This window comes from Spea bombifrons, chromosome 3, assembly GCF_027358695.1.
Source record: "Spea bombifrons isolate aSpeBom1 chromosome 3, aSpeBom1.2.pri, whole genome shotgun sequence".
NCBI classification, from domain to species: Eukaryota; Metazoa; Chordata; class Amphibia; order Anura; family Pelobatidae; genus Spea; species Spea bombifrons.
The window spans coordinates 56,329,702-56,473,880 of NC_071089.1; the positions used below are offsets into that span (position 1 = coordinate 56,329,702).

At 37.6% G+C, this 144,179-nt stretch overlaps 1 protein-coding gene across 1 annotated transcript; it reads left to right on the plus strand.

The window, feature by feature from the left end:
• The first annotated feature begins 1,146 nt into the window (after positions 1 to 1,146).
• TBC1D32 (TBC1 domain family member 32) lies at positions 1,147 to 113,092 on the plus strand. Its single transcript, XM_053461287.1, has 34 exons — positions 1,147 to 1,186; positions 2,335 to 2,538; positions 7,813 to 7,974; positions 15,717 to 15,894; positions 16,042 to 16,113; positions 17,310 to 17,435; positions 18,237 to 18,315; positions 19,247 to 19,347; positions 19,439 to 19,500; positions 20,742 to 20,886; positions 22,003 to 22,062; positions 22,306 to 22,399; positions 23,447 to 23,584; positions 24,290 to 24,379; positions 26,205 to 26,347; positions 29,730 to 29,854; positions 30,740 to 30,941; positions 41,608 to 41,690; positions 47,911 to 48,049; positions 49,026 to 49,113; positions 50,430 to 50,548; positions 51,608 to 51,727; positions 56,812 to 56,900; positions 68,518 to 68,640; positions 71,048 to 71,156; positions 75,136 to 75,229; positions 75,905 to 76,027; positions 81,546 to 81,629; positions 90,163 to 90,226; positions 93,531 to 93,646; positions 94,002 to 94,156; positions 95,601 to 95,741; positions 104,668 to 104,856; positions 112,594 to 113,092. The coding sequence occupies exons 2-34, from the start codon at positions 2,384 to 2,386 to the stop codon at positions 112,711 to 112,713; spliced, it is 3,888 nt and encodes a 1,295-aa protein (XP_053317262.1). The 5' UTR covers positions 1,147 to 1,186; positions 2,335 to 2,383; the 3' UTR covers positions 112,714 to 113,092.
• The last annotated feature ends 31,087 nt before the right edge of the window (positions 113,093 to 144,179 follow it).

Sequence of the window (144,179 nt, forward strand, 5' to 3'; positions counted from 1 at the left end):
TCCTACACGAAGACGAACACGAAGAGTTGGCCGGCGCCAAAGTCTAGATGAGACTGAAATCTGTTTAGTCCACATCATTTTTGACCATCTGACATGGACCCTTTATGTCGGATTACAAAGGTTTTTAATAACTATGGTCATTTGTATTATGTGTGTACACTATGAAGCAGAAAGAGGACAGCTCTATGACATTACCCATGGGCTAGTTTCTAGGTATGCTTTTTCTAAAACCCTTAAGACACAACAACAAAACCTCTGCGCACAAACACTACGGTTGAGAGGACCAAGAACCTGGATGGATAAATGCTAGGATGTGTGTATAGGTATGTTTATTATTCAAGCTGTTCGGGCACATAAGGTTGTGGACATGACACCCCAAATTTCAAACAGCTGAAGAGGAATGTGTGTTTTAGATGGTTTGTCTAGGGGCAGGGTTTTACCAATATTTTTATGTGATTTTGTGGTACATTAAGAAGAAGAAAAGATACTTTATGTATTTAAGTACAGCATTTAGGCGAAGTATGTTTTTTATTTACACAATTTTTTTAAACACATTTTTTGCTGTTTTTATGAACATTATTATGACTTTTAAGGCAATAGAACACTTTAAACACACTAATACCTCCCAAACATTCTGAGTTCCCTGAAAGAGTGCCGCAATGTGCTGATATCATTTTTTTCCAGCGAATCTTCACAGTAATTTATGTTATTGTGTTTAATAATAACAAGGATATTTATTTTTCCTGTTGATGTTATTTTGGGTATCGTGGACTTTTTGTACCTAATTGGCATGATAATATGCATATGAACAAAAGTAAAATCTTAACTAATCATTATTTATTTTATTGATTTATATAGGACAATAATATTATACTGCACTGTACAATGAGTAAACAAGACATAACCAGTAATGCATTACAGTTTGGATGCTCAAACGATGTTACAATCTAGAAAAATATTTTACATATGATGAAGAGTGTCATATTTCTCCACCTATTAACTAACATCTCTGTCATTCTACCTGAAATAACTAGAAATGTAATGTTACCGCGCAATAAAGATTGACCCTCCCCAGCTTCCGTAGCCATATGACATCTTTGTGTAACGTGATCCCATAGAAGTCCTGGTAGCTGCAAGAAGAGGCAGGGCGAGATCCAGACGTATACTACGAGTGCCTGCTTAGGAGGTGATGCCCCCCCCCATTAGCTGTTATTTTATATTATCAGGTGCTGCATAGTTCTCCAGTACATTGTACGCATCTGAATGTCTACCCCTTTTCTCGTAATTATTCTTCTCGAGCACTCTCCTCAGTGATAAAAATCCACGATCGGTGCTTTAAGAAAATATTGTTTTTAGTAGAGTTCTGTCAAAACCGTATAGTCTTCATGAAGATGACCGTGCAGGGACTTCAGATCAGTTTGCACCCGGTATGCGATTAAAAAGTAAATGGCCTCCGGTGGATATGAAAAGCTTTGAAGTTTATTTTTTAATGCTATTGTTTGGCCACGGGAAATTGACAGAGACGCTCTAAACGTTTCTATAGCGACGAGCTGCAATAAACGGTGCCAGTCTGCTCCTCCCTTACGTGGCAGGGGGCGTGTCCAACAGTGACCAAATCGTTTTGAGGTTGCGTAACAGTATAGCTATTAGTCCCTCTCGTTCCCCAGTCCTGTTATAGAGAGTAGGGCACGGTGTGCTCAGCGGTGTTCAGGTAATCTCACACACACAACGGTATGAAAAAAAAAGTTTTTGTTACTGTATCATCTTATAGTTAAACAACATATTAGAATGTCTAATAGGATCACAGAAAGACCTAATGCAGGCCAGCTGAGGAAATAAGATGATTAATCATTTTTTGCAACATGATTGGCAATTGATCTGCGAGTAATAATCCCTCTGATTTGGGATGACAGCTTTGTTGTGTTTATTGATCTAGTCCTGCACAGAAATAAAAGTAGCTGATTGGGCTAACCAGTCGTGAATCATGATTTGAGTGTTATGCTATGACATCATCATTTATTTATGTTATCGTTTATTTATATAGCGTTAACAATTTGCGCAGTCAGTGGAAGAATCAAATTCTTTTTATATACGGGTAGATAGACCATGAGCATTTTAAGTACTTTAATATTATATTGTTTAAAATGGCAATAGAAGAAATGCAGTGTCTAAGCGTGCAGATGCTTCACTAAAGTTTGCAGACTGGAATTTCTCAGTAAAGTAAAGGTGAATCCTATCTCTGTTGTGTGTTGTAATGGTAAAATGTATTCTTGTAAATGACCATGTTTTGTTATGTCTGCCCTCCTCTAAACTTGATCATGCATTTTGCTTTAGAAACACAAAAGCCTCAACTAAAGAATTTCAAGTACTGGATCTGTTAAGAATGTCGGCGCTTTCGCCAGAGGATGAAGCTTCACTGCAGTCTATGGTCAGACAGTTGTTCCAGAGTGTGAAGGAGAGACTGGCCAATGCACCCTCAGCTGAATGCGCTGAAGAGATAATGTTGCACCTAGAAGAGACAGATGAACATTTTCACAAGTAACATATTTACTCCTTTCATAACTCAGTTTTTGTTTTAGAGAGGAGACAGAGGCTCTTGGATTCTGGGGCAGGGCTTGGGGATCCTGTCCCCCTAGGATGGTGTCATATCCACTTCTAGAAGTATAAAGAAGCACAGGAGCATTGTTGACAAGCAGCTCATCCATGCCCCTCACCTTGTGTTCAGTGGGGCATCTACCCCTCTTGACCCATGGAGGTCATAGTCCTCCAATATTTTTTTGGCTTTACAGGACTGTGAAGGAACTTAGGCAGAGTTTGGTTGATTTCGTTGTTTTACACTCTTGGATTGTGGTCCACTATCATTTTTTATTCCAGTGACCCACTTATTTCCTATATTGTATCCTGTATTGGCCTCAAACTGCCTTTTTACTCCTGTTTGAACTCCTTTATCTCCAAATACTTCTTCCTAATATTTACCTGTTCTTTCGATTGTGTTGATGATCACTGTAAGCAGTAAAATGTTTAAGCAAACTTGATACAATTTCCTATTAAATGGAACCTTGATCCAAAAGCTACAATTGGGGTATCGTTTCTTATTTCAGGGGTTGTCAGGCTTACCACCCAGGCTTGGTATATGATATGTGCAGAGATGTGACTGAAAATTGTTAATATAAAGGTAATTCTGGGAAATAATGCCAAGAGAAGCAGTAACAGTCATAAGATCCATTCTCACAAGCGTCTGTAAAGCTTATGTATTTTTTTTCCATTTTTGATCAATGTTTAGGAGCCTTGTTTGCAACCAGCAATAGAAAGTGGTGATTGCTTTACCCTATTTCTTTAGCATGTGATTGGATAAGCTGGTACTTTCTGTCTTCACAACTCATGTCTTGTGATCATGTTACATGTTATGCCTTTGGTGTGACTCACATTAAATAGGGTATAGAAAAATACAATGGGATTAATAAAATAAATTTTAAAAAAAAAGATAAAAATGTTTTAACATGTAAAAATAATTCTCCAGTGATATTACCATCAGGGGAACCATCTAGTTCCAACAAAATGTAAAATAATAATAATAATAATAATAATAACAAAAATATACAAAATGTAAAAGTTTATTTGTATGAGAAAGTTCTAAAATTAGCACATTGTCTTCCAAAAAAACCTGGCACGCGAAGTGGTAAAATAACATAATTTGAAATACCCTGGGGTGTCTAGTTTTTAAATATATTTGGGGTAAATTGGCTAGCTTCAAAGATGTCCCAAGTAATACATAGGGGCAGGATGACCTCATGTCAAAATTCTAATTTGAAAAAATGCACAATTCACAAATGTGGCTGTATAGCCTTGAAACAACCCAACAACACCCATACCTGGGTGATATCACTGTACTCAGGAGATGTTGCTGAACACTTATTGACATGGTACATGTCACTAATTTTTGACATATACCAGGAGCTGTAAATTCATACCTAAAGTAAAATGTGTGTGGAAAAAATCTTGACAAAGGCCGGTAGTAAATTGTATGCATGGAAAGAGTTAAAATATTAGCATTTGAAATACCCCGGACTGTCTAGTTTTCAAAAATACGTGGTTTCTATTCCCAAATAGTAAATGGGGCAAGATTACAAGGTTTGAAAACAAACCTGGAAATAGCAATACTCTACTTGCACTTATTGCCATATAACTTTCAAAAATGTTGAGCAATTCTAAATTCAGGACACATATTAGAATCTATTTTTTTAATTAGACTTTGCAAATGAGATTTTTGAAAGTCAGAAAAACTGCTTTTATTCATTTTTTCAACATATTATTTTTATATAGTAAATTTAAATGATGTGATCAATATAATGGTATGTAAAGAAAGCCCTTCTTGTCTTTATAATAAAAAAAAAATATATATAACTACATTCTTGCTTACGAAGGGTACAAAAAACAGTTCGGTCCTTAAGGGATTAATAAATGCTTGTCTTGATGCAGGCAATACTACACTCTGCACTTTATTTTGTTCTTTGCTTGTGAGGTTCTGAATCTTTATGAAGAAAAGCTGATTCTGCTACATAAACTGACAAGTTACGGAATGTCTGATTTATGTTTTAAAGAGTGTTTTTATTGTTGGACATTGAGTATACTTTTAGCTCACATCTTTATTTTTCCACTTTGTATAATCAATAACATTCTGAGAAGTGCAGTTTTATTGAAAAGAAACAAAATAAAACAAATGTTTGCTTTGTGAAGCAAATTTCCCTGTTTGGCTAATCAGAGGAGTTACACTTCCCTTGTTCCCAGTGACAGCAACATATCAATCTGCTTATTTCTTAAAGACTAGTTTTATAATTGAGAGACCTTGTCGTCAGCGACTGCTCTTGCTTTAATCGTGGCACACTGGTACGCAGCTGTAGGAGTACGACAGGCCCTTGCACACAAGTTGATTGCATTGTGTTTTATTAGAGAAGTGCGTTCTTTTCATATATATATATAAAGTTAGATGGCTTTGTAAATAATTTTTTTTTGGATCCCTTAAAGGAATCTACTGTTGCCAATTTGTATACTGGTGGTAGTTTTATTATGTTTTCTTAGATTGTTTGTTTATATGGGGTACCTCATCTAGAGAAATAGGTGTAATACAAAGGATCCAGACTGGGCCAGAAGGAGGTGCACCCATAGAGATAAATATAAAATGGTACAAAGCTGGGAGCCAGATCTAAAAATCCAGGAGCTTTGTCAAGCCCAGGAGTTCAGTTGGTCTAGTTTAATAATTTAAGTATTTTTATTTTTACTCACTTACAGTGGTGTGTGACATCACACTTGTTGAGTCTATTCATTAGAGGGAAAGTTGATTATTTAATTTTAATAGGGAAAATGCATATTGCTGTATTGGTCAAAGTAAAGATTAGATCTTGTGTCAAAGATGATACCATTTATTGGGCCAACATAATGAAGAATCACATAAGCCTTCAGGATTAGGGTGACCACATTTCTTTACTTTCTTACTTAAGTTCACAGTGCATTGCCACAGACGATGGTACAACATGACTTCTGTCATTATATAGCAAGTCAGAAACAGACGGTGGTACAGCATGACTCCTATAATTTTTATAAAGTGATCCTAACACAGACAGCGGTACAGCATGACCGCCACCATTATATAGTAATCCAAACAATGAGGGTGGTCTAGCATGACTCCTATGATTATATACTGATCCAGACATAGGCAGTGCTACAGCATGACTCCTATCATTATATTGGGATCCATGCACAAATGGTGGTACAGGATGACTCCTATAATTATATAGTGATCCAGGCACAGGTGGTGGTACAGGATGACCCTTATCATTATATAGTGATCCAGGCACAGGCGGTGGTACAGGATGACTCACTCTCTCTCAATGTCTCCCTATCTGCTGACCGCACACATCCGTTCCACATCCCTATCTCCTTTCCCACAGCTCCACTTGCTCTTGCCTCTGCTTCTTCTGTCTTCTTTCTTTGTCAGCTTTTCCCGATATCAGCTCTGTTGACCAGGCCTTTGTGCACCACATGGGCAGCCTATGCTCCTTTCCTCCAATCAGGGGAGAGTCTTGTGGTGGCTCCACTCTTTTGTGGAAGCACTCCAGAAGGCGTGGTCAACGGAGCTGATACAATGGAGAAGCGGATGAAGAAGGAAGGCTTAAGAAAAGACAGGAGTAGAAGAGGTATGCCGAGAAGTGGAGCTGCAGGAAAATAGACGGGTACACAGAAACAGTCGACAGAAAAGGTAGGGAGACTCATTTGGGGATATTACATTGTCCCAGACTGATTGTGCCCAGGACTCGGGACAGTGCCTCAAAATGCAGGACTGTCTGGGACACATAGTCATCCTATATCAGGATGTCCATTTTCAGATGTCATAAAGATGAGACATCTGAGGTCCAGAAAGTTTTTGTGACTCTACATCCTTTCTCTTATGTCCTGATATATTTACCACCAGTCAGCTCCAGCACTGACTTCGCTAATGCTGTCTATGCAGCCCCCCCTGCCCCTTTAATATCACTGTGTACTGCGCTGGATGCACAGTCACTACAAAATATTTATTTTCTTTATACACAAAATGCATATTTACACTGGAATATAATATGGAAACTGAAAACAGCCAACTTTATGACAGGATCTGGGTTGCTACCAAACAAATGTAGAAATTCATTAATTTGTTGGCATACATCTTAAAGTTAATGCTACATGATTAATGTGTTAATTTAATAGCCTTGTCTCTGCCATCCTTGAATTGGCCCTTCGTTTTTTTAATTGTAGCAGACATGTCTGGAGTACAACCTTCTATCCTCCGTGATTTTGCCTGTATTCTTGCAAACTGAATCTACTTTAATGCCGAGTACTTTAATATGTATTCTTCTATAGCAAGGGTGTCAGGGACACTGAACTGTCCCTTTAACTATATTTTATGAAAGCATAGATTATCACTTTTGCTGGAATAGGTTTAACATTGTGAGCAGTTTTTTTTTACTGTGTGTAGTGCTATTGCAATGCACAGGGACTGCAGGCAGACGAACATTCAAAGCAGCCGCAAAGTTCAAAACTAAGCCGCTGCAAGCAGGATTGAATGTGGCCATCGTGGCAGTAGTGTACCTGGCATGTACTGTTTGCCTAGGCATGCTAGGAGTGTGATTGCTGTTATCAATTATATATTTTTTGACCAGTTTTGGTGTGTTAACAACACTTTTATTAAAAGTAAATAACACACCAAAATTGGACCGAAAAGTTCAATAACAGTATTAATATATATATATATATATATATATATATATATATATATATATAATTGCTAACAGAAATCACACTATCATGCTAAGTCACTGAAGTGGTAAGCCTACACCACATCAATGTTTGGCTTAGTATATAGTGATAGGGGTTGTACTGCAGTATTGTCAGTGTCTGGCTCACTGTATAGTGATAGGCACACATTGACGGTGGTACACATTATATAGAATTAAGAAGCTGGTTACATATTTTTAATATCACCACCAGTAACTTCCGAATTTCATGGTTATGAAGCTCATCCATTCTCAGTCGCAATAGCTAGTCTGTTCCCTGATAGAAATGGAAGTGTTTAACGTCACTTCTGCAAACTCTCCAGCAGATGTCAGTGAAAGACTAAGTAAGGAAGTAAATGGGCTATCTATGGTTGAATTTGGAAAAAAGTATTAGAAATTTAAATTCTGTTTACATCAGGGATTACTGTTAATTTAAGATAAATATTGTTTGAGTAACATCTGAATATTGTTGTTTTTCACATGGATTTGCAATTATCTGTTTCAGCTACGAGCTTGTGAAATACCTGAGACATTATATTAAAAGTTCCCTTGGATCTGTGATAGAGGAGGAAACTGAAAAATGCACCTTTGCCCAAAGTCAGGGGGAAGGATTAGGATACGACACTCTCGTGCAACGTGTGACAAAAAGGACACGTGAATCCAAAGAGTAAGTTAGTTTATATGATAAAATGACTGTTGAATAATAATGATCTCCAGCTCTTCCTGGTACTCAAATTCTGTTCTGTCATTTATACCACCATTATCTTGCTTAGTAGACAAGCTAACTTGCAACCCTCCAAGTCCTTCCTCGTGATCAATTGCTGACAAGATCAAGCAATGTTTTCCTAATGAAAAGTGTTTCTGTCTGCAGCAATAAAATCTATCTTATTTCTTGTCTCTACTCTCTCTCTACTCCATTTTTTTCCTGCTGCGATATATCCTATTGCAGCCAGGCTTATTCACCTTGCACACCAGTCCTTTCTTGCTGCTTCACTTTTTGAAGCCCATACTGCCTTCCTATTGCTTCAAAATGAAATGTATAATTGCATACAAGGGCCTTCAAGAGTCAGGATTCTGCTGTCCTCCACGTTTCTGCTTTCATCACAAAATATTTCAAACATGAAACTCTTCTCATTTCACAGTAGCAGTAAGCAATGCTGTAAAGTTAGAAGACATCTTATTTAAATAAGAGATATTAATACCAGATAGATAAAGAAAATGTATGCACAGATTTTTATATGCATCAAACATGAAGTGTATGTAAACAATATCTATAAATGCATAAATTACAATGCTAATTCATAAGTGTGATGATTAACTGGAGGCGGAAATAACAAGACAGGCATATGAGTTTTGCACTATAGCTGCTGTTTGAAGGAGAATAATGAGATATAAAATAGGACTACAAATTAAGAAAGATCTTTAAAAGTATTGCTGATGCTGCCAGCAGTATGGGGTCTACACATCACTTACAGCCACCCTGTACCAGCATGTACTGGCTGACTTGGCATGAAAGGAGTGTGATTGCTAACGGCAATCACAGTCCCATCATGCCTAGGTTCCAGCATTTACTGGTTGGATGTGTAAGTGCTGGAACCTAGGCATGATGGGACTTTGATTGCTGTTAGCAATCACACTCCTATCATGCCAAGTCAGCCAGTACATGCTGAAACCTAGCTAGCTGCCCCCCTTGTGTATTGATGCTGCCAGCAGTATGGGGTCTACACATCACTTACAGCCACCCTGTACCAGCATGTACTGGCTGACCTGGCATGATAGGAGTGTGATTGCTAACAGCAATCACAGCAAGCACAGTCCCATCATGCCTAGGTACCAGCATTCACTGGTTGCCTGGGTATGATAGGAGTGTGATTGCTGTGTGGGCAGTGTGGACGCCAGGGCTGGCTTTGGGGTGTGCAACCTGTGATCTATGCCTGTAATTTAGGGGGTTTTAAATATACCTTTTAATGACGTGTTTGTATGTGAATTCCAATTGATCTATACCTGCAAAGCTGGGTTTTTGCGTTATTCTGTAGAGCCATATCTATATATTTCCATACATTATTTATGTATACCTGCAAATACAGTGTTTGTGTGTCTTATTCAGTTGATTAGTACCTGCAATGCTGTTTCCATGTATTTATTTGATCTATACCTGCATTTCATATACTATTGTATACCTGCAAATACAGGATTTGTATATCTGATTCTGTTTAGTTGATATATACCTTCAGAGATCACAAGTGAATTTCAGTTGATCTATACATGCAAATCTTGGTTTGTGTGTTAATGTGTTGATCTATACCTGCTATCGGCAACTGGGGCTAATATTAATATATATGGACAGCAGGGGCATCAATACACAAGGGGCAAAAACACTAAGGGGGGTATAAACGACAATGCAGTGTGAAAAATCCATCCTGATGTAGACATCTGTGACGTAGATTGTGTCCTGCTGTTTGTGTGTTTTTGGTTATCAGTGTAGCAGAGCCTGTCCTCGGGTGTGTGTGTATAGGTGTTGGTGTGGCAGAGCTTGTCCTGGTGTGTGTTTGTGTGTTGGTGTGGCAGAGCCTGTCCTGGTGTGTGTCTGGGTGTTGGTGTGGCAGAGCCTGTCCTGGTGTGTGTGTTCAGTTGTCAGTGTGGCAGAGCCTGTCCTAGGGTGTGTGTTTGGGTGGCAATGTGTCAGAGCCTGTCCTGGTGTGTGTGTTTGGATGTGGGTGTGGCAGAGCCTGTCCTGATGTGTGTGTCTGTGTGGCAGAGCCTGTCCTGGTGTGTGTGTGTGTTTGGTTGTCGGTGTGGCAGAGCCTGTCCTGGTGTGTGTGTGTCTGGGTGTTGGTGTGACAGAGCCTGTGTCGGTGTGTGTGTTTGGTCATCTGTTTTCTGGCACTTAACTTACAGTAGGAATTATTTAATTTATATTTATCCAGAGATAAAATGCCCTCCTGAAGTTGTAGTGACTTCAGGGGACAAAATGTTCAAGGCCCTGAAATCATTTACTGGAAAAGTTATTTATTGTGTTATAATATTTATTTCAAGGATTAGTCGCACTCAATTGTGGCTTCAGGCTTCCCATGTTGAATGATCAAGTATTATTTTAGCCCAATAACAAAAGTATAATTCCATAGCACATTACTTTTGGAAATTAAGAATGCCCCCCCAGTTTGACTGTGGTATCTTGTGTGCCCCCCCCCTATATATTGTTTCTAGAGTCGCCAATGTTTAGGACTGTACAAAGAACTAGAGATCACTAATCCTGACTTAAAATAATTTACTCCTTAGGCGGGGAAGCTATACCTGCAAAGATTGTGCTATCAAATTAAATTGATGCTTTTAAAGGGGCAATTTAGTGCTGCCTGACATCCTCACTATAGAAGAATGCATATTAAAATATTTTGTGTGTCATTTTAAATTCATTCTTCCAAAGCCAATCTGGCCTAGAAGAAGCTGCCCTTTTATCCATGGTCCAACATTTCTCCTCACTAATTGGCTGCTTGAATATTCAATGATTGGCAGAACGCTGTGTTTAGAGGATCTGAACAGCGTTCCTCATGCCAGTGCTGTAGCTGGTTGGAAGTGAGTATAATGCAGGGAGATGTTTCAGGCCAGAAACATCTGCATTTGCAAAACCAACCATACAAAATGTAAAGGGACCATGCAGCTATCATATGCATTTAAAATGCATATGGGGGCTGGAGTGTCCCTTTACATATGGGCTGGATATTTCTAAGCAAAAGAAGAATACACTGGGATATAAGGGGTTATCAATGCACCATGAATTATATTTTGTTAATCTACTTAGAAATCTGATTGCTATTTTGGAATCTGGAAGGTTTTCCCCCATCTTTGAGGCTGAGTTGGTGTCAATTTGCTTCAATATGGGTTTTTTGCCTTCTTTTGGTTTAAGAGCGGGGATGGCTTCTCCATTTAGGCTTTATTTTTAGTCTGATATATCTTCTGTATTTGTGAGTGCAATAGCTGTATAGTCTTAAGCATGTAAACGTTTAACACAGTATACATTATGATATTTTTATTTCTTTTATAAGAAATTTGTTGTGAGAAACTGTAAGAAGACTTCCAACTACATACTACCAGGTTATCTGGTTTTAACACTTTGTACTTTCAGCACCGAGCACACTTTAACATTTTTATTGTATTATATCTATTGTACAAAGAAAGTTGGCATGTAAGATAGAAGATGCTCTATATGAACAATTAAGAGATTGGTAAATTAGTATGAATGCAGAGGGATGCTAACAAATGTTGCTTAGAGATAGCTTTCTAAATCATGCCTCGTGCCTGTTTAGTATGATAAGCTCCATTTTAAAATACCTGTCCTATAAGGGTATGCTGTATGGTTGTTCTGTTTCAGGTTGGAGTATAATTTTCTATCTCTGCATAGCACTAGACACATGTTTCAGATGTTCACTCTTATTTTTCTTTTTTAAATGGTGCATCTGTTATTTTAAAAAGCTATTTTAATATGCTGTTTTTCTTCAACCAGAAGAAACATGTACTGTCTGGATTACATACGTTGATGCTCAAGAACAAATGTAAACCTCCAATTAGCAGGGAAGAGAGCTAAACAGGATTGTATATTTTTGACTGACTGCTGGAAACATATGCTTTGTGTTTTAGATGATACACTTCACAGAGGAAGCAAAGAGAAATATTTCAGGCACCTCATTGGCATCATAACACTTTTTTTCTTTTTAGTTGAGACATGTTTTTATGTTAAAAGACAGGAAGAAAAGTCTAACTAGCAGTGGCATCTTTATCTGAAATAAGCAGAATGCTGCTGTGACTGAACAGGTTCCAGTAATTAGTTATTGCCATCCAAAGTTTATCAAACCTCGTTCTCAACAACTAATGAAGCCTCGTTTCAGAGCTGACTGTTGTTAATTTAATGCATATCATGGTGCCTCAGGCTTTTTATTCTCAGTCTTTATAACTGTGGGGATTTTGTTTTTGTTTAGCAATAACCAGGGAAGGGATGCCACCTTTTTGGCTCTAGGGGTAGCTAAAACCAAGTAGCCTTCCCGCTATTAAGCCCAATTCCCCGGGTCTACATACTTACACGGTCTACCTGCACCCTAGACTAGCCCGCCCCTGACAGTAATGGAATATTATACTTGTCCCAAAATAAGTTCAATGACCATTTTTGCTTTAAACATTAGAAAATTCTTTACCTGTCTTGGTCAGCATGTCAACATATGATCAGCCAGGTTTGGCATTTGTAAGGGCAGCTTTGAGAATAAAATGGAAAAACACTTATTATTTATGGTTTATGTTTATCAAGGCGATGTTGCATCAGTAGACTCTGCAGGGCACTGGTGCTGTCTGTTCTTCATTGACTTTGTCTCTGTGCTGCCCTCTGTATCTTACACACTAATCGTGATGCACAGAGAATTAAACAGTGTTACAGAATGTTACAGAGTGTACCAAAGTCTTCTAAAATCTTCTAAAATACAATGTATTTGAAATTACCTTAGTAAACTATGATCGGTGTTATTTTCTTTTGATACTGATTTTTTTTACATTTAAAAGCTTTTATTAAAGCTAATTTAATGTAGCCCCGTGCTATTGCTCAGGTTGCTCTGATCAGTATTGTACTGCAGTGCTCAGAATTTTTTTTTTCTCTTTTTGCGTGAACCTCATTTTATTAGTTAGCTGGGCAACTAGGTAGGATAAGTGGGTTAGTGTAAGGTTGAGCATTAAAAAAAATATATATAAAAAAACATGTTGTATTTTACATTTATAGTTCTCCGTTCAAAATGTCCCTCACGCATAGTGTGGAGGAGTCTTATGCCATTCTGGCATCTAGTTCAGGCACTGCAACGGCCTCGGATATTGAACCGATTATTGACAGTGACTGTTTAGTAGTCTCTGCTGCCAACCCGCAACCACCAAGAAGGAGATTTGGTGCAACTAGGGTGCCACCTAATGTGGTGCAATCACAATTACCCCCATTCACTGACAAAAAAAATACAACAAATAGTGAGCCACATCAATTTGTGTAGCTGTTAGTCACTAATAACTTGTTTGAGGCTATTGCTGCTCAAACAAATCTTTATGCCTAACAGACATGGCAGCTAACCCCAACTCATATTATGCAATGTAGGAGACCTGGCACCCCACTTACTTGGTGGAGATTAAAATGTTTTTTTCCTCCTCCACTTCAATGACAATGCTTAACTGCCAAAAAATTATCCCACATGCGACAGGCTCTATAGGCTAATGTCCCTTCTAAATGTTCATAAACATATGTGCCTAACCAAAAGATCTGCATAGACAAATTGATGATGTTATTTGAAGGCAGACTGCTTTTCAAGCAAAAAGATCTAGATACAATACCCTGCCAACTTGCAGTCAGAAAATGTTGTCCAACTGAGTGAAATACTTTTTCCTCTAAAATCATGCAGAGCTTGCAGCAAAAAAGCCCGTTCCTGTCCTTATCTGCCAGGCGTATGCAATAGGTTGTGAGTGATAAAAAAATAAGACATAGAACTATAAATGTATTTTTTTTAAAAAAAAAATATGTTCAAAATGCCCTATACATATAGAGGAGGAGGCTTATGCTAATCTGGTTATGCAGTTGTAGTTCTGCCACTTTTCAGTTCATCAAAGAAGAGCATATTCTAAGATGTTTTTTGTTAAAGTTAAATAGTGTGTTTACATTTCAAAAATATATACTAAGCTAAAGCAGCATTCAGTTACCCTTAGTCGGGCAGAAAGTGTTAACAAAGCGGCATACACAAATGCTGTAAAAATTATCCCTAAATTTGGCATGCAATTGTGGCAAAATGGCTGTATAAAATGCCTGAAAGGACACCAAATACAAAAACCCTATGGTCTCTATTTCTAAGATATTGGTTGAAGAGGTAAATTAAAGTGACCGGCTTCAAATCTATACCAAATAGGCCATGAATACAGGTTGAGCAGATATCAAAATTCCAAATTGAAAACTGTGGCCTTTTAACCCCCAAAGAACCTGACAAACCCATGCATGGGTGGTACTACTGTACTCGGGAAATGTTGCTGAACACCTATTATGGTGATGTTTGGCAGTGAGATATACAAGGCGCTATAAATACATACCTAAAGTACAATGTGTGCAAAACAAAAATTACTTTACAACCCCAAACTTTGGTTGGTGGTTGAAATAGTGCATGGAAAAAGTTAAAATGCCAGCATTTGAAATACCTTGGGTGTGTAGGTTTCCAAAATATATGATTTTATTTGGCAATTAGAATTAGCAAACTTTAAATATGTCCCAGACAGGACATATGCCCTTTGTATGTGACATCTAGAGAACACTCTTACTGTCCCTTTAAAAACAACATTTAACTTGTATGTGTGCATGAAATGACAGAGAAGAAAATTACATTTAAACAGCTGCATATAAAAAAAATAGGAAAAAACACGCTGGTCATTGACCCAGGAAAATCCCTTGGTACTTAAGGGGTTAAGCATAATGCCAGTAGTTTGAGCATGTCCAGGTTTTCATAAAAACATAGATAATAGATTAATTGCCACAGTTCTCCATTGGAGATCCTGTGATTTGACATCTTTTTACAAAGATTATATATTCTTAAAAGCTTTCAGTGAGGTCCCACTTTGTGTTTAATAACTTACTTTGTTACATCTCATCAGACAGACAAGATAAAGTTGTGCTGGAAGGCTGAGCAATGTCATCAAAGTGACTTTTTCGATAACTATTTATGAACCAATATTTTCAGATTCCATCAAAGCAGCAGCACATATTTCAACCTTACTTGAATTTGTCAGTCCACCAATTTCTCTTGCTCCCATTGTTTCCTATCTACAATGCTTTTTTATTAGCCTGCCACTCATTTTATTCCTTAAAGAGCAAATGGGCCCAATGCCTTATTTTCATTTTATGTAATCTCTAAACCCTTTGATGTTCCGACTTGTTGGTCCTGTTGGTGTTAGTGAATTTAAGTAGAAGGGTAAAACTCTTCACAGTCTACCTCCTTAATTATATTGAGCTGCAATAATTGTATGAATTAATAATTATAGCATTTGGTCCAAACATGAACAGATATTCTGGGATAATCCATCAATAGAAAGTTTTGCTACAGCCGTTTTGTTATAATTTCGTTTGACCGCTGCTTTCTTTTCTATAAATTCCATTTAGCACGTAAACACATTCTTCTCTTTGATTGGTTTCATGGTGAAATGAGCAACGCCACTTAGACAAAGCATCATCGCTGGCACTTTTCGACTCAAATAAACCCTAGCAGGCTTACCGTTTTGTTCTTTCCTCTGAATGATTAATCACACAAAATGAAACAGAAATGTTCGTATGGCAACCACCAATCAAGAGTCTACCTTTGTGCCACATCACAACTAAATGTCAGTGTGTGTTAACTCTTTCTTGATTGTTGAAAGGTACACAGAAATGATGCATTCCCTGAAAAACAGCATGATGGCTGTTGTAGAAACCCTTCTTAACAAGTTTGAGGAAGACCAGGCGAAAAATAGAGAAATGCAGAAAAAAAATGTACATGATCAGCACAGCGGGCGTTTTACTGATAACTGCTCCGACAGCGATTCCTCTTTCAATCAGGTATGCTTGTTTCCAACACACTGGAGAATGACCTTGTTTCCTAATGGTTTCTAAAGCCCTGCCGTGCTGAACAGGTTAATGTAACACCTTTAAACTCCCATCATAATGGCAAGGAGCTGCAGTTGTTATTCTTTTCTTTCTTTGCAGAGTTATACATTTATGAATCAAGAACAATTGCAACAAATTGCAGAGCAGCTGGATCCCGGCCAGCCTGAAGAGGTGCGTTTAAATTTAATAATGGCAATAATGACCCACAGATTTTCTATGCTTGGAAACTTTTTTTTTCTGGTTACTTTTATGCTCAGTACAATATATTAAAGTGAAACGGTTACCAAAATGTAAGGTGAAGTTGACAAAATCACAGAATAAAGTGGAATCGAACTGCTGAACGGTAATCATCTGAATGTTGGAATATCAAAACTGAAATACATCATTTAATGGACCTAAACCACAGTGTTAGGGCACAGTACTGTTACTATCATTATATGGAATCTATGGGTAGCTATCAGAAATTGTAGAACTATAACGCCCATGACGATCAGCAAACTCTAGGCTAGCTGAGCATTATGGGAACTCTAATTCGAACACAATTGAGGAACTGCATAAAGTCCATATCCAATATATTTATTACAAAATGACCATTCTCTTGTTTTTAATGCCATTTCTTCATGTTGCCATCTTGTTTTCCTAGTTAAAATACTATGAATATATTGTATCTCATATCACCTTTAACATCTACCTGTGTCTATTGATCTATAAAACACAACGAAAAATGCAGTAACCCTAAATGGAAAATCCTTTGGAAAAAATAATAGTTTTTTTCTCCTTGAATATAAAATACAGTTCTGTATACAGTACAGCAGTATAGGTCATCATTGACAATAAACTTTGTTTACCTGCAGACCTGGAGGCTGCTGCTGTTGTCAGTGATATTTTGGGTTTCCCTGTTCAAACAAGATTTTTCACATTTGTGTACGGTGGTGCTAGTGAAGTCCATTGTTCCATAGACTTTCAATAGCCAGAGTGTCTGGCTGAGTTATTAATACCCAGCTATTCTATTGTTTACCATAGGCAGTATGATAAAGAGTCAGCGTGTAGATTACAGTGCCAGAACAAATACTAATATGTGGTTACCTGTAATCCATTGTACAGTGCCGCTAAATATGAAGGTACTTTGTAAATCTGTAAATAACAAAACTAACTAATAATACCAGAGAAAGCAGCGCAAGATTTTCTACAACATATTTTGAATCTTATACTATTAATAAAAAAAATTACTCAGAGCCCCCCTTTAACAATGGATTATGGTCCAAATAAAAACCGCTATTAACTTTCCCAAGGGGAGGAAAATAAATGTGATTATTATTTGTTAGATTTTACCACATTTCTGTTAAAAGCATTCTGTTTCTCTGCAGGTGCGGAAAGAGGCCATGCAAACTTTATGTTCTGCTCCACCCTCCGATGTCCTCAACTGCGAGTGTTGGAATATTCTTCATAAAAACCTCACACATTCACTTGCCGATCCAGACTCCGCATTCACGGTAAAGATTATTATCATCGTTATTAGTAGTAGTGGGAAGGCGAGGATGAGGAAGATGAGAAATAGAAGCACTAGTAGTGTTTTACTTTGGGTATTTATGATTTATTCAGAAGCATGCCTGATGAATAATGCACACAATGCTTGTTGTCTGAAGATAATAAGAAATGGCTGGGACAAAACTGGATATAGAAAATGTCCTATTAAATGATTGATGAGTAAAAAATCCCGCAAAACCCCCCCAAAATTGAACTTGCCTCCTCTTGTGGAAGAATGTCAAAGAAACCATGCATAAAGCATCGTAGGTTAATAGGTTGACCCACTGGATGGGAAAATTAGCTTACTTGCCAATCAGCAGTTTTCAGCAAAAAAAGATTGTTGTAAACTTCCTGCAATGAAGCAACAAGTCTTCTTACCATCTCTACAAGGTGTCCTGTTTAGCTGCAGATATTTGTGAAATGTCTGTGATCAGTGGGATCATTTTTTCCTTTCTTTCTTTTCTTCTTCTTTCTTTTCTTTCTTTCCTCGCCACACCTTTTCCAAAATCTCCTCCTTACAATGTTTTCTCATGCTGCTTCTTCACAGGTTTTGTTTCCACCCCATGCATTTTTTGTCTCCCATCTTAACCTCCCCACGTATTTATTCTCTCTGACCTGTTTTCTTTTTTCACTCTTTTATTTCCTTAAGCTTTCTTTTCTTTCTTTCTTTGTGAATTTTGCGGTTTGTTCTTCATGTGCATTTCGCTATAATTTAAATATGTTTATCTATGAGAAAGCTTGATATTACACATTTTGTTTGCCCCTAGGAGAAGATTTTGCGCTTTTATGCAAAGACCTTTTCCTCCTCCCCGCTGAGCATGGCAAGAGAGGTTTATACAAGTTTAGGTACTGTGTATACCTTTAACTTACTTTACACGACGATAGTATGATTGTAATTGTTCTTGCTGACATGGACATAAAGAAACGTAATGTGTCTTAAACAGCCTTGCTCTTTGAAAAGCTAGAAAACTGAATTGTTCACTGTCCTTTCGCTCCTACAAGTGTCACGAAACGTTCAATGTTAATCTGCAGCTCTTTGTACTTTTATGTGAGCAGCATTGTCTCAGATAGATGTATTTTTTTTAATAAACGTTTTATTATGCACATGTATACTTAATAGAAATGAAGACATTTAACAGCTTGGACCAGTTTAGCCATAACTAACCATTCCATGACTGATCACAGCTATTTGTAAGAGTGGTATGAATAATTATTGATGTGGCAAATGTACTTCTGGTACTTTTATTTTCTGCTCTTAATTGCTTAAAACTGCTTAAATTATTGATTTTGAAAAATGTGAATAGCTATTTTTTCCAATAGTTAAGTTATTCATGAATTTTGTCCCCAGCACTATGTAGAAGTCTACTGTACATTTTATAGAACTGTATGAGAAGGCAAATGTTATTAGATAGAATCTTAACGTGCAAGAATGTGTTTCTGACAATGAGAAATGTTGTCCCCCACCTCTATTACAACTCTTAGGAGTGCTAGTTAACTACTTTACACTATTCATTGGTTGTTAAGTTGTAGATGAAGTTAACAGTGTTTGACTAGCTGATGTGCTTGTCATAAAAATAATGGTAGGTGACCCATGTACTTTCATATCATTGGGTAAAGAGCATACAGACAGAGCAGGCTATTAGGCAGTTGGGCATAATGATATGACTGATATATCGTATATAATGTGTGTGCATACTTGTTTTGTTTTTATAGCTTTGTGTTTTAGTTTTAGCCTTACCAACCCTCTGAAATGTTTTTGTTTTTCTTCTTTCCCCAGCAAAACATTTGGAATTGTCATTTTTATCTAGAGAAAGTCAAAAACTCTTGTCGGCTGGTATAGACATCACCAACCCGGACACTATTCGCATGTTAAAAAAAGTATGTGTTGCTTTATACTCCAGTTCACTAGGTGTATAAATCTATAATAATATACATTTCTATTATTTCATTTTTTTTTTGTATTCTATAGATACGGCTTTTAAACGACTACCAGAAGGAAGCTCCATCTTTTTGGATTCGACATCCAGAAAAGTAATTATTTTGTTAACTTTAAATATGAAAATGTTCAACGGTTTGATTTGTACCCTAACACAGAGCAGTAAGACATGCTGGCAGAAAGGGTCCATCGCGCATACACCCTCCGGCTGTCAGAGAGAATTCCCTGCAGTGGTGCGGGGAACTCTCCTCTCTGACAGCCGGGGAAGGTCTGCGCGATGGATGCAGAAAACCCCCGCTGCTAACGGCACCTCCTTGTGGCTGCAGCGGAAGTTGCCCACGCGAATCGCATAGACATCTACCCGCTGCCCCGACTACACACCGGGGAGTCAGAAGCACCAGCAGCGGAGGTTACCAGACAGGAGGATCCAGGTCCCCTGCAGTGCTGCGGGGGATCTGGATCTTAGTCTCATAGTCAGGCCTCTATTTGAGGTCTGATTATAAGACGACCCTGATTATAAGACGAGCAAATACAGTATTTCCAAGGCTGCTTTACAGCTTGTAGTCTTTTGCAGGACCTTCATGGCCTCATTCTGTTGTACTAATAACAAGAAAAACACAAATATTGGTTGTGATGCTCTTTTCAGCTACTTAGACCATCAACTACAGTATGCGACCGGGCAGTGAGGGCCCTGACAAATTCTCATATTGCTGGCAACCCTGTGTAAAACTAGCAATAATGCTGGATATATTTTCATTACTCTAATTACATCATAAAGAATGGGGATGTTAGCCAAGTGGCTGCCACACAAGTTTATAAATGTACAACTATTATCTGCATTAATTTCACAGGCAAATGAAATCATAAACACAAAGAGCAAATTAATCAGATAAACCGTAATTAGTTGATACATTTCATATGGTTTCCACTTGTTTTTTGCTTCATTTGCCAATCTATTGTCATTTATTTTGCTTAGTTGACGAGACTTTAAAGATGCATGAATGTGGACTACATAAGTGTTGATGGAGTTTAACAATCTTTAATTGTCTTCTAAAAGAAGCATTTCAGTAGAAGGCAGGCCCACTAAACGTTGTTTATCGTGATTTCACATTCAGAGACAAAATGCATATTTTAAGATGCAAAAATCTGAAATCCTGACGTTTCACCTTTACAGAAGCATGAAAGCTGTGACCTCAATTTCATTTTAGGTTTAAATAGCTTATTATTGACCTTATTGTATGTTGGCGAAAAAGCACTTTAATGCAATTTGAAAGGTCAAGGAGGCTGAAAAAAATACTAACAAATGTTAATCTGCTTATTTTTTCTGTTCACTAAGATACATGGAAGAAATTGTGGACAGCACATTGTCCCTCTTATCAGTAACTCAAGAGTCAAGCTTGCCTACTTCCCAAATGCTTCAAAGTCCCGTCATTTTCTTGGCTATGATTGACACCAAGGCTGTGTGGTTCAAAAAATGGATGGTAATGTAGAGAGTATAATTTCTTGGTGCTGTCAAATAATGGAAATGGCTGACACTGATCTACAGTCCAAAAGAAAATAATGGAAAAAAATCTAATTGTTTTATCATTATGTATAGTTTACAGATTGAAATGGAAAATTACTGATCAGACATATAAGACTCTAATTTTTTCATATCATTTCTCCTGGAGGTACATCAAATACAATCACCGATATAAATTTAATGTTTAGATAGATTACTATAAAATTTTTCAATTAACAAAAATATGTAAGGCAAGCAAAGGTTTTTATTTTAATGCAAAATTAATCTTATGTTCAAGAAGATGGTGCCTGGCTGTGTTCAGGGTCTTTACATTACTTTCTTGGATTTAGCATATAATACTGGCATTGCTGTCAGACATAACTGCTTACGTCTGCCTCCAGCACTGGTCTGTGTGTGCTCCTGTAGTGGCAAAGCTGTGCTTGCAGAGAATGGTTAATGAAAAGGTGAACGCTAGTCAAAATGAATCATGTTAAACAGAAAAAAAAAATACACAGAGAAAGACATCCTTCAATATATGGGCTGTAAATCCCCTGCTCAAGTAAATGAGGGATTAAAAAATATATATATTAAAAAAGAAAATGGTAGACATGCCTCCCCTTATCCCAATCTTGTCCGAAGTGGGATGGGGGCGTATCTTTGCTCCATGCCCGCACCCAAGGAAGTGAGTGGATTAAAATGATTAGAAAAAAAACATTTTGAGAGACACAGACTCCATCATGTGCCTTTGCCTCTCCCTCCATTGGATAGAGGGGTTGTGATTAAGTAGAAAAAAAATCGATAAATTAAATAAAAAAGCTCTAACTACCTCCTCCGAGTAGGGGTGATAAAAATTATATTTTCATTTACCTTTTCTAGCCCATCCGGTCATGTCAAATGATACCCTTCCTCATCTTTAGCCTGGGGAAAGTGACCATCTAAACAATAACATAAAGAATATTTCCTCTCCAGTGGGTTGTTAAGTAACTGCTGGTTGAATGGATGTCGGTGAGGTAGAATGGTTAATACCGCAGCCCGGATGGTTGACAGGCTGGTGGATCTCAAAGTTTTACAACTTATTTTGCCATTTCTATTTCAGCATGCGCACTACAGCAGAACAGTAGTGCTACGACTTCTTAAAAAGGACTATACATCTTTGGTAAGGAACATTGTGCTATGCTTTTCTATATACTCATAAATTGGGCTTCACAGAAGATTACATATTCCAAAACAAAGAGGCAGTTATCAAATCTCTGAAAATTGTAATTTTGAAGACAAAAAAAACCCAACGCCTCTGAAAATAGATTGCTTCAACTAAGTTTCTTATCATTAAATCTCTTTTTTTTCTCAGCACAGATTTAAGAAGTATGGGGTTTTACACTCACAATTTTCTTTCTTCCAGATTTCTGCAGCAATTGATCAGTGCTTCTTCTACTTTGAATCATCGCAGTCAGCAGCTGATGAGCAAGTAAAGTCAACTCCTCGGCAACATTGTGGTAAGGGTTTGAACCGTATCATACCTGGGCATGTGTTTAAGTATCATCATTGTGTATGGGTACATATAAAATAGAATAGACTAAGAATAAAACCCTGTCAATCTTCAGTGGCTCTTATGCTTCTTCCAGGTTCCCTGCTGTTGTGTTTTTCTTCAGCCCAAATGTATATTTAAAACGATCAGTTACTGATGTTGTTGTACCAATATGCTGTATTTGATGATTGTCTCACTTATCATTCACATATGTAATATTGGAAATATGTTACATTTAGTTTAGTTTGTTAATTTGTCAAGTGCAGTCCTGGCCATATCATTTTGTCTCAGTTGACCTAAGTTTTCCCTTACAATCTATGCGTGGTTCACTATTTAATCATTTGTTATACATTTATCTCGGGTGTTGAATCCTGCCCAATATAACTACTTTTAAAGTGATGATCCACAGTTTTTTGGATTCTTTTTGAGTGCTCCTCTCCCTTTTAAATATAGGAATTGATTCCCTAAAGGTAGAGTTGAAAGGAGAGTTTGCAAAAGAGTTATAGTCTCAGGTATCTGGCCTTCACTTTAGGTTATGAAGTTCCAACCCAATGAGCTTCTGCAGCGGAAATAGCTTTCCTACCTCAGTACAGTAGATATTTGAGTTTGTGAGATGTCTTTCAAGGTTCTTTACACATTAGATTTTGGTTTGTGCAGGGCCAGTTCATCCCTTCTTGCTGGCAAAATCTGACAGTGATAACTCAACCCTCCTGCAAACTCTCCCTTTAGTGAATAGGCCCCATAGTTGTCCTTAAATGTGTTTAACTTTCTGTTTACTTGTATGGATGCTTATGCTTTGAAGCTCTAAAATATTCTCTTTTAATGTAGTTCCCGTGGAACAGATATTAGCTGTCTCGTGTTATTTGGACTTCTAGTTTTGACCAAGACTAACATCTCGTTTGACAGAGTGAATACTATGTTATTCTCTGGACTATTGGTGTCAATCAAAGAAAATGTCACATTTCCATGAACATTTACAGAAGTTTAATTATGTTTTCATCTTGTTTCTCTCCAGGCACTAAACAGAAGACTTTCTATACCAGACGAGAATTACATTATTTATACTTTGTTCATTCAGTTAGTCTTCTAGGAAGATTACTAATATATAAACATGGCCGAGAACTGTTCCCCATAAAAGTGAAAACCAGAAAAGGTAATTACAAAAGCGATGGGAAGCCTGAGGTATTTTCCTTTTAAATTTTTATTTAATGACATATAAGGTAATATTGCTGTTTAAAAGCAGATTGCTGTAAGTGTTAGTATTTTTATTATGTTTATTCTTGCATATATAAGTATATATATATATATATATATATATATATATATATATAGAAGTACACCCTTTAGGTTTATCTAAGATTTTAAATAGGTCTTGACTTGAAGATTGTTTAACATGGGTCCTGTTATAAAATACAGTGCTTAATGCATTAAGCTAGGTTACCATGGGCAAAAAGTTGGTTCCAATTCCTTTTAATAAATATCTACCGATCTAGAGGCTGTCTTTTTGTCATGTGTTGTTATTGATGACTCGCTGTTCTTTATGACATTGGTAGTGAAGTCCATTCCCCCATAGACTTTCATTAATCAGAGTGTCTGTTTGTTTTACTACAAGGCATTGTGACAGTTGTTTGCGTGGTAGATTAGGCATATACAGCTAGGTCGCACAGACATGACTGATATAGAGCTGCCTGAAAAGATTATATTATGCAAAAGCTAGAACCGTTTAAAAAAGTTTGGTGAGTGTTCCTCTTTTAAAACATATCTACTCGCTAGTAAGGTTCTAGCCCACACAGTTAATCTGTAACACTGTACTGCTTCTTTTGGGTGTTGATAAAATAAAATGTATTTGTTTTTACAGAAAAGGTCTCACTGTCTGACTTGGTGGTACTTTTTACCCATATTATGTTGTACTGCGCCAATGGTCCCAAGGGAGTCGGAGAGTACACAGGTAATTTTTTTTTGCAAATTATCTGTAGATCAGCTAACCATGAAATATATTCACCATATCAGCACTGCTTTTTCAGTGTTGTAGCATGGGTTAAATACATAAAATGAATGTATTTACTTGTATTTAGTGCACCACAAACAAAGAAAACCTACCTCAGTGACCTTTTGTTTGGTACAAAGAAATCCAATAATGTATTGCCTGTCTGGCAAGCAGAATTTTCTTTTCTGTAGGGAAATAACTGCATAACTGCCCTCATAGGCAAACGTTGTTAACAGGTTGGAATATTAGGTAGTAATATACAGGTATTTGTTTGCACAAAAAACATTTACACAATATTTATTTGGTAAGCCCACTGTACCCATATATGTAGTTTTAAGCTTAGTATGCATTTGAATTAGACAGCTTTATTATGTATGTTTGTGATTGTAGTAGTCTGATAAATTAGTTTTCTACATAGTTAAGAGATTAATAAAAGTAACTACCGTATGTTAATTTTAAGACTTTTAAATATGTCGTGCTGGGGTGTCCAAAATATGAGCCATTGGACATTGAGGTGCAGCCCGTCTAAGAACCAAGGAGATATGTGTGTATATATATATATATATATATATATATATATATATATATATATATATATACACACGTTGACCACAAAGCTACTTGCCATGGCTCACTTCAGGAGGCTGCATCGGACCAGCCCTGACCCTCCCCTTGCTTCCCGATCACTCCCCGAGGGGTTAATGTTTGTGCCTTTAGTTCCCATAACAGTTTAAAAATAAATAACTTCTGCAGGAATGACCTGGAAGTCAAAGGTGCCTCCAGGTCCATTGCTGTTAGACTCTTCAGCAGTTTAAACTGCTGCAGAACCAGCCATAGGTGGGCTGATGATGATGATCAGATCACTCCTGACCAATAGGAGTAATCTGATCGTTATGACAACCAGTTGATGGCCCCCCTCCAATAAGTGGCAGCTGTCATTTTTTTTAATACATAATTATTGCAACCTGATCAATTATTAGTGTTGCTTTAGATCAGACCTAAACATCTCACTTACAAGTGATTACGTTTAAAAAAAAAAAAAAAGACATAAATAATTTTATGGGCAGGTTGAGCCAAATTTTCTCTCGATGAAAAATGAATGCGGCCCACACACACACTTGCTTTGACTTAGCTTCAGACGTTGCATTTTATGTTATACTCCAATGCATAGTCAAGCACAACATAGGGAAAAGAGAAGCATTGTGACTTGACTCCAGCTTCCAAGTATTTCAGATCCGAAATAAAAAAGGTACATATTACTACAATACGGATAGAAACACAAAATTCTTTATAATATCTCAGACGTTTAAACACCCACTTCATGTGAATCCATTAGCTATCTGTGATCTGACCTGATGCACCATGGTAAACTTACAGAGCTTCTGAGACTGTAATTAGTATTTTATTAAGCTTTCAAGTATGCCATATGATCCTGAGTTAATGCATAATTGTCTGACACAATGCCTGTTTTTAGTTTCTGTCAAATGCACGCACATTTAAGAGCCAAAGGTTTATCCAGTGGTGCATCTATATAGTTTAACATGGGCAATAGTGCTGACATTTTTTTGACCCCCTGCCTTTTAGCCCTACTCGAGATTACCATGTAAAAGTAGTCCTATCTCCATACACATTAAATAGAAAATATAATTTATGAATCACTGTGTGACCTTGTGAACCATTTTTTTTTATTATTATGGATGATGGTTTGGATTGTGAATTATTTTAAAGTGCAAAATCAGTTCTGTTTTGAGCTTTAGGCAAGTAAACTATAATGTTCTATTGGTAGGAAGCTACTCTCCAGCAGGTTTGGCTATGGAGGTTCTCAGGATGCTCTGTGACCGTAAGGAATGTGCCAGTGCTTGTTTGTATACTGGGGCAGTTTTAGATGCCCTGCTGTCCCCAATACGAAAGCTTCTTGATGGTAAAAAGGTTAGTAATTATTTTTGTTTCTGTGCATGTTTACATCTCCTTATGCAAAGCAAATATAACATTATCCAAATTGTAATCCAGAGTAGCAGATTTTTTTTTTTTTTTTTTAAGTGATTTAAAAATATTTAATTGTGTCTCGTGGAAAAAAATGCTCCTTGAAACGATAGCGCAAGACGTAAAAGCACAAACAAGACTTACAACCGTTTACTTGTGCAACAAAGGAGAACGCCTAGTGCCTTGGACCCATACACTAAACAATGAAAGAAAAAGCTATTTAAGAAAATATATTTCAGATTGGAGGAACGTTTTTAATCAATACCTGGTGGTGAGCCATGCTAAATTGGATCTTCGTTGATGCATAATGGCTGTAACAAAGTCACTTTAACCTCCTACCATGATTTTTATCGTGGTCTTTTAAACGGTTACGGCCCGAGATAGCATTTTGTTAACTTATTTATTCTGCAATCTGTAATATAGCTAGTTCAAATCATGTCTCTGATAACCCAAGATATGCCTATATTGGTTATCAAAAAAACAAAATACTGTCTGCGCTTCTCACCCTAATAAGGTTGGCAACAAATATATAAACATAATATAAATGAGAGGTTTTGGTTATATGAATTGGCCAAAGCATAATTAAGCTCACCCGCCACGTCAAGGCACACTCTCAATAGGGTGAGAACCTACTCTCACCTCCTACATAGTGGGCACACAAAGCAGTTTATACTGCTACCAAAACCTTATTAATGTGTTGGGGGAGGTGCAATTAAACCTCCTCCCATTTAACCCCTGGACAGCAAGCTGCAACCAGACTGATGAGGAGCCAACAACCTCAAACATGTGCAAACAGGGAAAAGAAAAAATGTCGGTGCGCTAAGCTAGTCTCAGGCTCAAATAATACAAATTAGGGCTGCAACTAACGATTATTTTAATAATCGATTAGTTGGCCGATTATTTTTTCGATTAATCGATTAATCGGATAAAAAAAATGAATGTAAATTTTTCATTTATTTAAAATAATTTACTAAACAAATGATGTTAAATACAAACAGCAGAATAAAAAAACTTTGATAAAATGCATTTCTTGTCTTTATTTCCCAACCAGCCCCCCAATATATGCACATTTGAGCCCAGGCTTGCTACGCTGCCTCCCAGACATGCCATGCTGCCCCCCCACATATGCCACGCTGCCTACCACAGCACTCCACGCTGCCTCCCACATATACCACACCACGCTGCCTCCCACATCTGCCACGCCACCTCCCACATCTGCCACTCCACTCTACCCCCACATGCCACTGTGCCTGATACGCCTTATACCCCCTGAAACACCACTCCATCCTCCCCAGACATGCCACCCTGCCCCCCCCACATATGCCACGCCATGCTGCCTCACACATCTGCCACTCCACAATGCCTCCCACATATGCCACGCTGCCTCCCACATCTGCCACTCCACGCTGCCTCCCACATCTGCCACTCCACGCTGCCTCCCACATCTGCCACTGTGCCTGATACGCCTTATATCCCCTGATACCCCACTCCATCCTCCCCAGACATGCCACCCTGCCTCCCAGACATGCCACTTCTCTACCCCCAGATATGCCACTCTACCCCCAGATATGCCTTATACACCCTGATACACCACTCCGTCCTCCCCAGACATGCCACACTGCCCTCCCCACATATGCCTTATATACTGTATATGCCTTATACCCCCAGATATGTCACTTCACTGCCCCCAGGATTTAGATTCCCCTAAATTAACCCTAAACTCCCCATTAACCATCACTGCCCCTAAATTAACCCTAAACACCCCACTAACCATAACTGCCCCTAAATTAACCCCCACCTCCCCTAACTTTCAGTAGCCCAAATATATATATATATATATATATATATATATATATATATATATATATATATATATATATATATATACATACATACACACACACATACACATTATATATATATATATATATATATATATATATATATATATATATATATATATACACATACATATACTTACAGTTAGATGACACAGCCATGTGGTTCTGGCCTGGAGAAGGAAGGGGCGGGGCCAGTTGTCACAGTGATTACAGGGAGGGGGAGTAAGTAGGAGCTGCTGCTGTGAGACGGTGAGTCAGACTAAACGGATTATATAATGAGGGGGATTTTTCAGAGCGTTTGCTCTGAAAAAACCCTCATTTTATAATCGATAATAATCGATTCAACTAATCGATAATGAAATTCGTTGCCAACGAATTTCATTATCGATTATTATCGATTTTATCGATTAGTTGTTGCAGCCCTAATACAAATGTATAATATGAGGCCTACCAAACAGTGTGAGCATGCTGCAAATACAGTGTGTTGGCTGTACAATGTATACAAAAAACAAAATACTGTCTGCGCTTCTCACCCTAATAAAGTTGGCAACAAATAGATAAACATAATATAAATGAGAGGTTTTGGTTATATGAATTGGCCAAAGCATAATTAAGCTCACCCGCCACGTCAAGGCACACTCTCAATAGGGTGAGAACCTACTCTCACCTCCTACATAGTGGACACACAAAGCAGTTTATACTGCTACCAAAACCTTATTAATGTGTTGGGGGAGGTACAATTATGGTTATCATGCATTGCCTAATTAGAAATTAGGATAACCATTCATCGTATAAAATGCTATTAAGAATTACATTGCATGTCACATAACAAAAAACCCTTCAGATATATTGTTTTCATACTTGTTTCTATACTTTCCTTATCCCATTTTTTGTTGGCAAATTATCCAGCTTTTACCAATGAAATCAATATAGCTAAATAAGAAACATTCAATAATGAAAGAAAATGGAAGTGTTAAATTTCCACAGACGGCACTGGGACATTTTCCCCTCTCATTTAATGAAATTCATATATTTCCCTCTGTATAGCAGACACATATTCTCAGTGCTTTCTCATAGTCCAAAGCCCTTCTACCTTTTAATTGGCATATTACTGAGATAACATTTGCTGTATCTTAATATAGATGTATTTGTCTGATGGGCAAATGGTTGCGTTATGAGCAAGCTGTTCTAAAATAATCACTTAGCTGTCTATTGAATGGTTAATTGTGATTTGGTTATGATCATCATTGCTCAGATTTGTTTAAGTGCATGGCATAAAATACAGCTCATAAACTGGAATGGTAAAATTTATAGAAATAATGTCCTTGTGGTTTATAAAGCTTGATGGCATTATAAAAATCCCGAATACCGGATACTCGCGCTAATATTATTTTTTCAGTAGGTGATAAAGTTATTAATGTGGAAACGCTACATCTGTTTGTTTTGTTTCATGTTGTTGGACTTTTAATTTTATTTTCTTTTTTTAGGTTCATAAAAATTGCGATGAAACAACTTTAATATACATTGCGGACATTTTAGCAAGGATAGCTTCGATCGAAGGTGGATTGTCCCTTCTTCTCTATGGAAGAAAATTGGACAGTTCTTCAGAAAGGTATGATAAACAATAGCATACAAGCGGACAGTTCCAAACTATGGCTATGATACACATTTATATAAAATACGCCAATGCAAAATAAGGAAATCTGCGCAGTATAATTTAATATATTATCCTATAGCCATTCAAAAATTCAGGTACAGTACATGCCAACACCAAAGAAAATGCGATATCAATATAGATATTTGAATAAAAATGTATTTTTCACATTACATGTGAATATACAAATAAACATATTTTGTCGCCATTATTTCCCATTACATGCCAAAATGAAATATTTAGTAACAAAAAAAGTTACTAAAAAGCCCTTAGCAAATGTATTAAATACAAATAGTTTTATATACAGGTTTTCGTATGAGCATACTGTTCTCAGAGACATCATTAGGGGTAGGCTCAGGGGGCTAAAGCCATGGGTCCACACAGAAAAGCTGCGTTTTGGAGATTATTTGGAAAAAGATGCAATGCCTATGAGATGTTGAATGTGTTTGGTGTGTCAGAAGTGTATACAGGGCCTGCTAAATTCTGTTGAAGCTATACATGGGATCAAACTCTTCATCGTAAATGGGTCTGGCAACACCCTTATTCATATTATTTCTAAGTATTCTGATGGCCACTACCCTATGTTACTTATATCATCAGTAGGTGCCTTTTGCTTCACTTAGTAAAATAGCGAAGAGTAATTTTAAGACTAGTTCTAATTCTAGAAGAAAGACATTATATGCACAAGCAGCGAATGAAATCCCAGCATGTGCAAGTTAAGTCAAAATGTTCATTTTGACTTAGCAATTCAATACCTGCTGGGCATTTTATATCCTAGTTCAAAGAATAGGGTGATTACCAGTAAAGAAGCTATTTTTCAGTGCATGAACTTTTTCCCCCCAGCATCATAGGTGCGCATACTATTGCTAAGTTTACCAAAAAGCTCCTCCATGAAGACATACATGCGTTATCCGAATCCGACATGCTGCCGGCTCTCAAAGGATCTTTCATCTTCGTCTGCCGTCAGATGTATCATACATGCGAGGGACTGCAGGTCCTGCTCCGTTATCAGCTTCACGAATGCATTGCTGAGGCCTGGAGAAAGGTAATGAACTTTCCCGGAGAGATATTATTCTGCTCGCGCATATTGCGAGAGAATTATTTGTTTATTAAGGCTCTATTTAATAATGTATTTTTACAGCTTTGTGTAATGGTATTATTGTTTAAAAGCTAGGTATAAAACATATTCACCTATGCCAGGCTCAGCTAAATGGTCTTTATTTATGTACAGTATGTTTTGTAGCCAGATCTATTCCCAACGCCTAGTTCCACTAACAATATGTTATTGTTTATAAAGTGTGAGCGTGCAGTTTAGTAATATGGTAGAAGTTATTAAATCGGTTCATGTTATGTTTTGGCTTTTTTTTTTATCGGTCCTAGTGTGTATTCGTTATCTTCAAGATTGAAAAGACAATTCCAGATTTTCTCTCCGTCTAATATAATTTGGGAAATACTGAAATCAAATATGAACGTGACTCGAATGACTGTTTAACGTTCCATATGTAATGCGCCGGCCGATTTGCTGCTTTATATCAACAACAATAACAGATAAAGTGTGCAAATGAGCTAGAGTACTCCAGACAGTCTAGAGATAACAGAATATGACAATAATCTGCACGTCAAGAAGTATCATCTTTTAATATTTTTTAATATCCGTCTATGTATGTGCGTACAAAGAACCTGTCGCTGTTGCGTACCAGAATTGAATGGCATCCGCCGATGTAAACGTGTAGACTAATGGTTCTTATCTGCTGTCAAATTCTATGTTAAAGGGTAATTGTTCCAACCCTTTATTTTCAGTACATATACAATATATTATTAGATTCTCCTTGTTACACCCTGCTGCTGAGTGAAAGAAGGAGAATCTAATAATATATTGGAGCAGCTTATTTAGGCTCCCCGTGACCATGCCCAACACACTTCAGAAATACAGGGGACAAATAGGAGAAGTGTGTTTTTTTGATATACTATTTCCAAAAATGTATACATTTCCAAGGTTTTTTTTCCTCACATCATGTATAGTTTAATTGGGAAAATGTTTGTTTAAAATGGACCTCTGTCAGCAGGCCAACTAGAAAGCTCATTCGAGTTATAGATTCTAAAGGCTTTTACGTTGTCACATTGGGACTTAAAATATATAGATCTCACATTTTTAGTATTTGTTACATTAAGTGTATCTTTGCTATATTTTAAGTTTTTGTTCATTACACTCTTGCAAAGAACCTTGATGTATGGCTTATGTGTTTCAATCTCCGCGGTTTGCTTTGGCAGCCATTACATTTAAAGCCTGATATTTATGGATTCTTAAAAATGAGTCTCTTTAAATTTACGATACATTACAACCCAGGTTACTTACATATTCAGAAAGAACATTAAACATCAAAAATATTAGGCTTGTATTTTTTGTTCAGTGCTTTTGAGTGGAATAGGTAAAGGAAGAATTATTTAATGAAGAAGGTCTGCATACAGTGATGTATATCAGCATTGACCGAAACATGGTTTTAATTAATTTTGCTCTAATAAGCCTTATCTGTAGACTTGGAGGTTGCTATTGTTGACATTTGTGATGTTTTGGGTAACTTTCCCTTCTCAGACACCACACTGAGCAGATGCTTTATAGAACTGTTGTAAAAAAGTGAACCACACGATACCTTTTGAAAACGTATTACTGATCAGGGCCGGCCTTAGGGGTGTGCGACCATGGCAACAGGGACTTAAATTAAAGCATCGTTTGTTTTTTTTTTTTGTTGTTGTTGTTTTTTTTTACTTTATTTAACATCCTCCATATGAAATAAAGTTGTTTTACTTTATTTAACACGGAGGATGTTAAATAAAGTTAAAACAAACAAAAAAACCCAGATGTTTCAATTTACGTCCCGGGCAGGCCGGGCGCCGAGCGGTCGCTCGTGAAGTTTTCCGCGACCGCTCGGCGCCCCTCACTCTCCGTGACTCTGTCGCCGGCGTTTCATGCTGAGCGCCGGAATTATTTCGGCGCTCAGCTGTGAAGCTTGCACCGCAGCAGATAGGGAAGACGGACGCCTCCCGCTCCCACCGCAGGACTCCGGCAATGAGGTAAGTAAGGATAGGGAGAAGGGGCAGAGGAGGGGGCAGTGAGAAGCGGAAGGGGGGGCAGTGAGAAGGGGCAGAGGAGGGGGCAGTGAGAAGGGGCAGAGGAGGGGGGACAGTGAGAAGGGGCAGAGTGGGGGGGCGCCAGAGGAGTAGTCCGCACAGGGCTCCAGAACACTTAAGGCCGGCTTTTACTGATACTAGTAATGAAAAAATGGTGAGTGTTACTCTTTAAGAGTAAGCCGCATTTAAGTTTTGGTTTCACAATCGGAAAGGATTAGAACCACTAGAGGAAATGTAAGAATGTGACAAAATCAAATGGAGAAAAAGAATGAAAGGGGTGGAAGAAGAAACGAGACAGGGGACACTTACATTGTGTAGATGAGTAGCATAAATGGAACATAAAGGAAATTTATGAGATTGAGTGCACTTCAATAAACCTACCTACAGTCTCAGCTGTAGAGGGACTGAGAAGAACCAGAAGATTGTATTTTCTTCTAGATCATTGAGAGACCTCAAAAACCCTGCCTCGGCCAAAGCATTATTTACAAGCATCTGAAAAAATATATATCTTATGATAAAATATAGGCAGCAACCTTCAAAAATAATTTTACACTTAAAGAAAAGTATTTTTTTCTTAATTGTGTATAGAATAAGTAACTAGAAAAAGTATCACACAAACATTCAGGTCACCTAGGGCTAAACAAAGAAGTCAAGATTAAAAAGTAAAATAAAAAATAATAGGCAACAAATGATATTGTAGAAGTCATGGTTCACTTGCTTTGGCAAACCTGAAATACCATACCTGCATCAATAATGGCATAATTCCTATTTTATTTAAAGGAAATGAATAAAGTGGGATCATGTGGTGCTTGTTACGGAAGAAAGTATTTTTGTATCCTTTGTCTTTTCCATTGTGTAGATCCCTTTTAGAAGGAATACCGTATATTCATTAGCTAGAGCTCAGTATTTGGCAGTAAATATTGATGCCCTATAAATAAGTTGGTACGATGAATTATGACATGGCTAATTTGTCCATGTTATAAAAAGAGGCTTTAAATCAGTGAATTGGCCTGGATGTTAAATATTTAATTTACAGTAAAAAATGAATTATTATTTGGCTTAAATGCATCTTGCATAATTAAAGTTCTTTTTTTCTTTGTGAAAAAAAGTTGAAAATTGGTTTTGTAATGGAACAAAACACCTTCTGAAATTGAAAATATCTGTTCAGCAAAGAACCAATCAAAGAACCAGTGATTTTTATTTAACCCTGTGGGTGCCAGAAACATATACTTTGGTTATCACATTAATACACTGGTTAACATGTTATGCGTTTTTTATTTTAAGTTTTTTAATGCAAAATGAACATAAATTCAACACCTTGATAATTTGGTTTGATTGGGAATCAATACATACCGTATTTGCTCGATTATAAGACGAGGTTTTTTTCAGAGCAAATGCTCTGAAAAATACCCCTCGTCTTATAATCGGGGTCGTCTTCTAATCAGACCTCAAATAGAGGTCTGATTAGGAGACTAAGATCCAGATCCCCCGCACCGCTGCAGGGGACCTGGATCCTCCTGTCGTCGCCCCCCCCCCCACACACACACACTTACCGGTGCTTCCGGAGGTGAAGTTGGCAGCGGGGGTTTGTATGCGTCCGTCGCAAATACCTTCCCCGACTGTCAGAGTTCAAGAGTTCCTGATCTCTGACAGCCGGGGAAGGTATTTGCGACGGACGCATACAAACCCCCGCTGCCAACTCCACCTCCTTCCGGCTGCCGCGGAATGAGACGTCAACCCGCTCCCCCGGCAATACAGCAGGAAATTGGAAGCACCGGTAAGTAAGTAAGTGTAAGTGTGTGTGTGTGTGTGTGTGTGTGTGTGTGTGTGTGTGTGTGTAGGGCATTTCTGGAATGCCTTACACCCCTATATGCCACTCTGGCACTTAGGGGGTTAAAAGGCATATTATGGGGCAGAGTGGCATATAGGGAGGTATAAGGCATTTCAGGAGGCAGAGTGGCGTTAAGGGGGCATTTAATAGTGCACTCTGCCTCCTGAAATGCCTTATACCTCCCTATATGCCACTCTGCCCCATAATATGCCTTTTAACCCCCTAAATGCCAGAGTGGCATATAGGGGTATAAGGCATTTCTGGAGGCAGAGTGCTCTATATAATGCCTTTTAACTCCCTTAATGCCACTCTGCCTCCTGAAATGCCTTATACCTCCCTATATGCCACTCTGCCCCATAATATGCCTTTTAACCCCCTAAATGCCAGAGTGGCATATAGGGGTATAAGGCATTTCTGGAGGCAGAGTGCTCTATATAATGCCTTTTAACTCCCTTAATACCACTCTGCCTCCTGGAATGCCTTATACCTCCCTATATGCCACTCTGCCCCATAATATGCATTTTAACCCCCTAAATGCCAGAATGGGATATAGGGGTATAAGGCATTTCTGGAGGCAGAGTGGCACATAGGGGGTCAAAAGGCATACCATGGGGCACAGTGGCATATAGAGGGTTAAAAGGCATATCATGGGCCACAGTGCCATATTGGTGTGGCAAGCCTGAGGGCAGATGTGCGTAACTGGGGGACAGGTTGGAAAATACAAGAAATAAAAATTTTTCTCAATCATAGCTTTTATTAAAAAATTTAGTTTACATGAATTAACATTTACTGGTAAAACTTTTTTCCTTTAGGGTCGTCTTATATTCAGGCTTTTTCTTTTTTTCCTAAGTTAATATTCAGATTTTGGGGGGTCGTCTTATAATCAGGGTCGTCTTATAATCGAGCAAATACGGTAATAAAGTTGTTTAGTGCGTATATATATATATGTCTAGCTGTGCTAACATAATTGCAAAAGGGTTAGTCTTTTAAACTTTAACTTGGATTAGCGAACACAACATGCCATTGGATAAATGGCCTCTGTACGCCTACGATATTTCTTTAAAAATCAACGTTAACAATATCTGCACTGTATTTCTGATCTATTTGATGTTAATTTAACGTACTTTTCAAATTTAAACAGGAGTCTGTGTGCGTATATGTGTGTATATGTTTATATGTATGTATGTGTGTATATATACACCACTGTTCAAAAGTTTGGGGTTGCTTTGGGGATCCATTATCAAAGGGATCTAGAACCATGTTTAGCTTAATGGAACATTTTGTTTCTGGGATCTCATTTGGCTGTTCAGAGGTTTGTGTTGATCTGCTCAGGAAAGCTGTGATTTTAACCCTTTCAGTCACAGACAAAAACCCTATCCCAAGGATCCTCTATGGACGTACCACTATGCCCTGCCCTTCTTGCATGGGAGATCAGGCTGTCGTATAAAAATATATAAAAAGCTAATAATAATAAAAAAAAAAGAAAAACAACCCTGGGACTTAAGGGGTTACATTGAATTTAACATTTGTTATGAGTGGTTTCAGAATTATATGTGCTAAACGCGTACTTGTTCTTAAGTGATTGGGGCATGTTAATAGATAGTAACAATTTAGTACTCATTCTTTTCATTTTAACGTGTATTAACGAGATGGGTCATTGAATCCGAACCGGTGCTTGATAATTATCTATCGATCATTAATGCAGTCTACTGTTCCCGTTCCAAAAAAACAGAAACAATATCAGAAGGGCTAATCTACTTTCATTATCCTGCAAGCATGGTTAAATAGACAATTTACTATATTTAAAATTTTTATATAAAAAAAAAAAAATCTCAAAGATCAATGAATGGCAAAAATTGTTCTCCTGTGTCTGTGCTGGTTTATGATGCCACATCTCATCACTTTTTTTTTTTTTTTTTTTTTTTTTTTTTACTATTGCACAAACAACATGAAGTGGAAGTGAGTGCAGAAGAACTCGGTTTCTGGATACCAGCCCAAAATGCATTGCTAACTCTTTGTCAACCCTCTTTCAGCATAGATTTGAAAAATGGGTAAAAGTATTATTAAACACTCTTCTACAGACACCAGACAAGTCAGAAGGCTTGTTTTTTCCCTCAGAAATCTCATGGTGCAGCCACAACCACAACCACAAGGGATTCTAGGTAGGCACATGCAAATAAGGTCCCGAGTTTTGTCTAAAGGCTGTCTTGTACAGCGGGCAATTACTTCCAAGGGATCCATGTATAAAGTTGATATAGAGGCAAAAGGTGATCATTGTTGACCTTATTTGCATGTGCCTACCCTTGTGGTTGTGGCAGCACCATGGGATTTCTGAGGGAAAAAACAAGCCTTCTGGTGTCTGTAGATGAGTGTTTAATAATGCTTCTACTACTCCCTTAATTTCAATTGGAAGGGTTTTCCATCACCTTTACCCACCATAACTTTTGTTATAAAGGTGCCACTTTATTATTTTGTGGTATTTGGATTGTAGAAGGCTTGTGGTCCATCAGTGTATGGAACAAGGCATGCAATCCTAATATAACCTGGGCCATCTTTAGATTTAGTGGAGTCTGGGACAAGCCTCCCCAGTAACACCAGCCCCACCAAGTCATACCTGTTGGAGAAGGGAAGTATGGTCATTGATTCCTCCATCTCTGTTAATTCTGGGCTGTGGGATATGTTGTGTTTTGGTGCAAAGACCTCATGTAGAGGTCTTTGCTTGTGGCTGCACATACCCCTGTTGTGCCTTGCAGTTCTCCAGCCCCTCATGGTTGTGAAGGGGACCCAATGGTCTGCTGCTAAGCTGAAAGGTTATCAGTACGAAACACACATTCAGTGTCCTATTCATGATTTCCATCTTGCATGCATAAGCATCCTTACTATTGCCTTGCGTTAATGATTTTGTTTGTAAACATCCAACATTTTCTGCAGAGCTTTGCATTGCTTAAGATGCTTGCCCAAAACAGATGCCTGCTTTGTCTTGTGTTAAAGATGGCCCTGGATATAAAACTAATTGAGATGACACATGTGATATTGGCAATCTCCTAACTGAACTTCCATTTCAGGGAGATCGTTATGGGGTCATATGGCTCTAATGTAAATTAAGGACTTTTGTGGCTTTTACAAATTACCGTATTTGCTCGATTATAAGACGACCCTGATTATAAGACGACCCCCCAAAATCTGAATATTAACTTAGGAAAAAAAGAAAAAGCCTGAATATAAGACGACCCTAAAGGAAAAAAGTTTTACCAGTAAATGTTAATTCATGTAAACTATTTTTTTTAATAAAAGCTATGATTGAGAAAAATATTTTTTTTTTGTTTTTATTTCTTGTATTTTCCAACCTGTCCCCCAGTTACGCACATCTGCCCCCAGGCTTGCCACACCAATATGGCACTGTGGCCCATGATATGCCTTTTAACCCTCTATATGCCACTGTGCCCCATGGTATGCCTTTTGACCCCCTATGTGCCACTCTGCCTCCAGAAATGCCTTATACCCCTATATCCCATTCTGGCATTTAGGGGGTTAAAATGCATATTATGGGGCAGAGTGGCATATAGGGAGGTATAAGGCATTCCAGGAGGCAGAGTGGTATTAAGGGAGTTAAAAGGCATTATATAGAGCACTCTGCCTCCAGAAATGCCTTATACCCCTATATGCCACTCTGGCATTTAGGGGGTTAAAAGGCATATTATGGGGCAGAGTGGCATATAGGGAGGTATAAGGCATTTCAGGAGGCAGAGTGGCATTAAGGGAGTTAAAAGGCATTATATAGAGCACTCTGCCTCCAGAAATGCCTTATACCCCTATATGCCACTCTGGCATTTAGGGGGTTAAAAGGCATATTATGGGGCAGAGTGGCATATAGGGAGGTATAAGGCATTTCAGGAGGCAGAGTGGCATTAAGGGAGTTAAAAGGCATTATATAGAGCACTCTGCCTCCAGAAATGCCTTATACCCCTATATGCCACTCTGGCATTTAGGGGGTTAAAAGGCATATTATGGGGCAGAGTGGCATATAGGGAGGTATAAGGCATTTCAGGAGGCAGAGTGCACTATTAAATGCCCCCTTAACGCCACTCTGCCTCCTGAAATGCCTTATACCTCCCTATATGCCACTCTGCCCCATAATATGCCTTTTAACCCCCTAAGTGCCAGAGTGGCATATAGGGGTGTAAGGCATTCCAGAAATGCCCTACACACACACACACACACACACACACACACACACACACACACACACACACACACACACACACACACACACACACACACACACACACACACACACACACACACACACACACACACACACACACACACACACACACACTTACACTTACTTACTTACCGGTGCTTCCAATTTCCTGCTGTATTGCCGGGGGAGCGGGTTGACGTCTCATTCCGCGGCAGCCGGAAGGAGGTGGAGTTGGCAGCGGGGGTTTGTATGCGTCCGTCGCAAATACCTTCCCCGGCTGTCAGAGATCAGGAACTCTTGAACTCTGACAGTCGGGGAAGGTATTTGCGACGGACGCATACAAACCCCCGCTGCCAACTTCACCTCCGGAAGCACCGGTAAGTGTGTGTGTGTGTGTGGGGGGGCGACGACAGGAGGATCCAGGTCCCCTGCAGCGGTGCGGGGGATCTGGATCTTAGTCTCCTAATCAGACCTCTATTTGAGGTCTGATTAGAAGACGACCCCGATTATAAGACGAGGGGTATTTTTCAGAGCATTTGCTCTGAAAAAAACCTCGTCTTATAATCGAGCAAATACGGTATTTTAGTGTTGACCTTGAAAAATCTACAGAGTGTATATCTTGTACATGTTTAATTGGTTTTCAATGTCATTATTGTAGGGAGGGAACATACTTGTTCCTATTTATTGATTATACATACTGAAGCATTGTTGTCTTTTTACCCTATCAATCAGTCAGCAGGATTATTGTATATGCTTTCCTTTAGTTGTTTATATCATATATATTTTTATATATTGTTTATACTGCCTATAATCCCTGCATTTGTTATATCTGTGTTTTTTTTCATATGAGATTTCAATGGATGGTAAGCATTGTTTGTCCTGGAGCTTTTTCTATATGCATTAAAGGTACTTGATGATGGCGAAGCATTTCAATGACTCCCACAGTGATAAAAGAAATTGGTTATTTTTGATGATATCCCGTAACCGAATAGATTAAAGCAAAGTAAATGGTTTAAACGAATAGGTCAGTAGAGCTGCTTAATTAAAATTTGCTAAGCTCCAAGGGTGTGTTTAAACAGACAAAGAGAAGTGAGCTTGTGGCATTATCTGGGCCGCATAGTTCTTTGTAAAATAATTATGCAAAGTAGGCTCCCTGAAATTACTTTATTGAATTACAACCAATTAATTGTTTCTTGAGCTCAAGTCAGAGTCAATTCGGCTCTACTTTTGTTGACTCATTTGAATGAAACCTTTTCTTATCTTAGATTTGTGTGTGTGAATGGTTGTTAATTAAAACACGTGCATACAAACATTTTTGTTCGATATGTATTCATATTTTCAGTTTAAAGGTACGGTCCCACCTACTCTATTCAATGTTACACTTTTATAACTGAACGTAGCATTAGAAATATCATTTATAGCGCTGCTGAATGCCATGACCCACAATTCTTTAATCATGTAAATTCTGAGTAAGTTTTGTCAGAAACACTTAATTGTCATGTGAAATAAAAGTTCTTTGCATTTTCTGTTGTTTTTATGTGGTTAACCCTTCAGAGAGAAGAATAAAATGGCAGGAGTTATCATGAGTGTTGTAACTGCCTTGCTTCACTATTCATTATGAAGGGCAAACATTGGCATGTTTCTCCAGCCAGTATAATGTATAATCCCAGACGCCACTATTATTATTAGCGGTAGGGTTTACTGATATTGTAATACAAGCCAGATTTTATATCAATAAGAAAGTGACCGACAAATGGAAACTCTCTCAGACAAAGTGATATAGGTTCATATAGTAGGGAATGTAAATATGCATAAGATGGCAAATGGCTATCCTAAGAGACTAAACATCACATAAGGTATTCTAGGAAAAAAAAGGCAGACTAGCAAGGCCAATTGGTTCTTTTCTACGATCAGATTCTATGTCCGTGTATTTAGGTTTATGTTCATGTTTGTAGGTTGTGTGTATGGAGTAAAGAAACGGTGACAATATGTAACAATATATAACGTGTGCTTAGAAAAAGACATACACAATCAATATGACACACATACATCTGAGACAGAGTTGGACTCCATCATCCTTATCTGTGAATCAAAATGTCATACACGAGAACATACACAGGTTATGTATAATAATAATACGGAGATGGTTAGTAAGTGAATCTTGGGAGCATTTAATTTGTGGCGCGGATGGGGAGAGAGTGCTAGAACGAGTTAAGAGGTGAAAGGTTATGTTTAATGTTATCTGTACAAAACACCCATTCTGTATATCTCTGTCTTATTCATGATTTCCATCTTGCATGCATAAGCATTCTTACTATTGCATTGCATTAATGATTTTATTTGTAAACAGCCAACATTTTCTGCAGAGCTTTACATTGCTTGCGATGCTTGCTTACTATCAACTCTTAGTGAGTATAGCTGGTTATGTTATTTCTTCAATGGGGTACAAATGGAGCCAAGACATAAGTCCGGTGATCGAACAATTTTACATTCATACAATATTTTTACACATGTGGATTGTATGTGTTTTCTCTTTTTTTTGTACAGACGATTGTAGTGTCCGAGAGAACCCCAACGCCTGTGGCCGGAGGCGCTTCCCTTGCGTCTGGATGTCAGGAAGCACAGGGGGCGTAAGTCATCCTCTTGTAATGTACTCCATAGTTATATTATGTGTAAATTGAGTCACTTTAGAAAATAGATATAGTCACATAAGGTTCCATGACCTCAGTGGTCTCTTATTTTTTTTATCTGTTGGCCCAGTAAGAAGTTCACCTTCAACTAAAGACTCCATCTTCTCTTCAAAAAAATACAGATATATCTATAAATGCAATACATATTTTACATTGTTTGAAAAATGTAAATTCAACTGCCAGCAACGTGAAAATAGCTCATAATAAGGGCGGAATTTAGTACATGTAGTAGCAAGATATATTTTTAAACAAAAAACACAGAAATGTTCAGTTAATACATTTCAGATTAATATGTTCAGTGTGCTTTTACAAACACATTTTTCATATCATAATGATATTTGTTTAGCCGTGCTTAATGATAATGGGGTTTGCTTTAGTGTTTGCTTTAGTGTTTGCTTTATTTCATGGATAGTTTTGTATAAACTGTCATTAAGTGTAATGTAGTCTAATTTAAGAAATATAGATCCAGCTATGAAGCCGAAAAATATTGGAGTAAAAAAAAAAAAGGTAAAATCTTGATTGACCTGTATATTATATACACCGTATTTGCTCGAATATAAGACAAGGTTTTTTCAGAGCAAATGTTCTGAAAAATACCCCTCGACTTATATTCAAGGTCATCTTAAAATTGGACCTCAAATAGAGGTCTGACTATAAGACTAAGATCCAGATCCCCCGCAGCGCTGCAGGGGACCTGGATCCCTCCTCTCTGGCAACCGCTGGACGTCTGTGCGATGCACACAGACAACCTCCGCTGCTGCTGGCACTTCCTCTGGGGCTTCTATGACGAAATGCTGGCATGATGTGACCTTCCGGTGCTCAGTCATAGTAGCCCCGGTGGAAGTCCCGGGTACCAGCTGAGGTTGTCTGGGCGCATCGCACTGCCCCCACTTGACACCAGGGAGTCTGAAGCACAGGGGACAAGTCCAGGGATGCATGGTAAGTTAGGGGGCATATAGGAGGGCATAAGGCATATATGGGGGGCAGAGTGGTAAATAAGGTGGAATAAGGCATATCAGGGGCAGAGTGGCATATAAGGGGTATAATGCATATCTGGGGGACAGAGTGGCATATAGGGGTTTATAAGGCATATCTGGGGGGGGCAGAGTGGCATATCAGGGTAGCAGAGTGACATATAGGGGGGGTATATGGCATATCTGGGGGAAGAGCAGCAAGCCGTGAGGCATATGTGCATAACTGGGGGTCAGGTTGGCAAATAAAGGGGGGAAAAAATGCATTTTTCTCAATCATAGTTTTTATTAAATATGAAACATATGAACATGTGAATTAATATTTACTAATACACCATTTTTCTTATAGGGTAGTCTTATATTTCGCCTTTTTTTTTTTCCAAATTAGAAAATACGGGGTGTGTGTGTGTGTTGAGTGAAAATCTGTAATGGTTTTCCAGATGTAGTTATGTATGCCATACAAGAGCCACTAGCTGTGTCGATACCTAGAAGCTCGCCATCTTCTCCCCTCTAATTTCTCACTAATCAAAGTTCATGTGGAGGGAACCTGGATGAAAATGGAGGGGTTCAATCTTGCCAAATCCCTACAATTTTGTCCTAATTCCCCACTCATTTTATGGTGATGTCGCTGTTACAAATAATTTTTCATTTCTATGATCAAGTGAAGTGTCCATCCAGCTAGTCTCAGAGACCTTCATTCTGGTAATTTAACCTCTAGGTGGGTGGAGTGGCATTCTGTTTTGCCTACTTACCATTTAGCCGTTTAATTAGTGTTTTATGCCTCAGTATTACTCAAACAAAATCATACATCCAAAACATTACATTGAGTATAATGATGGCTTACAACAATACTTACAAAAACAATAACTCTGTACTCGCTGACCTACTCTATAGTCACTCTATGTATGACCCACCACTTTTAAGATGTTCTACTCAACCAAAGTGTTTTGATTTCACTTAATTATTTGGTAGTTGTATTTTTCCATTACACTATATTCTTTTACATCCTTCTACTAACCAGTGTCTAGACTCCTTATGTTGCATCATTGCAAGGAAACATAGCTTAAAAAAAATAAAATTATATTTATATATATATATATATATATATATATATACACACTTTGGTGCATTTAATTCTTGCTGTGGTCACTTTTGAATATGATGATTGCAGTACATAAACAGCTGTTTGTTATGTCATGTTATGTACATTATATTAGCGCTACATATATATAATGGCTCTTTTTGTTTCGTTATTTGAAACATTATTGTATATATATATAGTAGTGTATTAAAAAGAAATCCTCACAAAAATGACTGTAAAAGGCAAAAAAAACTAATTAGCTAGCAGGTTGCGCTTTCAGGGTTAGCATAGCGATATTTAGATGGAAATTACAGCGTGCCTAGATAAGACAGGAAATTACTTTTCTGGCACTGTAGAAATGTTGATGTTATAAATATCTAATTTAAACCTGCGAAGAAAATGCTAATAGTAATCATAGCGTTGGGGAAATTACTCTTGTCTTACTTGGCAAACATAACAAGTATTAAGAAGGCTCAGCAATATAGATTATATACTGAACATGAATATGAAATGCATTTTACCTCGACAGCGCAACTACTCAACAGGCATAATATTATTTGTTTACTTGTTGGTGCTGTTTAAAAAAGTACAGCCTTTATCATGTTAGAGTAAATGTTTCCGCATTCTGCAGTTTAGACAAAATAATTACATTTAAGCATTCAGTCCCAAAAGGGTGGGTGCAAAAGAATGAAACCCTTCTCACCTGTACTTAGGCAAAGGACTGATCCCTTGCATTCCTCATTATATGTTAATTTAATAACTTCATGAACATACGGTGATTCCTCCTGTCTGATCAGTGTCACGGATAACGGGAATTTTGATATTGCAATTCTCTGGCTCAATATAACATAGTTATTTTACAAAAGAATAATTGGGAATGTATCGATGGATATCGTGCTGTTGTATTCCGCAGTGATGTACGATGGACTGTTGGCTTTGCTATAACATCTCAGGTGTTTAAAGCACCCGTGCACATTATACCAGCATAATTTAGATCTAAGTGCAGAAGCACTTTATAGAGTGGTGTTATGTTGTACCCTGTGTATAATACTTCCTAAGCGCCTTAAAATTGGAACACAGCAGTGATGGTTGCTGGTAAAAGGCCTCTGTAAGCCTATGGAGTTATCCCATTAAAAAATAAGCCATTTCCAGCTACAGTAGTCATTTAGAACATTAACGTCTACACTGTGTTTCCGATCCATTTCCTATTATTTTAATGGACAAAATTAGCTTTTTTTCTCCAAAAATAAGGACATTTCTATGTGACCCCAAACCTTTCAACCATAGTGATTGTTCTTGCTCTCAGTTTTATTGGAAATGAATGTCTTCTGGTTTCATGCCACACGGTACAGTGGCAAACTACAGGCTTACTGATACGTCATTAAACATCATCGAAGTTCCCCTGAACACTTTCAGAAGTGCTGGCAAGCGGTCAGAACCGATCTGCTGAGAAATAATGGTGCTGGATGGATGAGAAGCAGATATTTATGTGACAGAAGCAGTGCTTTTTCTGTAATGAATTTTATTTTTTGGGGGAAGAAATAACTGGTAGCAAAAAAAAGTGCACTTAAATGCTTATAGACTTTCTGAATTAAAACTTAAATTTGACCATATTTTTTAAACATTCAGTTATGCATTACATTAGCTGCCTCAAATTGTGTTTGTGTGCAATTCATTAATGCTTGTTGTGTAATATAGGTGTAGGGCGGCATAAAGAAGCACATATCTGGGATGTGTTTAGTAGTAAAATTGCCCAATAAGACACTTATTCTGTACAAAATGTCAGTAACCAAGTATATAATGCTGAGCCACTCCAATAAGATATAAGTTAACACATCTGTTTACAACTTACCAAAGTAAAATAAGAATATAGGTGAATTCTTGTATTAAAGTGGATCTGTCATCCGAACAAAAAAAGTATGGCTGACAAGATCTGCCGTGCTGCCAAATTGGGTGAAGTCACTAGCAAACGTGTATACCGTATATAAAAAAAGTTATACTGGCTGGTTCCTGGGGATGTATGCCGTATGGGTGCCTGGGTACCCCACATGCATACATTACCACCCAGACTGTTTGACCCCAGTGTGCTTTAAGAGCAATGGCATGCACAGATTTCGCAACATGGCGGAGAGGATTGCGTTTATTTTTATAAATGAAATAAAATATACATTTTATATATGAAAATATTCAGATATAACGTTGGTTAATTGATAAGAATTGGTTAATTGTTGCCCCCTACAAAGTGACACTTTGTCAATGACGTGTATTAAAAGCAGTAAACATCATTATGAGGGTAGTGGCATGTTCTCACCTCCTGGTAATAGAAGGTCTCATCAAAGTAGAAAATTGATTTTACAGTCTGTAATTTTACAGACTTTTTTTTGTGAGCCTCAAGCTGAAAACTTGTCTCTAAAGCTATGACTCAAACCACACATTTTAATGCATTTTCATAAGAAGCAGAATACATTAACAAGACCTAATTACAGATCTAAAATCATGATTATATAAAAAGGAAATATTACTATACGTAGAAGTTGAAATAATTGGTAAATGAGCAAGCAGTCTTTGTTTTTCTATTTTTTTTATCTATATAATACTAGTTTTCAGATTGCTGATAGTGTATAAAGTCAAGCACACAACCATACAAGCCCAGTAGTCAGCGTAATGCCCCGTACTGCAGAGCTTTGAGACTTTTTGCATGACATTGTCATTGGGTGCCGGTTTCTTGTATTAGAATGATTGTGCCCCTTTGCAAGGTCTGTACGCCTGGGCAATTTGCTTAGATCTGACTTTTTTACTCGGACTACCTAATGTGAATGTTTAACTATCAAAACAAATTTGGTGTTCTATCATTGTGTTATTGAAAAAATGTTGCTTCTCCAGGTTCTAAGATATTTATTCTGAATAATGCTGCTAGGGTGGAAATTTTTGGCCATATGGTCTATTCAAGACGGGCAATGTCTTTTAAGGAGTTGGAGATTTTTACTCCGTAGTATCACTATGCATTATCAAGGACAAATCTCAGTGAGCTTCTTCTACAAGTTCTGAGTTGGCCCTGTTCAGTGTATAGTTTCATAAAACACGACTCTGATTTATCTATACATCATAGAGGGCCAGCTCAGCCCTTCCTGCTCACTGGGGTTCGCTCTTCATTGCATAGTGATATCAAGCAACTGAAATGTTAAACTCTTATCCAAAGTCCCTCTTTACTGAATAGACATAACATGTCTCCAACCCTTCTTTATCAAAAAATACACATGATTAATAAGAGATTTTGAGAGCTAATATAAAAATGTGGCTTTTTTATGTCATTTATTTTAGTAAAATCGATACTGTTGAGGATACAGAGATGACACTTTCACTAAATGGGTGAAATTGCACACATAGTTCATTACCCAAATCAAAATACATGCATTATAACATGCTAAAAGAATAATGAAACGTGTTATGCTTACACCCCCTTCTTGCACTAAGGGACTCCTTCACAGTATGAGACGTGCTGCAGGGGTGCACGCCATGCACCATCCACTGATCCATTGTAGAGTCTCGTCATTGCTGGAGGGTCCGACCTTTATATCTTTTAGTAATACATGAGAGTCTATGTAATTATCTGTCTGCATGCTCAGAAATCTTGTACTGAACTTAAAAACCAGGATCATCATGCTGTACCCCTGTCAACATTCCAGGTTCGAGGACATGTTCAGTTGTGTTCTGCTCCACTAGAACGTTCTATGTGATATTTTGTTTGGTATTATTTTAAAGTCTCTGTTGTGCAATTTATGCAAATTTTAAACCCCTTCCTGAACAATTAACCCTTTCACCAGCATTCCTTAATCACACTATTGCATCACAGTTCTCATCCAGGCTTTCTCAGATTTGAATCCCCAGTCTGAGTCTCAAGAGCTACCTAGTCTCAAGAGATATCTCTGAGATATCTATTAGCTAGAGGGTCTGGACATGTAAATTCAAGTTTGAGAAATAGCCCCAATATTGGCATTTTTGTGTTTCATTAATAAAAATGCAGATTTTTAATCACATTAAATTGAAAATGTGATTGTTTTTTCTCTTTTGTGTTGATTATGAAATAAACCTGACTATATTCCTTTAGAATGATATGGGAAGAAACTCTACTGGACAACCTGTTAAATTTTGCTGCTACCCCCAAAGGACTACTACTACTTCAACAAACTGGTGCAATCAATGAATGTGTGACATACATGTTTAGCCGATTTACAAAAAAACTCCAGGTGAGGAGTCAAGTATGACAATCCAATATCTTAAAAAGAATTTAAAAATGTATATAGATCATAAATGTTATGTGGTAGATTAAGCACCTGTAATCTAAAACAAAACTCATACATAACGGGCTGGGTTTAGTATTAGTGTATACAATAATGGAGCAACAGGGAGCATCCATCAGCAACACTTCACTCCTACCTGAAGTCCCAACACAGGTCCCACATCCTCTGTTCTGGGCTCTGCCTCTGTAGGACCTGTATCACAGGGAAGGAGTGCCACATAGGCTGTGACAGCCTCCATAGTGGGAATGGGTTACAAGTTCTTTGATCATCACATCTGGCCGATTAAATAAGCAGATATCAAGGGAGCATTATAGCCCAGTAGAGGAAAAATATATCCTTGATAATGCGGCAAAGGTTCTGCTTTCCTCTGGACCTGCCACCCAAGCCCTAGTGCTACTTGGTGAAGCTGGAATACCGGGCAATATGGTAGTCTTTACTTTGACTTTATATTGCTGGATCCAAGCTCTGGGTATACTTAGCTTTTTTCTAAAGCAGTACTGAAACTCCTGCACTCGCCAAATCTTGTATCAGAATGTTTTTCTGTGAAACATTCTGTGTGTCAGTAAAACAAAAATTGGGCATGACTACTCCTTTAAAGAAACAAGATGTAAAATCAAATGCTTAATATGAGGCTCGCATTTTGTGTGGTTCAGCACAGTATAGTCAACGTGATTCTCAAACTAGCTAAATATTCTACTCATTCATGATGTAGTAGGCCTCGCAGGTGCATCCAGCCAAGCTTTTTATTTCTGTTTGTTTCAGAAAAGGACAAAAGCATAAGCATTTATCTGTGTCATTTACAAATGGATTTGAGTACATTTTGTTAGCACTTTCAGATTTAAGTGGCCGTAAATCTGTATTCGTCATGGTAATTTTACAGTTTATATCTAAAGAGGTTTTCATAAGACTTTTTTGATCGCAGGTGAGCAGATGTGAGAAATTTGGATATGGTGTGATGGTTACACAAGTAGCAGCCACAGCTCCTGGAGCTTTAGCTTTGCAAAGATCAGGTAAATAGCAATGCATTAGGTGAAATGTTAATCCATTCACAGACTGAAAATTCTATTATGTGTGTTAGAAGTCAAATTCTTCCACAGCCCTAACCAGAGGAGAGCTGGCAAGATTGGGCAGAAAGAACATGTTTAAAGAGAATTATTACCAGTTTATAGTCTTTATATTTTATATGTGTTTTAGACTTTGTCTTATTGATCAATTATTGTTTTGAATTAAAGCAATGTGTTTCAAGGTTTGGAAGTTTTAAATTGAGTCTAAAAGTGCACTCTTGGAAGTTTTAGCATTTTTTTAGTAGGTGAAGCTGACATTAGTCCTTGTGAACTTTAACTGCATATCATTGCTTTGAACTATTACACAACCAATAATCATTAAGAATCGTACCTTAATCATTCCTTGGTCATGTTTTAGATTCAGGATAACTTTATGCCTATCTCAAATACAAACCATTTACCATTTTAGCAAAACTCTCTCCAATATGTCCATTTTCTTCTGGAGATAGGGTCTCAAGATCTGTAAAGTCACAGAACCACCTCTCTCTCTCTCTGCTATTAGTGCCTCTACCGTTAAAATCCAGGACACCGCTTGTCTTATATGATGATTTATTGCATTGCCTGCTCAACTTCTACCTAAGTTCCCAGAAATAATTATTCCCAAGAACAGTGCCAAAATCCTTTATTCTGCCTTTGGATTTTTATTTCCCACATTTCTTACATTTATTAGCATTAAACTGCCGCTTCCACAATCTTAACCATTCTTCTAATTTACTGAAATCACTTGCTAATTGGCTTGTTCCACCAGGAAAGACTAGTTTATTCGCTAAAGGGAGAGCTGGTAGAGTGATGGATTCAACACCTTGACTTTAATATAATTTATAAGGTCCAATCCAAGTAAGCTTTTGCTGCAGGAAGAGTTTGAATGGCCCTGTGTAATATGTTGTTAAATCAGTGAGATTTCTTTGGTGTCTCCTCACATTCTGCATTATACAGGGCCAGCTCAGCCCTTCCAGCTGGATAAACATAACAGCGTAGGCCCATCATAATGAATACTGATGTGAAGGAGTTGAATACACTTCTAACAACCTTTTCTTTATTGAACAGATTCTGTGTCTTATGTGTTTTTCTTTTAACCCAGTTTTACTCTTTGTGTCTCTTTTTTCAAAAAAGCTTCAAATTGTCAATGTTTTGTTTTATTTTAAAAAAATAAATAAAAAGTAACTGCGCATCTAAAGGAATAGCCTGCTTTCATAAACATTTTGTTTAAAAAAAAAAAAATAATAATCCTGTGTAAACTCTTGAGGACTTGTTCTCTGTAGGCTTCATCCAGGCCCTACTCACTGATTTGTGGGCAGTTTTGGAATGTGGGAGAGATGATGTCAGAGTTATTCATCCGAAGCCTACTCCAGTAGACCCCATAGACAGAAGCTGTCAAAAGGTAAGCATGGATTTCTGTGAATGTGAAAAGACTGAGAACCAACATATCCATGCTGTTAAAGAGGAAGTCCCTTGGAAGAAGCATAAAATACAGTTCTGTATACAGTAATGTAGACTAGCATTGAGAAATCCATGGTTTAATTTTGCTCCAATAAGCTGTCATACAGTGACACACAACATTCTAATACACACGCTCAAGCACCGTGCATTTAAACATACACATACTATCCAACATCATATGCTAACACACTGATTCAAAGACTTAATAAGACACCCACCCTTTTTGATCCATAGACTTTTATTGGTTTATTGTCTACCACAGGCAGTATAATAAGAAGTGGGGATGTTTGTCTATTAGATTGACCATCTAGAATCTCCACAAATGTGTCTTTCACCATGCCCCAGCTAAATGCCCACCAAGAGATGCATTCAGCCTAATGCATCTCCCTGCACTTCATGCACCTACCTCCAGTCAGCTCCTGCACTGGCGCTGGCGAACGCTACGTGCAGAGGTCTATTCAGTGCGCATGTGTAAAGTCTTCCTATTGATTTCAATAGACGCACTGATTGCTACAGAAGCTGTCAATCCGTGTCAGGAAAAGTGCTCCATTTAATTTTAATGCAAGCATTTTCCTGCCAGTAACTGATAACCACTAATTGACAGATGCCCTCACACTGCCAGATGTCCTCATACTACAGAACCGAAGAACAGACACATCTGCCTCTGGCCACCATAAACAGGATGCTGCCCTAAGAGGCTGCTCGAAATAAATCTTGTTTAAATGTGTGTTCAAAAGGTGTCGGGTTTATCGCCCTTCAAAATACTGCACTGAATTTAGCATTGAAACAGAAAACACCTCCAAATCTTGTCCGAACTGAAAGCTAATGCACCAAAAAGAGAGAGAGCTTTTATGGCTGCATTGTCAGCTTTTAACTATTTAAACATTTATTTATTAACAGGTTTTTCTTTGTTATAATTATATTTGTATATATATATATATATATATATATATATATTTTTTTTTTTTCTGAAATATGTCAAATATTTGCTTTTGTGCAGCCTTTCTTATCGTTGGTGAACGTATTGTCATCATACCCAGCCGTGTGTGAACTGTTGGGAGGTCAAGATTTACCATCAAAAGATGAATATTCATTGCGTGAAGTTCCCACATCTTTTGCTGTAAGTTCCTGTTTTATACAAATGAAAACTACCAACATGCTTTTGTTTAAGGGTGCTGTTTCACTTCGACAACACATTAAATTCTCTATCTAGTAGAAAACGTTAGCAGAATTGTAATTTTCTCTCATCTTTTCTGTTTTTCACATAAATACAGAAATCTTAAGAACCTATTTTGGCTTCTAAGGCAAACGTAGAAGTACTTGCTTTTGTGTCGCATAAGTGCTCCTGGTAAAAATTATGGATGAGGCACATTTTCACATTCTTAAAAAAAAATTATATATAGGGAAGTTTTGAGCATTTTGCAGTACTGGGAATGATGGTTCTATTGCAGAATTAAGCTGCAAATATTTTAAATTCAGAAGTGAAAGTGGACAGCAGTCTTTAAACATTGTGTAATGTAGTATGACTTTTGGCAGAAAAAGAATATAGGCAGTGGTCATTACCCTTTTCAAGAATTATTGAATATAAGGCATTGTGGATAAAAATAGAAGGTTAACTACCCACATACATTTTACACTCCATCATACACATGTGGTGGTTTTACAGTCCAGCACTATAAAGGTTAACTACATATATATGGAGGTTTTGCACTCCCCCATTGAAGAGGTTAAATCTTGTATCTGTATGCTGATAGAAAGGGAGCATGTCTGCTCCCTGCATTTTCTTTATCTCAAATGTAGCAGTGGAAAAAACGTGCTTTTAACTTTTTTTTTTAAGTTTTTTTTAAGTTTTTAGATCCAAACACTACAGCACTTTTAAAACGGGCTCATCAGAAAAAACTAAAATAAAAAATAAGAAAAACTAAAACCATTAAAAATAATTTCGTGTTGTGTAGGATAATGGTAACTCAGCTGTCCATTAGTATTCTCTTGGTCTGAATACCAGGATTATTTTAATGTTTGCATACTGTTAACGTTCTGTTAACCCCTTAAGGACAATGGGCGGTCCCTAAACCATTGAAAACAATGCATTTTGAGCCTGTACATGTACGGACTTTGTCATTAAGGGGTTAAAAACTAGCCTTGTTTGTTTTGAATAATTTGTTTTATTAAATATGTAATGGGAAAGTGTTTCAGTCTGTCTGTACCGAGATAACTTTAGACTATGTTAAAATTAACAGCGGGAATAAACTGCTATCTGTAACAGATTAGGTATTGATAATATACTGTATATGTGTTATTTTAGAACATTTTACTTTACTAATAAGGTGGAAGTTAAATGGAGCAGCCTCCCATCAGAAATAGTAGAGCCTAATACAGTAAGGGAATTTAAATATGCATGAGATAGGCATAAAGCTATCCTGAATCTAAGGCGAGATCAATGACTGATTAAAGGACAAATTCTGTGTTTCTATGAAATAGCTCAAAGCAAGAACAGACAGTTTATGATTAAAATGTTGTTGTTTTACAATTAAAAAAACAAACCCATGATATGCAGATATTATGTATCTGTTAAATAAATGAGCAGTGGAGAAGCAGACGTTTATATCATTAATTTGAGTGTGGAAGACAATATTTTATATAGTTTCTTTTAGTACATGAAATTAAGCATCTTAGATATTTTGTGTACTGGACAAACTAAATACTCCACTATCCATTCTCATGGATTTAGCATTAAAATGTGTATGTTAATAAACTATGTTGTAGGACCTACCTAAATATTTTTATGGATTGTGCAGTATTTTAAAGGTTTAAATATTATACTCCTATGATGCGGGATATAATCTTGAATAGATTTAAGGTACAGATCCCAGAACTGGTTCATTGCTGTCCCCATGGGAGACAAGTCCAGCTAATGGCTATAGTTCCATGTTGCCTTGTGTATGACTGATTAGGACATCATTTTAAGAGACATAACAGATATGACAAGCTCAAATAAATAGATATACACTGTACAAAAGACAGCCTTGAATTTGGTAATCTTTCCCCTCTGAAAATGAACCTTGAAATACATGGATGAAGGAAGTTAATAAACAAGCTGTGCTTGGTATAAAAGAGAACAGCAAGCTAACTGTTTGGGCTGCATTGGTCGTGGGTATACTTGTGGGTATTTATAGTCCTTACCCATGAGGTCACTGATTAACACCTGAACTTAAACCCCAAACCACCATCTTCTAATCTTTTACTTTTGTCCTTCACTTTGATTAGATTTTGGGTTTTTAGCTTTTGGGGTTTTTTTTTGCATAAAGAGATCTAAACTAAAGCTTGAAATTTTGAACTGTATGCTGAGTGTATGAAGTCAAGTGGATATAACAGGTGGTGTGTTCCTTTAAGTTCAGTCAATCTGCAATTGACAAAATTAGAAAACAAGCATGTCTGATTATTAAGTCCATGAATAGAGTGAGTGAATGAGATAAGGGATTGTCTTAACATGAAATCAGAACATTCATTGATCTCCCGTTTCTACTATGGATGAGCAAGAAATTCCATGCGAGCATCTAAATTAGGTAGTGAATCTCTAAATTGTATCTGCTTTTAATCTAATCACTGGAACATATTTAAATTATTCCCTAACATTTTAGTAATATGAATACATGAATAATGCTGATGTGATTTTGTTTCAGTGAATATGGTTCAGTTCAGTAATAACCTTTTATATGTAGCCTGTATAGATAACACACATTTAGCTGTCTGCTTTTATTAATGTTTTTTATCCTACATTGGTAGCTGCTACAGTAGCATTGGTGGTGTTATCTTATTATTATTATTATCTTTTATGTATATATAGCGCCAACAGTTTATGCAGCGCTTAATACAATACATATATTCAAGGGGTATCACAAGACAAGAATTGACAGACGAAGACAAACCAATACATTAGGAGGAGAGAGCCCTGCTCGCAAGCTTACAATCTTGAGGGAATGGGGTAACAAACATAAGGCACAGAGAAAGGGTGAGAGGTAGCGTGGTGGTTGTATCAATGACAAGGAAGTTCTAGCAGCTAAGATGGTATGCTTCTCTGAAGAAGTGAGTTTTGAGATGTTTCTTGAATGTTGGGAAGGAGGGTGAATGCTGAAGGTTCATTGGGAGTAGATTCCAGAGATATGGGGCAGCTTAAGTGAAATCTCGTAGACGGGAAAAAGAAAGAGGTGCTAAGTGAGGAGGAGAGCCTTAGCCCATGGGAAGAATGTAGGGATCGGGAAGAAGAGTATTTGCTTATGAGGGCAGAAATGTATGGAGGGACAGTATTATGGAGGGCCTTATATGTTAGTACCAGGATTTTAAATTTAATTCTAAAGGTAATTGGGAGCCAGTGGAGGTTTTCAGTAGAGTTGGGAAGCAAAGGAGGAGCGGTGTGCAAGGAAGATAAGCCTAGCAGCAGCATTTAGGACAGACTGTAGGGGAGAGAGTCAAGACAGTGGAAGGCCAACCAGAAGAGTGTTGCAGTAGTCAAGACAGGAAATGATAACTGAATGAACCGAGTTTTTGTGGATTCTTGGGTGAGGAATGGGTGGATGCGAGAGATGTTTTTTAGGTGCAGGATCTGGCGAGGGACTGAATGTGAGGGATGAAGGAAAGGTTAGAGTCAAGGATGACCCCAAGGCATCGGGCCTGGTTAGTAGGAGAGATAGTCGTGTTGTTAATGGTGATAGAGAATTCAGGTAGAGGAGATGGAGGGAGGGAAGATAATGAGTTCAGTTTTAGAAAGATTACGTTTTCGGTAGCGTTGTGACATCCATGAAGAAATAGCAGACAAGCAATTGGTAATACGGGACATGAGAGATGGAGAGAGATCAGGAGAAGACAGGTAGATTTGGGTATCATCTGCATATAGATGATACTGGAGGCTAAATGAGTTGATTAGTTTGCCAAGAGATGAAGTATAAAGAGAGATCAGCAGAGGGCCAAGGACTGAACCTTGGGGGATGCCAACCAAAAGAGGAAGGGGCGATGACGTCTTGCCAGTGAAGTTGACAGAGAAGGAACGGTTAGACAGATATGAGGAGATCCAGGAGAGAGCTGTATCTTGAATGCCTATAGAAGCAAGTGAGTCTAGAAGAAGGTGGTGATCAACCGTATCAAAAGCAGCAGAGAGATCCAATAGTATTAGAATAGAGAAGTGACCTTTTGCTTTGGCAGAGAGCAAGTCATTGGAGACTTTTGTTAGAGCTGTTTCAGTAGAGTGAAGGGGTTTGAAACCCGACTGCAGTGGATCAAGGAGGGAATTAGAGGAGAGGAAGTTAGTAAGGCGATTGTACACAATCCGTTCAAGCAATTATCTGTGTCTACCTTAGTCTAGCTTAGAAACAGTAATTTATTGCAGTGATTATCTATAATGTCAATGAATGCCCTTTCAGGGACAGGTCATAATGGGTCCCTCAACACTAATTCTTTTTCCATACGCATGTGTAGAAAGCTCTCCCATTGATTTCAATAGGATCATGTTCCTATCACTGATTGGCTGCTTCAGGTCATGTTCTTGTGTCTTGTGACACAAGAATAGTAGGACCACGGAGAAGCAGGGCAACTGCTGCAGCAGGGCTGCATCTTATGTGTCAGGTTAGTGCGTTAATGTTTATTTTCTCTTGGAAGAATGCATATTAAATTACTCACAGAATACTTTAATATGTATTCTTCTATAGTGGGGGCATCAGGGACATTGGACTGTCCCTTTACATCTTTTAGCACACAAGGACAGAAGTACTTTCAGTACTTTTGCTGTGCCTTTTGTTTTACTGCAAAGTTTATTGTACATAATAGGGTAATATTTTAGGAAACCAGAAGGTAACATTGTTTAGAAATCTTTTATACCTTACTTTGCATACCTTTAAAGACATACCACGTAGTTAGGCTGTTTCTAAGGTTAGAATGGTCTTGGTTGAATAATTAATATTTACTTATACATATCTAATGTTTGTTAAAAAGAGAGCTGTTTCATATAGTTTGTATGATAGTAATTTGAATGATCTTTTATTAAGGAAATATGCATTTACATTTTAACAAACACTGTCTTCGTTTACATGTTTAAGCATTTCACTTTCTTAAGGGTTTTATATCTTTTCTAGCCCCTTTAATCTAAATATATAAACCAAAAGCCTTTAATGTGATTCATAAACTCAATATATTTCCATTACTTTTTTTCAGGACATTTTTGATAGACTTGTTATTATCAATTCAGTCGCTAAAATTAATTCATTATTCAACTATGAACAGTCACACATTTTTGGATTAAGGTAAGCCTAAATAATTGAGAATCCAGCTCTTTTATTGTATTTTATAACTATTTTTAATATATGTCTTAATTACTTTAGTGAAGAGTTGCTTTTAGCTCATGTCATTAAACAGTGATTTTTAGTTGTGGGGAAAATACTATTACATATGGAAGGGGGGAGCATGAAAGTTGACCTATACTTGCTTTGGTTATATCTAATATCTGTGCAGATATAAGTCTGTATATATTATGTATAATGTGTATTCTGTTCAGCTCTTGTCATACAAAATTTTTTAACAAGACTTCTCTGGGATTGGTAACCAGTCAGGTTTCCTATACAGAGTATGAATTAGGAAAACCATAATGCAATGAGAGATGTCCTGCCATGAATGCATTTTTTGGTTTACATACTAGAATGTGCAGTGGATTTGTTGAAACAAGTACTCATTTAGTGTATCCACACATATACAATGATCAGCCTTACTAGTATGACCACCTGCCTAATGTTGAGTAGGACCCTCTTTTCCCACCAAAACAACCCTGACCTGTTGAGGCATGGACTCCTCAAGACCTTTGAAGGTGTGCTGTGGTATCTGGCGCCAAGACGTTGGTAGCAGATACCTGTAAGTTGCGAGGTCTGGCCTCCATGGTTTTGTCCTGGTGCCATGTGTTCCACATGATTTTGGCAGTGGACAGGGATCAGCATGGGCACCCTGACTGGTCTGCGGCTCTGCAGCCCCCATACACAACGTACTGCGATACACCTTTCTATCAGAACCAGCATTTACTTTTTCAGCAATTGTGAATGTAAGCAAAATGGAACCAGCAACAGGGTCCAGAGTGGCAAAAGGCTTATTGATGCACCTGAGGGGCCAAGGATGGCCTGTGTGGTCAAATCCAGAAGAGCTATTGTAGCTCAAATTGCTGATAATGTCCTACACAATATTAGACTGGTGGTCATAATAGTATGGGTGATCAGTGTATATACATGGGGCTGTGAATAGGGGACTGAGGACATGTAATGAATTCTTCCTATGGTACAGAATGAGCAAATTAGTGAGAGACACATGTGAGAAATGTTCCATGATAGAGATGCTTGTAAGTAGAGTGTGCACTTTTCAGTTATTCAGAGGTTTGACTAAGAAGGACCTAAGCATCAGGTAACTGGAAGGGTAAGAATTCCCCAAACTACCTAGCTTCTGGTAACCAACTACCTGGAGAGTAAAGAGCAAAGGCCCGTGCCTCAAACTCTTGCTTGTAATAAACATGAATCAGTATAGGTAATTAATGATTAATAATAATGAAATCTCATTGTGAAACTGAATGGAGCAATAAAAAGGACCAATCAGAGTGCTCATGATTAATTAGTCCCTATCCTTCTGAGTGTTATAATTCCAACCATTTACAAGTGATTCGTGTGTAATGTACCATTCCTGTTTACCTGCCCTCTGCCCTCTATTTTACCTGCTGCTTTCCATCACTGCCTGCCATATTGTTAAGATGCTGTCTGTTTTCATCTTCTCTTCTTCCCCTGCCTCCTCCTGCCATACTTGTATAGGATGTAGAAAGTGGTCAACACTTAATTGCAACAGGCACTCTTCTAATGGAAGAAGATTTTGGTGAACATAGAGAAAAAGAAGGAAGACAGAAAAGACAGAAAGAGAAAAAGAAAGGGGAACAAAAAAGTGGAAAGGTTTAAAAAAAAGAAAGAAAGAAAACAAAAAGGAACTGAGAGGAAGGGATAAAAAAAGAAATAGTGGAAGGGATGGAGAAAAAAAGCAGAAGGAAGGAAACAGAAAGAAAAGAAGATAAGAAATGTGCACATAATTTTAATGACAGCCACTTATAAAAAATTACTTTGAAAAGTTATTGTAGAGTATCATGGAGTAAGAAATAAAGCAAAAGGAGATGTCCTTGGTACATTTGACTAATGCTTTCTTTCTTACTGCCAGTAAATGTGAATGCAGCATTTGACCTGATTTGTTAGTAATGGATTTATAAAACACATCATGTAAATTGAATGTCATACCTACTATTAGGATTTGAGGGATTAGTTTCTGTAAGTTAGGTTTATCATCACTTACTTGTTTTACTTCCTCTAAAACGCGTAAACACCATGACGCATAAATATTCATGATCTGTAACAAATTGCAATTTCAGCTGGCTAATGGAGAGGCAAAAAGGTCACTTTAACTTGGTTAATAATAAATTAAGGCTGATATCACATAGAGCATTTTTGCTGAACGATCCAAATTCTGTCACCCTAATTGATAAAATGTCACTTTGGAATGGTGGGAAGTGTTCCCATTTTAAATAGAGGTGATACAAGTGTCCCTGCAAAAGAGTTCAATCTGTTGACACTATTTCGCAAGCTTAATGAGTCTAAACTAAGGTAGGTAAGAACATTAATACAAACGTCACTGTGTATTAGGACCTCAACAGTGGACACAGTGGCTTTCTCTTTGTTCTTCCATCGCTAGTCACAAATTCCTCAAGTAAATGTAGGAAGAGACAGAATATAATGCCGGCATAGAAATCAGCTGGACCTCCCCATGGTGATTTTATTGCAAAAGTCCTGTATCATGGATGCTTAAAATAAATTATGCCACAAGTCTTTGTAATGGAAGCAGAAGGGCCCATTTTAAAAAAAATGTACAATTGTGCAGGGACTTTGGAGTCAGAGATTCTTTCATTGAAAAGGTCACATTGAAAAGGTTAAATTGTCAGTATGCTGTTTTTGACTCTCCTCAGGTACATTTTTTTCAGCTTTGAATTCTTGTGTTTCTGCACACAGTTTTTATGGTCTAGATTGTACATGCAAGGCACCCTAACATTCTGCTCATCCTATTGAATCACTTAGTAGTTGCTTTCTGTTGAATTCACAGTCCATAATCCACAATCTCTAATTTGGGTTAATGAATTGGATTGACCACTGTCATTAAGATTTAGACAGGTTACTTAATAAAGCCCATGGTATCTTGGCTAACGGTGGTGCTTGGCTAGTTGCTACCGTACTACTACTACTGCCACCAGTACTTCTACTTGTCACCACACAGGTTATACAAGCAATAAAATGGCAAACAAAATTCTGGTTCTTTCGCCTTTTGGAACGTGACAGTCATTTCTGTTGTTTTAAATATAGGAACGAAAAGCAGTATAGCACCACTTGTGCCACCATTATAACCAATCACCAGAATCAGGAATCTGCACACACACCACAGGAACTCAGGTGCTTAGTTGTGCCAGGAAGGGCCAGCTCCCCAGTAAATCAAAATAGAAAAAGGCACTTGATAAAGACCTCATCGTGAGGTTGAAACGTTGTTGTCCTTCTCCTTCAATAAACCTACCTGAGTGGAACCCTTGAGTGCCTGGAGCCTTTTTCTATTACCATTATAACCAATGTCTGCCCCTTTTACGTCATGAAAAACTTCACTTTCAAGTTAGCAACTCTACTCTAGTGCTCATCGGTAGTAGTCTGCCTAGTCAGGATTACTTGTGTTGATGTTAGGATGAGGGAGATACTTCCCCTGATGCGAAGCAACAATGAAGCCAGAATTTAAAATGTATATGTATGAGCTTGCAAACAGTCTACTGAGTTGTTTATGGGTAAATCTCTGTACAATTAGGTATTCCTGCTTGGCAGATTGCTAGCCGCAGCAAGAGTAAGCACAGGTATAGATCAGAACATGAGGGTTCAGAGGCCCAAACCTTGTATATTTCGAGATGCATCTGCAGGCACACTGGGGACCATTCTAAATTAAATGTGCATGTGATCACTAAGCAGAGTTACTGAAATTGGTCCTACTAGTGGTTATGGGTAAAAAAAAAATACATAAAAACTGTTCTGTGGGACAGTAGAGCATGGTATCCAACATGCAAGGAGTGGTCCAGCTGGCATGGTAGCTGCTAGACTTTCGTATAAATTTTAATTTTAAAAAATTTTGCCAATTTCATTAATTTGTACAAATGTCCAAAAATGAGAAGGGGACCCCAACAAAATAAATGAAAAAGAAACAGAGAGCTTTGAGTTTCCACTTGTGTTTTGTTGGTTTTCTCACTCTTACCCTTTCTCATGCTCTCTCTCACTGTCATTTACTCTCTTACATACTGTCATTCACTCTCGCTCACACTTTCTCTCAATGTTTGTGAACCTTCTTAGGAAACCACTTCTGTGTCCTTGTCTCCTTTTTTGTTAAGGAATGGTAAAGCCTTCCGAATTTTGTCTGAAACGAAAGGGCAGGAGACGAAAAACAATCCACTAAAAAGAAAACAAAAACAAAAAAATGTTTTGGTCTGGTAGCTGCTTGGATGCATAACCACTCATGCATGACCATAGCCCTCCCAGACAATGAGGTATTGTATCTGTCCACCACGGGAATCCAAGATGGCATGTACTACATATTTCTGGTGGTCACCAAATGGTAAGAGAGGAGGCGGAAAAAGAGCATCGACTGGGAAACCTGTTTGGTACCCATGGTTTGAACCGAGAGACGTGGAACACAGGGTGTATTTTTAGTGTTGCAAGTAAAATCATCCAGAATGTCACTGTATTGATGGCGTGGAAGATGACAAATGGGACTATAAGACAAGAGCCCAATTTTTTGAGAAGGTAGTGCCAGGCGGAGATGTCGTGTGAAGAGCTAAACTTTGTTCCTGGGCTTGTAAGCTGGTGGCTACAGAAAGTTGCTTATTAGGTTGTTCTTTATGTTGCCTCCCTGAGATGGTACGCTGCAAAGGGCATTGCAAGCCAGTTGAATCCTGGGTCAGTGAACAAACAGGAAGGCTGCAGAGGCGTCTTGCTGCAGCATCGGACAGACAGTGAGTATGACAACTGCCCTCTAGGATGGCATCAAGTGTGTTCAGTCTTTCACACGCATTTCTTCCATCCCAGATACAGGTTCAACTTGGTAGCCCCATATATTTTGCATTTTTTTGGGCACTGGAAGAAACAAATATTTTGCATGTTGTTTTTTTAAACTATTTAAACTTTTTCTTATTGAAAAATAAAAAAAATATTTTACAGTTGATGTTGACGCTTTCCAATAATTTTCTATTAGGGAACAATTCTGTATATTCATAGCACACGTAGTATGTTTCGCTTGGAACCAGATACAAGCAGGATGTTTTTACAGTAAACTTTTCTCCCAAGAATAAGATCACTTGGTCCAGCTCTACCAGCTAAAATTAGAGTATCCTCCTTTGGTCATTTGAAATGTTGGAGGGGATTGGGGTGAAAATAGATTTTGTTTCCTGTCCAATACTAACATCCCATTATTTTACTTCAGTGCGCCGTTGCATTAAAATTTGTTTGCTACAGCTATATCAATACGATTTTTAATTCAGTACAGAACGTGTTTTGTTTAGAAGCATTCATCAGGTCCTTACACCTGCAACTAATTTTATGGAAAAGGAGATGCCTGCTTCATATTTGCCTGAGCTGGAGGGGAAATAATTAATTTCACTGTGCTTATTCAGTAATGTGACCTGCTAGAATAAATAGAAAAAAAAAAACAATAACATATAGAGATTTGCCAGAAGGCATACTTTTTCCAGATGACTATTTACCATAGACATCATTTTAATTCAAATAGGTAAAGAAAAATGTTATCATGTTATAATTATTTTGGTGTGGAAAAAGTATATGTCATGTTTACCACACAATTTGCAATTTTAATGGGATAAGCCAGTGTTTGAAATATGATGTAACCTTAACATTTTAACACCTTTAGGATGTAGTATGTCCTAAGGAATGTGCAGTGGCGGAACTACCGGGGTCGCAGGGGTCGCGACTGCGACCGGGCCCCGGCGGCAGGGGGGCCCAAGCCAAGGGGCCGCCCGAAATCGGGCAGGGGCGTCCAACATGCGGCCCGCGGGCCAAATGCGGCCCGCGAGACCTCGAGGTGCGGCCCGCATAAGATCGGCAGCCAGGGCAACCGATCTTACGCGAGCCGCACCTCAAGCCCTGCTACTTACTTGTGGGAGGGTCTTCTGGACTGCACAGAGGAAGCGGAGTTCACGTGACATCCTACTTCCTCTGTGCTTTAGCAGAGAAGGCAGAGGGAGGCCGCGCCCCCTGCTGAAGTCTGTAAGCGGCATCGAGGAGCTGCAGTGCAGGTAAGGGGGTGGGGAGGGTGTTTGAATGAGTGTGTGTGATTGAGGGAATGAATCTGTGAATGAATGATTATATGAATAAATGAGTGTGTGTGTGTGTTATAGCATGGATGTGTAAGTGCTGGAACCTAGGCATGATGGGACTGTGATTGCTGTTAGCAATCACACTCCTATCATGCCAAGTCAGCCAGTACATGCTGAAACCTGGCCAGCTGCCCCCCTTGTGTAGTGATGCTGCCAGCAGTATGGGGTCTGCACTTACAGCCACCCTGTACCAACATGTACTGGCTGACTTGGCATGATAGGAGTGTGATTGCTAACAGCAATCACAGTCCCATAATGCCTAGGTTCCAGCATTTACTGGATGGATGTGTAAGTGCTGGAACCTAGGCATGATGGGACTGTGATTGCTGTTAGCAATCACACTCCTATCATGCCAAGTCAGCCAGTACATGCTGAAACCTGGCTAGCTGCCCCCCTTGTGTATTGAGGCTGCCAGCAGTATGGGGTCTGCACATCACTTACAGCCACCCTGTACCAGCGTGTATTGGCTGACTTGGCATGATAGGAGTGTTATTGCTAACAGCAATCACAGTCCCATCATGCCTAGGTTCCAGCATTTACTGGATGGATGTGTAAGTGCTGGAACCTAGGCATGATGGGGCTGTGACTACTGTTAGCAATCACACTCCTATCATGCCAAGTCAGCCAGTACATGCTGAAACCTAGCTAGCTGCATGTACTAGGGGGTTGTGTAGTGATGCTGCCAGCAGTATGGGGTCTGCACATCACTTACAGCCACCCTGTACCAGCATGTACTGGCTGACTTGGCATGATAGGAGTGTGATTGCTAACAGCAATCACAGCGAGCACAGTCCCATCATGCCTAGGTACCAGCATTTACTGGTTGCCTGGGTATGATAGGAGTGTGATTGCTAACAGCCAAGTCATATTGCTAATTTTGTCCAATTGTGTGTTACCTACTTGTATTAAAAATGTGAGTTTTTATTATTATTTTTAAAGGTGGGGGTCATTTTCTGTTTTGGCTAAGTGAACCCTGAATGTTTTGGTCCAGAATTTTCATTTTAGTTCATCCCTAGAATAAATCTAGGGAATCCTGAATTTGTAGTCGTAAAACTTTCTAGGCCCAGAAATCAGTAAGAGGAAGAGTAAAGGTTTTGTGTCATTTTACTTTTTTTTAATCTGCATATTTTATTAAAGGCCATATTTTTTGTCACAGTGAAAAATGAGTGCGGCCCGCGCACGTATACAATTCTGATGAAGTGGCCCACTGCAGAAAAAACTTGGACACTCCTGGATTATGCCCTTTGTACATGCGCCCCTTTTTCTTTGATTTTTTTACAGATATGATTCAATATGTAAATTGAATTTGTTGAAAAAAAATTGTTGGGTAAAAATTATGTTTTTTTGGGGGGGGTGAGGGGGTGGGGGGGCCTTAACAGATTCTCGCACCCGGGCCCTGAGGCGTCTAGTTACGCCCCTGGGAATGTGGCCCAAATAGTCAGGCTGTTGTCTGATGTTTTGGAGCAGAAGACGGCACCCTGGCTAAATGCCAGTGAATGCCCAGTTAACTACTGGCAGGGGTCAATGCTGACGCTGTAAGAAACACTGAAAAGACCAAACCCTGCTGGGATCTCTGATCCCTTACCTGCCCCTGCCTTCTAGGCTGATCACAGCTACTCATTGCAGGTTAGGTTAATACCAACCATCATACAGTCTTTGAAATACTTGTCAGTATATTGGGAAGAAAAATTGTGGATCCTCTGGATCTCTAGGGTCATGTGCATACACATACACATATACATGCACACATACATGCACACATACATACACACATTCATACACACATTCATACACACATACATACATACATACACACATACATGCACAAGCACTTTTTTAAACTTAACTCACCAGCTGCAAGAATGATTATTAAATTGTATACAAATGCAATTGCATCTTTAAAAATGCTATTTACATTTAGAAGATGCATGCAAGGAAACCATCTGTAATTGTGATCAGCTTTGTGGCTTTTAGCTTTCACAGATGGGATCTTTCTAATATAGTTCTCTAATAGTGCTGTTGAGATTATTGTATGTTCTGTTATGGCAGGGAAAATAAACTATATTTGCCGAAACAGGATTTTAACAACATTGTCTAGAGAACATATTTGTGAATTATGAGCAATTGAAAAAATGACCTTCATGCACTATAGAATGTTTCTCACACATACTCTGTCTGTTTTTGATTTATCAAATTATCAGTTAGCTAATCTGCAGGATTTAGAAGTGGCTAAATCATTTACACTTAGCAAAGTAGATAAATCTTTTTTTTTACGGTGTTATTATTTTGAATCATTCGGTTTTGATGTGTCGTACATGCATTTGAAGGCGTAGAAAGGGGAATTAAGAGGCATGCGAGCATGGAATATTGTATATTCATTTTCATAAGGATACCATTTCATTATTAACCCCTTTAATGACAAAGCATGCATTGTTTTCAATGGGTTTAGGGACCGCCCATTGTCCTTAAGGGGTTAATATCATCAAAAACATTATTACCTTTTATTTATAAAGCTCCAAGAATGTATTGCTTCTTATAATACATAGTTTCAAAGGGTATGACAAAACTAGACAAACTGATACATTATACAAAGAGGGCCCTGCTCGCATAGCTTAAAGTCTCGAGGGCTAAAGAGACATTCCAATATATATTTCAATTTACTATGTGTCAGAATGTAGACTCAAGCAATACCCCATCTAGCTGGTTACCTCGTCGTTTACAGTGTTCGTCATTGAAATGAGATGTTTGACATAGTTTCATATGATGGAACCCAAGTTTTATTTTAAAGAAGCAGTCATCCATAAATTTCTACGATGTTCTCTCAGCTATGCACGGTGTTATCTTGCGGACTGCTTTAGCACTTGCATTTTGCTAAACCTGGTTCTGTTCACATGCGTGTTTGAGTGCTTTAGTGCTTATATATATATATATATATATATATATATATATATATATATATATATACATAAATCAGTCTTTTGAGTCTCAAATTTTATAAAAATGACCATGATTGTAAGAAAAGAGGGATGTTTATTGCTAAGCAGCTTGTGTGCATTAACTGAGAATGTGTAATCAGCTCTTTTTAACAGTAAAAATGTTAAGTCTAGTTTATAAAGTTAGCTTTAATAGCTTTCATTTTTCTAATTTTTAACTAATATTTGGCTAGATAAGTTAAAGACTATTTCTTATCTCGGACTCTGTATATTTTTTCATTACATAATTTATAAAAGATATTAAGTGTGTTTTATGGTGGATCTGTTTCGTTTCCCAAACCCTGTATGATTAATTATACCTTGGGAAAGGGTATCTTTGCCTCCTCTCTGTGATGTTATTTCCCATCTGTTTTTGCATTGCTGATTGTTATTGGTTGGTTTTGGCAGATTACATAAAAATCTTTAAAGTATACTTTTCCGACAATTTATGTAATGGGCTCTTCTGATTAGACATTAATTGTACTTTTTAGTGTGTTGAGCACCTTAAAAGATTTGTCATTTTAATGTTTCCTAGTTTGAGAATATACAGTGGCAAGAAGAATTACCTAGTTTTCTACATTAATTGTTCATGAAATGTGATCTGATCTACATCTAAGTCACAAGTATAGACAAACAACATGTGCTTAAGCTAATAACAAACAATAATTGTTTGTTCCATTCTCCCGTATGTGGCAGCTTAAGCTTAGCCATATCCCTATGATGTCTGGTATGAATGCTCCTCTCTTGAGGTCATTCCACAGCATCTCTAATGAATACGTAAAATCTTTGAGATTACTTTGTAACCTTTTATGCAATCTTCTGAGATTTCTTTTGTGTGAGACATGGTTACATCAGCAGATGCTTCTTGAGAATAGCAAGCTCAAAATGTTTGGGTTTTTTATGTCAAAGTAGGAATTAAACACACCTCCAACCTTGTTTCATTCATTTTACTTCAGGTTTGCTAACTCCTGACACCAGTTAGCTTTTGTTGAAATGATTAGCCTAGGGGTGTACATACTTTTCCTAACCCACACCGTAAATGTTTGAATGATGTATTCAATATGGACAAGAACAATACAGTAATGTGTGTATTATTAATTAAAACAAATTGTGTTTGTTTAGTACTGTAACTTAGATGAAGATTAAATCATATTTTACAATATATATATATATATATATATATATATATATATACCACTATACAACGATACAGAAGTTTTGTGTCACTTGACAGATGCCCCCCCCCCCCAAGTAAATGTTTAATGAGAAAGGATTTTGCCTGCTTAAAGAATTATTTTTGGAAAATATTACTAAGTACTTTAATATGCCTTCATCATTGGCTAGGCTGTTTGAGACAGGAAACTCTGCTTTAAGTACTTTAAGTATATAATCCTATAAAGCTGTCATTTTATTCTTTCTTGGTTTAACTACATAAAAAAACCCAGAACCTTTTACTAATCTTTCCCAGTTTTTTAATGTTAATGACTTGCCAGGAACTGCTTTTGTTTCACATGGCAATTAAGTGCTGGTATAAAAGTGTTAAATTTAGCAGTAGGGAAAACACGATTTGGAATCTATTCAGTTTTATGAGTTTCTAAAAGCTACCTGAATATTTTAACTTGTCAACGTTCCTGTGTTTAGATTTGCCTAGTATACTTTGTTGCATAGGCTCCTTTTGTGCAACATGACGGCATGTTGCAGTAGTAATGGACCTAAGAGTTCTGGAACTTCCTTCTTTTAAGGTTGTGGCTTTGTTCAGAGAGAAGGCTTTGCACCAGACAGACTTCAGTGGTTGGGTAAAAGGCAGGAAGTGGTTTGAACCTATTTGAGATGTGAATATGACCAAATGCATCTCCGCTGTTCTGAGAGAAGCAGTAGTTCACTCTACCTCAAACCCACCAAGTTCTCAGGTCTGTATGCATATGTAAGGGCTTTCCCCATAGACATTTTCCGTCATGTTGGCTGGGTGTTTGAGGTGAAGGTCCAGTCATAGTGCAGTTGCTAGACTGTGATTGGATGGTCTTGTTAACTCCTGCCAAATGTGATTGAGAATACTAGCAAGGGAATCAAGTAGAGGTATGATAGTAGGAGTGGCAGCAAGGAGAGAGAGAGTGATGGAGATATTGAGGGACAAAGGGTATAATTTAATCTGAGATGTATCTTCTGTCGTGACCTTTCTTTGCACCAGCCACTGCTTGCTATTTGAGTGCACATGTGTATAAGAGAAACTCAGGATGTCCACTGACTCAGTTGCCTGTATACTGACCAAGTGAGCACATGTACAGAAGAGAATAGCAGTGTCCACTGTATCAGTTGTCTCCATAGTAACAGATGTGGAAGAGATGGAGAAGGAAGAGCAGGAGGGGATCAGCACCGTGGTATATTGGGAAAGATAGTAACAAGTTTAAGGCAGGTAATTTTAATGACTGCCACATGTGCTACTTAATAATATCTGTATGTTTTTTCCCATAGGTTACTAAGTGTTCTATGCTGTAATCTTGATACATTGCTGCTTTTGGAGTCACAGTACAACATATGTGAGGTGCTTTTAAATTCTCAGAAAGAAAATGTTCTAGAACCCTCTACAGATTTAGAGTAAGTATTTCAACTCTACTTATAATCTGCGGTCTGCCGTGCATTCTATCTAGCACAAGAACCGGTAAGAAGTTCAGTATAACAGTATAACCCTGTTATAACAGTGACTCTTACAAGAGAAGTAGAACCAAATATGTGTTTTGTGTGAAGGTTGTAGAATTATTATTATTAGAGGAATTTGGAATGGAACTTAACTTTGCTAATGTTTGTGGCACTGTCTTTGTTATGTTTATTCTAGGCATGTGCATGGCGAGCAAAATTGTTCTGGACAAAATTTTTGTTTAGTTTGCTGCGTTTGATTTCTAACAACGTATTTTGTTTCATGGCCAATCAGTCTTTTTTGATTCAGAATGATGTTCAAGGGGCCTTCCCAAAAGGAGGAGGGCCCTTACACCTTCTGGCCTTCCCATTCATTATAGAATTTAAGAAAAAGGTTCCCCCAAAGTAAAGACAGTCAAAGAGGTGCAGCAGCAGAAGTTGGCCTAGGCAGGCAAATACTGGCACATCATAGACACACGAAGCCCTGTGGAGCAGGACTGAATTTCCCCAATATTATTCATTATAATGAAAGATAATAGATGATATGATAGAAAGATAAAAAAATTACTTGTCCACAAATTACAGGTTTGGCTAGTAGCATAAATGGGCAACTGTCTTAATCAACTAAACTCTACTCAGGAACAGGGGGAAAATGTCTGCTGCAGTCCCTGTAATACACTACAGCAGTCACTACAGCTTCTCCGATCCACCGCAACAGTGCATTTTCTGCACTAATAAACTATTCATTATCTTGCAGTATGGTAGGTGAGTAAAGAGCATTAACCTCAGCATCTACTAAACTGTCACTGTCTCACACTCCAACTCCCATCAGTCTGTAACTGCTGCTACTGACAAACTAAAATGGAGTCTGCACATATGTAATGCTGATTGGCCAGAGTGAAAAAAGTAAGCAAAAACTCTGAGGTTGTTGGACCCATCAATCACAGCAATTACCATCAATGAGACCACCCCCATTTTTTGGCTACTTCTTCCTATCAGTCACAGTTATGTACACACACACACTCCCTCCCACTTTAACTCATCAAGGAGCGCCAAAAGAGCTTGCAATGGCACCAAAATTGCTCGTAATGGCGGCTACATGTGGAAATGAATCTAACGAATCAAAAAAGCTTTGGCACTTTTGCAATTTGATTTTGTGAGTTTCGTCGGAGATCGCCCTAGTTTTTCATTGATTCGTACAAATGCATGAAACATGCAATTTTCATTAAAAATAAAGTTTGTATGAATACGAATGCACAAGGGTAGTTTATACATTTTGACTAAACCAGAATGCCCTTGATGTAGAATAGAAGGCCCAGAGTTTTCTGGGCAGGAATAACTAGTTATTAACAACATGATAAAGAAATGGATTGATACAGATTTAATATTTTAAGCTTTTAAAAATGCTATTACAGTAAGAATATAGTGATAAGTAGATACAAAGTGAAGTGGTTCCATAACTAAATGGATATCTCCTTAAAATATATAGGATAATGCAATCAAAAATATTGGTTTATTGTTGACCTAACCACTGAGCTCATTTTCTTGAGCAGACTGCAAACTGTTCCTAAAATTGAAAAATAAAATCTGATAATGTTAAAATGAGGTCTCAGCGAAAAGTGTTAAGGAACTCAAATCCATCTCTTCCTGCCTTTTTTTTTTTAAAATAGTTTTACCTTTCTCCATTTGTGTGGTTTATCGGACGCCACCAGTCCTTTTCTATCTGACTAGTATAAACGTGTTTTTCTTTTCCAATTTGTTAGTGATTTTTCTTTTTCCTATCGCTCGCTTTAGGTGTAGAAAAAAAAAAAAAAAAAAGAGCTAACCGGAGACTAAGCCTTAAAGTCCTAATGCATCCATTTGCTCTTTCTTCAGCTGTTAGGTGTTAGATGAGCTGAAATAATCCCATTAAAATCTCACATTATTTTGTCACTTAATTCTCTTTTAATGCCACTTCAGTTACTATTGTGTTATAGCTCATATTATGTCCAAAAGCATAAGTATGTAATGTTGTTAAATAATACACCATACATTTATATGGCATATGATGTTCCTGTTCCAATTATCATGCTATAGTGTTTATAAATAAATGTTTGCTCTGATGCATTCTGAAGTGATTTATACCATGTTGTATGCTTGATCTTGAAAGGAAAAAAGAACTTTGTATAACTTAATGAGAGTTTTTAAATTTGTATTTTACTAGTCAGGTGAGTCTGTAGTTATAACAACTAAATTGTTATTTTCTAGTAATGGCAATCTTACTAAATTAAATTATTTTAGGTTTCGGTTCCTCTTTGTACATATATTATTGATTTGGATTTTTTTGTACAATCTATTAATATGATGTGTTTTTTTCTGTTATATATAGAAATGTTATTATTGATAGTCTGTCGGTTGAAAGGAACCATGTACTGGTTCGAATTAATGTCATTGGAGGACCACGTGAACGCATTTTACCTCCCAGATCTTTGATTCAGGTAATATTTCCTTTTACGGTGGGAACCATAAAACGCAGAGACCTACGGTGAGCGTCCACGATGAAATCAGAATGGGTAATTTCATATGCCATCCTGCATCATAAAGTCCTTTTAGATCTATTGCGTAAGCAAGGTCAGACTTTCACCAAATAAAAGAGGCAAACAACAAAATCAGTAGAACATTCTTAAAATGGACATGAGGTTAGGGGCTGATCAAGGCCTGACCCAGGGCAGTGCCCCCAGCTGCCCACTCCACGTTTCCAGTTTTCCAAAGGATATGATGTCATAAAGGAACTCTGCGTCTTTGAACAGAGTCTATTGAGGTTTGTGCTAGTGTGGCCCTAGGGCCAGAATACTTTCCTGAGTAGGTCAGAGTGGGTATGGGTTGATTGCCCCTCAAAAAGCTATATCTTTACAGAGAATCCAGTTCAAACATTAAGATATCCGCAAGAGATGTGTTTGTAATTGACATCATGCAGCTTACCGATTCTCAAGAAACCTACGCAGTGAATATGAATATGAATAAGCATCCACAAAGATAGTCTTGATAGTCTGTAGGAGTCAGGTAGTAGAAATGCAAGTGTTTTTGGGACTAGTTATGCTACATGCCATGTCAGATGGATATCTTAGACAGTATAACTTGATGATATTATCATTGTTGTTTGTTTATTTCATAAAACACATAGCCTAGGGCTGTCTCTCTATCATCCGGAATGTAGAACATAAAACTTTTGATTTGTAAGGTTGGAAAAGTCACTTTCGCCTCGTCGATATTCTGCTGTAGATTTACCCTTTCCTTTTGATCCAGACCTAAGCGAAACTGTGACAATTTGATTAGGTTAAAAATAGTGTCTCGTGCGTGTTTTGTTGTTGCAGTATTTTCCTCTGTTTTCTCTACGTTGCTTGTGTTGATACAGTGGAGAGTTTGGTGGCATTAAATTATCAAGTGCATATGTAGTCAGTGCTTATCGTTGTCAAATATTTCCCTAAAATCTCAGCAACGTAGTTAGTAACCCAGGCCAGGTTACCAGATGTAGCAAAACAAAAAAGATAAGAGATAGGAACTGGAACAGGAAATGTTCTACTCATTTTTAGATTTCAATCTTTGTTCCATGGATTTAGGGCTGTCATAAAGGCAAAGAAAAAGGGATTTGCTGTCTGGACTAAAGCTCTTTACTTTAGCTTTAGACTTATTAAAATTACACAATATATTATATTACTTGCTTGGGGGTGGGCTTTACAGTTATTTCCACTGGACTACTGTGGCTTAGCCATGTTTAAGTTAACATATTATAATGCCAATATATTATAACCGTATGCATATTTGATTTGAATTTTTTTTTAATTTTTACTAAACCAGTAATTTTAAGTCATTGGGCACTGTGGAAAATGAACATTGTTCATATTTGTACCAAAGCAGTGGCTTTCAACATAAATAAGCGCGCCTTCTGTGCCTATATATATACAACTAAGTGATACAATGTCTATCTCCTGTAGTCCATTTACATGGTGATGAATAGGATCCCTTTTCTGTATAGTCTTGTGTCTGTACTGCTTCCATTTTCATGTGCCTCAACTTTTTGCAAACCTATACATGTCTATCTAATGCATTTCATACAACACTGCACTTAATCATAGTATATGATTAAGTGCTGTGTTGCATAAAATGTGTCAGACTTCTGAAGCTCTCTCTACTGATTTCATTTTCTAATATGCTTAAAAAAAAGAACTTTTAATCTTACTAGGTGAACCATCTTCCTATGTTTAGTTCATTATACTATGTCAAGGGTGTCCAACCCTGTCCTTGAGGGCTGAAAAAATGACATGAGTTTTAGTTTTTCTCTAATTAACACTAGAGTGTAAGGATGAGCTCAATAGACAGTGAGCAAACGCTGGTGAGCATAGCATTCCCATAGCTTTGCTTTTCCAAGTGCTGGTCAGTGATAGCCTGTATTTAATAGAAAAGATTGACCAAAAGGTAATACCAGCCCACAGATATATTGTCTACAGAAATGTCCGAGGCACTCTATTGTTCAATTGCCAGTGTCCCTATGTCCATTCCTAGCTGGCCAGGACGTTCATGATGATTTGTTTGTGTTCAGCAGTACATCAGCTTTGAAAGAACCAAAATATTTATTCATTGACTTTGTTTACCAACAAAGTCTATTGACTCTTCACTAAAGAACAAGGTAGCCACTTAATTCATAACTGTCAGAGCGATGGGAATACGGTTTTGATACATTTGTTTTTGGTTTGACTTTTACTTCCATTACAACGCCTAAATCCAGGAGCCCATACAACAGTATGAACCTACCCAATGGTTGAACCCTAAAAAGGATGATTTCGATGATCCCATTAGTGAGGAGGCTCAGGTAGAGACAGATACACAGGAAGGTACACCAAGCTGGTAGTCTAGGGATAGACATAGAGCAGGTAATTTGGGATAGCCAGGTTCAGTACACAGAGCTGGTTATTGGGGAGAGCCAGGTTCAGTACACAGAGCAGGTAATTTGGGGATAGCCAGGTTCAGTACACAGAGCTGGTTATTGGGGAGTGCCAGGTTCAGTACACAGAGCAGGTAATTGGGGAGAGCCAGGTTCGGCACACAGAGCAGGTCAGCAGAATACAAAGACGCTAGGCAGCGGAGTCCTACGCAGTTACAGGAATCGGATTTGCAGGAAACAAGAGCTGGAACATTGTTTTTATTTGACAGTATACGTGATTCATTTGCCACTCTATGCAGCAATGTTTTTTTTGTATAATTGCTGTTTACGGATGGATGCCAGCATGAGCTTGACAAATTCAGTGGAAGGAAATACATACAGTCACTTGTTTAGTCTTTGATTAGTAAAGCTTTTGGTGATGTGTTTTTATTTGTGTAACCATACTTATTCTTAACAGGAGCATAACTAGAAACTACTTACACATAAATGCTCACACACAAACACAATTACACGTCCATGCTGACACACACAATTACACATCCATGCTGACACACACACATAGACATCCATGATCATACAAACACAATTACACTTCCATGCTCACACACAGGAGTACACAACGATGCTCACACAAGTACACATCCATCCCCACATTCATGCATTCATAAATACAAACACATAATCATGATGGATATGAGATGTATGTTTATTTAATTCTGACGTTAAAAACTCCCACTACTGATAAACATTTACGGGGCTAGGAATTCACTATTATGTGCAGCACTATAATGTCCTACTAAACACACGGTAGCCCAGTAAAGAGCTGTATGTGCCAAAAACAATGGAAAGTAGGTACACAAAAAACTATTTTTAACAATCTATACAAACCTGTTTCCACTTAATACCCTATTTCAGTAAACCACTGGAATTTAATTCATGACAGTGTTTGGATCTCAGCATTTTATCATATTTGCATTTTTGGCAAGTGTAAAGTCCTTCCATTTGTATGATAACATTTTACCTTCTATTTTATGTCTTGCAAAATCTGAAATGCCCATTGAGCTCATTCCACATCTTCTCCCATTTCACTATTCATTAGACAGGCTCTTTTGTTAAGTGCTATACTCCTCTGCTTGCTGTCACACTGCTACTGATTAGATGGAAATTGCTCTGGACTCCAAAAAAAAAAGCAAGATTGATGTGAAAAACTAGAAATAAAGTGTCTTTCCAAAGCTGTTAGATTCATTTTAATAGTAAAAGTGACAAACTGGCAATTGATAAACACTGCTTTCTGAAGTTACGTTTTACAAATATTCTATCTGTCAAGGCTATAGGATTTAGGGCTATTACGCATTCTTTTTTAAGCACAGCAAAATATTGCATTAACCGTGTGATTTTAATGTAAGAGCAATAATTTTGACATTTATGGAAGATAAATGTTAGACAAGTGCATATGTTAGGTTTGCAGCTTAGAAGGTGGGGGACTTGCTATGAATCTGAGTTATGATACTTACATTTGTGGTTTCTTTGCCTAGAGTAATGATCCATATCCTTGGCCAATGTGTTCATCCTATCCTGTGCCAAAATGTTATGTTCCAGAAATTCCAGCGAATGACAGCCTTACACAAGGTAAAGTTAAACAATGCTTAAATATTACATTTCCTGATTGCATTAAGTACACACTATTCGTTAAATATATTTGGCCTTTTTATGTCAGAAGTATAACCCATCTACACTTTGACAGTTATAAGTTTCCTGCTTAAATGCAATATGTTTTTCTTTATGGACCAAAGATCCACAAAGAAAAAGGAAGATGCTCATTCATAACCTTGTTGTCAAAATCATTAAAGCTTGAAGTCGGATCTCACATTAAATCAAGGTTTTCAAATAAAATCTGTTTGAGACCATTAGTCCCTAGTGGTTACAGCTTGAAAGATGTATACGTTATTCTGGCAGTATTGCTAACAAATTGATATAGAAACTGAAAGTCTTCAGTTGGCAGCTTCACAATGGGAGACCTAAAGTTTTTTTTTGTACTTGTGGGACATGACTGGGTTCAAAAGTAGCATTTTATCTATACTTCATGTTTGTACTGTTTTATATACAGTGTATGTATACATACCGCCCAAGTGTCCCAGGTTGGGAGGGTCCGTCCGTCACTTGGACCCAAATCTTTCTGTCCCTTGATCTCTCTCTTTTCTAGGAACTCAACATGTTTGCTAGTGTTTTTTTTATCTCTAAAAGCCATAGTGAATAACAAAAACAAGTTATTTAATATTGTCTACCATTTTCTTTTTCCCTTAGACAATGAGTTTTTCAAGTTCCTATCGTCAAAAAATGCAGATGCAAAAAATGGCTGGTTGGAAAAGTGTAGAAAACTGTTTTGCAAGACGCTGAAAACTAAACCTGAGTCTTTAAGTGGAGCTGGTAAGTATTTGTGTTTGAGGAAGTGAAGTCAATTCAATATGGGATAGTTTGCAGGGGAGTTAAAGTGTGAGCTCACCAACTTCAGTAATAATTATGAAAGTTGTATTATAAAATAACATTATTAATAATAATGTATAATTGTATTAAATAAAACATGAAATTAATATACTGCAATGAATTATGTGACAGTGTAATTAAATAGATTTGTAATTTGCATGGATTTTTGAAGCTATCGCATCTTTATATAATGTTTCCATATTTTCACGTGTATGATGAAATCTTTGTTATCCCATGGGAATTAATGGTGCAGTTATTCAACTGTAGTTCAGTCTGTGCTCAACCATGATCCCCCTTTTGCAGGTCACTGGAAGGTCTGGATAGACCCTCTGGGAGCCATTTTACTTGTAACTTGGTTCTTTTGGTGTCAGAGAATGCTGAACTTGGGTTAGGCCATTTCCAGGTATTCCAAAGTAACTGTCGCTCACCTCCTTGCACCAGATCAGTCAGCAGCTGGCTCCTGTTGACAGGGAAGACCTCAGTCTGTCTAAAGACAGCCTGATCACCCATGTACTAGTGGAGAAACATCCCCGGTGCCGAAACCGTAGGACATACTATTACGTCCTTGGACCATGTTTTATTGGATGTATTAGTATGGCATGGTCTTGAGGGGGTTCCCTTTTGCAAACTTGAAATTTAAAAATTTTAATTTGTGACGCTTATGTCTCATTTGGGACTGTTAGGCAGGCCACTAGCTCAGAATACCCCCAAAACGTATATATTTTTTTAGCAAGAAGACAATCCAGGGCATTTAGACACATCATGCGACCAGTTGGTCACCAATCCCTGGCAAAGGGAGCCGTAACTTTTTTCACCAGACTTTCCATGTTTATTATGATTGTTTGCGCAGCTGCATCTCTAGATTACATAAATATCCCATAGCATAGCTTTTTTATGAGTTTGACATTTTCAAATTTTATTATTTGCAGCCTGTGTCTCATTTAGGACTGTTTAGCAATCCACAGCTCAAAATACCTCCACAAAAGTATATCATTTTGGAGAGAAGACAACCCAGGGTATTTCACAAGAAACATTTGGACACTTATCATGTGACCAATCTCTCGCAAAGGGAGCTGTAACATTAATTTGTTTTGCTTTTTTTTCTCTAAACCTTCCATGTTTTTTACGATTGTTTACACAGATTACGCGTTACTACAAAGAAACCCACCAAATGTGTTCAGCTGCATTTCCAGGTTACAAAATACCTCATATGCAGTTTTTTTTGTATATTTTTTCTTAAATCTACAGGGCACACTACATACTATATTTCATTGCACAACAGCACAGAGAAAAGGACAAGGTAGGCTTACAGAGAATAAAGGGTTAAATGATAATACACTAAACAATATATATATTTTGTTATACATTTCATTAGTTTTTTTTGCAGGTGTGGGGGGTGGCATGACAGCAGGTTTTTGCAGATCAGACAGTTTTTGAGTGTGGCCGTCAGCTAATCTTGTTGGCACACTTTTTTAACCTACATTTTTTTACTTGTTTTTATTTATTTATTTTTCTCTTTACTGTGGCTGCGAATTGGCCTCTGACCAATTTGCATCGTTCTGTTTACGTGAGTGGGGCTTCATGTTCATACAGAACGTGATGCCTCCATTCATAATGGAAGTTGTCTTATTGCGCAACAACTTCAACATGGAAATGGTAAATGGCGGTTCCCAAGCTCTGGGTGGGGGTTATGCACGGGAGCGCATACTGCTACTTTTTTCATGTTCCATGTCATCATGACAGGTTTTTGGGCCACTTTTTTCATGACGACATGAAAGTTTTAGGGAGTAAACATTGTTACACCCAGCATTTAACCCTGTAATAATTCGTTAACCTTTACATATAATACCAAATAAATTAAAGTAATCTTAGAAAAAATGGTAGTAACATCTTACAGGGAATTACACTTAATACTCAATACCATTTCTTGAGAAGTTCAGCTAGCTTGTTTATGCAACTGATACATACATTTTACTGGTGTTCAGGGCCTATTTAAGACGAAAGAACAGTTTGATTTCCCTATTTTATTTCAATAATAAACTGACTAGGCAAATTTGCTTTCGCACGTCCCTACTGCATGGTGTGGAATGCATGTCCCTGCTGACAAATGTGATGTTTCTTTCCTTTCTTGTGTAATGTATTACTCAGCATCTCAACGTCCCTTTGAGTAATCTGAAAGAACATTAACCTTAAGGGATATAAAACAAGCCCTGCATACTTTATGAACATGTTTGCAGACTATTATATTTATTGAAACAGATGCTATACCAGCTGGCAATCTTCCAGCAAAAAGTCTGTTATGATCGAAGCAGGAATGACTGCCTTTGAAGTTCTGTTATAACTAATATCCAAATTGTATGGCAAAATATATTGTAGTTTATATATAATATATTTTAGTAGCCCAAACATACAGTTTGCAAAAACAAACAGTGTATTTATATACTATAACATGAGGCAGGTTATATTTTTAAGGCCAGAGGAAAGTGAGTAGGAGTTTCCTCTTGCCCAGCGCTACAAATTCTAATGATTTCATACCTGATTTTTGTGAAACACTCTATTTGTGGCTTGTAGCTAGAAAAAATACACGGCTCATTACACACATTTTGATCTGCATTAATTTATACATAGTGTGAAAGTATGTGGAAAAGAATTAATTAGGTGTCAAACAGAACTTCTTAATTATAGAACAAGTTGTAATTTTTTTTTCTAATACTGTACAAATATGACCTCTGTGTTTAAGTATGCGGTTCGTATTAAAGTCAGGACTTTTGTTTGGAAGAAAAAAATATTACATTCTTTTCAGTAAGAATGTAATTTCTCTGAGCGTGCTTCATTTTTATATAAATGGTTCCATTTCTTGAAGCACTTGATAACAATAAGTAGGAAGACAAAAGCAGCATGTAGGGACTCCTGCGTATATGATGTCTGCACGTCTGTAAGAGAGCAGGATAGAAACTTCTCCCAGTCTGGCACATATCTCCAGGGCTGGGGTCAGAAGTTATACGGAAAGGCTGTGTCCTGTAGGTACACCACTAACTAACCCTATTACAGTTCCCCTTGTACCTACATGATGACTGTACTTTAATGGAAATAGATTTTATGCTGCAATTTTCATTAGATTGTGGTCCTAAATATGAAGTTTGTTTCTCCGCAGCATATAGATACTGCGTCGTCCTGGTTTAGATGAAAGCAACTATTGCCTTAGTCCTTGCAGCTCCATGGAGTGATTTACCGGAATCCCCCCCCATGCATTTGTCCCTTTTCCCTGTCTCCCATTTCCTTGGCTGCTCCTGCTTTCCAGTGTGCATACGCTGAATGCTCACTGCCTGCCAGCTCCAGCGATTGCTGGTACAAGAGCTCCAGAGGGTCTGATGACACTCTGCGCACACATACCCAGAAAGCATTCCCATTGACTGAGAAAAGTAGAATAAAATAATGAAGCATATAATAGTGTGACTTCTTCAAACTATACAGTTTTTTGAAAATAAGAACAAAATTGATCTATATAGACTTTTAAAATACACAGTATATTCAAGGGGGAAGTACCAACATAAATCAGAACAAAAATAACAGTTTGGTGGAATCCACCAAATGTAAGCAGTGCTCTCTAACAAAATAACAAGCTATACATTAATGTTAAAACATCAAATTAACTTCTGTTCAAAACGGTTATGTTTGTGTACCTGCTGGGAGGACTTAAAGGAATTCTTTGTTTAAAGGTATTTTTAGATCAAACCTTCAAAGTTACTAAGTGGGAGTTCATTGTAGTCATATTTTACCTTCCTCCAATATTTTCTTCAAATAAACAAAAGACATTGCAGTTTAACAAAGACCCCAGTGCTACGGCGTGGGTAGGCTACTGCAGCTCCATCCAGGCCAGTCAAGATATATTGTTCCATTGTAGATATGAACAGTTCCATTTTTATACTAATCATTTTTTTATTGTTAACAAGACCTAAAACATAATCTTCTGTGTATAAACCAAATGAACTATTAAAAGTCCATGGTGTTGGTATAATTTATGATTTAGGATACATATTAGTTTAAACAAAATTGTGTAGCTGCACTTCTATTAGTTAATAACTAAGAAAAAGAGAATAATGTAGCGAAATACAAGAAATGGTGCCAAAATTGCTTCAAAGGTCCACAATTAAAGGGGCTCTCTCGTGTGCCAGGCAGCATCATTAACAAAGAATGCATATTTTATTAAAGTACTTCAATATGCAGTCACTTTTAAGAGAAGTTGACAATTTGTTGTATAAACGCGCTCCTATCAGTCAAGTTCTTTAGTATCCTTCCATGTATTTGCAAAAAGGGTGCCACAAAAATGTAAACAGACCACTAAGCTATTATATACATACGTAAAGTGCGTATGATGGCTGGAGTGTCCCTTTAAAAATGCGTTGTTGTACATGCACCAGATGCTAATTAATAGGTAACCTGTGAGTATCCTCCATACAAAAGGTTCATCTAAAATCCCAAAATATGTCAGGTCAGCAGCCACTCGCGTTGACTCCATTACTCAGTGCCATGTATCCATAGATACCAAGCAACATATAGATGTGATGTTGTCATGGTTTGGGTAAAAGTGGCTAATGCCTTAGATATCCAAATGGCAGCATAGACATACGCATGTTTATTATTCAATAGTGCAATACATCCTATACACAGACACACACTAATAAATAAATAATATTGCCTAATTATTTTCCAGTCTGGTTACTTTAAAGGTGCTTCCACCTAAGGTAGGTCATAATTTGTCCCCATACGGTGGACAAAGAGAACCATATCTGTTATTGTATTTATCTTTTAAATGTTCCCTGCCACCTAAAACGAATACGTTTTAAGTTTGAATAAGACAATGGTTCAACAGAGTTCTGTCAGCCAACCTTGGTCCACCAGTGTTACATCACTGCAGGCAGACCTCCTACAGTCCCTCATGCACCTGAGGTCTGATTAGCAGAGCTCCACATGTAATGTCATGCTATATAGGGTGGCGGATAGAGCGATCACTGATGATAGAAAGGTGAGTGTACATGATGGTTTGAGCGACAAAAGTAAGAGTTCTCCATGAAGAAAGAACTTTGCCTGTAGAAGAGACCAAAGTGTCCTGAAAGTTTGTAGTAAATAATCCTCTTGTTTAGCCATTGAAGGTATCATTTGTAATCTACTTTATGATTTAAGTGCATTGTCCCTTTTCTATTGGCTCACACATACATTCTTTCTTCTTAAGAAAATAAAAGGGAACCTTTAAGTAACTTTAACCTACATATTTTACATTAAGGGTATACTTCAGATGAGGATCCCTAAGACATTCTAGTTGTTGGTGTAAAACAGGGAAGCTTCCTTTTTTTCTTTTTTGGGTACTGTTTTCTCTTGGAATGTATGCCAGGTTTTGTAATTTTGAAAAAAACAGGTGAATGTATGCTCATGCACTTACATTTTCTTTAATCTCTTCCAGTTTGTGGAGAACTGTTAGACAGATATGTACTGCTACTTTCAGAAGTTCCATCTAATCGTGTCTTCATCTGCTCTGAATTCAAAGGTGAGAGACATATTTTTCCCTTATAATTGCACTTATTCTATGTAAACCATTTGCCTTCTACTGCAGTTGTATAACACAACAGGACACACTTTGCTGGAAATTCTAGCTGGTGGGAAAAGCATTTCACCAACAGTAAGTAGAGCTGAGGATAGTGTCCTCTATTACATATAAGCTGCTGGACAGTATGCGTTGTGACTATGATTTGCAGCTTATAGGCGCTCCACAAACTCAACCTTTAGTTAAATGATATCACCAAGCACAATTTTACTCGCCATCATATGGACCTTTAAGTGTTTTTAAATTCTCTGTGAAATCCAGTGCTAGAACAATTCAGCCAGCATAAGCAGGTGTTCCCACAGACATTGGAAACTGCATACCGTCACTCTGGCTGATGGTTCAAGTTCAGGATCAGGAATAATAGAGGAGCCAGTCAGTGGACCTTCAAGACCTTCCCTGAGTGACTGGACATGATGTCATGCTTTGGATTAAGGGTACGAGGGAAGAGTGCAACAGAGGCTGTCTCAGCTAGGCACAGAGCTCAGTAGTGTAAGTGGGATCTTATTTAATCCCACTTTAATCAACCCAAAAGGAAAATCTGTCCCAGTAATGTTGCAGATTTGTTGTGCCCCTTAAAATCTGCAACTCTGTGCCTAGTTGACCTGTGCTGCTGCATATGGTATTTTAGGAATTCTGAAAATTAAATCTAATTTTTATTTACTCTTTCATTAAAGAAGAAAAAAAAGAAACAAGTGTTCCTTTAAAACACCTTATAACACATGATTCTGGAGGATTATCTCCTCTGCCGATTTGACACAGAGAGCAAAGCATGATTCCAGAAGGTGTAGGTGGGTAGGGGGACGCTGAACTGCATTTATAATCATATTTCCCTTTGGCTCTTATAGCTGATTGTACCCTTTCACAACATTATTTCACAAACAGACCATGTAAAGAAATTATTTTCACATCGCCTAGTCAACTACTTACAGTTCAATGGGTTGATGTCTATCAGATCACTACACTTTTGAAAGACCTTCTCATTATTTGGCACAGCTCTTGCTTTTTAACGATTACTATTGAACTGTGTTTAAGTCTGTTCGGTTGCAGAGTTGAATACAGTGTATACAGAAATAAAAAGAACTTTGCCTCTGAGTTTGTATCCCACCTTATTACCCGTTTTCTATTAGTATTTGATTTTATACATAACCATTTTCATCTGCATAATGTTTAAACAGTGATAACATCATAAAGTTTGTTTAGATAATTTGCGGTTTTACGTTTGCCATACACTACAGACACATCATGATAGCTATAAAATTATGTTGGCTGTGTCAAAAGTATAAACACCGATAGCAAGCAATAAAACACATTTATTACATAAGATACTTGGAACTAAAAACAGTTGGTACATTATGCTGTGTTAATTGCAAAAAAAAACAAAAACGATTTATATTTGTTGACTGTGCCTCTTTTATGACATCATTGCATGAAACCAAAATGTACTTTTCATTGCAGTTGTTAATTTTAATACGGTGCTGCTTTGAATGTAATAGTTGGAACACACTCAATAAAACAAAATATCTTTTTTTTTCTTTAGATCCCCAGAAATACATTAGACATTATGCAGAAATCTGTATTAACACTTTAAGTGTGGCTGCCTGCTTGTTATACACGACCAAATGCTACACTCTTTTGATTTGCAGAATCAATTGCATGAGTGGCAGCTAAGGTACTTGGTAGGAACCATCAGGCACTGGGCATTTGTCCACTATGTGGTCCACTAGCAGCCTCCTGGCCAGTGTTTTTGTCTGGTGCCTATTCTTCGAGAACATTTGAACCTATTTGATATTTTATTATTTACTCTAAAAATGGACTCATTTTTAAAACGCCTCATCGGTTATTTTGGCAACGACTTTAGGACTTGCTTTTTCGTCACATGAGAAGTTTACAACTTGCTTACAACTGGTTGATGGATTTGCTAGCAATTTTAATTTTGCGAAGATTCTTAACAGCTCCCTGAATATTTTGGAAGGAAGATTCCCTTTAGTTAATCAGCCTTCCGATAAGAAACTTAAGCCTCATAAGTAACTCTTCATTTAAGGTCAATTAAAAATATGCAGATATAACAAGCGATTGCTTGAAATTCCCACATAAACAATGTAAAAATGAAAAATAAAACATTTTTAAAACATCTGCTTGCATATAAGATTGTTCATTAGGATTTGAGAGCAGTTCTCTTCGTTATAAGATCATTTACAAAATATTTTGATATACACATACTTTATAATCATTTCCCCTAAGCCAGATGTGTTAATTTGACACATTCGAAAATCCCTAGTTATATTAAATTAGAATAAGAATGACATCCATCTGTTCCCTAACTTCTAAGGGAGTAGGTAAAAACGTCTTTAAAAAAGGATCGATTTCCTAACGCATAGAATTTTATTAAAATATAAAACCAGTCACCACTCACTGTATATTTTCAAAATGTAGAACATTGAGGAGTTATTGAGCAATCATGCGTGGGATTTCCACAATTGTAAGGTTGGTTTGTTTCAATAGCTTAATTTCAGTGATAATAAGATGAATCTAATCCTTTTGGTGTTTTGTATTCTGTATCTTGGATCATTTAATTATTGCTAATTGTAGGTAGTAAAATACAAGATAGTTTCGTCTCAGTGCAAGAAGCTAGAGTGAACAGTTCCTTTTGACCTCATATTACAAGTTTTTAGTTAAATTTCTGTTTTACAGTATTCTGTATTATACTATGCCCAGATGCATACTCCAGGACCTGTAGCACAACAAGTGCCAAGTAGTGTAACTATGGTTTTTTTGTTTAATTATAACTTGAGACTTTTTTTATGATGTACATTAGCCCAGCCAAAGGTATTGTGAATGTATGGACAGGTTGTTTGCACAAAAACTGTTTCTGGAATCATTTATAAAATAAATTAGGTTAATTAGGTATGTTTGTGTGTGTGTGTGTGTGTGTGTGTGAATGAGTGTGCATATATGTGTTATAGGGTGTGTATTAGCATTATTGTGCATGTGGGTATATTATAGGGAGTGTGTGTTAGTTGGGGTGCTAATATGTATGTGTAAGTGTGTGTTAGCAGGGGTGTGTGTTACAGGGAGTATGTGTTAGCATGAGTGTGTATGTGAGCGTGCATGTTTTTGTGAGTTTGAGGGTGTGTGTATCAATGCGTATCTTAGTTACTGGAGGTCAAGAGGGCAGATGGGAGCCGCCACTTGGCTTTCCCTGCCTCCCCCCAGCCAGAATGTGCCAGCCCTACCTTGTGTATACTGGCTCAAAGCCATTGGTGAATTCTTGTCCCCACAATTATTTGTTAAGATACAAATCTTGTGTTAGCAGTGAGGAAGAATACTGAAATACTTGCTTTGGTATCCTAACAAATGTGGTTACATGCAGAGCTGGATTGAGGATTACTAAGCTGTCACAGCACTTAAAGGCCATCAGCTTTCAAATTATATGGAAGTGTTGACTGGATAACCACAGTCGCATGCCATGGTTTTATAGCTAGGCAGCGTACAGCTGCGTTTATCCAGCCATCAGCCACACACTGCATAAGGGCCCACTAGGCATTTGACCTGTATGTCAGATGGCCAGCCTGGTCCTGGTGACATCAGTCTATCTATAGCTTCTAGACGGTGTGCATCATTTCCATGGGCCAACGGTACTGTTTTTTATACTACTTGTAGCAATACACATAGCGATGTGAGATGCTCAAAGTTTATGAGTAGTCTACTATATATTCTTTGCAGTGTTAACTTCTGCATGCAGGGCTAAATTGACTTTGCGAAATACATTCATTAATTTTACTGTTGGATCGGTAAGTATGGCATGCTTCAAGCAAGCAACAGTTACTTGAGGAGGCACATGCTTGTGACATAAATGTTGGTGGGAACGTAGATGCAGGAATAAGATTTTTTTCCTCAAAAGAGTAGAAAATACTGCTTTCTGCCCATTTTCAAAGCTGAATGTTGTTTTTGTCTAGCTCTTCTATCAAAAGTCAATTATGCATGACTAACTTAGCCCTACATTCTCATGAAACATGACTAGCATTTTCCTTCCACATACATTTTTTTTTATCGTAATGCCTATAACAGATATAGTGGAAGCCTATTTAAAAAGGCCCATGCCACCAATGGCCTCAAATACTGTATGACTTTTCCCAGCTAATGATTTCAAAATGATTTTGCTATGCGTATCACAAAAAAATGGTCCTTATGGATCAAGGACATATTCCCTACGTCATGGGGTTTTGACACCTGCAGGGTTGAATCAAGTTGAGGCGCGACAGCTGCTGAAAATGTGGGGCCCCAGCTGTCAGATCAAATGTAAAGGTGCTCTAATAGAGTGCCATTACATTCAATATTTAAATTAAAATAAATGTCATAAAAAAGTAAAAAATTTAAATATGTAAACAAAATATATAAAACAATACCACCCCCTACAGCACCCCCCATGTTACCTAAAATAAATTGAAAGAAAGCACTTTTAAAAGAAAATTGGCTCATTTTGAATTGGGGGCAGATAAACTAACTTGGGTGATATTACTGAACATAAAATAGTGGGGTTTATTTCTGCAGTCACTTATATTCTGCGCAAGAAAATGGTGGCTTTTCAACATTTTGACAAAGGCTTATGGTAGAATTAGAGCATGGAAATTGTTAAAACACCACCATTTGGAATACTCTGGGATGTCTAGTTTTCAAAAATATATGGTTTGATTGGGCAATTTGAATTGGTCTGTTTCAAAGATGGGCGAATAGGACGTGGGAGCTGGATGACTAAATTTGAAAAAAAAATGGTTTTGGAATAGCAAATGCTATACTTATTGCCTTATGAAAGTAGATAACGATAAAAACATTGGGTATTTCCGAATCTAGGGTTTTTACATTAGCTTTTGTAGCTGAGCAAAAAGATTTTTCAAGTCATAAAAAGTTTTTAAATTTTCCACTGTATTTTATTCATTCATGATAGTAAATTAGATATGAAAATAATCCAAAAAATGGTATCTAAAGAAAGATATATAATATGTGTGAGTACAGTTGATGAGAGAGGAGAGAAGAAAATTACAGCTAAACACGAACGCTGAACAAATGTTGGTCACAAAGGGTACAAGAAAAAAAATAAATTATTTGAATGATACTGTTTAACTCAATGTATTTGTGTCGTTGTTTCACCTTGTATTGCAACCACTGTGTAAACAAAATACATACAAGGAATAGGGAAACACGCACTTTTAGAACACAATTAAAAACAGCCTGGTCCTGAAGGGGTTAGTACAGTAGGGAGCTCCTGTGCTCACATGTCTATAAATAAATAGTGTATGTATATATATATATATATATATATATATATATATATATATATATATAAATAAGCTACTTGCGTTTCGACACAAAGTCTAATTTATTTATTTTTTTGGTACAAACCCTCAGACAGATATTGATGGTCTGTGACATATGTTGCTGCTTTGATATACAACAGTATTCTTGACAAATGCTTTGATGCATCAGTCAGTTCTAAAAAACAAGCCTGTATTTCCTGACACGTAAAAGGAAGTCTTTAGTTAGACTATGACAAATGTACATTAAGCTAAATAAAAACTGCATTACAATGAGAACTGCTGCAAGGCTAATAAGTTATTAAATCATAAGTATTAGGTCTTCCAGGAGTCGCTGCAATTTTTATCCCTATTGTTTTCACCAGGATCAGCTCTTGTACAACAAATGGAAAGCATTTATGTGGGACTTGACTGTTTGTCGTGGGGGAAGCAAAGACCCTAGCTATAATTACTTAATTACCCTTCGTAAATAGCCCAACATAACATTTTCATCTCAGAATTCCATCTATAAAAAAATTAAGTAAAATAATCATAAAGAGCAGAGGACTGCACAGAATCCTATAAAAATGTGAAGATCAAAAATAGTTTGAAATTGAAGCTCCATTAAAACATCAAAGTTTTCAAAGCGTATTAAATATGTAGAAACTTTAGAAAGCTATTACAAAGCATAGATGATTAAAACTAAATTAATTCCAGCTTTTCTCATTCGAGACTACGAGACTATCCACACACTGATTAAACAATGCTGCAAATAAATGATCTGATAAACTTCTTAAGCAAAATGAACTTTCAGGTGGTAAAAGTAAGGTATTATGACAGCATGGATGTAAATATTCACATTAAAACACTCTAATTCACCTTCTGCATGCTATCAATATATGCATGCAGATGGATCTGTGCATAGGTAGGTGTGCATTTTTTGTATTTACACTGGTAAGAAAAAATAAGTGAGCCTTTTGGAATTACCAGCATTTATGTACCGTATTTCCCCATGTATAAGATGCACCTTTTTGAGAAAAATTTGGGGTGTAAAAACAGGGTGCGTCTTATACAGTGGTAGTAGATTTTGTTTTTCGCTTACCTCTGTGTTGCTCAGCAGCATCTCTTGTTCCGTTGAGGAGACACAGGAAACCAGTGGAGTCACGTGACTGTACATCACATCACATCCCCTGGGGAGGACCAGAGAAGTTCACTCAGAGTTTGAGCGACACAGAGGGAAACAAAGTCTGCGAGGGCACCAGAAGATCTGCGTGAATGAGGGAATGAATATGTGTGTGTGTGATAGCATGGATGTGTAAGTAGGGGGGCAGGGCACAGGGAGGCTGAAAGTGATGTGCATGTGTTGGCTGCTTGTGCTTGATAGGAATGTGATTGCTATATTAAATATACATGATTGCAAACAGCAATAGCACTCCTATCATGCCCAGGCATACCCAGATTCCAGCACGGCTAACATCACACTCATTCTGGAACCTGGGCATGATAGAAGTGTAGTAACATTCGTGCAAGCACCGTCATATTACCCTCAGTTCACCTTGGAGTGATGTCCTCTCCCCTGATTGGAGGATTGGGGAGGACATCACCACGGCGCTGCCATTTAGTCAGAAGTTGCTGGGTTATGTGCGTGGAGATGTGGTCAAAGAAGATTAAGGATTGGCAGAGAATGTTGGGAAAGCGAGCATGAGAGAGAGAGTGAACGAGAATAAGAGTGTGAGAGAGTAAGTGAATGTGGGCACCGGGCAACAAATTCCTTTCCGAATTAAAAATGCTCCCAAATTTTCCGCCAAATCGAATGGGCATGGAACGAAATTTGTTGCCAAAAATGAATGGGCCAAAAAGGATCCAAAAAATTAATCCAAATCATTTTTGGCCCATTTGCACATGTCTACAATATGCTAATGATTTGTAAACGGCAACATATGAGCTTTAGGTATGCTTAATGCTTCAGGGAATTCAGATAGAGGAAATGTAAAATGAAACTAAATGCTAAAAAGCAAAGTATACATAGATTTGCATTCTGAAAAAAATGCATTGGAGTCTATAAAAACAGACACAAGTGGTTAGGGAACTTACTGTCTCTTGGTCTCAGGGTTTTTCCTATTCAGTTTTAATGTTAAAAAGACAGACCTGTCAATCACCAAAGGAGAAATGTATTTTAACTGAAAGCAGCATTCACAACAGTACTGTGTTCATGCCATCAGATTGATAATGTATGAGACAGGCTTGGAACATCTCACAAGTCAGATTCTTATGAAGCTCAGAACTTTTGTACTATTAGGGTTAACAAAGACAAGGAACACACATTTCACCCAAGGTACAGAGCAGCAAAGATGTTTGCTCTACCAATCACAGGAAGGTGGGTAAAGTATCTGTACTGAGCAGGGTTAATCATTCGGTAATACGCAAGCACAATGAACCACCAATGAAGAGGAGCCTTTGAGTTTTACATAAATGTCTATCTAAGATACAAGGTCCTCATATCCTAACAGAGGACAAGCAGAAACTTGTTTTTCCAGTGCAGAGAACCACTCAGTAACAGTAAACCACTGCTGCTGCTGGTAAAAGGTCAATGTATTTAAGTATCAGCATTTACAGGAAGGGGTACCAATATTCCCATACCTCAGGCCCCACATATATTACCTCTGCTGTGCATAGGGATTTAATCATTTAACTAAGGACTGTTTTTGATCTCAGCCTTATTCTCATGCATTATGAGACGATGGCCTTGCCAAGATTTTCCAGGACAAATAAGGTGCTCTGTCCTGCATTACTCAGAGTACAAGACATCGCAGTGATGTAACTATGCATTACACAATTCGAGACGAGCTCTTGCTGCATAAGATCTTTGCTGCTGCCCTTTTTATAATCTACATTGCAGTAAGTGAAGTAAAACTTCACAAATTCGGCTTTAATGAATGAACACTTACGGTTTAGAAGTCCCTTTAAAGAAAGTTTTGGGCTTTGTTTATTTGAGTACCTATACACATATATAGTGATGTAACGTCACAGAGCAGTCAGCATTACGCAATCAAGATGTCACAGCATAACAGAACTAAAGTGTTGCAGAGAATGGATATTAAAATGTTGTCAACATTTCTTCCAAATCAGGAAGACAGATACGTGAATAAAGTGGGGACCTTATTTTTCTTTTTTGTATTTGTTAGATGAAGATGTGCAAAATGAAACTCTACCTGCTGTTCAACATCTAGGTGTCAAAATGGTCATAAGGTAAGCTTTTTTTGTATTTTCTTTCTTCTACCACTTCTACTTGACAATTTATTATAGGTAAATGGTGCGAGGAACATTTATCTATTCCATCTTACTTTTTAATATTACAACCCTACCTTCTCCAATCATCTTGCAAACCTAAGCCAACAATTTCTTACAAACACAGATTGGAAGAAAACATTCCCACAATGCATAAGTATGCTAATAACCAATAAGTGATGTGCCATATAATTAAGTACTCGATATTGTAACTCAGCTACCTGACAGTTGTTGATTTTTTTAGGACTATTTGTTTTGTATGAATGTTTGCTTCAGAAAACAAATACCGTATTTGCTCGATTATAAGACGAGGTTTTTTCCAGAGCAAATGCTCTGAAAAATACCCCTCGTCTTATAATCGGGGTCGTCTTCTAATCAGACCCCAAAAAAATGGCTGGGGCCATGCTGCTTACCGGTCGCTTGTAGCTTCCTCACAGAACTCTATCTCCCCCTCCCTCCTCTGGGGGCGGGGCCAGAGAAGTTGCTGGTACAGCCGGTCCCCTGCAGAAGTCTTCGAGTGAGAGATCTGCAGTTCAGGTAAGGGGGTGGGGGAGGGTTTTTGGGTAAGTATGTGTGATTAATGTGTGAAGTATGTGTGATTAATGGAATGAATGAGTATTTAAATGTTTGTGAATGTGTGTTTGTGTGTGATAGCATGGATGTGTAAGGGGGGTGGGGGTTGTAGCATGGCATAGGGAGGCTGTAATCCCACTACTATCATCCCCAGGTTCCAGCATGTACTGGCTGCCTTGGCTTGATAGGAGTGTGATTGCTGTTAGCAGCAATCACACTCCTATCAAGCCAAGGCAGCCAGTACATGCTGGGTTAAAAGGCATATCATGATATGCATATATACCTCCAGAAATGCATTTTAACCCCCTATATGCCACTCAGCCCCATGATATGCCTTTTAACCCCCTATATGCCAGAGTGGCATATAGGGGTATAAGGCATATCATGGGGCAGAGTGGCAAATAGGGGGGGTATAAAGCATTTCTGGGGGCAGAGTGGCATAACTGGGGGGGGCAGGTTGGCAAATAAAAGGAAATTTAAAAAATATATTTACATGAATTAATATTTACTGGTAAAACTTTTTTTCCTATAGGGTCGTCTTATATTCAGGCTTTTTGTTTTTTTCCTAAATTAATATTTTGATTTTGGGGGGTCGTCTTATAATCTGGGTCGTCTTATAATCGAGCAAATACGGTAGTATGCTCTTCTGCAAAACAGCAGCAGATGATTTTCTGCCCAGCTGTCTGTTGTGGCAGTAGGGATAACTTCAGAAGGTGGGATAGGATATTTGTGCCTTTTTGCTTTTTCCCGCTTTTTTTTCACCAGCATCTTTCCAAGTAAGAACATGTGGAAAATTAAAATGTAGAAAATGATCTCCAAAATTATGTTTATAAACTTTCTGTACCTGTGGGGAATTTGAAAACTACTAGAATCTGCAATTTCTCATCGGAATTCTTGTGGCAGGCAGAAAATGCCAATTTTCAGATGTTGTATTCTTTAGCAGTAGATTAGCACTTTACTTAACAATATAATTTATTGGATAACATTTTGCCAGCTTGGTCTTCACTTCATTCTCATTCCTATATCTCTCTACCCTACATTTCCCAGAGGAAAACTGTCAGTTCTAATTAGTACTTGCCTAAATATGTCTGTCTTTTGAAATTAAACAATGTAAAATGATGCAAACTGCCAGTACTTAAAGTTAGGGTATGAGCAAAAGTAAGCAAACCCCTTATTTCAGCTGCCCTATTAAATGAGTCAAGAAGCCCTACCCTGTAGAAGAAGCAGGACCCGTGGGAGCTTAAGTTTAACCGTGACATTAGAAAATTGTGTATTTTGTATGATTTTGGCCAATAAAGGACTCGCCTTGTTTTTTTTAAGCTTTGGTTTCCTTTCCATTATGTAAGGAACTTTATCTTTGCAGCTAGTTGGCTGCATGAAACATTTGTCAATGGTTTCCCAAGGTGGAACTAAGCATTCTACTGTCCTAAAGTTGTTGGCTCAAAATTGGCTGCATTTAGTTCCCCAAAATATTTTTTAGGATTTTGTTTCATTGCTATAAAACTCGCTCCTTTTAAGTAGTGCTTTTGAATATAATTTTTATATTATTCAGTGTGCTCTTTTAGTCTTAGTGTCTTCAGCACTATCTTTCTAATATCAAGATAATGTAAAAGTTTTCTACAATTTGAACTTTATGGTTATAAAAAAACATGAGAAAATCTGTCTCATATATGCACTACATATGAATATTAACTTTCCAGCACTTCAAGCTATCAAAGCAAGAGGTAATCTATTTTAATAACATTCACTGTAATGCAATTTTAATGTGTAAACACAGATCAAATTCCGAGAAGAAAATCTGCATGTATAATTTTGTTTCCTTCCTACAGGAGTTGCAGAGGTTTCTTTAACAACTGTACAGGGCATTTTTTTCAATTATACATTGTAATTTTTCTGTATCCCCAGTATTGGGACAAATACTATCTACAAATAAAGTACATTTTCATCTTATTTGTAGGTACCAGCGAAAATTTCCGAAATATTAACCCATTGCACCATTTGTTCTTAAATCAGCACAGTTTATCAGAAGCAGCAAAAGGAAATTATCCGATATTTATTTTAATTCTATACATGCATATATCACATTATATTGCCCCACAATCCTCTCTGCCCTGGATGCGCAGCCACTACCCATCTCCCATACACATTGCAACATCACCCACTACCTCTACACACTACACACTACACTGACCATCAAATGACATGACTTGGTTCACCTCTACCCACACACCATCTCTTCCACTACATAAAGTATTTGCTCCTTCTCCAAAGCAAATCCCTGACATGTTGGGTGACGTTTTTAATGGAAATATCCATTTACACACCACCACTATGATTGGACATATGACTTAAGCATCTTCCAGTATGACCAATAATCACCATGGTAATACGGCATAATATATGTGCAGAGATTGCTGGGACACCATTACTTCAATCACTAAATTTATTTTATATGATGCAACCTATGGTTTGTATAACAATAACAACATATTACAGTTTTAGGGAGAATGTGGGCTGGAATAAGTGTTGTGATGTATCTTAAGCTGTCTGTTCCATGACAGGAAAGAGTATAACTTTGAGTACTGTAGTTTTGACATAATGACCACACATGAGAGGGTCATGCTGTAGAAGTGTATGAGTTTTAATGCACTATTCTGAGTACATTGCTTTAACATACATTTTTTTTTAAAAGGTACGGTAAGCATCTAAACCTTCTGAGTAACTCCACTGAGCAAGATCTCATTGAACTCCTAAAGAAATGTGAGAAATTTCTCAGACAACAAAGGGCTCTCCCCAATACCACACTACGTATCCTTTTTTGTTTTACATACCACTATTTAATTCTGGAGCTTGTTGTTTATAATTTGCAGTTTTAGTATATATTTTTTACAGCGCTGTTAATTAGCACTAGAAGGAAAAAACAGCATTGATTACATTTGATTTTGTTTAAATAAACACTATTAATACAAATATAGTTTGAATTTAAACTATATATAGTTTAAACTATATTTGAGTATAATCTTATTATATTCAGTAAATGTTATTTAGAATCAGATTGCATTTTACTGAAGATAACATTTTTAACAAAATGCTAAATACTGTATTTTGCTGTCAGCAGAAATCCTCATTCAGTCTTAAACATCCTTGACTGTTGCTGCACCAGGGTATTTAAAAGGAAGCTATTCTGGTCATGACTGGTTTGCGTCTTCTGTATTCCTGATAATGTCAGGAGACAGTGAGAAAGCATTAGCATTTCTCCTGAAATTTTTCAGTCTCCTTCCCTCAGCATATCTTTGGCTGCCACGTCTTCACATTTCTGTAAGTACTCTTCTAAATATCAACAAGAAAAAAAAGCATCATGTATTTTTATATGGAACATCAACTTTTTAAAATGCTCCTCATTTGTTCTGTTTTTATTGTTCTTGAAACATGTACATGCTGGAAACCATACCAAATATGGGTGTGTGAGCATAAAGGACACTTGGTCTAAACCTAGTCTTACAGTTAAAGGGTCAGTTGTGATGAAGGGTTTATTGTCTCCTACCACATGCCCTTGTCTCCTACCACATGCCACTTGTGGTGTCAACATTGGCATTGACGTTGCACAGTAATATTGTTCAGGGCAGCTCTCTGATGGGGCAGCATGGCTGGACTGAAAATGAAAAACACTCGCACATCCGATATATTTTATCGTGTGGTCCAGCTCTTGTACCCATATTCTTTTTATAACATTATTATTAAACTTCCAGAAACCAAAAGTGTTAAAAGGCCCAAATAAGTTAAGGAGATATAATACATATAATGGAATCAAAGCTTTCAGATGAAAAAGTTACGTTTTATTTTGTGGAACAAAACCGTGATTTCATCACAATATTCTTTAAAAGAAAATAAGAAACTTTAACAAAACTTTTGGCCGTTAATACCACTCGATCGTCCTAATACTACATCAACCCTATAGAGCATAGTAAAACCAGCCTTCCTATTGAATTTTGCAGACTTTGAAGAACCCAACTACCATACAAGTTTCTGCGACTTTACCTTTGTAAAAAGATATGCAGATTGAAATAAAGTAAATAACCTTTACTTTCCCACCTAGAAGGTTTTGTTCTCTCAGATGGTTTACCAATTCAGGAGGGTGTTCTATATCTGTATAAGTAAAAAAATAGTTCCATTTATTCCTACAGTAAGTTAAGTTACAGGATGACCGAACACAAACACCAGGACAAGTTCTGCCGCACCAACACCCAAACGAACACACACACGCCAGGGCAGGCTCTGCTATGCTAACACACAAACACGCACACCGGGATTGGCAGTGCCACGATGACACCCAAACACACACCAGGATAGGCTGTGCCACAAAGACGCCCAAACACACACACACCTGGACAGGCTGTGCCACAAAGACACCCAAACACACACACACCAGGACAGGCTGTGCCGCAACGACACCCAAACACACACACCAGGACAGGCTGTGCCGCAAAGACACCCAAAGTAATTCTGATATATCCAAAATGTTGTTAAATATTTAAACATTTAACCAATATTAAAGAATTGTTCAATATAGAAAGAGAAATATTAAAAAAAGAAATTATTTCAAACTATTGTTTGTGGTGGAGTTGGTAAAATGTCCCTTACAGTGTCTGTTCATTCCAGCATTACTACTTCCCTAGTGAAAAGGTAAACAGTTTTGTACTGCTGGCACTGATATCAAATTATTAAGTGCATTGACTGAATACATGGAATTCATTTTTTTCAGAGACATCTTCCTGCTGAAATTGCAGAGTCTGGAATCCATCCAATATATTTTTGTACTGCTCACTACATTGAGATGCTGATGAAGATAGAGGTGCCACTTGTCTTCTCAGCATTCCGTATGTCTGGATTTACACCCTCCCAGGTAGAGTTTCATGTCTAGTTACACTTTTATTCTCATTGTTTGAAAGAAAATGTCAATGGAAAGTTGTGGAGTTTTTTCTATAATGTCTTTTCATCATGTCTTCTTACTCTTACACCAATGTTTAATTCAAAAAGATTAATAATCACTTTCAAATACTTAACACTAAATCAAACAGCACTTACCTTATCTACCTACAGTCTTCAGTTAAAAATGTTTTACATTAGCAGTATTTGTTAATATTTGAATATTATCTACACCTAGCTACATCTTAAAATCTAGATATTTTAGTTGGTTATGGACTTTGCTTTGGTGTTACTTGTGGTAAAAGAGGTGATGGGCATTTAGTGAATCCCCTGAGCTGAAATTTAGGCCACCAGAACTCAGTTTAACATAACTTTTTCAGGGTGATTCATAGAGTTTAGAGCCCATCTTGTAAGTAACAGGTCCCTTTGTGCCAAGCCCTGGGTTAATTAGAACTCTATAAATAATATATAATAAAATAATACAACATATTACAATCCGTTTTAATGTTGAATATGCTATATTTTGTAAGAGGAATGCTTGGAGTTAATGCTTGCAGTTATTTCATATCAAAATAAATTTCCCCTTCCCTTCTCCTAATCCCAACAAATTTACATTTAATTGAATATTTTTCACATGCTCCTTTTGAACATAAATCTACCTGTGTAGGCTCTTGGCATTTTTAATCCTTATCCCCCACAGTGTTTTTTTGCCACCGTAGTGGACATGCTGTGAACTGCCTTTGAAAATGTATTAATACAACACTTAGATGAATGCATCTAGAATATGTGAATTACATGCTGGGAAAATTAAAAGAAAATTTTTTTCAGCTGTTTTTCAAACCATACTTCCTTTAACACAGGCTTAAGATACTCAAACCAATCTTTCTCTGTGTGTCTAATGAAATCTTGCATATTTCCATACAGTATTACTATTATATTGCATTCTATTTTAACAGTGTATATAAAAATATGATCTAATGCTAGCAGATATTTTCTTTATAAATGCTTTGCTGCCCTTTATCCCAAAAGTTTATTGGTTCAAAAGTTAATCACAAGCGTATATAATTTTTGTGGTGACTTAGGCCATGTCTAGCATCCGTGTTTACTGCATACTTGTAAAACAACTCAGTCGTATATTGTAGTTGAAAGGGTGCTTCAGGGAGCCCCCTGAACAATCAATGTATATGAAAGTACTTCTATATGCATTACGTTGACCTATAAAGAAAAAGAAATCCAATACTTGCCCTACCAAGAAGCTGTACCTGAAGCACTAGAGCTTCCTGTCCCCGCTGTTGTCTGATTTTTGTGACAGTGATTTGCTGCTCAAGGCATTCAATCAGTGGCAGGAAAGTGAAGTCAGTGTAAGTGCTTGTCATGCTTTGACATAGGGGCTTTGTTAGACCCTTACCCGGAACCTTTCCTGAGCCAGTAAGTATGTTATGTGCCAGGAAGTGTGTTCAGTTGCAGGGTCACCATCAGAAATCTTGTGGCCTAGTACAAACCTAAAGACGGGGCCTGCATGCTCCCCCCACCGACCTGCCTACTTCCACTACTGCTACCCTGCCCAATGCATTCAATAGAGCCACCAGGCCCCAACCCCTTAAAAGGGTACACGAAAGCCTGCAAAGGCCCAAGCACAGGTAGCAGGTCATGAGAGGGCCTATGGCAGATCAGGGAGGCCAGGCCTCTGGCTTGCCAAAGCCCCATACATTCTGTTTTTTTTACCCTCCCCGGTGATGGGCCTGTTTGGCCAAATAAATCTCCTGCATGGCAAATAGCTAGAGGTAGGAAAGGGGGAAATGCATGCATGTGTGTGGGGGGTCCTCTCATGCACTTGCAAGGGGGATACTATGCAGTAACATTCATGTGATGTTAAGTATGGATTATATTACAGACTTTGAGCTTGTAAATTATTGAAGAAGGTCATTAGTACTCCACCAATACTGCAGTTTTTCACATCTGCTGGAAAACTCAGGTGCACACATCAAGGACATGTTTTGCAGGGGAAAGTTGTGCGCCTGCCCTAAGTTCCACATAGTGCCAGTGTTTACAGCTGTTTCTCTCACTCTTCTAGTCCCTGCATTACTGAGTAATGCAGAGCAGTGAGCTATCACAGCATGTTCCAGTACTCCATTGCTCTAATAGATGAAGAGCCCACATGTGAGGGACATTGGGATTTCACTTGTCCCTTCCTGAAGACAAAGGGGCACCGCAAATCCTCCTTGCCCCGGGAACCACAAACCCTGAGGGTAACCCAATGTTTTGTGCAACATTTGATTTGCTTCTTTAAGCACCTTAGAGTTTAAATTCATTATATAAAGTTTATTATTACTTTTTTCTGCAAGTGACCCAGCACCTCTGACGTCTGTTAATGTTCAGTTAATCTACTTTTTACAGCATAGTGGTATATGCTGATACCTTATGAATGCATTATAGTAATTTTAAAAGATGCAAGATGAATTCAGCCTCTTCTAAAATAGAGCTTATTGTGGCTAACCACAGTAAAGCAGCTGGTAACGGAATATTATGGAAATAGAATCGAGTTTGACATACATACTTGTATCATATTGATTTGTTGATTATGATCCACTGTGCAATTTAGACACTATTTTCAGATTCCTTGTCAGTAAGATAACAAGGTAAGATGTGAAAGTTTTACTTCATTATTGTTCAGATCAGCATGTTAGTATTCATCAATAGTTCAAGAATGGCATCCGTATTCTTCAGTTACCTGCAAGACTCAAATTACATTACTATTAAAATGTGTTTGCATGATCTACTCTATGTTTCCATTAACATGCATATTTTATAAAGTAAATACTTTTTCCTTTGTGTATTTATTTAATAAACTGTGAGTTTCCAGAAAAGTTAAAAAGAAATATATTTTATCTCACTGACTTACTCTGTGTTATGAAAGGGAAACCCCAGGAGGCTGAGCTGGCACTTCATAAAGCAAACATTAATGTGAGAATTTAAGGAAATGTAACCTATACAGCTGTATACTACCCATATCCCTTATTGCTTAGTGTTCTATTTGGCCTTATAAAAAATGCATTCTGAAGTACAATCTAGAGGGATTTAGGGTGTATTACACAATAGGTAATAGGTAAAAGTGCCATTGTAAGGGATGGACCAGCCACACTAGTGTAAATATTGCATTAGAGGGACTAGGAGAGGTGAGCTAAGGAAATATGGGGGTGTTAATGTGCAATATTATAAGCGACCTTAAAAAAGTGGGTCTTGAGGGAATTTTTGAAGGATAGGCCGGGAGAGGGCATTCCAGAGGATGGGGCAGCCCAGTAGCGTACCTGGCGGGGGGCGGTCCGCACCGGGTGCCGCTCATCAGGGGGTGCCAACTTGCCGGCACCCCTCCAGAGACGGACAGTAATGTCCGCCGCTGGAGGAGCAGGCTCGCAAGGGAGCGGTATCGGAGGTCTTTAACAGACCACCGGCTCCCTTGAGTGATTTTAAGCCGGTTCAAGGATCTCCCTTGAACCCGGCTTAAAATCACTCAAGGGAGCCGGAGGTCTGTTAAAGACCTCAGATACCGCTCCCTTGCGATCCGCGCGGCAACAGCTGTTGTGCGCCGGGGTTTGTTGTCAGATCCCGGCGCACAACACTGAAGCCGCGCCCACTGCTGTCCGTGCCCTCTGAACCCCGTGCCCTCGGAAGAAGACAGAAGAACTGAAGAAGAAGAGGAGCGAAGAGCAGGAAAAGGAGCTGTAAGGAGAAAAGAGGAAAGATAGGAAAGCATACAGTGAGAGTGGATTGGTGTATGTGTGTGGATTGGTGTATGTGTATGGATTGGTGTATGTGTGTGGATTGGTATGTGTGTGGATTGGTGTATGTGTGTGGATTGGTGTATGTGTGTGGATTGGTGTATGTGTGTGGATTGGTGTATGTGTGTGGATTGGTGTGTGTGTGTGGATTGGTATGTGTGTGTGGATTGGTGTATGTGTGTGGATTGGTATGTGTGTGTGGATTGGTATGTGTGTGTGGATTGGTATGTGTGTGGATTGGTATGTGTGTGGATTAGTATATGTGTGGATTGGTATGTGTGTGGATTGGTATGCGTGTGGATTGGTAAGTGTGGATTGGTAAATGCAGATTGGTAAGTGTGTGGAGTGATGGGTGTTATGCTGTACCATTTCCAATGTATTTTTCATTACATAATTAAGCTCTAAAGTACATCATAACTCCCATCACTCTATACTGTTCCATACAGTGGCAGAGCTGGGAGACAGAGGCCTTGCACCCCCACCGCAGGACTCCTGAAAGGTAAGTGAACTTCAAAGAGGGAGAGGGTAGATAGTTAGGAGGGGTAGATAGGGAGAAGGGCGTGAGAAGGGGTAGATAGGGAAGAAGGGGTAGATAGGGCAATCATACTCCTATCATGCCAAGTCTGCGAGTGCCTCCTGGAATATGGGTATGCCTGGGCATGATAGGAATGTGATTGCTGTTAACAATTATATATATATATATATATATATATATATATATATATATATATATATAGTTATTTAATAGTTTTGTCCTATTTTGGTGTGTTACTTACTTTAAATAAAAGTGTGTGTGGGGGGGTCATATTCAGTTTCGGCCAGGTAGTTTTAAAGTGTGTGGGGGGGGGTGCCACATACAGGATCCGCCCCGGGTGCCAAATACTCTAGGTACGCCCCTGGGGCAGCCCTTGAGAAATCTTGTAAGCGTGCATGAGAGCTAGAAATCAGAGAAGAGGATAGAAGGAGATCATTGGATGAGCAGAGAGAGTGTATTTAGAGATGAGAGAGGAGATGTAGGGAGGGGAACCGCTGTAAAGGGCTTTGAAAGTAAGAGTGAGGATTTTGAAATGCATCCTGAAGCGCACAGGCAGCCAGTGAAGAGACTGACAGAGGGGAGAGACGGTATGTGTGTGGATTGGTATGTGTGTGGATTAGTATATGTGTGGATTGGTATGTGTGTGGATTGGTATGCGTGTGGATTGGTAAGTGTGGATTGGTAAATGCAGATTGGTAAGTGTGTGAGAGTGATGGGTGTTATGCTGTACCATTTCCAATGTATTTTTCATTACATAATTAAGCTCTAAAGTACATCATAACTCCCATCACTCTATACTGTTCCATACAGTGGCAGAGCTGGGAGACAGAGGCCTTGCACCCCCACCGCAGGACTCCTGAAAGGTAAGTGAACTTCAAAGAGGGAGAGGGTAGATAGTTAGGAGGGGTAGATAGGGAGAAGGGCGTGAGAAGGGGTAGATAGGGCAGAAGGGGTAGATAGGGCAATCATACTCCTATCATGCCAAGTCTGCGAGTGCCTCCTGGAATATGGGTATGCCTGGGCATGATAGGAATGTGATTGCTGTTAACAATTATATATATATATATATATATAGTTATTTAATAGTTTTGTCCTATTTTGGTGTGTTACTTACTTTAAATAAAAGTGTGTGTGGGGGGGTCATATTCAGTTTCGGCCAGGTAGTTTTAAAGTGTGTGTGGGGGGGGGGTGCCACATACAGGATCCGCCCCGGGTGCCAAATACTCTAGGTACGCCCCTGGGGCAGTCCTTGAGAAATCTTGTAAGCGTGCATGAGAGCTAGAAATCAGAGAAGAGGATAGAAGGAGATCATTGGATGAGCAGAGAGAGTGTATTTAGAGATGAGAGAGGAGATGTAGGGAGGGGAACCGCTGTAAAGGGCTTTGAAAGTAAGAGTGAGGATTTTGAAATGCATCCTGAAGCGCACAGGCAGCCAGTGAAGAGACTGACAGAGGGGAGAGACGGTATGTGTGTGGATTGGTATGTGTGTGGATTAGTATATGTGTGGATTGGTATGTGTGTGGATTGGTATGCGTGTGGATTGGTAAGTGTGGATTGGTAAATGCAGATTGGTAAGTGTGTGAGAGTGATGGGTGTTATGCTGTACCATTTCCAATGTATTTTTCATTACATAATTAAGCTCTAAAGTACATCATAACTCCCATCACTCTATACTGTTCCATACAGTGGCAGAGCTGGGAGACAGAGGCCTTGCACCCCCACCGCAGGACTCCTGAAAGGTAAGTGAACTTCAAAGAGGGAGAGGGTAGATAGTTAGGAGGGGTAGATAGGGAGAAGGGCGTGAGAAGGGCGTGAGAAGGGGTAGATAGGGCAGAAGGGGTAGATAGGGCAATCATACTCCTATCATGCCAAGTCTGCGAGTGCCTCCTGGAATATGGGTATGCCTGGGCATGATAGGAATGTGATTGCTGTTAACAATTATATATATATATATATATATAGTTATTTAATAGTTTTGTCCTATTTTGGTGTGTTACTTACTTTAAATAAAAGTGTGTGTGGGGGGGTCATATTCAGTTTCGGCCAGGTAGTTTTAAAGTGTGTGTGGGGGGGGGGTGCCACATACAGGATCCGCCCCGGGTGCCAAATACTCTAGGTACGCCCCTGGGGCAGTCCTTGAGAAATCTTGTAAGCGTGCATGAGAGCTAGAAATCAGAGAAGAGGATAGAAGGAGATCATTGGATGAGCAGAGAGAGTGTATTTAGAGATGAGAGAGGAGATGTAGGGAGGGGAACCGCTGTAAAGGGCTTTGAAAGTAAGAGTGAGGATTTTGAAATGCATCCTGAAGCGCACAGGCAGCCAGTGAAGAGACTGACAGAGGGGAGAGACGGTATGTGTGTGGATTGGTATGTGTGTGGATTAGTATATGTGTGGATTGGTATGTGTGTGGATTGGTATGCGTGTGGATTGGTAAGTGTGGATTGGTAAATGCAGATTGGTAAGTGTGTGAGAGTGATGGGTGTTATGCTGTACCATTTCCAATGTATTTTTCATTACATAATTAAGCTCTAAAGTACATCATAACTCCCATCACTCTATACTGTTCCATACAGTGGCAGAGCTGGGAGACAGAGGCCTTGCACCCCCACCGCAGGACTCCTGAAAGGTAAGTGAACTTCAAAGAGGGAGAGGGTAGATAGTTAGGAGGGGTAGATAGGGAGAAGGGCGTGAGAAGGGCGTGAGAAGGGGTAGATAGGGCAGAAGGGGTAGATAGGGCAATCATACTCCTATCATGCCAAGTCTGCGAGTGCCTCCTGGAATATGGGTATGCCTGGGCATGATAGGAATGTGATTGCTGTTAACAATTATATATATATATATATATATATATATATATATAGTTATTTAATAGTTTTGTCCTATTTTGGTGTGTTACTTACTTTAAATAAAAGTGTGTGTGGGGGGGTCATATTCAGTTTCGGCCAGGTAGTTTTAAAGTGTGTGTGGGGGGGGTGCCACATACAGGATCCGCCCCGGGTGCCAAATACTCTAGGTACGCCCCTGGGGCAGCCCTTGAGAAATCTTGTAAGCGTGCATGAGAGCTAGAAATCAGAGAAGAGGATAGAAGGAGATCATTGGATGAGCAGAGAGAGTGTATTTAGAGATGAGAGAGGAGATGTAGGGAGGGGAACCGCTGTGAAGGGCTTTGAAAGTAAGAGTGAGGATTTTGAAATGAATCCTGAAGCGCACAGGCAGCCAGTGAAGAGACTGACAGAGGGGAGAGACGTTAGTAAAGCGATGTTATAGGAAGATAAGTCTGGCAGCAGCATTCATGGTGGATTGTAGAGGGGTGAGACGGTTAAGAGGGAGACCGACTAAGACAGAGTTACAGTAATCAAGACGGGAGATAATCAGGGCATGGGCAAGAGCCTTAGGGGCATGCTGTGTTAGGAAGGGACGGATGTGGGCAATGTTTTTAAGATGGAGACAACAGTTTTTAGAGACAGACTGAATGTAGGGGGTGAATGAAAGGTCGGAATCTAAAGCGAGAAGTGTAGTTTTAACTGTCACTTTACTAATCATTATGTGCCAACACTTGCAAGTGTCTCCAGCAAGACTGACTGAGCTGGCCCTGTATAAGTTGTAATTCAATGTAGAAGACTTTGGAGAAAGCTCACTTACTTAACAATGCTTTTATATAAGGCCAACCAAGTGCTTCCTGAAGCAGAAGATCACTGGGGTTGAACCTTCATAATGTATGGAGGAGTGAGGAAGCTGAAACATAACTCCCTTTGTCAATTCTTACTTTATCCAACAAACCCCTTTGCATAAGAGGTCACGTAAAAATGTAATTGTTTACGTTAAAAAAAAAATGTACGGGTAGGCAAGAGCACAGTGTTTTTATTTATGATTTATCAAGCTCAACTGTGTATGGTTTTGAAAGTGCAATTAATACTGTATTGTTCTGCTGATGTTGGTATTATTTGCTTCAATGATTTGGTGTGTACTTTTGCATTAGCAATTGCTTTTTAAGTTTTAGTGTAAAGTAAAACACATTAACTGCCAAGATATGGCATCTCTAAACATCAATCTTCTTTCAAATACACGCTGGGTATAGGGAAACAGTGAATAATTTATGTGATTTTATTTTACTTGAAGGATTGAAGGACAGCCATTCAATTTATTAATTGTCAACCGAGATGTATTATTTATCCTCCCATTTTAGAACTACAAATAGTTGTTGCAGCTTTTAAAACATTAAAGACTAAAAGATACACTTTCTGTGAAATTTATAGTGCATGCATTATTGAATTGATTGGCATTGGAGCGCATAGGTCGGTTGTGGAGATCCTCTGATCGCTCTTGATCAGCCCAGCATCTTCTGCTTTCCCACCCCATGCACCCAATACAGGTGTCCCAATTTGGATACCTGAAATGTTGGGGGTTAGGATTACTAAGGGGGTAAACAAAAGGAAGTCGTGAACTGAAAATTAAATTTAGAATGTGGAAAAGTGACTAATCAGTTTTCACCCCTACTTTCTTTATTATTTTTTTTTAATATATGCATTTTTAGTCCTTAAATCTTTCAGAAGGTACATTTTCATGAATTGAATTTTTCATGTTTTCAGATCTGTCAGCACTGGCTCAGTCAGTGTTTCTGGAATTACTTAGATTGGCCGGACATATGCCATTACATTGCGGTATGCATCCTTCTTGGAACAGACTATCAAGTGTACATGTGCATAGCCATTTTCAAACACTTACAGCAAGAAATTCTTCAACACACACAAACACAGGACCTCCAAGTTTATTTGAAAGTAAGTACGAGTATTAAACTTATTGATATAACATTGTTTTCAATTAAAATTCCTTAAATAATTATTTTATTATTACCTGTTGCTATTTCTTTTCATCTAATGATGAGACCTTTAATGTCCCAAATGCTTTTTTTTGATGTAAGGTTTTGCCTGATAGAAGACGCCATTATATATTCATTGAATGTATTTAACTTGAAACTTAACAATAAACATGGTTTGACATGTAATATCTTGCTTTTAAACGTTTCTTTAGTATCTCCATATTGAAAAATAGGTTCCAACAACATAGGTGTTGTTTGGCATTTTCCATCTCAGTAACTTGGCCATATACATATCTTATATATTGTAGAAGTTTATCAATCAAAGGACATTAAGTTCACAAATGAAGCTGGTACCAAAATACCTCAAGGTACACCTATAGTTACATAGACATAGTCTGTTATAGTCCTTCCTGTAAAGAATCCCTTCCTTTGTCATCAATGAAATCTCCTCTCTTCCAGTCTCAGAGGGCGACCTCTTTTTCTTTGTACATTTCTGTTAATGAACAGGTCACTGAAGAGCTCTTTATATTGGGCCTGCATATATTTATATAATGTTATCATATCCCCTCAGAGACGCTGTTTTTTTAGCGTATATAATTTTAACTTTTTTAGTCTCTCTTCATAACTAATATCATCCAATCCCCTTATTCATTTTGTAGCCCTCCTTTGCACTTTTTCTAGTTCCATAATGTCCTTTTGAAGGACCGGTGCCCAGAATTACCACATATTCAAGGTGTGGTCTTACCTGGCATTGTGCATTGTTGTCAAGTCTGTTGTCTTCCATTATTCCTAAGTCCTTCTCATTGGTAGTCTTCCCCAGGGATATTCCATTCATAGTATACGTTGCATTGTTATTATTTTTACCATAATGCATAACTTTGCATTTAGCTATGTTGAACCACATCTGCCACTTTCCCGCCCAGTCCCCAACTCTTTCTTAATCCTCCTGCGAAGAAGAAACATCAAGATTAGTCTGAATTATCCTGCCTACTTTTGTGTCAAACTCAGACACATCCAGCTACTTGGCGCAAGAGTGAATTAATTAACTTATATAGCGTACACTACAGCTTCTCCAATCTACCCCAGACCAGCAAATGTTCTGTACTAAACTATTGATTTAGCTTGCAGTATGGTAGATGGACAATGATTGAGAATCAACCTCAGCCTTTGCTGAACTAACTGCCACTGTCACTTACTGCCTCACGCTCCAACTGTCATCACTCTCCAACTGCTACTGACAAGTTAAAATGGCGTCCGCACACATATATGTACTGCTTGTCCCTTTCCCTTGTAAATGATGATTGGCCAGAGTGAAAAAAGTTATGATAAAACCCCACAGATTGTTGTTTTTTGGGGGTACGTCATTTATATATACCCTCCTTCCCACTTTACCTCATAAAAGAGGGCCTTTTTCCATTCATTTTCTGTTGTTTTTTCTGGACCCTCCTCATTATTGGAGATTTGTGGAAAAAACGCATGAAACAAATGTCGTTAAAAATAAGCTTTGTATGAAACTGAATGCACAAGTTTAGAATTCAAGATTAACATATATATATTTACTATATTTGTCATAGACAAATAGTAATTGCAAAGTGATGTTTGCTATTACAAAATGGATTAATAGGTACTGTATGTAGGCTTGACACAGATGTTCTCTTGGTATATAAATTTTCTTGCAGTTTACAATGTAAACATTGTTTAGGTGGAAAGTTACCTTTAGTTTTAATTATATCCCTGTTTCTTTTAGAATATTTATTAAACTGTTTTAATAATAAGATTAATAGTATTAATTGCTGTACAGCGTATCTGCCAATTTTGCTATTACGGGAACCTTCACTGTTCCATCGGACATAGTACTGTATCTTTATGACTGTCTATATTGATATGTATATAATAGTATTAGTGCAACCTATAGTAAGTCTGCAATGGGTGGGTAACTAACAACTTGACAGTCCGTCTATTGGCCTGGCTGTACAGTAAACAGAGCAGGGCGTTCCATGAGGGATACTGTGGTATCGGACAATTGTCAAATATTTGCTGGTTCTGTTCATAAGTACATTTGCAATTCAGCATTTTTACTTTAACATTGCTAGAAGCAATGACAATCCTGTATTTATGCAGAAACATGCATTTGGATTCATGAATGTTGCATTTATCATTTCATTGCTGAAGGGTTTTCAATACATTACTCTTTGTAGAATCCATTGGAGACGTTCAAGTCATAAACTGAATATTTACAACATTAATTAAAAAAAAATGTCTCTCTTTCTGAAACGTTATAGGTCGGCTGCTGTCATGACAAAAGAATTAAGTGTTCAGAAATGCAGGTCTTGTACTAAACACCTGTTGGAGTGAATATTAAAATGATCTTTACATCATTTTCATTTATTAACTTTGATTTTGGCATGGAACTTGTTGGTCTTTTTATTGTTCTGTTTGCTTTCTTCTTCACGGCGCGATTTAGGGAATGGGGAAACAAAAAGCAGATCTGTCACTTTTCCAAATCCTATATTTTATTGTAGTGCTCGGTATGCTCGGTATGTGTTTACAAATTAAAATATACATATTTATTAAAACCCACCACATGGATATGCAATGGACACAAAAGAATCCACAGAAGGGCATCCACCCCCAAAAAGACAGACACTCAAATATATGGGGTATGTGTGTAAATAATTAAATTAACATGGTCGTAACCACACAATGTTATAGTCTTATGAATGCACCCATGCACTGACACACATTCATGTACATTAACCATAGCTCCAAACTGTCATATTTTCTGCATGACAGTCCCAATATTTGGGCATTGTCCCATTGAGCTGCCTCGCTGGCCTTCTCTTGCAGACCATGGGGATTTTCAGTTAACACAATCATGAGTTGTGTTGATTTTGGAAACTGTTTTGACAGGATGTTTAATTAACAGTTATTTTCAGGTCTAATCAACTAGGCATAGGGTGGCAGGTTCAGGGGGCTCTATGTGTGCTGCTGTCCAATGGACTGGTTAATAAAAAAACCTTTTAGTCTACTCATCTGCCCTATTTTCACTATGAAGGCCTTCATAACCTGATATGACTGGTGCCACTAGTCCTTCACCTCAGATCCACCCCTTTCTGACCTGTTTGAACCTATTTTGGTGCAGGTGACCCGATTTGTTTTTGGACTGGTTTCTGGTTCATTTTAGACTTTCTGGTTTTCTGTTTCTAATCCGACTTCGCTCCTGTCTTGCAATTTGGTTCCTGTTTTACTTTTCGCTCTGATTCTGACCCAGCTCGCTTGACTACTCCTGCTGGCTGCCCTGTTTCTGACATTTTACAAATTCAGATTCGGTCCATCTCACTGACTATTCAGTGGTTCTTGTGGTCATTATCTCCACTTCTGGATCCTACTACCAGCATTTAAGTAACATCAAGCTCATGTGATGATTTCAGTTCGACCCCCTAAATATGTTATGTGTTTTATTTACGGTACAAGTTTCCACCATGCTTGTTACATTCATCTAGAGAGCCCAAGAGGTACCTTCCCCCAGCCCCAACTACATTCTGCCTAACCTCCTTTTTTATTGGCTTGAGTTTGATACTGTGCCTCTTGGATTCCATCCTTGCTTCCCCTAAAATGTTTTAATTAAAAGAAAAACCTTGGAGCTTTGCAGTGTTCTGCATGTGCTGCGGTATAAATCATTTCCTACTCCCTAGTGATACTGTTACTGTCTGTGTATTCTACTGTAACCATCCCAATAATCATATTCACGGTAAAGTTTATTATACATGACAAATGAAACAGCAGTAAATTTCCAGTATGGTGGGGCTATACATTGATTTGTTTTTTTTAATTGAGATTTATTATGTGGTCAATACATACATTACTATAGCAGATCTATAATGTATTCTCACGAAGACATAACATTCTGCTGCTCTTTAGCTTTACAACATCAGCTTTCTGTTTTTAATTAATGTAATAAATATGATGATAAATAAATGTACTTAACCAACATGAAAAGCAAGATCTGTAACATGGCTGTGAAATATAACACAAGCCTGATGTTTGAAACTGCAGGGAGTATGATGGATTCTTCTTTTGTTCTCTTACGCCTTTGGGGCTGTGCTTTATATCCTGTAACTAATATAAACCAGACATTTGAATAATTATACTGTTTCTGTTGTGTTAAAAATGACTTTTTGGATTAAATCATGCATAATAATCACTACTAGAAAGGTTTAGTTATATTTTTGTGTAATCATTTATACTTTTTTGCTATAATGGTATTCTAGTACAGGAACATTTATAGAGCAATGCTTCAAGTATCAAGTATTATTTAGAATTATTTTCTTGACTAAAATTACTCCTGTGCTTAGTTTGTTTTATCACTTGCACAAACGAGGGGCTGCTTTGGGCGAGCTTAAACGTAGTTTTATTGTTTGATACTATATAGTTGTAGTAAACAAACATAGAAACAAAGAATTTCATGACAGATAAGCACAATTTGGCACATCTTGTCTGCCCGTTTTTTTGATGGACTCTTCAAAATGTTGAAATCAGTCCTTTCAATGAAAATTCACTCTGTCCTCCAAGCTGTACATATTGAGATCCCTTATCCTGCAAACCATTTACCGTTAGACAAGCTAAACAAGCATCTGGTGCTTGTCGGTGTTCATATACTGACACTTTTATACTGACAACAGCACAAAGGCACCAGTACAAAGATGAACAGTGCCATTAACATGTTTCAAATATATCACATTCACAAATGTTTTGTTACATTGATTGTGCAAAAGCAGTAGGCAAATTATATAGCACCTGGGTTATAGCATGTTTTTTGCTGATTGGTTTGTGATTTTTTTTTGCTACTTTTACTTTCTTAGTAGCATCATATTTTTAAACTTTTCACCTTAATCATTATTGTATAATTAGAGATCCTGTTGGGACTTTTATAGGCCTCAGGCATCTTTCAAACAAAACCCTTGATGATGCCGTGGTAACTTCTCTTGGGACTGCATATGTATCGATCCATTACTAATTTTATTTTAATGTTTTTATCCTACTTTTTTATGAGTTATTTTAATGTTTCCTTTTCTTCTCATAGTCATCTCTATAACTATGCATTCCTAAACAAACTATATGTAGGAATCCCTGAATATAGATTTGGGCATTCAAATGCAGTAAGTGTTACAATGTTTATACAGTGCACCATTATACTTAATCTATAGTTTAGAGCCAGCCAACGAAGGCATACTATTACTTCTCAGTGGTCTGTTTTTACATGCTATAATAGTACATACTGAATGAGCTGATTAATCATTTTTATCTCTTCAGGGTTAATCACATAAAAAACAGTAGAACTTTACGCTTCTATGGTAACAGTGCCATGACTTTTTAGCATTCTCTGAAATCTTATAGAAAACCCCAAAATTTACAAAAGTAAAAAATACTTCAGCTGTACTATGAATAATTGCGTTAATGCTGCATTCAAATAAAAAACGTGTTAGGTCAGTTGAGTATGTGGAACGGCGCTTTTAAAAAGACATTGACGAATGAGTTTGTGGAACAGGCACATAGACCAAGATATTTAGTTTATAAGAAACGCCTATTACAATTTATAAAGAGACCAGATCTTTATATGGTAACATATTCACTTTAATGCCAATGAGCTGCAAACATTTCTTTCTGCTGTCCCTTTAAAAATCGAACACACAGAACTATTGTCAAGACTGCACCAAAAATGTACCTGGAATATGGATTGGCTTCCGTTAACAATTTAGTGCATAGAGTGACAGAAGATATATATTTGTATGTAATTCAAACATATAAACTGTGAATTACAAGGGCCGCAGATTTCACGTAGTGAGTTTGATGAAGTACAAAAAAGAGGGAATTATAAACATGTGTATAGTCATGTATACATACAAAATATGCACGTACATCTGTTGGTTGTTGTATGTTTATAAAGTTCATTCCATAAGGAAACTGCATTTCTTCCAGTATTTGAAAGCCATCGTGTAAGTGAACTTGAGTTTCTTTTCTATTGCTCTTCTGTACTTTTTTGTGAGTCCATGGATGTTTTGAAAGACATTATTTAATGGATGACTTCTATTTCTTTGGGACTGGATTATAAACTAATTTGTAGCCAACACACTTTATTCACCAAGAGAGAAGGCAAAATCTTTGATGTGAAGCCAAAAGCTGTATTTCTTATGCTTAATCAATCCTGTTTCAAACTATCAGATGTTTGCAGGAAAGTAACTACAAATTATTCTGCCCACTTAAAACAACATTCTAACAGGATTTCTATGTATCTTCAGCAATCTTTCTGCAGTTCACTGTTTATTGCATTCCTAATAGCTGGTTTTTTTTCTTTTTAAAAGTTCTAACTTTTACATATTAGTTAAACTTAGCTTTTTCTGCAAACCCCTAAGCGACTGTTTAACACAATATTATAAAATATAAAATAATTTCTAACTGCGATGATAATGCAATTCTGTGATGCCGGAGTATATCACTCTCAAGAGTTCTCAATGTGATAATGTTTCTTGATATAAGATGTAATTTTGTTTCAGAGAATATAGTATTGAAGTAGATTTTTACTTCACTATGTACTAGATTATATTAAATTGATGTTTGTGTTTAAATAAAAATGCGACCATTTAAAATATATTTTATGATTTCTTTATAAATGTAGATAGTTGATGAACTTGTTTTAATAATCTCAGTGAAATAGAGCATACTGGTTTAAAAAAAAAAACAAAGGAACAGTTTTTGATAGAATAGTACACTCCTAGTCGCCCCATACTCTACAGAGAGTTCCTATCTAAAACCAATCCCATGAGACAACCTTCTGCCATAAACTGCCTTAGTCATGCTTCTGAAGCTCCATTCATTTAGGCCACTTAAGGGGTCAATACGGCAAAACATTTAGAAACAAAATTGGGCATTTCTCTTCCATTAGTTAATCCAATTTCTTTGTCGGTTCACACTTTACAGAAACACTACATATGGACTACCCAATGTAGTTGCTTTAAAGCACACTACTTTTTATTACAATTTTACACTTTTGTATTACAATTTTACACTTTTATTAGTACACTATACTTTTTATTATTCGGTGTATGCTGTTGGTTTTCACACATATTTACAACTACAATACAGTTCTAAATACTGGTTTTTATGGCTGCAACAGCTACCATATGTTAAATCAACCAGATTCTTTTGACATATGCTGTAGCTTACCTGCCTCCTAGTAGTTTGAATTGGAAGTCTCTAGGTAGCTTACATTATTGAGTTTCACTTAGTACATTAGATGAGTAAACAGATGTGCCACTGTGGATATCCAGCCTTCTCATGGTTAAGGGAGCAGTAAAAATCTTGCTCAGAGACTTACCTGTTGGCTATTTGCTGGTCTATCATCAGCACATGTGTATGTACAGAAGCATTTCACGCTCTCCTGGTGTCTGGGAGTATATGTGCTCATGCTCTCCCATCCTCTTTCAACTTTCCCTGCCCCCTTTAAGTTAGATGGAAATTAATTATTACTGTTCATCCCAACTCACAGTTGCAGTTAACAAATCCCAAATGAATTGTCATATCTAAGCCTCTATGACAAATACTCTTAGTTTATCAATGCAAAATGGCAGAACTAAATTTTACAACCCTTAACATGTTATTCGCTAACCAAAAGTTTTGGTTTCTCACTCATTTCCAGGAAGAATCCATCCAAGGATTTCATGTCGCTGATTATTTGGAATACATGGAGACACTGGAACAGAAACACAGACCAATGGTTCTACAGGAAATGAAGAACTTTACTCTTAAAGTAAAATAGAAAATGAGACAATACTTTTTCAGTTCATCCATTGGCAAAAAAACTTAATTAATGAATATGTTAAGGGGTTTTGTTTTAAAATAGCTAATGTAACATTCCCTTTAGACCGATCACATTTCGAGAGCAGATAATATATTTTTATTAAATATGTATTCGTTTTGATTTAGCTATTTGCTGGTTTATGGTCAATAAACATGTTGGGTAGGGTTAGGTTGTACAATCCCCAGCTTCCCTAGAAATGCCAGACCACACAGTGAATAAGACTTTTGTCAGATGTAAGTACCCTACATTTAGAATTAGGATCGAGTAAAAAGCTTTTACTGTACAGCTGCTGTTTTATCATCACTGTAATAAAAGAATCAGTAAAATCTAAAACAAATGTTTTTTTAATACAATTCATGCTGTAAAAATATGCATTTGAAGCCTTCAGAAAACTAAAAATAAAATTAACTTTCTAACATTAAAACAATATAATAAGTTAATTTTTTCCTCCCTTTTAAAGTCAATTTGTCAGTTCTGAATTCTACAGTTGAATACATCAAATAAATTGATGTATGGCGATATTGTACAGTACCAGGGAGATGTTTTGTTGTATTTTATGCCTGTATCATGTGCATAATATATGTATGGTCCCCGGGATGGAGCATTTGGAGAGCACGGCAAGCCAATGCTCCAACTCCAGCATTGCAACAGACTGGAAGGCCAATCCAGTAATGCATTATCCAGTCCATGATTTTCACGAAGCCTGCAACGGTGGAGGGAAATGGACATTTCAACTCCCTCAAACCATGAAGTAAGGATAATGTTGAGAGGAGAGGAAGTTCCATACACAAGGGGAGCACCTGAAGAAAAATCCAGACCCGAGTGTGGCATTACCTGGACCTGTGAATGCTGGTTCCAAATCCAGTGGGGGTTAGTGGACGTTTACGCTGCTCAGTCTGGGTTAACTGTATATGTCAGAATGTGCCCCAATTTGGAGGTAGGCTTTATTTTTATGATTTTGTTGTGGGTTTTTGCATGTGTAAATAGGGCACAGTTTTCCAGAAAATGAGTGTTTTGGGGCATGATTGCCCTACAGAGCCTTGCTTAAGATTCTGAAAAGTAACAGGGTTATGCCACAATATATGTATGTACAGTATAGATATAATCTTATTAGATCTACTTTTTTTTGCTGAATATGCATAATTCTTTTTCATTGAGTCATATCTCACCTATTGTTAAGTTCCTTATTGGTGTTGATTTTTTCAGACAGTGTTTGTAAAATGTGAGACAAAGGTCAAAGAAATCAATATAGGAAATTGATTAGAGAGACGCGCATCTCAGCTTCCACAAGGTAAACTTTGAAACTGTCTCTAAAATTATTACACCGATTGACAAACAAAATCTGCAAGATATTAGCTATATTTAACACATTCATTTAGTTATGCTGAAAGCTGGGACAAGGACAGTTCCCTTTTTTCTTTGCGAATGTACCCATTACTGCCTTACATAAACACTGATGAGACTTTTGAGAACTCCATAAAACAAGTTGGTCATACATATATATATATATATATATATATATATATATATATATATATATATATATATATATATCTTTTAAGTAGTGCATATGTGAGCTGCTCTCTATGTAAGGTTTTAGTGTAGTGCAAGCAATCACAAAAATAACGGTACAAGTAAATATATCGATAATGAAGTTATTATAAATATAAAAGTATTATTCACTGACTTTGAAAACAATTTGAATGGAACGTTACATAGTTACATATAGTTCATAAGGTTGAAAAAAGACCTAAGTCCATTAAGTTCAACCCTTCTACCTAACGTTCCTATTCTTGATCCAAAAGAAGGCAAAACCCCTTAATTAAGCTACTTTGAATTCTGCCATCAGGGGAAAAGGTTCCTTCTTGACTCCAAGAGGCAATCGGATTTCTCCTTGGATCAAGAAGCTCTAAAATATTAATGTTATTCTATTTATAGCCTTATTGCAATAGAGAATCAATCAAAAAGTCCACCGGGATGCATATGCCACGTCGTATGTAAAAAAGTGGAATAAATAGAAAAAAAACATGAATAACTGTCCCAAGTTTATCTGATCTCACTGAACACATCTCACTGAAAATAGTCCACTCCACAGTTAACGTGTTCTGCTTGTATAGAGTACTGTATAACATCAATAACGCGAATGATGGCAACAATCTCACCTCGGTGCTCGTAAGCTAAACGGGAAATTCCCGTGTCATTTATCAATGCGTGCGGTTTGTGGTACCTCGTATCTCATGGTGTATCTGTATCCAAGGGCAGAGATAGTTGGGGGGGAAGTGGGTGGGCTGAACACTTCGGACTCTTTTATTTATTATTTTGAGGATACAGTTACCTTGAGCTAGCTCAATATCTCCCAAACTACACACCTCATATTTATATCAACATATTATATTTTGTTGATATTTTTTTTTATATCTTAAATTGCTGAACCTTGGTAGGTGCCAAATATTCCATAATTTAACAAGCTGAACAGCTGAGCTGTGTTGTTACTGAAGTCAATTAGAGACTCAGCGGGAGAGAATTCTCACCATGAGAGAATGTCTCTGGTGTGCCTGACTGTTTTTGATTTCATAAGACATAAAAACTCAAAAATACATAACCATTTTGGATATATTTGTTTCAGGATGGAAAGAGAAAAAAAATAAAGTGTTAAATAAGTGAGTCATATAAAAATTTTTAACATTTTCTTGATAAAGTGACCAAAAGTCATGATTGTATGGAATATCACAATGGATTAGAAGTACATAAACCATTTTCCAATACAACAGCAATAACGTTGTAATGCACTTTTTTTATGGACATGTGTATGCTGGAATAACAAATTCACTGCCTTACTTCTACCAAGACAAAAACAAAGATCACTGGGGTATGATGTGATATCCTAGCTCTCTGAGCTGAGTGACCTTCACAAGAACTACAAGAGATAGAATGCTAGATCATTACCCACTTGTTACCGCACGCCCAACAAGGAACGTTTGTGTTGGAGGGATAATGGAAGGGGTTGGCGCTCTTGGCCATGCCTAGGGGTCACAATAATGAAATATGTCTCTATGCAGAGTACACTGTTGTCTCGGTTCTTATTAAATATATCCAGTCTTTACTCAATAATATTTCATTCTTAATGCAGGTGATTAACAGCTCCATTACTACAGATAATTTCATACTTGTGTTCTTGCATATTAACAAAAAGCAATAATTGAACTTTTTGTTTGATTAAAGAGCTTAGCGTGTGCATAACTTTTTTTGGTTCAGCAACTTAACATACCCTGAATTTAATTTAGCAAACAAGCTACAAACCAGCAGCCATCAACATTTCCAATGATTCATTCTGCTTGAGGCATTTTTGTGCTTCGTTGCACATACTGAAAAATAAATATTTTATTTCTGAGGATTCTGAAGCTGAAAGATAAGAACACAATACACAAAGTAATCAATGTTTTGTTGAATGCTGCAGTATCCTAATCATGGATTGACCATACTTGTGTAAAAATGCTAAGTGTGCATTTTAGTTGGAGAAACGAATGTTGTCTGCCCCATTCCATTAAAATGTAAAAAAGTGGTATGCAGTGTTATGCAAGGCAGCATATTTCTGCAAAACACAATATATGTTGCTCACTGAAGAGACTTTTTGTAAGGTATACTTCAGCATGAGCTGTAAAAGCAGTACTTAGAATGAAGGCAAGACTTTAGTCATCATTTTTTTCTGCAACAGGATATAAGTATGTTTAACACACACACACATATATATAAGCCCCTATCCTACCTACAAAGAGGGATGCTTTCTTGGTCTAGGCACATTTCAGAACCACTCGGAATTTGCTCATGATTTACCCCTACCAACAAAAAATATATATATACAGTGGATATAAAAAAAAGTTTCGACACCCCTGTTAAAATGCCAGGTTCTTGTTATAGAATGAGACAAAGATAAATCATGTCAGAACTTTTTCCACCTTTAACGTGACCTATAAACATAGCTGGGAACTTCTGGGCTCCAGCTACCCAGAGCCTTCCCTTTGCGGGATGCGGCCAGGACTGCTCCTGCGACCCGGAGGATTCGGGTCTTGACCCGGAAAACAAGAGAAGCAGTGCTCACCCGGCAATCTCCCGGTCAACCCCGGAGAGTTCCCGTGTATGCCTATTACGTGAACAATTCAAGTGCAAAACAAGCTGAAATCTTTGAGAGGGGAAAAAAAAAAACCTCACAATAACCTGTTGGATAAGTGTGCACATCCTTAAACTAATACTTTGTTGAAGCACCTTTAGATTTTATTACAGCAATCAGTTGGGTAGGACTATTAGCATGACACATATTAACGTCGCAATATATGCTCACTCTTCTTTGCCAAAGCACTTGCGAGGACATCTCCTTAAAATCACAAGAACCTGGCATTTTACTAGGGGTGTGTTTATATTACACACACAACATGACAACTTGTATAGTTTATATCAGGGGTCCTCAAACTTTTTAAACAGGGGGCCAGTTCACGGTCCCTCAGACCGTTGGAGGGCCGGACTATAGTTAAAAAAAAAAAAAAAAAACTATGAACAAATACCTATGCACACTGCATATATCCAATCCACACACATACACCAATCCACACACATACACCAATCCACACACATACACCAATCCACACACATACCAATGCACACATATACTAATCCACACACATACTAATCCACACACATACCAATCCACACACATATACTAATCCACACACATATACTAATCCACACATATACTAATCCCCACACATACCAATCGACACACACATACCAATCCACACATATGCTAATCCACACACATACCAATCCACACACATACACCAATCCACACATATACACCAATCCACACACACATACCAATCCACACACATACCAATCCACACATATACCAATCCACACACATACCAATCCACACACATACCAATCCACACACATACCAATCCACACACATACACCAATCCACACACATACCAATCCACACACATACACCAATCCACACACATACCAATCCACACACATACACCAATCCACACACATACCAATCCACACACATACACCAATCCACTCTTACTGTATGCTTTCCTACCTTTCCTCTTTTCTCCTTACAGCTCCTTTTCCTGCTCTTCGCACCTCTTCTTCTTCAGTTCTTCTGTCTTCTTCCGAGGGCACGGGGTTCAGAGGGCACGGACAGCGGTGGGCGCGGCTTCAGTGTTGTGCGCCGGGATCTGACAACAAACCCCGGCGCACAACAGCTGTTGCCGCACGGATCGCAAGGGAGCAGTATCGGAGGTCTTTAACAGACCTCCGGCTCCCTTGAGTGATTTTAAGGCGGGTTCAAGGGAAATCCTTGAACCGGCTTAAAATCACTCAAGGGAGCCGGTGGTCTGTTAAAGACCTCCGATACCGCTCCCTTGCGAGCCTGCTCCTCCGGCGGCGGACATTACTGTCCGTCTCTGGAGGGGTGCCGGCAAGTTGGCACCCCCCTGATGAGCAGCACCCGGTGCGGACAACCCCCCCCCCGCCCCCCGCTAGGTACGCTACTGCATCCTTGTGTTCCGAAAGCATCTTTCGGAACACATGGATGTCCTGAGGCAAAAACACCCGGCGGGCCGGGTAAATGCGCTCCCGCGGGCCGTAGTTTGAGGACCCATGGTTTATATAACGCCTTTCTCTTAGTGGAACTAAAGCACTTTCAGTGCATGCTTATACTGATGGAACCAATAAATTAATGCACCGTGTTCTTTCACTGTACTGCTTGTTTTAATGGTCAATTATTTGTGCTTAACAGGCTTGAATGTATCCATTTCCTTAGCGGAAGCATAACAAGACCACGTTAATGAGCAATCACATGTAACAATTATTTCTTCTAGTGTTATATGTTATGTTCATATTTGTATTAATTATCTATACGATCATGCCTTAAATTCTAAGAAATGTAATCAGATTTTTGCTTTCATTTTATATGCTTACAAAGGATAAGTCCTTATGCCTACAACCAGTGTTTTGACCCTTAGTTTTTAAGTAAGGCAGGCATATATGTAGAGTTCAACCACACACCTTTTATTTGCAAATTTACACTATAACTAAAGTGCTGGATACAGACACCTTAATTACCTGTCCTTGTACTGTTCATCGTATACAGACATTACAGTTCACAGCACTTGTTGAGGTGCATAAGGTGTAATTCAAGAAGCGACATCCATTAAAGGGAATGTATCATCAAAATCTTTTAGCATGTTTATATTTAAACGTTATTATTTAGCATTACATAATATTTTTTCATAGACATCCTTTTACATAGAAAGTGAAACATAGAAATATAGAAAGTGACGGCAGATAAGAACCATTAGGCCCACCCAGTTTGTCCAAATATGACATTTTTGAAATTAAATTGCAGTATCAGAAGGAATGCCATAGCTTAATGGAAAGGAATTAACATACTTAAACTTAGAAACAGAGAATTATGGTTTGCTGCTTCCATTTTAGCTGTTCTTTTGGGCCAAAAAATTGTTTACTTATCTGAAATTCCCCTCATTTCCTCATCACTCCTATATAGAATCTTCCAATCATATTCTATCAAAAGGGATGAATTACTTAATAGAAGAAGGGGAATGTGTTATGAATTAAACCCTATAAGGAATATCCAATCGAACACATCCCACACATAATCAACGCCGCCTATATTTAAGTTACCCAATTTAGACATGCAATTACGGCTCTGGACAGTCATTCTAGATTTTTTGCACTTCTATTTAATCACATAGATGTCACATGCACCACAGTGATTTAAGCCAATCTGCAACTATAGAATATATAAGGCTTTGTATATCACGTTTGTTCTGTGCTCCAATATATCAACATAAACTAATTATGGAATTACAGTAAAACTACTGTGCAATTTCATACATACAGAAATCAGCTTTAAAATGATAAATTATTCACTGCTGTGACAGTTTGTGTTAATATTCTTTGTAAATAGCTACTAATTACACTTATGCACGAGGTCCAAAATAATTTCAGACAATTTTTTAGTTTTGGTTAATTCTGTGCTTTTTTTTGTTGTTGTTCGGAAACCAAATTTGGGGGCCAAAAAGACATGTCTCTCTCTGTCCCCCAGTCCTGTCTGAGCACCTGCACACTCCCCCTGCCTGCTCACTTACCTTTTCCAGCGGTTTTCTTATATTAACTGGTTTCTAGGCAGGTGCAAAGATCATGCTGACAGGGAGCGGGGAGGAGGGAGTCAGTATGTGAGACAATGTCCTGCGCGATAGAAAAAAACACAGAAGAAGGGAAGGGGAGCCTAGTGTATACATGCAGTGCCTGCAATAGAAGCTGTTCTGAATTATAATACGAGGGACGTTAGAAAAGTTCCTGCAGGTTTTTTTAAATAATATATATATGTGTGGAAAGTTTTCCAAAGTCCCTGGTATAATGCTTGCTTGTCTGTAGAGGTAAATTTCCTTACATGCACTGAACTGGCTAATTGTCATTTGCATGTTCGTTATGCTGCTCCTGAAATTTCTACTTATATTTAATGTAATAAAGTTTTAGTTAATGTAAGGAAGACTTTCTTTAATGGGAGAGTGGTGAATATGTGGAACAGCCTGCCAGTAGGAGAACCTTGAGGTCCACAGCACCCCTAGGATTTCTACTTTTATTTAATATAATAGTCTTATTTAATGAATGGAAGATTTGGCTAACTGTAGGGGTGATGAATAGCCTCCCTGTAGAAGTAACTTGAGGTCCACAGAACCCCTGAAAACTTTATTTTTCGGATAAGGTTTTTTAAAGATATCATTAAAATTTTAATTTACAATGATCTGAGTTAGCCTTTCGCAACACGTCCTTGATTGTTTACTGTGGAGTTTGCCTTTGCTAATACTTAATCAGCAGCACTTGTTAGATTTATTGGGCTCTGAAGGCTTAATACTGTACCAACTTTGAACCTTTACCATATTTTCTGAGAATGCTGCCAACAAGCATAGCTTGTTTAAGCATACATGACCCCAGATATAGCAACATCTTGTAATTACTGGCAATCGTCCCAGAAAATATGTGAGAGGGAGAGATAACTCATCTATAGTTGGCAATCAAATGAACAAATTTAACAAAATTTCAGTAGTTTTTTCATTTCATCTGGGATCGTCCCCCAAAGAAAGTCATACCGGCAGTAAATATTTAAGTTTATGATTTTTGTCATTTTCTTTTGTATTTCCCAGCAAATTTGAAACTTTTATCATTGGCCATTAAAATAGCAAAAGAAATCTGACTTCAAGAGACGTGGGAGACAGGACTATCCACTTCCATCTGATTTACTTGAAGTGCTTAGAAACAGGAGTAAAGCTCCATGGGCACAGCTACACTCCCTAACTTTTTCATCCCACCTAAAATTTAGACCTCCAAGACATCCTTATACCCAAAGTAAATATCCAAAAGGCTTTCACCTGAAACAATTGGAAATGCAGTGACCCCTCTTTCGTGCATTCAAATCTATTTCCGTCACTTGGAACATGAGGTTAACCAAAGATTCATCATGGGTCTAGAAGCCCACCCCCCAACAAAAACATGAAGCCAGAGTTGCTTACAACCTATTGTTTTACAAAGTTACAGGTCCCGTACTCCAATTGTACAGTCATATCAAAATATTTTGCGCTAAATGTCAAGGCAAGTTTTGCATGAAACGCATTAAGCAATTAGTCAATTCGGCTTCTTTGACACATTATTCAATAAACATATTTTGTCCCAGGGGTTTTTTGTACCTCAAGTCCCGGAGCAATTTTGCCATTTTGGAAGTATGTCGGTTCAGCGATTATTCCCTTTTCCTGTGAATAGTGTACCTATGTAAACTATATATTGTTTTTCAAGGAGAGAGAGGGCTTTCTTTTAATACCATAGCTAGATAATTAGCTGACAATTTAGTAAAAACTTTGAATCCTCACAAAATGAGGTAAAGTGACAGAAAATCCCCTCCAAGTTTATCAATTCAGGTGTCCTGATTTCAGAAATACCTAACTTATATAGAATTTCCATACTTTCCCAGAACTTATAAGGTGTACATTATTCTTTACAAAGCCGTAGAATTTTTACATTAGGTATGATGGGATTGCAACTCTAATTTTAAACAAATAAACCCACAAAAGTATATATTTCTGTAAAGCAGACGACCCAGACTATCGTGTTACAGGTTTTTGATATTTGGCAGGTATTTAGATATTTGGCCAGCAATCACTGGTGGCCGCAGAAATTATTTCCTGCACTTTTTTCACCAACACTTCTGTGTTGCTTAGATTTTTTGCACAGGGTATGTGTTATGGCAGAGAAATCCCGGCCAAAATTGTTTACCGTGTGAGGTAAGAAGCTTTTGGGGGAGGTATGCATTCTTCTACAACGGGGGAGTCAGGAACAACAGATATTTTTATGTAACAATGTAATTTATACCAAAAGTGAGAGGCGTACGATAATGCAAGTTCTAAGAATCCAAATACAATTTCTGCATATCAAATTTACATTATAGCCAAAGTGCCCATATCCAGGTGAAATACAAACAACATGGAGCCTGCCAAAATAAGCCTATGCGCAAAATTAAACAAAAAAAAACATCCATAAAACATACAAAGGGAAGCTCAATACTAACATTACAAGATCCAAGCTACACAATCATTTGTGCCGTAATGCAGTCCTGTATTCATGATTAAGTGGCTGCAGCAACACATGATGCAAAAAGAATTTATACTGATGTAGCCAATGACACCTCACCTCGAATGTGAATTAATGCATAAAAAGTAATAAATATTGAATAATATAGTAATACATGTTATCATTTTCTTCAATGAAACACACATAAATATTGCACAATAGTGATGAATAAAATAAATGTACTGGTGTCAGGCAAGCTTTATGTTCTATAGATATGAAACAACTCCGAATAAATTATCAGTGTTACCTTGTATGTAAAGATATATATATATATATATATATATATATATATATATATATATATATATTGGAGTTGCCCCCAAAACCTTGCAGCAAAACCCATGTTGTTTAGCAGCTATGTTACAAAGATATTCTGATGGGCCCATCCAAAGCGAAGTCCATTTCTTTCATGCAAAATTATATTTTTAGATGGCATGTTGTAAAAAATTGCAACAACAGTTGTTTAATAGGAATTCATTTGCAAACTGGAGGAATAGGTGAATAGGAAAATCAACAGCCTGAAGATAAATCTCCATGGTGTAACCATAGTAACCTTGCAGTGCTGCCACTTTTTTGTTTTGTTTATTTAAAGTTTGCACAGGCCAAGATATACCATTACATAGTTACTAAGAAATAGTAGCCCAAAGCAAGCCCATACCACACCCGGGAGTAGGCTCCATTTTCAAATTAAATACAGGAGATAAACACAGAAACCATCTCTACAACTTCTGAAGTCAGATTCTTGAGTGCTCGGAGGGAAAGGATATTCAGCTTGTTCCACACCTTGGCCAAGGCTCTTCTAGCCACCAAGGCCATCATATTAACGTGGATGTTTTTGGGCTTTGTAAGCGTATCCTGTGGCTTAGTAAGCCTGCTCCTTTTGGGGGTACAGATGGAGACCTTTGCTATTGCCTCCCAAATGTCTTGCCAATCTTCTCCCTCTAGTGATTCCCCCCCATCCCCTCTGCTTTCTTGATCTTGAGGAGGACACAAAGGCACGTAGTTGCAAAAAACAGAAGAAGTTGGAAGAAGAGAAGGTGGTTTTTAGTTTGCCAAAGGGCAACAATCTATTGCGGAGCCAAACCTAGATGGAAAATTGTGCACTGTGTTCAGCTCTTTAAATGTAAGAGTACCTGTGCTCATCTGTGCTGGGAATAACATATTTCTCCTTACCCTCTTTATTTCCTGCCCCTCTTACAAAATCTGCACTCAAAAAGTAGTTTTACAAGTGCTATATCAATTTTTTTTTCTGCAGATTTGAAAATTCTTCAAATATCTTGCTAATCTTGTATACAATAATGCTTGCATTATAAAATGTATAACAGGGATTAATAGTCTTTTAATGTATTTTTTATAAGGGTGCGATACGGCCAATCTAGTTTTTTTTTGTACTCCAGAAAAAAAAAAAAGTGGTGCAATCATGGTTGTAAGCTGATGGAAAATGCTAGTTCAGCAAACTAGCTAAGATACTGAAATAACATAACATCAGACACATGAGTTTATCGAGGCGGAGGTTCTACTTCAGTTGTCTAAGGTAAAGACAAATAAGTCGAAGGGGGCCTGATGGGATAAGAGCTTGGTGGTGTACTAGCAAAACTGTTAACTGATTTATTTAACAAATCATTGGTAACGGGAGTTGTCCCAGGGGATTGGAAATTGGCGAATGTTGTGCCCGTTTACAAAAAAGGCAGTAGGGAGGAGTGGGGCAACTACAGGCCAGTAAGTCTTACATCGTTTATGAAGCAATACAAAATCACTGTATGGTTCTGAAAGATCGGACCTAAGCAATTTCAAATCAGTATGCATAATGGCTGGATCCACCTGCTTAAGTCTCTCTCCTGGAGCCTTTAAACCACTCATGATATGGGTGATAGTTGCTTAATGTTTTTTTGTTTCTCTCTGATGATTTTTCTGCAGCTGTCAGCTGCTATTGTTAAAAGCGTGTTTAGCCACTTCCTAATCATGTAGTTATCATCATTTATGAAAACAAAAATGCATTCTCAATTGTAAAACACACCTTCCTGTCTGATTTTGTCTAACAAGAACATGCATATGTTAATCACAAATATGTATAAATCTTCGCACATTTCATTACTTTTTTTAGCCAGATATGCAAAATCACACTTAGAAATATTCACTTGGGCCACAGAGACCAATCATCCTTCTTAATAAGAGAAATCCAATGCACCATCAATAGACATCATATATTACTCTCATTATGTTTGTAAGAGCTTCTAGTTAAGGTGGAGATTACATTTCGTACATGATTAAGTAGTGTTGCTTGGCTTGTACCTTCAGAATATTATTTTTTAAATTCTTTGTTTTGGTTAGTTTGGTATAATGCTAATAGGTAGGGGGCTGGAGAAAAGTCCATTAAATCATAACAGACAAGAACCAGGATGTTATGTAGGTCCAACAAAATGTGAAAAATAGTGCACAAATATACGTATAAGTATAAGTATATAGACTAGGGCTAATTGAAAAAAAATCACCTATCTTTGAAAATGGCTGGAAAGTTTTTCCACATTTAGACCAGCTCTAATGGACTTAGAGATCTTCAAACGCTCAGCTAAGGAGGGCCAGGGGATTTTTCTTAGCAAAGTATATTGCATCTGACAGACACACCACAAATCATCAAGACTAATATTTGAAAACTATCTCCAAAATAATAAAAACAACTGCATTCTAAGAGCATTTCATGAGCAAGCTAATCAAATGTGTTAAACTTCCCCTTGAAATCCCTTCTTCTGTGTTAATTTACCTTGATTCATACTCCACCACTGATGCCTTGTATCATGAATCATGCACTAGCTAGTCACTAATCTTCCTACACCATTGATCTTTCACCCCAATTTAATGCACAGCCCTTCAAATACCACACTATTTGTTAGTGCCATTAGAAATCTTCTCATTTCTTTTTATTTAATCAAATGCCTTCCTAAACAGCTCTAATAATGTAGGGTGACCACTTTGGCAGTGCTTTCCAAGTCATATATAATTTTGATATGCTGGCAACCATTGGTTGCAAAGTGGTTCCTCACTCACTATGTGTAACCAAGTAACTGGTTCCCTTCCATGACTTTATACATAGAAAATAATGCAAAGAAGCACTTTAGAGTGTTTTAAATAACATGTGAACATGATATGTGTCCTGGAAAACATGGTCACCCTACAATAATAATATTGAAAATGTTCCAAATAATACATATATCTATCATACCTTTCATAATAAGTTTCCTCATTAGTGAACATGACACTTTTATTCTGTATAAAATATATAAACTTGTGTCTCATTTTGGTAATACTTTTATCCAGATCTCAGTGTGACAGCATATAGGAGTTCAAGCACAGTTCAGCTTCTGCTGTCCAATATATTATGTTGGATTAATAGCCAGTTATAGGCTTCATAACCTTTCATACAACCACGCTCGCTAAATATATCTGCCCTTAGAGTATTTCATTCTACTGTGTCATGCAGAAATTTATATAATGTTTAGAACTGTCAAAACTTTGAGAAAACTGTTTCTTACACAATAATTGCTTGGTATACTAACTTTTTTCAAGGATGTGACTGCTCAGTGTCATAGCCAGACTGTTAATGCACAGTAGATGGAGCCATTTAACTAATCAGGTAATCTCTATAAAATGTACATATTTTGGATATCTGTGGCATTGTATTGCATTTATCAAAATTAAGCAAGTGTCACTTTACACATAACTACAAAACCTAATTCATGCACAGTGCTGGGAACTTACACAGCTTCTCTGGAGATAATGGGTAGTATCTTAAATCTCCAGCCAGGAGAAATACATTTGATTACACCCACTTTCCATTACTTTAAAATCCAGCTGTGGCTTTAATGTCTAGACTATCTTAGTCTCGAACACTAGATATTGTATATACAGTTGTGTGAAAAAGGAAACACACTCTCTTTCAAGTTATCGTGTTACATATCAGGACATAATAACAATCCTGTTCCTTAGCAGGTCTAAAACATAGGTAAATACAACCTCAGATGAACAACAGATGACATTTTACACCATGTGATAATTTATTTAACAAAAATAAAGGCAAAATGGAGAAGCCATGTGTGAAGAACCAAGTCCACCTTATCATTCAATAGCTTGTAGAACCACCTTTAGCAGCAATAACTTGTATGACTTTATCAGTCTCTTGCATCATTGGGGAATTTTGCCCCACTCTTCTTTACAATGTTGCTTCAGTTAATTGTGGTTTGTGGGCATTTGTTTCTGCACAGCTCTTTTAAGGTCTCGCCACAGCATTTCAATCAGGTTGAGGTCTGGACTTTGAGTGTGCCTTGATTGTTTTCTTTTTCAGCCATTCAGCTATCGAACATAAGCCCTCACATTTGACTCTAAAAAAACTTTGGTACAAGAAGGAGTCTGACCTTGGCATGAATTTGCTGGGACATCCACTCCTGGGAAGATTGGAATGTTTTCCACTTTTGATTAATCTTTCTCACTGTTTCACTCCAATGATGAACTTTAAATTGTTTGGAAATTACCTTATAACCCTTCCCAGATTGATGGGCAGCATATTTGTCGATGTCTTTCCTCCTTGGCATTGTATTAACACACACCTGAATGCTCCAGACCAGCAAACTGCTAAAACTTATAGAGGTGGTCACACTTGCTGAAGATCAATTAATCAAGGGCATTTGATTAGGAGCACCTGGCTGATGGTTTTTTACACAGGGCCTCTGCATTTTGACTTTATTTATGTTAATAAATCATGACACAGTATAGTATGTCATTTGTTGTTGTCATCTGAGGTTGCATTTACCCATTTTTAGACCTGCTAAGAAACACATGATTGTTATTATGTCCTGATATATAAACCATAGAATTTATAGAGGGTGTACTTTCTTTTTCACTTCCTCCAGAAAACTATTACATCGATTTTCTTAGGGCAAGGCAGAGATTTAAACCATGTTATGAAGGAGCAATATGGCAGCTATAAAACACAACAGAAAATGTGTGAAAAGGAAAGCATGATTTAATATGTTGTATAAGGATGTAAGAACTAGTATTAAGGATCGTGCATAGTTGCATTTTCCAGTTCCCCATTTAATCATTTTTATTCTGTTGTTGCATCACATTTCTATACCACGAATTTAAATAGCTTTAGTAGTTTTGCTTTGGCAGGTGATGTAATGATCAGCTTATGTACTACTCAGACTAATTGCAAATAATACCAGTTATTTAAAAGATACATAGCAGTATATCAAATCTAACTTTGAAAAGCTTCTTAATATCCACCCACGGCAGACCAATTTTGCCCCTAATGGTATGTCTGAAATTCATGCAAGAAAACATTTTAAAGCAGCTAAGCAAAAACTTTTTAAATACAAACTTTTATAGTTTGTTATGGAACTTCAGATACCAAATTCACATCAAACTGTAATTACAGAAAGAAAATAAAATAATTCCAAAAAATTAAACTAAGCCACAAGGAAAAAAATGCTGAGGTTTCAGCAAACGACAAGGAAACCTATGATTAGTAGCACGATAAATTTAGATGACAGGTACAGATTGAAGCAGCCCTAACCACCTACCATACTCTGTTCAACGTGAGAACACATTAGATATCTCCTAATTCAAGGTTGTATGGGCTCCTTACTAAAAAAACCTCTCTCTTCAACATCAACCTTCACTGCTATGTGCATTCACTAAATCAGGACCAAAAGAGTTGAACTGTCAACTCCATGATATCACTATGCTGTCATCCAACCTTCCAGGCTGGTGAATACACCAAGAATTAGTACATCTTTAATAAGGGTACTTTGTACCCAAAAACCTGAAGTTTGAATTTCTATCATTTGCTTGTTTCGCCATTATTTCCCTTTTTCATTTTAGTGTATTTTTTCTGACAGAGGGCACTCTTTTGATACCACTTTTAGATATATAGTCCAACATTTAGTATCACGCATTTAAAAAAAATATATATATATTGTATTTTATAATTGTAACTAGTAGGGTTTACCAAAAAAATATATTTAAAAAATATATAAATTTATATGTTTTGTGTGTGTATATATATATATATATATATATATATATATATATATATACAAACACACACACATACTCACTGGCCACTTCAAGCTCAGCTTGACAAAGGCCCTGTTTGGCCGAAACGTTGCTTTTTTTAATAAAGTATCCTAAAGATTGTATGCTGTTTGGAGTGCTGGGATTCCTTTTCTTTGTTCGTGTGCTTCAAGAGGATTTATGCTGTCCCTGTTTTTCCTGCTAGCGTGTGGTGGTGTGTGGTGTTGTATGGCATTAGTGTGAATGTGCATGTCAGCATATAGAGTTTGCATGAGGGTATGGTGTCATAGTGTATGTTTTACTGTCAGGTGTTTGTGAGTAATTATGTTAGCATGTGTGTGTTACTGTACAGTGTAAGTGTATGTTAGCTTATGGCGTTGGAGTGTCAGGGAGGAGGCTAGGGTTAACCCCTTAAGGACCGGGCTCATTTTTCGTTTTCTACCCTGTGGGACCGAGGCTGTTTTGACACTTTTGTGGTGCTTGTGTTCAGGTGTAATTTTCTCCTCACCCATTTAGTGTACCCACATAAGTTATATATTGTTTTTTTCAGGACAAGATGGGCTTTCTTCAGATACCATTATTTTGATCGTATCATCTTATTTACTATAAAAAAAATAAAAAAAACATGGTGAAAAATTGAAAAAAAAGACATTTTATGACTTTTATTTGAAAAATCTTTTACTCTCCTAAAAAAGCAAGTAAAAAAACTAGCTAAATAGATTCTACTACTTGTCCTGAGTTTAGAGATACCCAATGTTTTTATGTTTTTTTGCTGTTATACAACTACACTTTGTCAAACTTTGTAATAGTAATTTTTTTTATTTTTTTTTCCACACAAATTGTACTTTAGTTATAGATATACAGGTTCTGGTATATGTCACTATCAAACAACACCCCAATGTGTGTTCAGGAACATCTCCTGAGTACAGCGATACCCCACATGCATGGGTTTGTCAGATTGTTTGGCTGGTAAAAGGCTACTTTTGGGGCATGCGTAATTCAGGTGGTCATTTGGTCATTCTGCCTCCATCTCCTCTTTGGAACATCTTTGAAGCCGGTTAACTCAATTTAACCCATTCAAACCATATATTTTGGAAAACTAGACACCCCAGGGTATTCCGAATGCTGTTATTTTAACCCTTTCCATGCACCAATTATAGAACTACACTTTGTCAAACTTTGTAATAGTAATTTTTTTCACACAAATTGTACTTTAGTTATAGATATACAGGTTCTGGTATATGTCACTGTCAAACAACCCCCCAATATGTGTTCAGGAACATCTCCTGAGTGCAGTGATACCCGACATGCATGGGTTTGTCGGGTTGTTTCAGATTTAAAATGCCACATTTGGGAAGTGCGCTTTTTTTCTCCATTTTGGTCAGTCTGTACCAATGCCCTATCTGTGAGCTAGGCCACTCCAATTTATCCCATCAGCCATTTTTTTTATATATTCGACACCCCTTGGGTATTTGAAGTGCTTTTATTTTAACTCTTTGAGATTTTTGAGAAATGTTAGCACTTGCTCAAAATAATAAACTTTATTTTTTTATTTTTTTTATTTTTTTAATACTTTTTTTATATTTTTTTTTACACATTTTGCTGGTACTGGATGGTTCATCTAGTGGCATCACTGCATAATTATTTTTAAATGTTAGCACATTTTTTTTTTTTTCCATTTTTTTATTTTTATTTTTTTTTTAATATTTTACTAATCACATAGTGATTAGAAAGCTGGGCTCCATTGACTTGCATGGTTGAATGCAGTACCTGTATTCAACCAGCAAGTGGAGCCAGTTCTCTAGAGGGTCTGGAGACCCTCTAGCGAACTTTTTCGTCTCTATTGTTTTATTTCCCGGGCCGCCGCCATCTTACTTGATGGCGAAGATCACCGGCAGCTGCGGCTGTGACCGCTCTCCGGAGCGGTCACAGCCCACCTAAAGGTAAGTGTTTGGTGTCGCTGGATGCCTCCTGATCGAGGCATTCCAGCGACACCATTTAAGTTTAGGAGGCGATCGTTGATCGCCTCCTAAACGCTTTTAAAACGGGCGTCCGCCGCCATACAATGTATGGCGGCTGTTGACGCCCCGGGGAGGGGCCAGACATGGCCCCCGATGCCGATCTCGGCCTTGCTGAATGCCTCGACATCGAGGCATTGCAGCAAGGCCGTTTAAGCGAAGAAAGTGATCATTGATCACTTTCTAAGCTTATTTAACTTTTTGACGGTTCAGGACCGTCAAAGGTCATTTAGTGACCTTCTTGTCATGACGGTCCTGAACCGGCAAAGGTCGCGAAGGGGTTAATGGAGCCTGGGAGATGGAGAGGAGGAGCAGGAAAAACAATGTGTGTGTGTATGTAAGTATACTCCACTATGTGAGGAGTAGCTTTCCTTTTGCTCACAGAAGTTTAAAATAGATCAGCACGTTGCCCTGGCCTCCATAACAATACATTGTTGATATTTGTGCCCCCTGTTCCCTATAAATGAAATCTTATTTATCATACCTGTGTATGCCTCTCTCTGAGATGATGGAAGGCGGTTGACAACTACTGAAGCATGTGATAGCTACACTTCACAACAATCTCCTCAGATAGGGGGTCATCATTGGTTCTTGGAGACTACCTCGTTTTATGCTATCGTTATAGGTTTTAAAGCAGACCTATATGTAATGACATAGAATGTCATGGGTGTTAGACACTATACTGTCCTTCATACATACGACTGCTAAAATAAATATTATTCAGCAGCAACATTATTTACTTTGGATGAATAATAAAACTTGTCTTCATACATTTAACATAACAAAAAACTAAATTAAAGTCAGAAAGTAAACAATTTACTTTTTAGTCTAACACCTTCTAAAGTATTTATAACTTATTTCTTACTTTCCAGCTGGAACTGTGGCAAGTAATTCTCTGGTGTAGTGATATTTCGATGAAGACATTTTAAAGAGTGACAGTATTTTGATCTGTACTCACTTGGCACAATAAACACACTGGATGCCCAATTACATTAGGGACTTTTCTCCTATAATTAATGATTTTGTTTTTGTTGGGCTTTGTACTGCAAGGAGGTACATTATCATTACAGTAAAACTCAGTTCAAAGTGCATCTTGATTGTTTTCGAAGCAGATGGTGCCTCAAAAATTGCACAGATCTATCTGAATGCATCTTTCTTAGAGGTCACAAGTTGTATAAACAATCAGGCACATTTTCACGAGAAGAACAGGTTGATACTAGTTATACGCAATTAACGACACGCACAGTATTGACAAATGTTTTTTATCACTGCACCAGAACTGACAATTTAGACGAGTAAGCCAGTGGTAAAGAAATATAATGCAATTTTGCTTTAAGTACTTCCATAGCAATTTGTCAACCAGTTTTATTTGTGGGGCTATTTTAGTGCTTACGTGTTCACATGTTTGCCCATCACAAGGAAAATACACAAGTGTAGTATTTTTTAAACCCAATCAGTAGGAAATTAAAGAACCCATGCAGCCAGTGGCACAATTTGTTCTAGGTCCACTAGGCCTAGACAGAAGGATCCACAAAACTAGGGTCAACTTGCTCTGCTGGGTGATCAGGCTCCCCAGTGTATGGCTGCTTAATTGGCCAGTGACAAGGAAGGTCTCAGATCTCCCTAACTGGTCCACCTCCACTATGGAGGACAGCAGCTACAGAGGTAAGCAATCAGATTTGTTTTTGGCACACATAAAATAGCTGTAATGTCTGTTTTACCCATTAGACATAATTATATAACTCAATTAAAAATATATAATATAACAATAAAACAAAAATAAGAGATAATTACAAAACTGCTAGAGCTACCTAAAGATTATATAGTTATGCCAACGAACTGTCACCTGAAACATTGCCATCAAGAGAGTCTGTTAAAATAACTCTGCTTGTCCAGTAGGAGCTTAGTTTTATTTTGTTTCCACAATGGAACAGGGCCAGGCTGACAATAAAACAGCCTTGGAAACAACTGAATACCAGCCTCATATTTTATGGCGCCACAAATAGGTGGGGTCCAAGACCCAATATTTTTTTGTTCAGAATATGGACAAACCATGCGTTTTTAAATTCATGTGAAAAAACATAGTTTTTCATATTGTGACAATCCCTGTAGCACGAGGGCCATACATGTCACATTTAGGGGTCCTAAGCACAGTCCTCTAGGGCAATCAGAGTCGGGAACACCAGCTTGTAACAAAACAGCGCTTTATTTTTAATCGCTTAAACCCCAAAAACCAAATCATAAAAAGAAAACCTAGCTCCCAATTGGGATTACCCACTAACTTGACCTCCCAGCCAGACCCAGCTAAGCCAAGCTCTGGAAAACCTCCCCCAGACAGCACACAAAAGGTCCAGGCAGGTATTGCCACACTTGGCTCAGGGATGGTCTTCTTCAGGGCCCCTCCTTGCCCTGGGAGCGCAGGGAACGTCCTCTTCCCCCAACAGTCTCTCTGAGTCTCCTTCCTGATGCCGGCCCCATAGGAATCCCAGACCGGATCCTGCAGACTTCTAGTCTCCTGGAAAAGCCGGCATGGATTTTCCACAGAATGGGGAATGGAGCATTGGCCCACCCTGCTCTCCAATTGCTTCACCCCAGGGACCCATATTTAAGATCTGGATAGCACCTGTACCCAAATGCCACACTAAGCATCTCCCCGGGGTTTACACTGTCACAATATTTAAATACATTACTGAAAACAGTAAAAAAGTACCTTACAACACGTAAATGTATGCTCTGCATGGATCATTAGAGAAAGTAAGTGTATGTATGCATGTGTTCGAGTGAGTGTGTATATGTATAAATGTATGTACAGTACGTGTAAGTGTAGTGTTCCAGAGCCTGTGTGTGTTTGTATTTATGTCTGTGTAACGTGTCAGAGTGGATGCCTTTGTATGTATGTATATATAAGTGTAGAGCTGCTCCTGACAATGATCATACCTGCCCACTTTATTTATTCCCACAATTACACATTCATGTACACATCTACATTCTTGCATTGTAATAAATTGTTGTGCAGTAAATAAATAGATAAAATGAGGAATATACTTATCAAAAGATGTGTCCTATAGTACTCAAGGCAGCAAAGATAACGCAAAAATAAAATAAGATATACAAGTGTGAATCTGTGTATATATATATATATATATATATATATATATATATATATATATATATAGTAAACTGTCTAATATCACACTTAAATTTAATAGAGCCACTGCAGTACGAGCTCTAGTATATAAAATGATGTAGATCCCAGTCCTCCCTGTCGGCAAGTAAAAAGTGTTTTACAACACTATATGCGAAAACAGATAATACACTTGCATGTGGAATATACAAGAAGGAGTCGATCAGGGACAGGAAAGGCAATGTTCCTATCCCCACAGCAATCAGGACACTCCCAGTGCTTGATGTATGCATACGTCACACAGTGGGAGTATCTTGTTCAATCCATACTTCCTTGTAGCAATAGCTGGCTACAAGAATGGTATCTGCTCTAGTTTTGGAATAAACGTGCTCCTCCGTAGAAAAAGGGTCTCCCAGAAAACTATACCACCAACCATGACACAACACACCAGTCAGGATGCAGTAGCACTTTATTGGGACAGGGCACAGTTTATATAACCATTTTACCAGAGGAAAGGGAGTTCACTCAAACAGGAAACAGGAAAGGATTGACATAATTAACACATAAAATAGCAAGGGAAAATGCAGACAACATCACCACCAGACTAATCTTCTCACACATTCAACAATGGCGATATATACAACAGAGGTCAATTGGATTAGGGAAGTAACACTTAAACATGGACTAGTCAGTGAGTCAATCTGAATACACATAGGAATGGAAACGAAACGGGTGAATATATATAATATTACATTTTAACCACTGTCAGTGAATGTAAAACACACATATACACTCATGCTAACACACCCAATTACACATACACACTCATGCTTATACAGTTACCGATACATACTCTTGCTAAAGAAGGTCTTTCATAAGTTTGAAATTCTTCACACCATTTTAACTGAAGCAAGTAGTCGTTAATGTCACATTTGCCGTAATCCAAATCTACAATCCTATAAGTAAGCGCCATTTAAGGCCCGAAACGCGTTGTGCTTTTTCCTCCCATCTGTAATGCGTTTGTAATGATGCTTTGTTACACATTAAAGCACCTTTACCTTATCAGCGGAGTGTGAAGCCTGTATTTATCTTAATCCAAATCTAGCTAGCTTTGGTCTTGATGATGAAAAAGCAGTGCTACATTAAAATTGTGTATTTTCCTTTCATAAATATAGTTTTAGCATATTAAATTACATGTTTAAAAAACACAGCTTTGTTTAAAGTATCTATCTTATTACAACAAAAAAAAGCTTTTGCACAGAGTTAAGATTGATCAGCATTGCGGTGGCTTTACTTCTGGTCGTTTAATCTGTGAAAAGACAATTTGTTCCCACTGTGTTTTTCTTTCTCAAAAGTATGTCATTAAAATAAATAATCTTACAGCAGCAGGACTGGGTAGCCCCAATGGCTCAAAATCAGCAGGTACAATGGCACAAAGCATTCAATATGTCTTCACAATCTTCCTTGTGGCTTTTTTTGTTGTTTATCTGTGTAATTTGTTATTTGATGAATGTATTAAATTCATTCCCTTCACATATTTAAAAAATATGCAAAATAAAATTTTGTTTATTTTAACAGGCAAAATGAAAGGAGTGAAATTGGCCACATCACTTTAAGGCCAGTGGCTGTTAAATTTTGTACAGGTGGTCACCCGCTGGACACACACCGGTACACACTAAGATGTTACACTTTTACAGCTCTTGGCTGTGTGCACCTCTGTGTTATTCCTCCATGTTTATATGTATAAAAATATTTATATTCCCGGTTATCCTATCCCAATAATCCAAATGGCAACACCGATCCTCCAGTCGTGGGAGAGGACATCATCACAAGCGCCGTCATTTTGCCCTCACTTGAGCTCGGGGCAATATGGAGGCGATTGTTTCCCCAGATTATATACTGTATATAAACCGTATTTTCCATATATTATAATATGCGTGCTGATTTTAAAATGCAGCAAGCTATAAGAAGAGAAATGGAAAGAAAATAAATGATATGATAACAAATCTGTAAATAGTGCTTCAAGTCCTTCGCAGAACAATGAAGCAAAGTAAACAATAACTAATAATTTACAAGACTACAGCTCAGATGCTGAATTGTTCCCATAGCCACAAAGACATACACATCAAACAGAAATTATCAGTTAGCAAAAAATATGGTCATATAATTACACCAAATCACTCAAACTCAGTTTAGGGAATCATTTCATTTCATACGATTACTGCAGACCAGGTCAGTTACTTCTAGCCAGGAATTATAAGGGTAAAACTCCCTTATCCGGACAGTGTAGGTCAGTGTCAGTTGTGACAATTCAATGGAAAATTTAGGTCAGAGAAGAGTTGATGATGATTGTCATATGTTCTATGAATCTTCAATCAAAGAGCAATGAACCCCCTTAACACTCACTTGCATAAATTTGCTTCATTGGATAAATAATGTAAATTGAATTGATGTAATCACAACATATACTATCTGAATGCTGAGCAATAAGTAAACCCCAAAGTTAATTATTCTTCCTGAGTACTTTTGCAAAATTTTGCAACACATGCAGAACTAAAACACATTTGCAGTGCATGTGTTTGGTAACTGTATTTATAATCAATTGCATTGCTAAATTAAATCAAATTGTACATTATTGCTGTCGTTGTTTTAATTGCACTGGTGTAACACTAGTTTGCATTTTGCATGTGTTGCAGATGTGTCGAAAAGCAGTAAGATTGTGTTCTGTGCCAGTTTGCTTACATTTTGACCATAAAGCGTCCCTAAAATAGAATGAATTCAACAGAAACCCAGGACAGATGACACCCCTCCTATCTACTGTTAAGGCTTTTGGTGATGGGTTTCTGATTGCAGACCTGTCATATGAACACCCTTAAAAAGGGGGGGTATTTTGGGATATAGTTAATCTTACCTAGAGAATCCTTCCTGCAAAAATCCTTCAATGAGAAATTCATCAAAAATATCCAAAAAGTCTCAAAGGGCCCTAGAATAGCAACTATCTGTCTCCAGACCTCTCGTGCCTCAGTGAAGGTCACTAGGATTTATGGTAGAGAAGCAAGATGTGATTTTTTTGCTCTCTCAGAAGAACATGAATGCTTGTCTAGGGATTACCAAAACACAGTCTGGATGCTCAGGAGCATTGAAACAACCTTCTATTTCTATTATAACTGTTGAACAAAATATATTACATTCCACTTTAAGGACCTTATTCCAAAGCCCACCATTACAGCTCCTAATGGCGACATAACCAGGTTTTCCAAATTACTCTTTCATATGCCGTATGTATCAGAATTATGTGATGTTTCTTCAACAATCAGCAGCAATGCAGAAAAACAGACAAGGAAAAAGTACTGTAACTGTAGCAAGTAACATTGCACACTAACAGGGCAGGATTTAATAACTGCTACATTCTAACAAACAGGGGCCAGTTATAGTGACACATCACAGGTAGCTCACCCCCACTCTTAAACCACCTACCCCACATCTAATACCTATAAAAAAAAATATTTTTTTGACTGATTATCTTTTGCGGGCCACAAGGCAGTATGATGATGAGGTTGATGGAACTTGTAGTCCTCAAAAGCAGGTACACTTTTGGAAATGTGTATTTTCTACATATATTTTGTACTTTTACCATTATATCATGTGATTCGATGAACAGTTTGCATTAAACCAAATATAAAAATATATATTCAATACATAGTAGTAATGTTCCCAACGTGAAATTCAAGAACATTCTGTGGAGGGTATCAGCCTTAAACAAAATAGGTACCTCTATAGTTCCCATAAACTCCACCAAGGCGGAAGCGGACATGTCAAGGGAAATTGGTACACTAGGAGAGATTGCAATGTATTAGCTGAAGCCAGTGTGCGAAACACACATTGGGTTTTTCTAGTAAACTAAGGAAAAAGAACATTTGACGTTTTGACAGAAGAAAACAGAACAGTACACACTAGGTGAATCTTCACATTTTAACATTAGTGTACCAATTTCCGTCTTAATATGGAAAGCTACCTACACATAGCGGTACCGCTGGAAATAAATATGTATCCCAACTCCTGGCACTCAAAAACACTCTTCTACACTTACCTTTGATGGCATTAAGTGATCATCATCATAACCATGAAAACTCATGTTCAGCTCAAGGAAAGGCGGTCACTTAATAAAGGAAAAAAAAAACATGTGTTATAGGCCGCATAGCCTTATGACTCCCAGATACTCAATAGAACACAATGTTAATTAAAATTTTCCCATTTGAAATAAACTTTCCTCCCAAATCATCTCCTAATATACTGTAAGCCATGACATTAGCTTTATTTCACTTATGCTGAACACAGGACATACTGTATTTAAATGCGTTTCATTTAACAAAATCAATGTTCAACCATTACAATTACTTGATAAAATATTAATATTGATGTTGCAATTTAACACTTTGGTTTGTCAACAGAACCAATTTTCATTATGTGATATCCGGCTAGAGCCATCTCCATTTGGGATGCATTTATCTATTTTTATTTCAGGTATGTTGCTTTTTATGATTGCTACCATTAAAGTAATTTAATTTGTGCCTTTACTTCTAGAACAAAGTCAGTACATTAATCAGTAAATTATTGCAGGTCATTAACCTAAATAGAAGTTGGGATTGCATTATTGATTTGTCATCTAATTGTTGTATACTTGTAAACTGGAAGATAAAATTGAACTATGCTGTACAATATGGTGTACAAGATAAAGGCCTATGTACACACAATGAGGCGGGTATGGTTTCTCCTTCCCAAGGAAATGGCACTACAGGTAAAATGCAGGCACCTTTCACCCCTGTGGTGCAGGGGGACCAAGTCTTAGCGGGCAGGGACAAATCAAATAACTCATCGTCTTATTTCAGAAAAATATTATATTAGTACAATTGAAACCATTGTTGCTATTGCAGTCTTAATTGCAAAGTTTCTCTTTTGCATTATATACAGTAGGGAAAAATAACTGCTGTTTCTCATTTTCTTGTTTTTATTTGTTTTTTTTTTATTTGAAAGTGAATCAACATATTTAATGGGTTTTTTTGTAATGTAAAAAACATACCTGGGAACTTATCCCATTGTATAGCGCTGTGAAATACGATGGCGCTATATAAAATAATAAATCATAGTAATAACAGGGTAGCCTATTTGGGGACAATGATAGCACAGACAATAATGTTTGTGGACAAAGCGGTCTCATTGCAAATGATATTAAATTGTTTTCAAAATGACTCTCTTTACAGCTTTTTCAGCCACCTTGCTGCCCCTCTTGGATCACGTTGGGTCTCAGCAAGCAGACATCACCAAGACATCATGGGAGACTAGCGCCTCTGCCAGTAAGGGCTACTCTTCTAGCCCCCTCTAATTTGTGGTCCAGTAGTATTGCTGGAATACAGGACAGCTGAGCTCCTTATAGTAATAGTTGTACCCCCTGATGACAGCTCTGACAATTAGTCACTAATATGTATAGATAATTATTGTGCACATATTAACAAAAACACAATATGTATTATCTAAGATTAATATGTATTATTCTTATACAGGAACACGGATTCAAAGGAAACACAATGCAAAATGTAGTAGATGAGTTCTCATGTCCTTGGCAAGTATCTTTAGATAAGCAGTAATAAATGTCTTGAGGTTGGCAATATAATAGCTATAAATGTTTAACAAGATACAATTGCATCCAGTAACTCGGTTTGTCTCAAAATACTGCATAAATAAAGGCACAGTGAGATCTATTTCTCTTGAATGGCATCTGTTTATCTTAATAGATCTCTCTGTACAGAATCGCTATAATGGGCAAGAGGTTAGAAGAATAAGTGTCCACTAATGATGAAATATGGCTTGTTGTTTCAGGTCAGTAATGGGAAATAATTTGTAAATCATCCTGCCTCTGCGATTTATCCATGTTCCACAAATTTAGTTATATATCCCTTGGCCCTCAGGATGCCAGTACATGGTATTGATAAAAATAGCTTTAGTTTAAAATGTTTAAAAAGCCCACTGATTTAACGAGAAGTTAAGGGTGCTCCATTCACCATCACATATAAAAAAGGTAATGTGTCTTGTCTTTAAGTTTATGTTCACAATAATTTGTAATAACCTTTTATTGGCCCAGTTTCGCCCATTACAAAGGATGACCCTGTTCTCAGATGGACTTATTATTTATGGTTTCCTGAAGTGTAATTTTATTAATGCCATTTGATTAATAAATCCATTGTGCAAAACAAATGTAGTATTGGCCAAGGGATTCTGTGAACACCAGGATGACATATTTCACCTGATAACTCTGTTTCATCCCTTATGACAGTGCCTGGATTTTAGATGATTCACCTAGTGTGTACAAGATCTCTAGTCTGATTAACATAGGTTATACAAAAGAAATATAAAAATATGACAAGCCAAGAGTCAATAGAGTCAAAGTTAGTCTGTTTGGTTTTTGACTAGGTAATCACAATCTCTGTATATTTAGCATCTGCTCTTATATTTGATTTAGCATCTACTGTCAGATCTATTCTAGCCTGGTGCCTTTGCTCTTGTTCTAAAGAGTTTTATGTGATCTTACTTGTCATTAGCTTAATGGCAACATTGCATCCATTGTGTATTGTACAGATGTTTTTACAGGGAAGGGAGACATATAGAGTGCCTTTTCAGCTGGCATTACAACAGGAATCAATTTTAATTTATTAAACAAAAAGCCCAATCAAGTTTATGACCTGCCCTGAATATTAGGTGTCCCTGATTATAAGCTGTGCCCTAACATTTCAATGCACAGGGACATAAAGATCAGGATCACATTAAAATTATTAATTATTTATAAGTTAATCAGTTTTATTATATATACAATAGGGGAAAACAAGCTTATTTTAGGGCCAATACAGCACCAAAACTTTTCAATGAAGTATCCCTTGTCTGGGTTATTTAAATGGTGGCCAACTCATCTGATGTAACATTTCAAATATTGGACAGTCACGTAATTGCAGGACTGGCCTTCCTGAAGAACTGCTTATTAAGAGGTACACCCAACAGGGATATTTATTACTTAGTGAAGACATTGATTCTTGCATCATTGATTCTTTTCATCATTGAAGCTACTGATTTTTTAAACAGAAGCCAATAAAGCCCTCATACAATACTATGCGTGTGTATCTCAGAATGATGATGTAGATGTTCAGCAAACTTGATTAATATAAAGTATGTAGGTTAAAGTAATATTCACTGGGGTTGACCCTTGATAGGGAGCTGAAATGGCTCAGCTAATCAAATTCACATGAATGCTTCTAGTTCTTCAAAACAAGCTCCTCTATGAAAGAACATACAATGTAAAAATACAATATTAGCCACAACTACAGGCTGCAACTGCTTAAGCAATTGGGTTAATAACACGAGGTCATAATGCATGTTTAGCAGAAAAACATATAATTGAAATCATTGTGAAATGGCCAATTAGATATAAGGGCAATACCTGAGGGGATAACCTTCTAACTGCTAAATATATAAAAAAAATACTGGTTAATTCAGCACCCAGAGTGATAATTATAAATACAACTTGTTTATTTGATATTAAAACCTTGAAATATGCAGCAGGGCATCCGCTGAGCTTGTTCTCATATGTGAAATACAAGTGAGTAACCAGAACTTGTGTGAAAGAAGCAAGAAAAAAACTAAATGTAAACTGCAATTCCTCATATAAAATGAGTTCTTTAAACAAATATCGGAGCAAATATTAGCCTAACTCAGCCTGTGCTTTGATGTCCAGCAAGATCTCTAAGACTCAAATATTTCTATCAGCGGCAGCACAGAAGGGGTACGTAGCACAAACACAACGTGCGCTCCGCCACCAAAACATCTTCGTCAAGGGCATCCTGGAGCACAGGAAGACTTTTTAAACAAAGGGGAAGAAACACTTTATTAACATAAATTAACATATGCTATGAATAATATGCAGCACAGAAGCCCTCTGTAAGGCAATCTTTGTTTAATTGTAGATAACTCTTACGTGAAAATTAATACAAGCATTGCAGCAAATCAGAATATCCTCTTAAGACACATCAATACAGTGTCATAGGGAATTCATATACTGTATATGTAGCATGTGTTAGTAGTATACACTAGAATAGATGTTTAACTAAACATTATAGATCAGAATAATTATACGAGTGGATACGTTGACTATTTATTTCATACTGAATAATATCAATGGAACCATTTGATGCGTTGTATTAATATGAGTAGCCAAAAATTACCATATTAAAGAGAATTGGCACATATATATGTATAATTAAATTCCTTTTTTAAATCATGATTGATGGATATCATTAAATAGTATCAGTTGGGGTGATTAAATAATTAATAAATAATATTACTATGGGTAGCTGACAATGACCACATTAAAGTGAAGTAAAAGAAGAAGAAAAAAAACCAGAAGCACTTTATGGACTTATATATAGCAGTAATAGAACACCCTTCAAAAGTCAGAATCTTGTTAAAATGCAATACTGCATGATGTATTTTTCATAAGGGCATTCCTGTAGTATGTATTATTTATAAATGTCTTCTTTAAAATTGATGTTCCTGGTAGTATTATTAAAATAGTTTTAGTACGCAGTATTCTCTTGAATGTACTATTTCAAAATGTTTGAAAGGGAAATGTGTGGCTACTATAAAGATGCAAAGTTCCCTAGCCTGAAGAAACTACAGAGATGAATCACTGAGTGAGAGATTTAAGTAAAAAATCCACTGCTTACTAGCAAGGATATTTGTACAGCACCATAGAATGGTTACTGATGTATTCCAGAACAATTGGTGATATATTCACTAAACTCGAGTTCTAGCTAAAAATGAAGGAATACACTTGGCCCTGTGAGTACAGCATATATTCACTGCTCTTCCTGTAAGGCTTTCAGAAAGAACTGTGCAGCTGAACTTGGGACAGTGCTAACCACCAAGCTAAATGTAGCCACTTGTGGTTGTATATAATGCTTTCCCCATTGTTTTATGAGACCAGGATCTGTCCTGTAGTATTTCGTGGTTACACTCAATAGAGGTTATGTAGAAAGAGTGATTCTGGTACAAAGATTGTCCCTTGTGCAAAAAATGGGTTGCATCGATAGCAATCAATGTAATGTCCTTGCTATCGTACCATTTCATTCTTTGCTATAGTGATAAGACCACTTTAAACTTGGTGCCAAATAAACTTTTATACATGACACTGCAATATAGTCACATATAATTTTTGTTACAATAATATTGAAGGAGTGGATTGCAGTGCAGAAACTGGTCTGTGAAACAGACATTGCCCCTAGGTCAAGGCAATGTCTAGTTGGTCCTAGTTAACCGCAAACCACAGTGGTTCACTACAAAACAGCAAGACTAGCAAAATGAAAGCCTCAAAGTATTAAATTATCCAAATGCACTATGATCGTACAAGGGAAATGCATGAATGTAGAAAGGAAAAGTACTGTACTATACTATATGAAAGGAAAAATATACTGTACTATATTATACTATACAGGGCCATTTTATACGTTTATGTACTGTACATATTTTCTCTGGGAATTACTTGGATTTCTTCCCAAGTGTAACAGTGAGTATACTTATGGACCTCCTTGCTTCACATGTGGACCTCCTTGCTCACTTGTGCCTTGAGGGATGCTGACATCCTACTGATGAGAATCATGAACGCTGAAACAAATATTGGGGAATGTGGTCTAGGTGTGGCCTCTATTGGCTATTATTTACAGACAAGGAGCCTTCCAAGAGTGGTAAATGATTGCCTAGTATACCAACTTTGCTAACAACATCCTGTACATGCAACTATGTATGTAGTACTCTGCAAATGGCTCTTCAAGGAGCTTCACATCTTGCTTTTACTTACACCCCCCCCCTTAGAGAAGCCTGAAATTGAACAAGTAGGACAGGTCCATCCCTCACAACTTGAATACATCCTGGTTTAACCTTGATGTTATCATGCTTATGAGGGAACACCAACTGGATTAAATTGGATAATACATTAAACCATTATATTATATATATGGCCCACTCATCTGATGTAACATATCAAATATTGGACAGTTACTTAATTGCAGGGTAATTCCAGGGCTGGTCTTGCTGAACGACTGCTTAATAAGAGTCGCACAGCCTACAGAGATATGTATTGCTTACTCACAAAATTGATTCTTACATGATTCTCATCACTGAAGCTACTGATTCGTTAAATAGCTGTCTATAAAGCCCTCATATTAGCAGTGAATATAGTTCCACACTAGGTCTTAAAACATAGACTAAACTCACTAGACATGTAACTCACTAAACTCACCATACATTATTAAGGGTTAACCTCAGACAGCTTCCGCAGGCCTTGCAAATGCTTAGTTTATTGGTGAAATGAAAATGAAATATGACTGGTATGTAGCATTGTAAGGTCAATTCAGTCCATTGTTATTGACGTTATTCACTGGGGTTGACTCTTCATTTTGCATATG

Coding starts and splice junctions, on each gene's coding strand:
- TBC1D32 (XM_053461287.1), top strand. CDS start 2,384: ATGTCGGCGCTTTCGCCAGAGGATGAAGCTTCACTGCAGTCTATGGTC. Junction 7,975..15,716: donor AGGACACGTGAATCCAAAGA/GTAAGTTAGTTT, acceptor GATTGTTGAAAG/GTACACAGAAATGATGCATT. Junction 95,742..104,667: donor CTGGATTTACACCCTCCCAG/GTAGAGTTTCAT, acceptor TCATGTTTTCAG/ATCTGTCAGCACTGGCTCAG.